The sequence below is a fragment of the Carassius gibelio genome, chromosome A9, assembly GCF_023724105.1.
Source record: "Carassius gibelio isolate Cgi1373 ecotype wild population from Czech Republic chromosome A9, carGib1.2-hapl.c, whole genome shotgun sequence".
Lineage (NCBI taxonomy): Eukaryota > Metazoa > Chordata > Actinopteri > Cypriniformes > Cyprinidae > Carassius > Carassius gibelio.
The window spans coordinates 30,287,160-30,409,055 of NC_068379.1; the positions used below are offsets into that span (position 1 = coordinate 30,287,160).

General features: G+C 36.0%; 4 protein-coding genes and 1 long non-coding RNA gene across 23 annotated transcripts in view; 1 reads left to right on the forward strand and 4 right to left on the reverse strand.

Annotated features, from left to right (window-relative positions):
• Nucleotides 1-25,050, reverse strand: part of LOC128020142 (PTB domain-containing engulfment adapter protein 1-like) — a 197,137-nt gene extending 172,087 nt beyond the window's left edge. For 2 of the 8 annotated variants that reach the window (XM_052606798.1, XM_052606801.1), the window contains exons 1-2: nt 24,943-25,032; nt 12,758-12,837 (exon numbers count right to left, since the gene is read on the reverse strand). The gene's annotated coding sequence lies outside the window, so the exon portion shown is untranslated. Of the gene's footprint in view, nt 1-864; nt 1,001-1,025; nt 1,122-12,757; nt 12,838-24,942 lie in introns of those variants that run through there. The other 6 variants (XM_052606800.1, XM_052606799.1, XM_052606806.1 and 3 more) reach the window with 3 other exon arrangements.
• Nucleotides 1,250-4,697, reverse strand: LOC128020147 (uncharacterized). The gene is made up of 4 exons (XM_052606828.1): nt 4,350-4,697; nt 3,022-3,075; nt 1,817-1,858; nt 1,250-1,729 (listed from the first exon to the last, which is right to left on the reverse strand). Exons 1-4 carry the CDS (start codon nt 4,630-4,632, stop codon nt 1,482-1,484), a joined length of 627 nt encoding a protein of 208 aa, XP_052462788.1. The 5' UTR covers nt 4,633-4,697; the 3' UTR covers nt 1,250-1,481.
• A 22,039-nt stretch (nt 25,051-47,089) lies between the features above and the next one.
• Nucleotides 47,090-52,246, reverse strand: LOC128020145 (leucine-rich repeat-containing protein 3-like). The gene is made up of 2 exons (XM_052606826.1): nt 52,078-52,246; nt 47,090-49,595 (listed from the first exon to the last, which is right to left on the reverse strand). Exon 2 carries the CDS (start codon nt 49,242-49,244, stop codon nt 48,444-48,446), a length of 801 nt encoding a protein of 266 aa, XP_052462786.1. The 5' UTR covers nt 49,245-49,595; nt 52,078-52,246; the 3' UTR covers nt 47,090-48,443.
• Nucleotides 52,247-61,203: 8,957 nt separating this feature from the next.
• Nucleotides 61,204-70,002, forward strand: LOC128020149 (uncharacterized). Its single transcript, XR_008185296.1, has 3 exons — nt 61,204-61,339; nt 67,932-68,094; nt 69,894-70,002. It is a non-coding gene; the product is annotated as an uncharacterized LOC128020149 (long non-coding RNA).
• On the reverse strand, nt 61,884-121,113 carry LOC128020144 (poly(rC)-binding protein 3). 12 transcript variants are annotated; one of them, XM_052606822.1, is made up of 16 exons: nt 120,849-121,113; nt 101,291-101,363; nt 101,109-101,218; nt 100,643-100,783; nt 77,143-77,309; nt 76,849-76,872; nt 76,578-76,610; nt 76,190-76,306; nt 75,283-75,414; nt 74,736-74,864; nt 72,507-72,581; nt 70,930-70,971; nt 69,101-69,176; nt 67,956-68,008; nt 67,525-67,694; nt 61,884-66,515 (listed from the first exon to the last, which is right to left on the reverse strand). In XM_052606822.1, the coding sequence occupies exons 5-16, from the start codon at nt 77,215-77,217 to the stop codon at nt 66,479-66,481; spliced, it is 963 nt and encodes a 320-aa protein (XP_052462782.1). In that variant the 5' UTR covers nt 77,218-77,309; nt 100,643-100,783; nt 101,109-101,218; nt 101,291-101,363; nt 120,849-121,113; the 3' UTR covers nt 61,884-66,478. The 12 variants fall into 12 exon arrangements, 11 of the variants coding, with proteins under 11 accessions (XP_052462782.1, XP_052462780.1, XP_052462781.1 ...); XM_052606820.1 differs by having other exon boundaries at nt 61,884-67,259; XM_052606821.1 differs by having other exon boundaries at nt 69,101-69,179.
• Nucleotides 121,114-121,896: the final 783 nt, after the last annotated feature.

The following is a 121,896-nucleotide window of genomic DNA, read 5'->3' on the forward strand; positions in this document are numbered from 1 at the left end:
AAAAAAAAAAAACATTTTATAAAAGAGATTTAACAGCATGGTACTACATTAAACAAAATGAATAACAAAAAAGGCACGAAAGACCTATGAAGCTTTTTGTTACTTTAAATTGTTGTACTTTTACCCCTGGCATGAATTTTTCAATGTACATATTCTAATGAATTATTTTTTTATTTTTTATTTTTTTGTACTTGTTGCAAGTTTTTGATGCTTGTACAGATCTTTGTGTAATTTTTGTATAATAATAATAAATAAATAAATGAATAAAACAATGGGTGAGTAATTTTATATGACAGAAAAATTTACAAAAAAATATCACTATCAGTTATTATTAACTTTATGAAAAGAAAAAGCAGACGCTTTTATCCAAAACAATCCAATAATAATAATTATAATAAAGATTACTTTAAAAAAGCATATATATATATATATATATATATATATATATATATATATATATATATATATATATATATACACACACAAACTAGCTATTATTCACGTCACGATGGAAGGCGCAAATAACATAACGGACATTTACTAGGCCGCTGTGTCAATAACATTATTTAAGCACTGCTCGTTTGTCATGATGTGTCTGCCGCTATTTATTTGTTTATTTATTTTCGGTAGTCGCTGACATGATGTGTTAGCTTACATTAAACACACATGACCTTTGTTGGTTTTGTGCATGATGACTATTGTTGACTATGTGATGATGCATTTGTAATGAGGATTTTCATTTGACTTAAATTTAGCAATGCATTATTTTGGTGATAGTCACTCTCACTGTACTGTTTTCCTATAATAACGCTCTATAGTTTGAACAATGGTTTACAGTTAATATTACCTGGTATTTATTTTTACCTGTCTCGAGCTGAACGCCAACAGGTGCTCTAGTCACGCTTCACTCGATGTATTATTTTAGTGATATCAGTCACTTACGCTCTCCTGTTTTCCTATTAATAATAACGTTCAATTGTTTGAACAATGGTTTACAATACATATTACATTTGTATTTATTTTACCTGTCTACTCTCGAGCTGAACGCCAACAGGTCCTCTAATCACGCTTCACTCGTACTGATCCACCATTGCCACCTAGTGGCTGAATCCTGTTACTGCGGCTCCACCTGCGTTTGACTTGATTATAAACAGCTGAACGTGAAAACAGGCAAATAATTTTTTTTTCTTTGACGTGAATGAAAACGGCTTGTAGCTATAAGGGTTAAATAAATACATTTAAACAGACAGACATTTATGTCGTTTATTGGTGATAAAAATACATTAATGGTTTTGATTAATTTGATCTCTATATTCATAAAATGTAATGAAAAACTACCAATGTTTCAACAATTTAAGATGTCCATTAAAACTCATTTAAAGCAGTACAAACTATGCAAAAGGTTCATTTGTACAATGGATAATTTTATCATGGAACGTCATAGTATCATGCTGCTTATCAGTGTGTAAACAATACAGCTTTCAGTAGTTGTTCTGCAGTTCATTCATTAGGTGTTTTTCATGCTTGAACAGAGCGATGACCAGGTCCTTAGCAATGCTTTCACAATTCACATGGCCAAGCAGTGTCCTCATCTTCTCTTGATTGGTTGACTTCACTCTCACCTTTGCATCTGATTCAGGGTGTAGGTCAAGATCATCAATAATTGGATCAATGTTACACACTTTTTGAACCAAAAAACTTAAGTTTTTTTTTAGAAACCGCTGACAATCTGGGAACACAAAAAGAAAGACAAAAAAAATCATAAGACACTGGAAAGAGAATTATATAGACTAGAAAGAAAACAACTTATTCTAACCTTGTATTGGCATCTGTTGACAGTCTCTATAAGGTTTCTGGTCTGAAACATTAGCAGGAATAAAAGATTATTATTAAGGATGTGTGGCTTAATGTATTAACACACACACACACACACACACACACACACACACACACACACACACACACACACACATATATATATATATATATATATATATATGAGACTTGCCATTCTAAATTGCACCTTGTGCAATGACAATAAAGTATCTTACATAATAAATCAGGTTAACAGATAAGAAAACCCCTCTTGATGGTCTTTGATCATTGCTATTATTAATTATAAGCACATTTTAATAACCAAAAAACATAAAAATGTAGCTGTGTCCCTGATTGTGCCTGTGATCATGTCCGAGCAAAATTTTCCCAATTCTTTTCGGCTATTTAATTGTGATGTTTATTGTTTGAAAACTGCTAATTACACAAACCAGGTTTTTATACCTTTTTTGTATGTGTCCAAAATTTGAGGGCTTACAACAATGTAAAACATAACAATAATAATAATTAACAATAATAAATAAGTAAAACAGCTTATATAAAATTTACTTTGGCTTTCAGAGGTACATGGTCAATATCTTCTGAGGGTTAAACAACATTTTATTACAATTTTTAGTAGTTTTAGGCAGTTTTTTTATGTTATGACAGGGGAATTTATACTGCTGCCACCAGATGCAGAGATGTTGCCTTTAAAATTAAACAATAAAAGCTGTCAATTCATACAATTGTTGATTGTACATCTGATATTTTCCTAATTATTAATAAAAATAAATCACACTAACATATTACTTGGATGCCTGAATGTCTTGCCATTGTTTGCGGTCTCTGATTAAAAAATAAAAATAAAAATAAATATTTTGGATGGCAAAAGTCATGCAAGCATCCTATGGACTGTAATGCAGTACATTTCAGTGATCTGCCCAGTTTACCACAATACACATTTACAAGTATTCATAGTAACTTTACAGTTATTTTCCATACAGGGCAATTCAATGTCATTAAAGCTTAACTATAATAAAGAAACTTGAGGGAGCCAGCTTACTCAAAAATGAAATCCATCGTTTTCCATTAAATCACATCATATTTATCCCGAATCCTTGTTAATGTATATACGGACTCATATAGACTCCTATATGCATGCATACAGTATATACAGAAAAAAGATTTAATCAAGATCTAAAATCTTACCTTGTATTGGCCTGTCAACACTTTCTTTTTTACAGTCATTTTCTGTTTTCTGATCTGTAAAATTATTTAAAAAAAATAAAAAATAAAAATTTGATGATTATTAGTAGAAGTCAGTGCTGAGGAGTAACAGTAGTTACATGCAAAATATTTACATAATTTAATTACAAAATAAATTTAATTGTAATCATTTACAGTTGTACTGAGAAACTGCAGTTACTTATTAGAATGTTAACAATTACAATGGGGGTTACATCTGAATTTATTTTCACACCCACATACAGATATAATTGATTTCTTTCATGATTTAGATAAAAGCAGTGACTCCTCTAAAATATGAGACCTCAAGATTTCCGGAATTTAGAACACAGAATAGGACACATGCTTATTTGATAACTGTTTTAGCTTATTTCCTATTTGGGTTTATGTATATACTTTTTTTTTTTTTTGTAAGATTTTTTTTTTTTTTGCAGCAGCAGCACTGTTAGATTCCATTGTTTCCTGTCATAGCTAAGCAAAGGTTTGAGAAACAGTATTATAGCTACTAAAATATTTCTTGATATGGTTTTAAATCAGCATTTAACCACAAAATTACTCTCAAAGTATGTTCTGATTTGTGCTTTAAGATGTCATTTTACTTGATTTTTAATTCAAGTGATGAAGGATTTCGAAAGTCTGACAGTAATCAGTTGAAAACCACTGTAAGGTTAACCTGGCCAGGTTTAAATGTTTGAAAATGAATAACAGTTGAAAACATTAGAAATTTAGAAAAAGGTAAAAATGTAATCAGTTACATCACTTTATTAAAATAACTGAAATAGTTACACCACGTATTATATTTTAAATAGGGTAACTTCTAATCTGTAACCTGTTACATTTCCAAAGTAACCTTCCCAACATTGGTAGTAGTACAGTAGCCTTAAAAGGACTTTCACTAAAGTTCTGAAGACAATTAAATTACATAATATTTTGTACGAAATTATTGTTATTGTGTGTGACTTAACACTAGGCTAAAAGGCATTTTTCAATAGGTCATATTGTATGTTGTGGTCTTAAATGAAGAGTTTCAAATTCGAAAATATAGTCATCACGTAGCCTAGCTCTTTATTTAAAAAAAATAAAAAAAATAAATAAATAATAATAATAAAAAATAAAAATCCATTATCGAAAAAAAGACTGTTTGACTGCGGTCCATTTTTCTACCCAATTCAGCTAAAATGCACCACCGATTTGACTTAATGAACTAAAATTATTTTTTATGTCGATATGATATGAATGAATGCATTAGGCCTCGCCATAAATGTGCACAAGGCTTTTGCAAAACAACTTACCTTCAGTGTCCACTGTTTTGATCCATTCTCTGAGTTCGGGAGAACTTTCATTCACATCATCTTCTTTCAGCAAATCCAGAAATTTTCGACACACATTTTCACCATTTCCAAGGATGATGTCCAGAAGTCTGATAACCCTTTCCTTAGCTCTCATTTCCATCAGTTCAGTATACTGCGACGTTGTTATTAGTTTTTTAGCTTGAACATATTGCAGAAAAATGTCTGAATCCGAACTAAGCCATTTGATGAGTTTAGGTTTGTTTTCCACAATGATTTCCTCCATTTTCTACGCCACGTTTGCTAAAAAATCAAATAGAGCAAGTTTACTTTCATTTTCGATGTGCGTTGCATTTATTCTACCGCTGGGTGGCGACTGCGTCTTAAGAAGGAAAACGGTTGCACTTTATTTTACAGTACGTGTACTTACATGTACTTATAGTGTACTTACAGTGTATTTATCTAAGAAAGTTCTGGTAACACAAGGTAACTACAATGGGGTAGGGTTAGGTTCAGGGGTAGGTTCAGGGTTAGTACCTACTTATTACATAGTTATTGTAATTACTATAATAAGTACACAGTATGTACATAACAGGACTGCAAAATAAAGTGCTACCAGGAAAGCTTTATCGTACATTACATGTACATTACAATATCTTATCTCACTGAGTGTCATGCAACTTCACTTGCAAACCCTGACTCTCAATGCCTCTGTTTACTATCATGAGATGAAACTGAATTTGTAAAACTATTACTAAAAGCATTGTGCATGTTGCTTCTGTCTGAGGCCAATGCAGCATTTATGTTATACAAAGAATAGGCCTATTATGTATTCTCGCTGACCAGATGATGGAAAGGAAAAAACTAACTCTGACAAGCACAGATATTTGAAAATATTTATTAGTCTAGAAAAACAAACTGCTGCCTGCAGTCTAGAAGCAAGCAATATACTGTTTATTAGGATGGTTTTAAGTGTTGTAGTTCAAATGCATTGGAAGAAACATTGTGCACATGGTCGCTGATTTTCATTTATCTATGATTAAGAAAACAGAAAGAGACAGCAGGAACTTACAGCTATCTCAGCTCTACTATAAGAGGTGAGCCAGTTAGGAAGGAGGAGGCAATGTCACCTTAAAAAATGTATTCCTTGTTAACATCTAGTTTTTTAGAAAATATAATCACACTTGCACACATTAAAGCAAAGACGGGACAACATCCAGTGTGCCATTTAAAACACAAGGACTCTAGTCAATACCATGATAAAGTCAGACAAAAAAAAAAGAATTAGTATTGGTACATCAACACATCATTAACCTAATGAACTCACAAGCCTAATATTATGACCTGCAGATGTTTATAAGATGTTGACCGACTGATGTTTGATTCATGCATAGCTCAAACATCACCATCTGCAAACCATCCGTGATGTTCTTAGTTAGTTATCATTTAGTGCACACTTTATATATAAAGCAACAAAGCATCTGATTTGCTGTAATTGACTCGATTTTAACTTTCTACCTATCTAACAATCTATTCAACAGTCGAACAATCTATCTATCTATCTATAATTAATATCTAAAACATTTGCATATGGAGAGACTGTAGCCACAGAAAAACAAGAGAATCCTTCAAAGACAAATTTCCTTGAAGCAAGAGCAGATGACATAGGTCAGTATGAATCATATTTGTTTTGTTACCAACCCTGCTTACACCAGGAAAAGAAAAGAAAATCTAGATCAAGTGTTGCTCCAAGCATCAAAATATGATCCAGAGAGTCTTAAAAATTAAATAGAGAAACCTGGTAAAATAAACAACACACTAAACTTCAAGGATATATTTTATTAGAAATTTATCACAAAATATTTTTTTAAAAAATAAAAAAAAGTTTCTGTATTATTTTTATATTCAACATAAAATACATAAACTGTACTTTACAAATACATATCTATTTTAACCTTAACAGCAGAAACACTGAATTATTATTATAGATTGCTGTAGGGAGTTTACAGAGATGTCAGTCTTGCAAAGTTTCACATTTATTTAAAACAAAGCATCTGCACCTGTTTAGTTTACCCCAAAATAAAAAATGACTGAAAATGGGCTCAACATCAGGCCATCCATGATAAAGAGGGGGTTGTTTCTTCATCAGAACAGATTTGGAGAAATTTAAAAAGGAGAAAGCAATATTATGGATAGATTGGGATTTTAGCTAGAAGGGTTTTAAATTATTCTATTCTATTCTATTCCTTTAAACAAACACAAGGGGAAAGAGATCCTCAGTACAGGAATTCATTTTATAGAACTGTTTGCCAATATTAAAAGCATCAGGTATCTAAACCTGGACTGTCTTTGAAGTCGACACCTCCTTGCAACTAAACAGTAGGTTTCTGTGGCAGAGCAGTCCTTTCTTTCAACTCTTTCCAGAATCCCACTACTTCAGTGCTTTGTTTGGTGAAAACAACAGATGGAAACATGGCCGCGGGAAGTGGGGGTGCTGGGGGTGCTGCAGCACCCCCTAGTGACGAGAGGGAGATAAAAAAAATGTAGGCCTATTAAAATATTTTGCACAATTTATAAATTCCTTATGAATATTTTAGAAAATGATTTTGACACACGTAGGCTATTACGTATATATTTTGGATTTTAATTTCATATTTTGAGGCCTAATCAACACAAGTTCGGAAGTTACGTTGTCAACGTCAGGCAGGCAGGTTTGGTCGCCGAGTAACGAGGTTTCCCGCTCGTTCCACGCAGAATACATTCATCCTTATTTAATACAGCGCACCTCGACATTTGTACACCTGTAACCAGGGCACCCCGCCTGCATGTAGCTCAGGTAAGAGCATTGTGCTGCCGCGTTTGTAAAAATTTTTTGGCAACAAGTGTGGGATCAGCTTTGACTAGCCAAGCAATTGTAAGTAGTACACTATAGTATTTTTGTAAGGTGGTGGGGATGGAGATGGAGAGTATTATTTCGTTCGTGTGTTCTTTGCGTAATGGTTGTGGAGAACTGTTAAATAACGTTTAAATAGTCAGAGATTATTTCCTTCTGGTGTGCGTAAAAAGATTTTGGAGTTAATAGAGTTGCGTGTGACATAAACGTGCAGTGACTCAAGCCAGCTGACCAAATCGATTGCATTGTTTTAGCGTTATTGTGAAGTTTGATTAATATTATATTTTGTTGTAATATTATTTGTTGTATCTAAATAAGTTGCATGTATGTATAGGCTATCTGAAATTGTAATGAAAGTAATTATTTCGTTTTCTTTCGATTATTAAACTATTATTTCTGATTCTGCTTCAGATTAATAGCGCATTGCGCATATCTGAGAACTGATGTCTGTGTGTTTCAGACCCTGGCTGGCTGTGCACTGTAGTGTATATGACAATAAAGTAGTAAATCTCAATGTATTTATTTGTAAAATGTATTTTAAATAGGCCTATAGGCTCATAGGTTTTTTGTCAAAAAAAAAAAAAAAAAAAAAAAATCACAGCACCCCCTGTTCAAAATTACTTCCCGCGGCCCTGGATGGAAAGAGCAGGAGGGCATCGTTTAGCTGGGAAGATCACAGCATGTTCAAACAGCGCAGAACAAAAATCACAGAGCTGTTTCCTACAACAGGACACAAATGATCCACTGGGACCTCCCGACAAGGTACACAATATCCACAGAACTAAAGAGCAAATTGCTCATTTCAAATATTGTGTGTTTTTTATTCACTTTACAATAGGACTGAGGCATATTATATGGAGAGGAAGATATAGATAGATAGGAAAATGGGTTACAATTACAAACTGCAATTGCACTCCAATCAAGTGCAAGTAGTATATTAGGTTTGAACTTCCTGAGGCCACCATGTAGGCCTAAGAAAGACCTTCTCAAAAAAGACAGGTACTGTATTTTTCGGACTATAAGTCGCATTTGAGTATAAGTCGCATCAGTCCAAAAATACGTCATGACGAGAAAAAAAACATATATAAGTCGCACTGGACCAGGGGCGATTCTAAGATTTTCATTTTAGGGGGGCTCAGCCCCCAATAAGGGTATGATTAAAAAATTATATTTGACTATTAGGGTAGGGTTGTATACTACTAACCTTATTTCAATCCACTATTCCATTGTATTCCCTGTATTTCATATATGGGAGTAGGAGTACTGACTGAGCCATATACAACACTGTAAAAAAAAACTAATACAGTTTTTTAGATGTGACCAGTCACTGGAAAATTTTGAATTGGGAATGTAGATTTTTACAATAAAGACTTCCTGATTCAGTATTAGGACATTCATGTTTATCCTTTGATGATACCACTGCTTTTTCTTATGGAATGTACGTGGAAATTGGCAGAAAATTAAAACAACATAAGGGTTCAATGACTGCAATGAATCTTGGGAACACAGTGGTATTGTGTGTGTGTGTGTGTGTGTGTGTGTGAGGCTGTCTGTTCTATTCTCACCTGACTTGCTCATTTGCAGACCTACTCCCGCACGACTAAAAAAAAAAGTTGTATATCCATCTACAATGAAAAATAAATTATTATATTTTATTATTATTATTAATTTTTAGCTTTTTAGCCTTTATAATCAACAATACGGTTGGTTATACATCAAGTCAGCCCCTGGAAATGTATTTCATTTCAAATAATTTAACTAACCAGCTAATATTCATTAAGAATATAGACAAAACATGTATTAATGTAATTGTCCATTGGCAATACGTTTAATCTGTTCTATATTTATTTCTATTTATTAAAAATAACACCATTATCAATTTGCCACTTCTATAAATCAATTACTTAAAAAAAAAAAAAAAAAAAAAAATCACAGATCCCTTTACTCTTACTCTAATATATGTATCATGATACACTAATGATTCATTATTACTTAATACAAAATCATATTTAATAATAGAAAACAAAATAACTCCACATGATGTTTCTCTCTCTGTGACATTTAGTACTTTCAGACAATGATGTGTGTCTTTAATCATTTCTGTGAATGGCTGCATAATGTAATGCCGAAATACACAATAATATGTTTTGAATTTTGAAAAGTAAATTAAAATAAATCATGATCATTTTCTAAAGTATGTTTTCATGGGTGTTAATCGCTTCATTTTTGTTGGAAGAAAAAACAACTGTCACACCGTGATAAAGGCTGAAGGTGAACGCAGCGAAGACATATTGGTATTGGATGCGAGAACACACACACACACACACACACACACACACACACACACCTTGTACTCTCTGATGTTCGCTCTGCTCGGCGCCCCTGTGGATTGAAAAACGCGCTGAATCCATGCAGACTCAGATCAGGGGAGGAGCCGGAACTTGATGCAGCTTGCCACCGTTTCAAATGAGTTTTTAAAGGGGACTGAAGCGATCACTAATTAATTAATCAAATAATTTTTTAGGGGGGCTGGGCATAAATTTAGGGGGGCTGAAGCCCCCCTAAAAAGGGCCTAGCGACGCCCCTGCACTGGACTATAAGTCGCATTTATTTAGAACCAAGAACCAAGAGAAAACATTACTGTCTACAGCCGCGAGAGGGCGCTCTATGATGCTCAGTGTAGACTACAGGAGCAATGAGCAGCATCTCTGGCAGCATAGAGCGGCCTCTGGCGGCTGGAGACGGTAATGTTTTCTATTGGTTCATTTCTCTCTATTCATGTCAAATTAATTTTGATAAAAAAGTCGCACCTGACTATTAGTCGCAGGACCAGCCAAACTATGAAAAAAAGTTTGACTTATAGTCCAGAAAATACGGTATATGGCACACAAATGCTCCAAAGATTTTTGTAAGTGATACTTTATTAAACCTTTGTTTAAAATGGATTTTATTGATGAAGAGAGGATTTGTGACAAGTTCTGCCTGATCTCCTGAAGGACTTTGATAGAGTGGGATTTGATTCAAATTCTATTCCTTCATAATGAAGTGGACTAACTGTTGCAGATGGCTCTAGACCAGCAATGTAAAAATGTGTGGTTCCTCATACTTCTCATGCGAAGGCAAAATCAAAAATGTTTTAGCAGAGCCACTGTCATTGGAATGTATGAGAATACTAACACAGATAGCTTTATCACGTAGCCTACTACAGACCTTCACTGGGAATATTGGCACTCTTATTGCTGGAATACAGTTTTTTCCAATCAAATTAGTGGTTAAGAATAAGAGATTAAAGATTAAACTGCTCTACCAGTTGTTCCAGGTAAAATGTTAAATAAATTAACAGAAAAAGCCATGTCGACATGAATGCGTCATTCAGGATGTGTATTTAAACAACTTTGCCGCTAGATGGCAGTAATTCCCCATTCATCCCTGAGGGAAGTGCATTACTGTGGCCCGATAGCAAACAGTGAACTCAATTACTAGGTGATCTATTATGATTTATTACAAAGGACTACACACAGGCTTTGTCAGCGGTACATAGTTCAAGTATACAGGTGTTTCATGTTTCGTAACAAAAAGATGAACCAGCAGAAAGAGAAAATGGCACACGGGCTCCGTGAGACCTTGCCCACTGACGTTTCTGAAGTATTAGTGTTCGCTGCAGCTGCAAAAACATAAGTGGTAATCTATCTTATGTTACCACTAAAATAGATTACCTAAGAAAGAAAAGTTGTAGGATGCAAGAGCAAATAAACACCGTGGAACATAGCAATGGAAATCTGGTCACTGTGAAATAAAAGCTTCAAACACCAGTAAGTATATCCCTCACACACAGCCTTGTTTTTATCCGTGTTAAACTCAATGGCATCAGGCCTTGCGTGAGCCACTATGGAGAAAAACTCCATTGAAAAAAAATTTCAGTTTTTGGATGTCATTCCCATGAATACATTTCCAGTAGCGCCAACAGCAAACTCAAAATGAAGGAATCATCTGTAGATCTATGCTGTTTACACCTATTTTTGACCCTGACATTGAAATTGAGATTAATCAGACAAGGCTGTGTTTTTCCTATCCTCAATCATCTGTTTTTGCTAATTTGGCTGCTATAGCTTTATCTTCCAGTCCTAAGTTGGCAGAAGTGGGGCTTGGCGTTGTATTTCACTACTGTAGCCCATCCAACCCTTGATGTGTTCATGTTCCAAGATGCCCATCTGCAGTCATAGACAGTGGCCGTTTGAGTAATTGTTGCATTTTGTCAGCTTAAACATGAATTGTTATTCAGCTTCTCATTAATAGGCTTTTTTCTTAGCAATGGTGCGTATTTGGTGTTTGGTCGGAGATCTGTATCAGAGTCTGCATGTTCATAAGCTGAAATGGAGCCACATGGTTTTCTCTTTGGCTGTTTAACTGGATTTTTGCGCTCTTTAAAAGCCTAATGAATACTGAGATACAATATATGCAGTATTGATGCAAACTCTCATGTTTCGATGTCACATAAGGCAGAATAGATCTGGAAATTGAGTGAAAAGATAAGCAGCAGGAAATCAGATGATGGGAAGACCAAGCAAACAACTCAATAGAAGTCTTGACAAATGATTTGACAGCCTAGTTTTTTTTTTTTTTTCAAAGATAATGGCATAATTAATTCTAAACGATGTCGATACATTTTATACACGGCAATAAACTTTTCTTTTCTTTTTTTTAAATACACAATATTCTTGGTGATTTAAAACTTTCCACATTCTAAAGTTTTTTTTGTTGTTTTTTTTTTGTTAAACTAAATGTAACTTTTCATTACGTGTTTTTCCGACCACACTATGGCAAACTGAGTGCAAAATTAGCTCTTTTATGCTCGTATTATTCAGTAACCTTTTTAAAGTCTAACAAAACTTTCTAAACATTGAGGACTGGTTTCAACAAATGTTCAGCCTTATTTCCCGGTTCATCTGTGTGTCAAGTACATATTATAAAGGAAATGATGAGGAAATCAAGGTTTAAGTCTTCCTATAGAGAGGTCTCATTTCCAAGGCCTTTTCCCTCTCTATGTTTCTTTAGTGATACGAGCCTCTCCTCCCTGTCTCTCAGCAGCTCTATCCCCTGCCTGACAGACACTATGAATGATCGGTTTGAGTCTAAGCATCACAGTAGCTGTGGGTGGATGATGGAGGATGATACCAGAATCGATTCTCCACAAATTAGATACAGTAATGGGTCATTTCTCCCCATAAATACCCATCGCCACTGGGACCACTGTGTTTTTAGTCTCGTGTACACACACTGTTAGACATGTATCAATCTTGTTCTAACCCAGATAGGTATTTCTATATCAAATTGTCTGAGTTAATAGAATAAAAACAACAGGGATTGATTCTTGGCTCAATCTGCAAAATACATGCATAATATTGGAGTTTAATATAATGATTGTTCTTTAATCTTTACAAATTAAATGTAAAACTTTAGTTAATAGAACACTATAATCTAAATTAAATTAATAATTTTCTGAGTTTTTTTTAAATACCTGTCATTCAGTCAGTATCCAGGCCCCGCTCCAGCTGTCTCTTGATGCATCTCAGGCAAAGTGAAGGACCATCCCCTCAACTGTCAATCAATATTATCAGTATACAACAAGGGATATAAAAAGAAAGCATTATATTTTCTTATTATAAGAAATTATAAACATAACAATTATTAAAAGCAAAGCATATATATAATGAAATGTATTACGGTTTTTAACATTTACAATAATAAACAAAATGTATTTTGAGCACCAAACCAGCATATTAGAAGTAACATGTGCCACTAGAAAATATGAATTATTAAATATTTACTATAATTTATTAATTTACTGTATATACTTTGATCAAATCAATGTACTATATATATATATATATATATATATATATATATATTTATAATGCATGTAACATGACACAAAAAATATGCAAAATTTTATTTTATTTTATTTATTTGTTTATTAATACTTCAAGATAACCAGATTTTCAAGGCAAGAATGCATTTGGTAAACAATGCATATATTTTCAAATTTTTTTGTTGTTTAAACAGCAATGCTCTTCCCTATATCTGGGCGAAACATTTTATTTTGAAAGAAAGGTATATTCAAAAACAATGTTTTAATACTGTCCTAAACAACTGACCTGATACGACAATTGCTGTGGTGTGACAAAGTTTGGAGACATTTAATTTTTCATGCACAGTTATCTGAAACAGGACTTTGGACCAATCAGATTTCACATTGAGGATTGTCACCCATTGCAACAGTGCAAAAATAGAAATCAGACGATCAACAAAATGTCCCATTGCTTCTCATGACCACAGTCACTGCTGGTGGCGACAAAATGTTTACATGTCTAAAATTACCATAGAAAAGATTTGCATCTAGTTAGGGGTTAGGACTTTGTAAGAATGTGGGTGATGACTTAACCATGATCCTATTTCAATAGGAATTAAAAAGGAGACAATATAGTTGTTTTAAATATAGTGAGTCACCCTTTGTTTCATCAGGTGAACTGAAATTAGTTTGCCCCCTCAAGCTCATAATTGGTTGGGCCCCCCTGTTGAGCCAGACCGGTTTCCAGAGTTGAAATGAGGGGGAACTTGTCTGCCAGCAAAACTGTTATCTTTGGAAACAGACAAAATGATCTCTTCACTTTAGTGGAGAGGTTTATTTGACACTCAGAGGGAGACGGAGTGAATGTGGGCAGCATTTATGGAGCATCGGTCCCATTCAGCCTCCTGACATCTTGGTCAGCGCAGCAGTTCAATTGGACCTTAATAAAAGTGCCAGACTAGCAGTTTTCTGCATGGGAAATGGAGTTCTGCAGTCAAAACTGTCATATTATCATTCTTCACCTAGCCTTGACAGCACCACAATGATTTTACGACCCATCAAGCATAAGGCCAGCTGCATTTCACGCGCAAATATATATTCTCAAGGGAATTTTTCTTACCATTTGGACTGATCTTGGGTATATTGCTTCCAAGTATCTTATTATTCTTATCACCAACTAAGCTTAATGCTATTGGGGTTTGGGTCAAGTCTTCCAATATAAAGTTATCAGAAATGTATACCATCTGCAATTAATTCTAGAGCTTCTTGCCTTCACAACTGTGAGTGTATTGCCATTATATAGAGTGCTAGAGTGTGTTGTTTTGCCAGTGTCGATTTGTTCTGCTGCCAATACCGCATACAAAATGTGTAAATCATCATTTCAAGTACGATCAACAAGTATTTTCAAGATACTCTGATTGCTACACTTTAAGTATTTACACTACAACCCTACAGGCCTTTCTGAAGCCTGAAGCATTTGGTCAGGATGTTTCAGGAAAACATCTTTAAAAAGCCTCATACTGTGCATTCTTGTTCATCACTGTCAAAAAAGATAAACATACCATGCTGTCTTTGTGCTCTGGCTGTCACTAGTCCAAAAAACCCATTTCAGTAAAATTACAAAAATAAAATTTAAATATAAAAATGACATTATGCTTAAAACAGTATAGATGTAGCTTGTAATTTCAATGTACATAACTACAGTAACAGATAATTCAATTGTATTTTTACCTTTTTACACTGAATTAGGTGAAAATTAAATTTGTTTGTGAATGGAAAAAAACTCAATCCTGATTTCTTTCATCTGCAATGCAAAAGTACAATTCAGTCATGTAGTACTTTTATGGTGCTTTTAAAAGCTCCTGTCCTCCTTAAAAATAAGTGAATTAAAAAAGGCGAGTGCATTCAAAAGTTTTTCCCTTGCATTAAGCAGTGGAGAAAAGATCAGTTTGGAATGACATGATAATGACAGAATGGTATTTTATTATTATTATTATTATTATTATTATTATTACCCGTGTGCCTAAATGCAGACATTTTGCATTGTTGAGAATCTTATTGTCTCTCACATACATCCTCATTTTAATGACATTTAAAGCTTAAATGCCACACACTTTAGAGATTGGCATTTTAAATATCTCTGCCTAGGTAACATTAAATAAAAACCTGAATACAAAAGCAGACATGCATAGCTATATGATTCCTCTGCGTTGCTGACCTGACAGTGAACCAGATAAAAAATAAAAAAAAACTGATGAAGGAGAGTTTGGTGAGAAAAGACTGTCACCTTGAGAAAAACATCATTTAGATGCCACCATATATCAGTCAGGTTGATACCGCTAAAATATAGTTGCTTTCAAATGGCCTGGCATAATTCTGGGTAATGGCTCTGCACAACTGATGGGAAAGTGTTTTTCTTTTAAAAAAAACTTGATTTAATGCATTTCTAAAGACGCAAGGTGAACTAAACAGTTGCAACACTCCTGCAAGTAATATTTCAGTAAAGCATGTCAAATTTCACTCAAAACAGGCCTGCAAGATGGAAAATTGCACCTTGCAAATTACATTCAGCACAGACTTTTTGACATTTCTGATTTTATTTTCATCGGGTTGCGAAACAAATTTTTGGTAAGCATATTTTCAAAATCCATCCTTTGAGCTTGTTTGAAGACACATTTCTATCTTTGTATAATCCGTTATCCCTGATGACGACAAGGACAGTGACATCTGTGAAAAAGTGACTAGTGCTGCTGGATGAGTCACATTTGCAACGCATGTCTTTGAACAGTATTGCTGTCTAAAGAAATTTAGAGAGTGTGATCCACACTGACACATTTATATTGCTCAGTTTGAGTATCCTGAGAGCATTATCTATTAACTCAAACTGCATTATCAAAGGACTGACAGGTTATTCACATTAATGTCTTTCGTTAATTAAAAGCATAACTAATAAACATGAATTGAGATCACTAATTAGTGTTTTCTGCGTTGTTATAATTGGCACACCAAGGATGTTATGCGAGGTTCAGTTTGGAGGGCCACAATCAGATTAAAAAGAAAAACTGGCACATGGACACATCTTGTTTAGTTTTAAAGGGTCAGTTCACCCTAAAAATTAAAATTCTAAAAACCTGTATAACGTTCTTCTGTGGAAGATATTTTAAAAATAAGATATTTTAAAGAATGTTGGTAACCAAAAAAAGTTGATGTCTAAGAGGTGGTATTCATTTCATGAACCAGTCACAGCCAACCATGATATCCAATCATATCGCAATGGGGGCATTGTCTTCTCTCACGTGACTTTGCCCTGTTCATTCTTAATTACTCCCCATCACCACACACTTTAGAGGGTCTGTTAAAATTCACTGAGCACAGGTCAGGCTAGAGAAATGCTCTCGCTGCAAGTTAACCTGCTGGTGTTTCTGTTGGACAAAATTTCTTTAGAAAAACAAGTAATCTAGACACTTTTAATGCTATATTTTGTAATATTTGCATTGTTTTATTTTTGTACTACAAATTTTTTCTCATCCATTATTTTGAGTAGACACTGTCTCCCTTGGGAAGAGATGTATGATTGACATGTACGATAATGAAAAGAAACTGAAGAGTTTTAGTAAAAATCTACTTATATTTCTATCTGTTTCTGACTCATGGTGTCAGGTGAAGTCCTATGGACACCATTTATGGTGTTTTAAATATCTTACAATGCTGAAAAGAAAAGAGCTGCTTAAGGGTAAAAAACAGCATTCAACAGGAAACAGGACTAGAATGACATGACAGAATAATGACAGATTCGTCACGTTTGAGGTTCACTGATGGGCATTCCAACGGTGTTTCTGTAGAACAACTAGAGACTGATGAAAAGTCAATGAGATGTCAACAGTTCCTTCTATTTATACTTCCTGTCTCCTCATAAGCGGTGGAAGGGCCCTGCTAGGAACATTTGCATGTGTGGAAGAAGCTAATGGGAGAATCTGCCACCAGCCATTCTCTCTTTCTTTTAGTAACAGTAGACATCTCTCCTTTCCTACCTGTGGGCTCTGGGAACTCAGATCGCTTTGATTAATGCCTCTCAGCATGAGGCATGACCCACTCTGCCCATATGAGCCAGTCCTAGTGTGTCTGGGGCAGTTCACATCCTTCTTCCAGCTCGGCCTTTATAGTGTCTATGTACGTTGTGACACGGCCCCTTTGGGATTCCATTGAAACATTTGTGCAGTGAAGGAATAGAGGGAATTGGAGCAACAAATACTTCAGCACCAGCTCAACCTCTTTTAGTTGGTACTCAAAAATTAATTAAAAAAAAAACAGGCTTTGCCAACATTTATGGTAAAATATTTTACTGGCTGACTTAACCAACAATAAATATACTCTGCAAGCTTGTAATTTCTGCTAATTCACTGATCTGGTTCACAGAGATAAACAATACAGTCTAAAATACAATACTAATAATACTGGTAAAGACCAATCTGATAAAAAAAAATAAAATAAAAAATACTTCATGCAATCATCCTTCCACCACCTGCTTTTTTTGTTTTGTTTCTGCTGCAGTAAATTCAGACAATTGTACAATCACCTGGAAATTGAGGCCAATGGATGGGCAAACAGGGACGGTAGAGAGACATTCAATTCATGATTAGTGTATAATTACGTTATCTAGAGGGGTCACAGTCAGGAAGCCTGAAAATGTTTATGAGCCTAAGGTGCCTTTGGCATTGATTTTTCCTAAATTGTTATTTGGAATGGGTTCAAAGTAATGGCTTGTGAAGCCAGAAACGTATTTCAAGAGTAGACAAACAAATTTTCTTTTGAACAAATTAAAATCTAGTCTAACTAAAGTGCGACAAGCTGAAAACCTTTTTTAGCTAACATGGCTAACAGTACCCTATTGCCTTGTCAAATAAGCCCAATTATATTTTAAAATCAGCAAAAATATAAAATGTTTTTCACTGCAAATAAATACCTTTATGAAAATATGCAACTATTTTTCAAAACTCCACTGTTTTTCCTCGTATTTCCTTGTTATTGTAATTTTTTGGTAATTCAAATTTTTGGGGTCAATAAGAGTGTTTTTTTTATTTATTTTTTTATTAATACTTTTATTCAGCAAGGACACATTAATCAAAAGTAACAGCAAAGACATTTAAAATATTACAAAATATTTATGTTTCAAATAAAATATATTCTTTGAACTTCCTATTAAAGTAAAAAATCCTGTATTGCGGATTCCTCAAAAATATTAAGCCGCTTAACTGTTTTCATTATTTATAATAACAATAAATGTTTATCGAACACCAAATCAGCACATTTGAATGGTTTATGAAGGATCATGTGACACTGAAGATCAGAATAATGACAATGTAACTTTCCCTTGAATTAAACCCTTTAACTTTCTGCATTTCTTTGTCAACTAAATGCATCCTTCTTGAGCATAAAGAACATTTTTCAAAAACATTTTAAAATATTTCTATCGCCAAACTTCTGAATTGGAGTGTATTACTTTTTAGCATATCTCAAAATGTTACTGTTTAAACATTTTGGTTTAAACATTTTCAAATTTTTATTTTTGGATGAACTAACTAATTGTTCAAAATATGCAATTTAGTATGATATGGCATGGTGAAAGAAGTGAAGCGCAATGTATTGCCAGTGACAGAGAGGAAAGCTCTAATGGAGATGACTGACAGTGGACCGGAACGTAGCAGGATGCTTTGACAAACATCTAAAATGAGCAGAGATGAGATGTGCACAGTGATAAAGCTCTGCTGAAACCTTATCCCCTTGATCTCTCTATAGGATGAAATGAGTGCTCAAGAAAGCAATCATCCAATGGTCTACAGAGGGAACCTGGAATGAGTTTATGGACTCTTGAACCTCTTAGAAAATTATGGCATCATCATCCTTTCTTGAGTTTCGACTTAAAAGCTGAAATGGAAATCAAAATGGTGCATGTAGTCTCTTAGATCCCTTTAAGCCATCTAAAATTTCCTTTGAGTCTAGACTGGAAAGTACAGGGAAAGAAGTGATGCTGTGTTTGAGAAGTTACGAGTGGATAGATGATGATGATGACATGCATATGTTGCGTCGGGCTTTCCATAAGAGCACTTGTGCAGTTTGGCTCATTTATTGTCAGAGCTGAAAGCAAAGTGTGCTAAAATAGCATCAGTGCTGTAGAGATGCTACTCAAGAGATCAACAGTAATATCCCTTAAAACACACTAAGGTGTTGCATAAAGCCCCTTAACTGTCCTTTTCTTAAGGATGACAGGGTTGGGGTTGGAAAATGTCACCTTAAATGTTACACAAAAGTCATGATCGGTCGCTTAATATGTTATTTTTTTTTAGGTTTTAATTTATGCATTTATTTACATATACACATTGATCAAATTACATACAGCAAATAATTAGCCCCAACCTGAGTGTCACACTCGAGAGCAAATTTATATTCCATAATATTTTATTAAAATAACATACATGAACCATATATTGTTGCAATCGTGAGTTTATTGTGTTTATGTTTCTGCTTTTTATTCAGCTTATAAGATAAGCTACTCCTATGAATCTGGTTTGGACTTTCAGTGCGAGAGTGCCCTCCGGCTTCGAGTTTGAAAGAAACATACACTGCATGATAGTTTAGCGCTTCAGGGTGTGTTCACACTTGTAATTCGGTTAATTTGGTCTGGACGAAAAATAAAAGTTATACAATTTGTCCTTGTCCACTTAGTGTTCACATTGCCATTTTTGAGAGCGAACCTAAAGACACCGAACCTAAAGGCATAGTGATGCCACATAGTCACGGTCCACTTGTTTGATGCACACCAGGGTTTGGATGGCAGCATTCACACATGCTCAAATGAACTGCACTAACAGAGCAATCACATAGAGTTCGTTTTTTAAGTGCTGTACTCTTAATGTTCACATCATTTTGGATACGGATAAAACATCATGCATCTTGTCTGACGCAGTCTCGGAAGTAGGCTACCACCCCGGCCTGTGAGGGGCAATGGGGGTATGTGACAAGTGGGGCAGGGCCGAGAGCCATGGGAATGGAGTGAGACCGGTGGAGTGGAAGTGACAATGAGTGACACCTGGGCCACTCACCGGTCTCAAGTCCCACGTTGCAGCTCCGGAAGGATAAAAGGAGGAGTGAAGACAGCGCAAGATGAGAGAGGACAAGGCCAGGGTTTAATTTTGTGTTTTGGTTCTGTTTATGCGTGACAGTCATCCGCGAGCGCCTGTCACGCTGTTCCTTCCTCCCGACCTATGAACATTACAGTGTTACAGAAGTGTTTAAGGGATTATATCCAACACCCTTAAGTCATTATCTTAGGTAAGGGGAAATCATGCCTTAAGTCTCATACGTGAGGGAAAAACCTGAGGTGCTTTATGCAACTGGTGCTGTGGATGTTCTGCTTTTCACCCCCCTCTTAACCAGTTCATTACAGTTGTGTGTGTGATACGCAGAGCACCAAGGGGTTTAATCTTTTGTGATCAATATTTTAGATCAATAACAGGAGGATCTTTGTCTGCCAATTTGTCAAAGTACATAATTATAGTTCGGTTAAGCAATGAACAATGTTTATAGGGTTTATAGTCATTCAGTCTTTCCACTTTAAATAACACAAGCGTAAATCATGGCTTGTTGAGAAGAAGTGTGGATTAAAAGAAATACAAATGACTTACATCAAGAAAAAATAAGATCACAGAGACTTGGTTCAGATGTATAGCAATTCATGTTTTGTTAACCTTATCAATCTTACATCTATCAATTTGGAAGACTAATTTTATACATAGCGACTTGAAGTGCATTTAATTTATACATGTTATTAGAACATGCATTTCTTAGGAATTGCATTAGTGACCTTGGCTATGCTCTACCAGACCAGTTACAGCTTAACTTATCATTTATCAGCAAATTTACGTACAGCAAATGAAGTGGGAATGGATATATGCCTCATGGCCCTTGAAATTACAAGTCACCTTTCCAACCTCTATTATACGTGTTCTAATCTCTGCCTGATTACAAATAAACCTCCTCAGACAGTGTGTGTGACTATCTCAGCCAGTACACTAAAGCATAATGTGTGACTTATAATGATGTTTAGCTCAGAGGATAATGGAGAAGGATGAAAAGACAGCGTTTTAATTAGGCAAGTTCTTCAACCCCCAAACCAGTCTTAAAAAACAAATAAACATCTGTGCTAAATAAAAGTGATATTACCATAAAGGACGCATTTTGAATTCTGTAGTATGAATTAATTTAATGGTACAACTCTTATGAACTCGTTAGATAGCTAATCATCAAGAATATTTAATAAACATGGAATGGACTGGGATGTGGGAAACTTACAAGGATAGAAATTGTAAATTATAAGTACAGAGACTGACTAACTGAATCATTCATTCCTTCATTCATTCATTGCTGTATGGGTTCCTGCAAAAGCCATCTGGATAATGACATTCAGTTCATTGCTTGACTTGAGAAACACCCAGAAAGCAAAAAAACTTTGGCTATGACAGTTGAACAAGTGGTAAATGTACCCATTGACTCTACACTTTACAGACATTTTTCTATCACAAAAAAATGAAGTTGTTTGGCTCTTTCACATATTCCAAATAACTAAAATGTCTGAAAATGTACCACAAACATTTTAAAGGGGGGGTGAAATGCTTGTTTTCACTCAATATCCTGTTAATCGAGTACCTATAGAGTAGTACTGCATCCTTCATAACTCCAAAAAGTCTTTGGTTTTATTATATTCATAAGAGAAAGATAGTCTGTACCGATTTTTCCTGGAAAAACACGACCGGCTGGAGGCGCGATGTGTGGGCGGAGCTAAAGTATCACGAGCGCGAGTAAGCTTTTGCGTTGAGAGCGTTTGGAAGCTGTGACATTACCATGAGGAAAAAAACATCCAAAACAAACCATGGCTAACAATCAGATTCAGCCGTTTATTTATGATCCAGAATCAGATCCAGAGGCTGAAATTTAACAAGAGCAGCATCAGCAACAACATTTCTATGTGGTATGTACTGAAACTGTATGTATTTTCTTAGCGGTTTTGGAAAATGACTAAGTTCAACTTTATGTTGTCTTTTTTTTTTTTTAAGGTGTACATGTGGAAAGTGCAGTTTGATGACAACATTGCATGTTGTTTACTTGATGTGCTTACGCGCCGATAGCGAAGTTAACAACACAGAGATATTTGAAGCAGTTTTACTCACCGCCTGCGGTTCCAACACACGATCGTGACCCTTTTTCGTTGGGACTGCATCATCCTTAAGAAATAAACGATGTGCAAATCCGGCGTCAAACTGGGCCTTGTTTGTAAAACAAGCATCTTCGAAATGGAGGGAACAAACAAAAACACTTGCACAACTCCGTTGATGCTCTGTAAAAATAAACTCCATCCACTGGTCCCTTAATGCTGTTTTTTTTTTTGGTAATCTGTGCAGGGTTGTCTTGCCCTGGCAACCAAAAACTCACTTCTTTTGTGACATTTCGCGACGCTCTCGCTCTGATCAGTGAATGTCTGTGCTCTCAGTGATCTGCTATACAGGAGCGCGCGCTCTTCCGGCAGAAGTGCGTCAGGACCCATATAAGGAAATTCCGCTCCATCTAACGTCACAGAGCCATACTCGAAAAAAACTTTCCGAAACTTGTGACAAACCGGAAGGAGTATTTTTGGAACAGAAATACTCCTTCAAACGTACAACTTAATTTTTGAAACTTTGTCCATGTTTAGCATGGGAATCCAACTCTTTAACAGTGTAAAAAACTCAGTATGCATGAAATAGCATTTTACCCCCCCTTTAAGGAAACTGTAGCTGTTTTTTTATTATTTTTTTTTAAACAATATTATTAAATTGCATAAGAATGACTTCTATCACAATTATGGCACACATTTGGGCACAGTTGAGACATACAGAACATATTTATCAATCTCAAATAGCTCAAGGAGCACAGAATCAGTGCTTCCAGCCTGCTGACCATGTGCTTCACTGTTCCAATAGCATCTGCTCTCTGAGAGTTGGCTCACTTAAACCTATTATGCAGCCCCATCTCAATCGGGGTCGTCATGAAGGGTAAAACAATCAAGAGGATTCAAACGAATGCTGTTCACTCATACTGCATGACAGGGAAGGATGAAGGTTGTAAACTCTGATCAGAAGAAAAATAATAACGCTATGTCTGAAGAGTTTTGATATTATGGTCCAATGGCCGATTACAGAAATAGTTAAAAAATATTAAAATGATTTACTCACGGTCATGGCTCTGCATGCTGTTTATTAAGAGTTTCCCAAACGCACCAAACAACTAGTACATTTGATACAATATGATGGAATATGATTGTGATGCCATTTTATTTTTTCCATTATAGTTTGTCAATAATTCAGAATTATCATGTTTATAGAGAAAGATATGCTAGTAATGCTAGTTTCCAATCAAAATGTATACATTATAACCACTTCTCCACCTTTCAGATATAGAACTGCTGAAAATGGGACATTTTAGATTTCAAAAACTTTTGTATTAGTTACTTTTATTACTAAAATATATCTAGATTTTTAATTGCTGATTAATTCTTTGTCTAAGGCCCATATAAGCAGTTGAAACTCTTCCAGATTTTTATAGATGGCATGTACTTTAGCTTGTAAAAGACACTACATAATGAAAGACCAATTCGATAAAGACACAATAAAACTCACTCTATTCTTTATAATTGGACAGTTTTCTAAGCAACTGCCAGCAACGTGGAATCCTGCACCACAATGAAACGTGACCAGGGCTTTAAAGAGTTCATACTAAAGGTCAAATACCATCATCCTATTTTTCCCGGTAAATAACTAGACACAAAGTCAACAAAGACTATAATGAGCATAATTTAGCACCTGCGTTATGACATTTGTACATCTGTCATAGTTAAAAGAAGATAATTAAAGGCTAAGCTCACTTTGATTCATGTTGGAGAGCACATACATACATCTATATATATATATTTGTTCTCATTACTAAAAATGTATTTTACTAATTAACTCATTTGAATGTAGTTGATAAAAAGTTCAGTTAAAAACATTTCAGTTAACATGAGAATTCCCTTATATGTTCCTCAAACACCTTATTAATACTAAGTTTGTTTGCTACATTAAAGTGTGTTGCTCCCAACACGCAATACATGAGTACAGCAATCACTAGCCAATTCAAAGCAAAGAGCACTGAACTAATAGACCCTGAACAGACCACGTGAAACCACACGGAGTGAATGGCTCTACAGGGCACTTCACTTGCAAGTCAATCCCAGGAGCAGATGTAATTAGATTTATAATCACTTGTCAAAACGAACAACACCTCTGAGACTCCATCAAGACAATGAAAAACCGAACACCACAGATTAATACATATTTCCAAAGGCTTTTGAAAGCAACACTAGAAACCTCAAGAAAACATCAGATCAAGAGCAAATTAATTCACTATGCACTTTGGGGTTAAACAATCAAACATACAAGAATGATAACAGCATGTTGTTTCTGAACTCTGCCACCTTACGGAAGAAAATTTAAATGTAAAAAAAAAAAAAAAAAAAAAAAAAAAAAATTTAAATTTTGATGCTTGGGATTGTGGATTTAGAGAAAATAACACGTGGTTAAAAGGACTTCAGAATTGATTATTTAACTCAAACAAAGCATTTACAACCACCTCATTCACTGGTAACTTACAATTTGCAATTTATTTTCTAAAACTAAATTTGTGCCATATCCACATCAGTTATACAGAGCATTAAATTTGTTACCATTTGTTGTTGCATCTTGCTTAATAAGTGCATTCCTGTAGCTAGTAATTTACATAAAGCTCACCAAATCATGTAAGGGCTTTGCGTACACCATCAGTTCTCTTCTGACTGTTCGACTTCCTCATCGAACATATTGCTGTTTTTGTTTCTGGAGTTCAAAACAGCCTCAAACCAGAGATGGGACCAAGTCACACATGTGCAAGTCTCAAGTAAGTCTCAAGTCTTAACCTTCAAGTCTCAAGTAAGTCCCAAGTATTTTTTTCTTTGGCAAGTCAAGTCAAGTCAAGTCACAAGCTATGTCAAGTCAAGTCCAAGTCAAGTCACCTTAATATTGTTATTTTACCTGCAGAATCTGATCTTAATAAAGTTAAAAGACAAGATATAAGTAACTGTCAGTAAATTAAAATAATTTGGATTTGCATTGTAAATACTCATGTTCAGTAAAATACATCATGGAATCAAACAAAATTGTAACTTCCTAAAATTATTTATTTTTCACTTGTGCCAACAGTGTTTGAAATGTTTTACATTTTCAACATTGAGTCCATAAAACAAATAACAGCTAAACATCCAACAGACTCCTCTCTGAACACCTCTCTCTCTCTCTCTCTCTCTCTCTCTCTCTCTCTCTCTCTCTCTCAGAGTATAGAATATAAATATGACGTATTTTCAGTTGTTTCATACTTTTTTGTTATGTACAGTACAGACCAAAAGTTTGGACACACCTTCTCATTCAAAGAGTTTTCTTGATTTTCATGACTATTGTAACAATTATGTCACCCTCAGGTTGAGGTATGCTGGACCAGTATCTAGATTCAGAGGAGCAGTAAATAAACTCACACAGACCACTAAATGTGTTTGAATAACTGCCGGCTTATATTGACAAACAGTGCACTCGTAAACCTCACTTCACACACAATACAAAGAAAATAAATAAATGACCATCCACAATATAAAAGGAAAACAATATAAAAATAAAACAATATATCAAATGAATGTTTACCTTTTTTTCCTATAGGTTCCCTTCTATTAGCGCTAATTTAACTAGTTTTGTTCACCTAGTTGTTTTATCCTATTTAGTTCAGATCTAATAAAGTTTTTATGTTCGCTTTTAGGCCTAATCAATTTAAGTTTGGTTCTTTTCTTATTCAGTGGTTTCTGTTATGCAGTATTATTTAGACTGCTTCAAAGTAACCTTTTTCTTTGTTCTAACACAAATGATAGATAACCAAACTCAACATTCAAGAAGGGAAAAAAAATAAAAATAAATAAGAAAATGCACAAAAGTTACAAAATTCTCAAAGTTGGTTTCACAATTCTGTACGCACAATTCTGGTTACAGTCAGTCACTCAGTCCAACTGCTGTCTGCAGAAAGGAAAATATAGCAGTCTTTACAGTCCTACCAGGATGGAGAATACCCAGGTGAATTTGCTTTCCTTTACAGGTCGCTGATATATAGCAACAGTCTCTGTTCTCCTCAGTGGTTTGTTGGGTGGCTCGCCATCTTGTTGAAATCAAATTTCAGATGTCTTCAAAGGGAAAAAAACCTGTCCTGTTTTATAAACAGTACCATACACACACAAACAGAACAAAACACCATTAACAATACAACACAATCTCTAAAGATTAAAGATTTGCTTGAAACAATAATCTTCCCAGTCTCATACAACCATGAGATGTTCTCAAAATGGTGGCTCACGTTTGTAACGAAGCACATGTGGATATACATTTCCATATAATCCACTTCTCATTCCCACATATATTAACCAAAACATTTACTCCTCATTAATAAGTTACAAATAAAAATACATTTTTGGAACCATACACATTTTAAACAATTTAGAGAACTCACCAAATCCGTTTGGTCTCAAACTCACAAACGCAAATATAATCCAAGTCAATCTCAGAGATGTAAATGGAAAAGATTTCGCCAATGTAGCACCTCAGAACAATTTACATTTACTTTTACAATCTTAAAGTCAAAGTTATTTTTCTTTACTCGACCGATCACTGTCAGCGTCACCTCTCGTCTCTTCATCTCAATCTCAATTAGCACGTTCTCTCTCTTCCCTATTCAGCACATGCGTTTTTCTTAAAGGGGCCGTGTTCTTTTTTTTCCTCCTCACATTAAACAGCGTTTTAAACATTTAAATTGGTTAGTTAAGTAACAGAATGTAATTTTAAGATTTTCTCTTTTTCTTTTGAGGTTGTGTTTTTATATTTCTAACCTGGGTTACACCCTCCCCCGTTAAACCCATGCAAGTCCCTTTGCATGACGCTGACTGGCTGTACTGTTATAGACTGAGGGAACTCAGGGTCATTAATCTGCTCTGTGAGTGAGTTTGTGAAGGCCAAATTCAAACCTTGGAAAAGGGAATGAATGATTGTAACTAAAGGATTTCCCAACTCAGGGTAAGTGAACCTTTTTGCTTTCTCTTTAACTCTTTGAGATCTTCTTGGAACATTTATCTGATTTTCATCTTGTCCACACTCACGCAGAGTTATTTCTTCCTCAGGTTCATTTGACTCATTGGGTTGAACTGCACTGGTGTCCACCAGAGAATCAGTTACGTTTGCAATGACACTAGTTGTATCGGTTTCAAATTGTGTCTCCATACAGATTTCAGATGAAAGCTGTTGTTGTTCTGGACTCAGTTCAGGTAAATGACTGACTTTTCTGACATTTTCCTTTTCAGGTTGTCCAGAAGGTAAGTATTCTCTTTGTTGCACGTTTGCTACCTCAGGTAAGTTTTCAGATTGTGTGTTACAAGATGTGTCATTAAGATTATCTCCTAGGTGGATAGGAATTGATTCTGCAGAGTCAGTAGGTGCAAGAGGTGGGTCCTTTGGATATCTCACCACATCATACTCCTGTAGGAATTTTATAGTGTCTGTCGTTTGAGGTTGTCCAGCAATATGTGTCAACCATTCCTCATCATCATCATTGCTCAGATAACTCTCTTGATCTCCTTGGTTGTTTACCTCTGGGTTTTGTCGCGTTGCTGGCCGTTTACGCAGTTTAGACTCAGGGTGACTCTCTTCGACAGGTGACAAAAAACCACATGGCAACAGGAGGTCTCTGTGTAAAGTTCGTAAGGGACCGTCTTTGTTTTCAGGTTTGACAGAGTAGACAGGGAGTTCCCCGGCACGACTTACAACGATATACACCACAGACTCCCACTTATCGGCCAGTTTGTGTTTACCTCTCAACTTCACATTTCTGACCAGGACACGATCACCAATCTCCAAAACAGATTCTGATACTCTTTTGTCATATCTCTGCTTGTTTCTGTAAGCTGTTTTGGCAGCATTTCTTCTAGCTAGCTGGTAACTCTCCTGAAGATGTGTTTTGAGAGTTTGGACATACTCAGAATGAGATTTTTGATGACTCTGTCTCATAGGTACATTGAAGGCAAGGTCTACTGGCAATCTAGGCTGACGCCCAAACATCAATTCATATGGTGTAAATCCAGTTGTTTCATGCTTCGTACAATTGTAGGCGTGTACAACTGGCTTGACAAAATCACGCCAATGTCTCTTTTCATGGTCCTTAAGGGTACCAAGCATGCTTAAGAGTGTACGGTTAAACCGTTCAACAGGATTTCCTCTTGGGTGATATGGTGTAGTTCGAACCTTATGAATCCCAGAAATTTCACACAGCTCTTTAATAGTTTTAGATTCAAAATCTGGGCCCTGATCACTGTGTAATCTTTCAGGAATACCATAGTGAACAATGAAATTCTCCCAGAGACACTTTGCTACAGTCCTGGCTTTCTGGTTTTGAGTAGGAATGGCTACCGCATATTTTGTGAAGAAATCAGTAATTACCAGGATGTCCTTTGTGTTGCTGGAATCAGGCTCCAACGAAAGGAAGTCCATACAGACTAATTCGAGTGGTCTGGAGACTTGGATGTTAACTAATGGAGCAGCTCTTTCTGGTAAAGCTTTGCGACACACACATCGACTGCAAGTCTTTATCTTGTGTTCAATATCGTTTGCCATTTTGGGCCAATAGAACCGAGTTCTGGCAAGATCCAGGGTTCGATCTAATCCTAGATGTCCCATATCATCATGTAGACTCTTCAGAACCACATTTCTGAACTCATCTGGAAGGACCAACTGATACTGAATTTCTTCACCAATGGTTCTCTTTCTATAAAGAATCCCATTTTTCAGCTCTAACTTCTTCCACTCACGCAACAGAAATGGAAACTCTGGTAACTCTTTTCTCACTGTTGGTGGCGAAGTGTCTCCAGATTCTAACTGATGTATAACTTCTCGTATTGCAGGGTCTGCTCTCTGTTTTTCCTTTAGCTCATCTTCAGACACACTGGGAACAACAGGAAACCCAACACAATATTCAAAACTCTCTGGTACAGCTTCTGGAAACATTGACAATGACTCAACCAGAGGAACACTGTCACCATCCAAAGTTTGGCGTACCAGATGTTTGTCACAAATGGCTAGAATTACTTCTTGGGAAACAAAATCAGAGTTCTCAACCTCAGGCAGGTGGTGCAAAGCAAACTGGCGAATACGTTCCTGCTCCTTCAAAGATACATAGTCATTTGTCAGGCCATCATGGGGACGCCTTGAAAGACCATCAGCATCCAGGTTACACTTTCCTGGTCGATACTGGAGCTTAAAAGAAAAAGTTGCAAGGGCAGATAACCATCGATAGCCTGTTGCATCAAGTTTGGCGGATGTTAACAGGTATGTTAAAGGATTGCTATCCGTGACCACAGTGAAAGTATTGCCATAGAGATAGTCACAAAATTTTTCTGTGACAGCCCACTTGAGGGCTAAAAATTCAAGCTTGTGGGCAGGATAACGAGTTTCACTCTTTGTTAAGCCACGACTTGCAAAGGCAATTACACGCATGTTACCATCCTGCTTTTGGTAGAGTGCTGCTCCCAATCCAGTGGTGCTTGCATCTGTATGCATTACATACGGTAGGCCTGGGTCAGCAAAACCCAACACTGGGGCAGTTGTCAGCTTGTTGATCAGTGTCTCAAAGGCTTTTTGACAGTCTGCAGTCCATCTACCACAAAAAGGAGCTTTGGGATTAAAGTAGTGATTGCCATGATTCTTGCTTTTGAAACTCTTCCTTAATGGTGGGTACCCAGCTGTAAGTGCATTTAGGGGCTTTACAATCCTGGCATAATCCTGGATAAACCTACGGTAATAACCGGAAAATCCAAGAAATGAGCGCAATTCTTTCAGAGTCTTTGGATTTGGCCAGGTTTTTATGGCTTCAATTTTCTGAGGATCTGTTTCAACACCTTGCTGGGAAACAACATGACCCAAGTACTTCACTGATGTCTGAAAGAACTTGCACTTCTGAGGAGAGAGTTTCAACCCATAATCCTTTAAGCGATTTAGCACATGGAGAAGACGTTCCTCATGCTCTTCCAGGGATTTTGAGAATACAATCAGATCATCCAGGAAAACGAGGACCTCCTTGAGGTTTATCCCGCCCATACATTTTTCCATCACCCTCTGGAATGTACTCGGAGCGTTAGTGATCCCTTGTGGCATCCGATTGAACTCCCAAAATCCTAGTGGGCACACAAAGGCTGTCTTATGTTTGTCTGATTCATCCATCTCTATTTGATAATAGCCAGACTTGAGATCTAAAACAGAAAACCATTTGGATCCTCTGAGCGCTGAGAAGCTTTCTTCTAGGTTTGGTAAGGCATAAGCATCTTTTATTGTCTGGAGATTCAGCTTTCTGTAGTCAATACAGAGCCTGACGTCCCCATTCTTTTTCCTAACTACCACAATGGGTGAGGAAAACGAAGATTCAGATTCACGGATTACCCCAGTTTCAAGTAACTCCTCCAAATGTCTTCGGACAGCCTCCAAGTCATTTGGGTGTATAGGCCTTGCTTTTTGCTTGAAAGGAGTCTCATTGTGGAGTTTTATGCAATGCTTTACTTTGTTTGTGTGGCCAAAATCAAGGTCATGTAATGCGAATACTTCAGGCATTGCAGACAGCTTCTCAACAATTTTCTTCTTCCATTCTTCAGGGACCGGAGAATTCCCAAAATCAAAATGCAAATCTTTTTTGTTTGAAATCTGATCTGGTGGTACCGTTTTTGCTGGTGTATGATCATTTGACACAACTTGCTTGAGAGCATGGATTTCCGCAATGATGCTCTTCCTTGGTATTATGATGTCATGCTCCGTCTCATTTCTCATGACCACTGGCACTTTTCGCGATGGTATTTGAGGTAAGGCAAGCACACAACTGGTGACCAACAACCCTCCAGGGATAGAAGATGCAGGAGGTTCCATCACAACCCACTTCTCAGTAACATGGCTTTTGACATTTACAGCTCCATCAAGGACAATACTCTGTCCAGCAGGAACGACAGCTGGTATGTCCCCGAGCAGTCTCACACATCCAATGTTGCTATTCCCTTTCTGCTTATGTCGGTGTTCAATTGTCTTTAAAACTGCTCTATACCCATACAGCAGTGGTCCAGAATTTGAAAGGTTGGAGTCAAAGTATTTCTCATAGGCCAAATCCAGAGTATTTGTGCCTATTAATACATTAGGCTGAGTAGTGGTGCCTGTGTCTGGAATGACTAATGCAAGAGTTGTCACCTCAACTTCTGATCCCAGAAAGTCTTTAGGAAAAGATATGTTCACCTCCACATATCCCAAGTACGGAACGGTTTGGCCATTTGCAGCCTCCACTTCCAGAAGATTGTCAAGGGAATTTATGCTCAAGTCAGGAAAATTCTGTTTATGGAAAGACTGAGAAATTGTGGTCACTTGAGACCCAGTATCAAGAAGACAGTGGCAATCTTTGCCTTCAACACACACTTGTGCTGTGCACTTGGCACCAATCAGCCCTTTCGGTATGTGAACAGAGCAGGAATTTGTATGACAAATCTTTGGGTGGTTCTGTATCTCGCCAGGATCAATGGGACTAAGCTTAAATGCACCTGCCCTTGTGCGTCCCTCCACAAGAGCTACTTCTCGTTTAAAGAATCAGAACTGTACTGGCTGTCCCATAATTGTTGTCTTTCCCTTAACTGCCTCCTCTTGCTTGCTACGAGTGAAGGGTTCGCCTCGTCATTACATGTCAAAGCAACGTGACCGTCCTCACCACAATGGAAACAATAGCCAGGCCTCGGTCTGTCCAGTGCCTTCTTAGTTGCCGTGTGAGGTGGACCCTTTGGAAAGGGTTTGTGGGAAGATTCTTTCCTCATCCCATCAGCACTTCCTTGACGATTCTGTTTCACATTTAATTTTGTGAATTGGCTCTGCAGTTCTGTGATCTGTTTTTTCAGCTCTAGAACAGCACTGTTTTGGGGTGGTACACTCTTTTCAACAGGCTTAGTCTTTTGTTTGGTAAGCTGGCTTTGAAGTTTGGCAACTTGCTTTTTCAACTCAGATACTTCATCATCTGTGCTCAGGTCGGGATCATTGTCAGTAGGGCAGAGAGATGCAGCTTGAGAGGCAATTTTTGGCTTATGTGCTCCAAGATGTTTTCGCATTCTACTTTCTTTGGCCATGCTCTTGCTTTCCTCACTACGTAACTGTAGAAGCAATTCAGGAAACAGAGGTGGATTGTCTCGCTTGTGTTCAAGTTGGAGGCCTGCTATCAACGCATTGTCCCAGCACCCTCGACAAAACTGTTTAAGCAGCTGCTTTTCAGCTTCTTTAGAAGAAACACCACCTCGCTTTATTGCCTTGGTAAGGACTGTCTGCAACCGCTGTAAGTATAATGATGGCTTCTCACCAGAATCTTGTAGCGTGTTTAAGAATTTGGCAAAAAGTTCATCCCCATCTTCTACAGTGTCAAATGCAGAGTCCAGTGAGTCAAGGTAAGCTGAGGGAAGGGCTTGTGAACCTAGGTGTTTAACTACATCTGCTGCTGGTGACAGAAGGCTATCTAGAATCTTTCTCGATCGATGTAGGTCAGAAAAGGAAGGATCTTGCAAAATGAGCTCCACATTGTTTCTCCAAGTTTCATAATCAACTTCAGTACTTGGCCGGGGTATTTTTCCAGAGAATACTCTGAGCCTGAATGATGTGTGTACCTGTGAGGATGCTGCGTCACTCTTTACAATATGCTCCACCACCATACGTTGAACTTCTGGTGGGTTCATATCAGTTACCCTGATGGCAGGTGATTCCTTCTCTGTTGTCACTGTTCTGGCTGTAACTGGGCTCTGAAACTGTTGGGTCGGGTCAGGGCTCCTAACAGGGGAGAGGGGGTAAGGTACATGAGGCTCACTAGTAAAAGGTTGACTTGTATCTTTCAGGTGACCAGTGGCTGACTCTGAGCATTTAGTTAGCTGCTCCTTCAAGATGTCATCAAATGATTTACCACTAAGCTTGGCAATCTTCTGCAGTTCACTGAAATAACTCAATGTGGCATGTTCAGTGACTATAGGCAGGTAAACACTTGACAAGGGCCTTATTTGGTAGGTGATATTGTGTGAGCTCTTGAAGTCATGAGGCATCAAAGGTTGTAGGGTTGTGAGGGCATAGCAACTTTCATACTCCACAATTGCATCTTTATGGTGTGGAGATTGTGGGTCATCTATTCGAAGAATTCTGGCTACACGACCATGACTATTTATAAAGTCTGACAGATCTTCATCTAACTCTGTGTTAGTAAGTCCACTAACAATTATGGAGCTTGTGATTTTTACATTTTCTCTCTCAACTATCTCCATATCTTTTTCTTATTTTTATTTTTTTAGGATCAAGATTAACCCAATCAAGACTATTTTACTTTAGGTCTGTGTGCTTTATTTTATTTCTTTATTATTATTTTTTTTAAACTGCTCCTGAGCTGGCTCGCCACTTGTTGTAACAATTATGTCACCCTCAGGTTGAGGTATGCTGGACCAGTATCTAGATTCAGAGGAGCAGTAAATAAACTCACACAGACCACTAAATGTGTTTGAATAACTGCCGGCTTATATTGACAAACAGTGCACTCGTAAACCTCACTTCACACACAATACAAAGAAAATAAATAAATGACCATCCACAATATAAAAGGAAAACAATATAAAAATAAAACAATATATCAAATGAATGTTTACCTTTTTTTCCTATAGGTTCCCTTCTATTAGCGCTAATTTAACTAGTTTTGTTCACCTAGTTGTTTTATCCTATTTAGTTCAGATCTAATAAAGTTTTTATGTTCGCTTTTAGGCCTAATCAATTTAAGTTTGGTTCTTTTCTTATTCAGTGGTTTCTGTTATGCAGTATTATTTAGACTGCTTCAAAGTAACCTTTTTCTTTGTTCTAACACAAATGATAGATAACCAAACTCAACATTCAAGAAGGGAAAAAAAATAAAAATAAATAAGAAAATGCACAAAAGTTACAAAATTCTCAAAGTTGGTTTCACAATTCTGTACGCACAATTCTGGTTACAGTCAGTCACTCAGTCCAACTGCTGTCTGCAGAAAGGAAAATATAGCAGTCTTTACAGTCCTACCAGGATGGAGAATACCCAGGTGAATTTGCTTTCCTTTACAGGTCGCTGATATATAGCAACAGTCTCTGTTCTCCTCAGTGGTTTGTTGGGTGGCTCGCCATCTTGTTGAAATCAAATTTCAGATGTCTTCAAAGGGAAAAAAACCTGTCCTGTTTTATAAACAGTACCATACACACACAAACAGAACAAAACACCATTAACAATACAACACAATCTCTAAAGATTAAAGATTTGCTTGAAACAATAATCTTCCCAGTCTCATACAACCATGAGATGTTCTCAAAATGGTGGCTCACGTTTGTAACGAAGCACATGTGGATATACATTTCCATATAATCCACTTCTCATTCCCACATATATTAACCAAAACATTTACTCCTCATTAATAAGTTACAAATAAAAATACATTTTTGGAACCATACACATTTTAAACAATTTAGAGAACTCACCAAATCCGTTTGGTCTCAAACTCACAAACGCAAATATAATCCAAGTCAATCTCAGAGATGTAAATGGAAAAGATTTCGCCAATGTAGCACCTCAGAACAATTTACATTTACTTTTACAATCTTAAAGTCAAAGTTATTTTTCTTTACTCGACCGATCACTGTCAGCGTCACCTCTCGTCTCTTCATCTCAATCTCAATTAGCACGTTCTCTCTCTTCCCTATTCAGCACATGCGTTTTTCTTAAAGGGGCCGTGTTCTTTTTTTTCCTCCTCACATTAAACAGCGTTTTAAACATTTAAATTGGTTAGTTAAGTAACAGAATGTAATTTTAAGATTTTCTCTTTTTCTTTTGAGGTTGTGTTTTTATATTTCTAACCTGGGTTACACTATGAAAATTGTAGATTCACACTGAAGGCATCAAAACTATGAATTAACACATGTGGAATTATATATGGAATTATATACATAACAAAAAAGTGTGAAACAACCAAAAATATGTAATATTCTTGGTTCTTCAAAGTAGGCACCGTTTACTTTGATGACTGCTTTGCACACTCTTGGCTTTCTCTTGATGAGCTTCAAGAGGTAGTCACCTGAAATGGTCTTCCAATAGTCTTGAAGGAGTTCCCAGAGAGACGCTTAGCACTTGTTGGCCTTTTTGCCTTCAGTCTGCGGTCCAGCTCACCCCTAAACCATCTCGATTGGGTTCAGGTCCGGTGACTGTGGAGGCCAGGTCATCTGGCGCAGCACCCCATCACTCTCCTTCTTGCTCAAATAGCCCTTGATGCCTTCAGTGTGACTCTACAATTTTCATATTCATGAAAATAAAGAAAACTCTTTGAATGAGAAGGTGTGTCCAAACTTTTGGTCTGTACTGTACATAACAAAAAAGTATGAAACAACTGAAAATACGTCATATTTATATTCTGTACTGTGTATATATATATATAATATATATATATATATATATATATATATATATATATATATATATATATATATATATATAATGCACTTCTCATGATTGGGTAATCGCGGCAGCTACATTAGTTTTTCTGATTAATTGTTTTGCTCTATGAGAAAGACAAGGTAACAAAATATTCGGGGCTTATGCCCCCTTAGCCCAGCCCTAGCGCCGCCCCTGGAATGCGTTTTTTTGACGGCCTGCTAGCGGATCATTAGGGGCTGTTCACATCACGTCTTTTGCGCGCGCAAGTTCGTTATTTCCAATGTAGGCGCGCGGTATGCGCGCTCATAATGGAAGCAGCGCGCGCGCATCGCACCGCATCGAGTTAAAAACATCTAAACTTTTCAGAATGCTGCAAGCGCACCGCAGGTCATGTGACAATAACTAACCAATCAGCTTCATCCTTTCCCGTATCAACGTTGAAAGCTCAGCTAAGATGAAGGAACAGCTGTTCATAGTTGTATATGGATTGCCATTTTGAAACGAATTTAGTAGCAGAGCTACTGCGAGCGATTTTTAGTGCTGCAAATCCATTTATCCTTTGATGAAAATTCTACGTCTTCATTGAGAGAGAGCGTGTCATGGATGCTTAGCAACGACAGACGCCCCAGCCGGAGCACTTCTGTCCGAGCGCTTTGGAAAGAAGGAGAAAGCGGCGCACCCAGCGTTTTCCAGGCGCGAATTATTGAAGACAAAAGCGATGACCCTCGGTACCTCTCAGGCTGACATGTTGATGCGATGTGATATCTGATTTAATTGGGCGTGGTGTGTGTAAGGTAGAGAGGGCATGACTGATGATAGTGTCCTGATCCAGTCACAACGCTATTCTCAGCCTGCGCTCCAGCTGAGTAATCAACTTTATTAAAAAAAAATAATTTATATATTTTATATTCAAACTGAAAACATGATGTGATTAACACTCAAGTCATTCAAGTCATCGTGTCTCAAGTCAAGTCAAGTCCCGAGTCTTTAACTTCCAAGTCCGAGTCGAGTCTCAAGTCCTAAAAATAGCGACTCGAGTCGACTCGAGTCCAAGTCACCAAGTCACAAGTCCCCATGTCTGCCTCAAACTGTTAAACACGTCAAACTACCATTGGTCCAAGGCGATTATGTAATTAACCCTTCCCCAGGACTTTGATTGACAGGCAATCTGACCAATCACAACACAGAATCTGCCATTTTGTCCAACACACAAACCAGACAGGAGAGTAGATTAACACTGGTGGACTTGAACTTGAAAAATGAAATCTTCTCTGTGCCATTTCTTCTAATAAGTTCATTGTGGTCAAATATCCAAAAGCAATCTATTGTTTAATATGTTAAATATATACTGCTCAAAAAATAAATAAAGGGAACACTTAACAACACAATGTAACCCACAAGTGTTCCCTTTATTTTTTTGAGCAGTATATAAACATGACTTGGCTGGAGTGCCAAAATGACCCTTCGCAAATACCCACTGTAACAATACAAATCTCCATATTCATCGGGAAGAAGGAGGCGGGAACCGGCGCACAATCAAAATGAAACTTTAATTATTCAAAATAAACACAAAACAGCGCGTCAGCCCCTCACGGCGACTGACGCGCACAAATAAACGCCAAAACATAAAATAATGTCCCAGGCCTGGTCCTCTCTCGTCCTTCACGGTCGTCACTCCAGTTTTATATCCTTCCATCTCCTACGTGGGACTCAAGACCGGCGGTGGGGCGCAGGTGTAGCTCATCTCCAATCACTACACCTGGCCTCACTCCTCGTTCCCACGCCTCTCGGCCCCGCCCCACTCGCCACATACCCCCATCGCCCCTCGCAGGCCGGGGGGTACCCTCGAGACTGCGCTCTACTCCCCCCCCCCCCCTTCCCTCCGGGGGGGACCGCTCACGGGGACCTGCAGGAACCTGGGGGTAGGACAGACGAGGCGAGAGAAAAGGAGATGGAAGGAGGAGCGACAAGGACGAGAGAGGGGAGAGAGAAAAAAAAAAAAAAAATCCGGTTCCCAGACGCACTGCTGCTTGGCCCTCCACCAGCTGGGTGATCTCCTCCGCGGTGCCTGGCGGTGGCACTGGACGGCCCTCGGCGGACGGCGCGACACTCCTCCGCCGCCCGATGGACGGCGACGGCTCCTCCGGTTTTGGGCAGCCGGCAGGAGTCCCCCGTTCCCTGCCCCTCCGGATTCCTTCGCGGAGGCAGCAGGCTCCGGCCCCCTGGCGAACGGCGCCGACTCCTCTGCTCCCTCACGGAGCTCATCTCCAATCACTACACCTGGCCTCACTCCTCGTTCCCACGCCTCTCGGCCCCGCCCCACTCGCCACACCCACAAACCCTTACTGTTGCTACATCCATCATGCCATGGTGCTCTCACGCCACACATCATGTTCCCACACAGTGAAAATTACATCGCAGAGCAAAAAGGAGACTGACAAAGCCACGGATAGACATCAATTTAAGTCCACTGACGTTAATCTACTGTCCTGTCTGGTTTGATTGTTGGACAAAATGGCAGATTCGGCGTTATGACTGGTCAGATCTCCTGTCAATCAAACACTCGGCAAAGGGTGAATTACAGAGCTGGTGTAAACACATCCTCATCACTATGATCAGACACTTAACTGCTTTTTTCTCACCACTGTCATTTACTGTGTTTATTATTAAACATTATCATTATCTGTCTACATATATTTTACATATCTAAACACTGTTTCTATAAATCGAGTAAATTTTTATCTAAGTGAACAACATACGAGAACTTCACCATGAGTATTTTGGGTGAATGAAAACCGTTCCAGTGGTAAATCGTTCCAGTTGTGATTTCAGAAATGGGATTTCAGATTATAAACACGAAATCGACTAGAATGTGCATCTTGCACCACTATGTTCTGTCTAAATGTACAAATCGTATCTGGAGTGCGCTACCGTTGGCTTGCACAATTATCTCATTGGCTAGGGCTCAGCTGGCTCATGTAACCTGAATACTGCCATTTTTGTTTAATGGGCACTCCACAAGCATTTTTCGAGCCAATCACCTGACCATTAAATGCCATGTGACTAATCTCTCTAAATTAGAGCTTCAACTACTTTTGAAGATGGGAAAGAAAAGTCTGTTTCATGTTGCTAAGAGCCCTACAAAACAAAATGTAATTTGTGAAACATCTTCTATAATATAATTCCTTCCATGAAAAACAAAAATTTCTCTTTTAATGGTGTACTTATGCCATCTACCAGCAGGGGATAACTGCAGAAAAACAAATACCCAGTCAGACCCTGAGCCTTCACTTAATTAAGTTATTCATCTTCTATATTCTGTAACCAAAGTACTGGCATTGAGCTGAAGGGAAATAAGGAATAGGAGCCTGTAATAATCAGATGGGACGCAACAACATGAGATTCAATGTTCATTTACAAAAAATGCAAATAGGATCATAGATCTAAGTTTTATACTATAATCACATTCGGCTAAGAGCAGTGCCCTGCAACACAGTTCTGAGTGACAAGGCATTGTAAAGCTGATTTTAAAGCTAATACATTGGCACTAAACCAATGCAAGTCCTTCTTCTCCTCAAAATGCATTAGTTTCGTTATTGGATGGAAGGCTCCTTTACCCATTAGGCAGAGCATTAGATGAAGCCCTGTCTGACAGAGGGCATTTTCAAACTGAGTGTTTTGGGTGGACAGTATTGATTTATTTCTTTGCTTCTGAAATCTACAGCCAAGGAGGTGTAACACATTCACTATGCTTACAGCATGCCATTAATCTCCCTAGACGAAGCTCTCCCTGCCAAGTTAGGCACAAAATGGATTTACTGCTGAATCTCAGGCTTGTTAATTAATAACATATTTTAATGATGTACTTTTTTCCCGTCAAATCTACATAAATGGAGCTTCCCATCAAATCCCAAAATAAACATGGTTTTAATTCTCTTTACATGCATGAGAGTTTGGTGTTTAAATGCATATCAAATCACGTACGCAACCCTTAAAGAATAACCAATATGTTCTTTTATTACTAAAAACAAATCGATAAAACCTTTACAGACTGAATTTAAAATGTTTCTGTGTACATTCCTGAGGTAGTAAGATGAATGTTTAAGGTATACCTATGTGGCATATAGTGGACTTCTGAAATTAGGTTGTAAACTGCCCTCTCTGAATTTGGGTTTTTCAGTGCAATGTGAAATTATTATATATACAGTACATTAAAGAATAAAATACTGTGTGGACACCTTGAAGATCAGTCTTTCTCCCTCTCACACACACTGTGAATGTGAAGACAGACTGACCGCCTGTTTGAGGAGGAGTTGGTGGGACATGGTGACCGAGTTGGCATGACATGCTGAATAACACAGATAGTCTTCATGCAGTCTAAATTTACTCATGTCATCAATGGATGAGTCTTTCATCAGAGCAAGGAAATAGATGCACTTCCTCATTTAACAGAACAGATCATTTACTCACCCTGATGTCCTTCCAAAACATATGACTTTCTTCTCCACAACACATATAGAGAAATGGACTGGTTGTTTTTTCCATGCAACTACTATGAATCTGAAGAGTTTTCTGTATTCAAAGTGTTCTGAAGTCAAACATAGATTTATGAGAGGAACAGACCAAAATGTAAGAAATTGCACAAAAAAAAAAAAAAAAAAAAAATGTAGAAACAAATTTTGTTGAGGAATGAATTCACCTCTACTCCAATAATCTTTGTTTTATTTAACACTTGAAAAATCATTTATTTTCTTTTTTTTCTTTTATATTACAGCATACTTGATGATAATCTTCCCCTTTTGTGCTTTTAACTGCTGATCATTGTATCAGAACTTGAAAACCCGATCAGTCAGATTCGTAAATGAGTCATTTAGAATGATTTTGTAAACTGAATAAAATTATTAATTGATAATATTCATTCCTCACACAAAGCTACTGTATGACTTCAGAAGATCTGGAATATATAAAATGTGGACCACTTTTATGGTACATTTATGGTGCTTTTGCATCATTTTTGAAGTTTGAAAAGCTTCAGTTTTCATTCACTGAAAACGACCAGTAGGTCTACATTTCCTTGAAATTTCTCATTGTGTTCTACGGCAGATAGAAAGTCATACAGATTTGGAATGACAAATGATTTTTTTCCCTTTCACTTGCACTGATCCTTAAAATAAATCTAATGGGCACTCACACTGTGGCTCAAATTCTAGAATACTAAAGCTCCTCAGCCTCTACAGGAAATCAACACACAGGAAGCTCTCAACACTGAGAGAAAAAAAAAAGAAAAAATGAGTGAATGAGAAAGCACATGAAAGAAGCTCCATAAATGAAACAAGAGCTTGAGAAAACAAAAGAGTGCACATGCATCCTCCATTAGGGTCTTTTTGATCTTAAGTATCTTCTTCAGGGCACCGGGGGTTCATTTTATGCAGAATTTCGTTTTAGCATCTGCACAAAAACACAATGAGGCCTGCCAGATGCCTAGTCAACACGTGATAATGAATTAAGGCAGGAATCAAGGTAAATGTGGACACACTGACAGACTTATGACACACTTATGCAAAAATAATTCAAATTTAAATGCCTCCCACACAAAAAAAGGGTACTTGAGAAAAAAAAAAAACACACCAAAAAGCTTATTTAAATCAGCAATGCTAGAAATAATGCCATAAAAAAGGTCACTGCATCACAAATGACTTTGGTTTGTTTCAAAAAACTAAATATATATATATATATATATATATATATATATATATATATATATATATATATATATATATATATATATATATGTATGTATTTGTGTGAAAGGGAAGGGAAGGGAAGTCTAGTGTGTCTGGACTGTAACAGCCACAAAAGTCAGAAGGGACACAGCATGGGTGCTGCCTAACTGTGTCTTCATCCAACATACACATTACACCTGAATGCCATCGGGGGGTGGGGGGATGATGGCAGTAAAGGTAGTGCAAGCCAACAAGGACAAATGGCTGTGTGGTGCAGGAAGAAAAAGCAGGGGGTTTAATCTTGAAGTGTTTATGTTGTTATGAACAGATGGCACATGTGGCTAATGGCCAGAAACAGCAAGCAAACACACACTAAGGTAGAGGGTCACATTCCTTCACATAAATTAGTATATGTAATGACAGGATGCCTTGGTGGTATGATGGTTATAATAGATTTTAGAATTTAGAATTGAGGCAAATGCAGTTTTTTTTTTTTTTTTTTTTTTGCAAACAAATATTTACTTTGTACAATTAGTTGTGCACCTGGCAAAGCAACAGCAGACCAAAGTAAAAGCATGCAGACAGTGGAGTCAAGATGTGTGAGACCACACTGAAAATCTCTGATTCAAGAATAAAGTTTATGAATTACATTTTTTTTAAAGCATCACTTTTAAATCGTTCCAAAGGGAGGTTTTCACAAGCAATGTCATAGAAGAACCATTTTGGGTTCCTCAACAAACCTTTCAGTGAACAGAACCAATTTTCTCTTAGTGGAAAAAATTATTTGATTAACCTTTTTCCACTATAAAATACATTTGAGAAATGGAAATATTCCATGAATGTTACAAATTCTTCATAGAACAACATTATGTCACTAAAGCATTAATCAGATTTGTAACACTGATCACGTGAACTTCTTTAAACAAAAGGTCAAATGTTCTTGCTCCCACTAAAGCACAAAATGCTCTTTGGATGATTGTCGAATCATGATGCAAAACACGATCATCAAATGTTGCATACATTTGTAAAGTTCATGCAACTCAAAAGCTGCTGTTATTAATAATTGATCATTAACAGCTGTTCTTAATATAAAAAAAAATCTATATTTGTTTCAGAAACAGATACAAAAAGCACCATTTGGATTTAAATAAGCAAATTTAAATCATTATGTGAGGATCCTGTTTGTGGACTTTAGTTCGGCTTTCAACACCATTATCCCAACAGCCCTCCAGACCAAACTGACCCAGCTCTCTGTTCCTAGCTATATCTGTCAGTGGATCACTAGCTTTCTGACAGATAGGCAACAGTTAGTGAGACTGGGGAAATTCATGTCAAACAGCTGCTTCACCAACACTGGTGTCCCTCAGGGATGTGTTCTCTCCCCACTGCTCTTCTCCGTGTACACCAACGACTGCACCTCTAAAGACCCCTCTGTCAAGCTCCTGAAGTTTGTAGACGACAGTCATCGGCCTCATGCAGGATGGTAACGAGTCTGCTTATAGACAAGAAGTTGAGCAGCTGGCTGTCTGGTGTAGTCTTAACAACCTGGAGTTGAACATGCTCAAAACAGTGGAGATGATCGTGGACTTCAGAAGAAATCCCCCAGCAACTCCCCCCACTCATCATCATAGACAGCACTGTGGCTGTAGTGGAGTCATTCAGATTCCTGGGAACCAGTATCTCTCAGGACCTGAAGAGGGACAATCACATTGACTCCATTGTGAAAAAGGCCCAACAAAGGTTGTATTTCCTTCGCTGAGGAAGTTTAACCTGCCACAGGAGCTGCTGAAACAGTTCTACTCAGCCGTCATTGAGTCTATCCTGTGTACTTCAATAACTGACTGGTTTGGTTCAGCTACAAAATCAGACATCAGAAGACTACAGAGAACGGTTCGGACTGCTGAAAGGATTATTGGTACTTCCCTGCCCACTCTTCTAAAACTCTATACATCCTGAGTGAGGAAAAGGGCTCAGAAAATCACTCTGGATCCCTCACATCCAAAGAACAGTTTCTTCCCCCAGGCAATCTTCCTCATGAACAGTTAAACGTCCCCCACTTATGCAATAAAAACGTGCAGTTTCCTTATATTTATTTGCTACCCCTCGAACCTAGTACATCCCTGCATCTTACTCAATCCTATTCCATTATCGTTTATAGCACAATTGTTTTTACACTTATTTATTTGCAAAAAAAAATATTTGTTGTTGTTGTCTCTGTGTAGTGGAAGCTTATGTCACTAAAACTAATTCTTTGTATGCGAATGCACACTTGTCAAAAAAGCTCTTTCTGATTCTGAAATACTGAAGAGTTTACGATTGGTTCATTATTGCAGTAAATAATATGTTTCTGGCATGTTGTATGTTTTCAAACAATTATTTCAACCCTAATTTCTCAGGTCATAGCTTTTTACTTCTCAAACAATCATGTTGGAAGACATACCATGTACCTATTCCAGAATGATGGTACATATACAGCCTACCAAGATCCACAAGGCTCAGTTTGTGAAACAGTGGTTCATTGAGCCTGAAGAATCACTTTCATGTATGAATTGGTAACCACAGAGTTCCTGTTGAAAGTCTTTGGGATGTGCGGGAGTTAGGGGCCAGGACGTGTCCCGCATGAACGGCGAATATTGCATATTGCGCATATTTCCATTGTAAAGTCAATTCCAGCACATCACAAAAAAATTCAGTGGGGTTTAGGTCAAGACTCTTTGGTGGCCAATCTCTCACAAATTGGGCATTTAAACTTGGCACTGTAATCTTGAAAAATGGACATGGGTGCATCTCCTGACATTGTTGTTTGAGAAATAAAAAGCAGTGTATTTTTACATATGAGTGTGTGTGTGTGTGAGAGAGAGAGAGAGAGAGAGAGAGAGAGAGAGAGAGAGAGAAAGAGAAATAAAATAAAGAGACACAGAGAGAGATATGTCAGTATGTAAAGAAATTTAAGAAAATCCTAATGTAAACTGAAAACAAGCAAAGTGTATTGCATTTCTGGGCATCTTGAAATTTATTTATTGTTTAGATTATTTTAACTTCTTAACAAAAAAAAAAAAGAAAAGTAAATTCATTATATAAGCCGCATATACTAAAATGTTGAAAATATGTATATAAAGAACAAGCATATGTGTCCAGACTTTTGACTTCTACTGTAACAGAAACCGTAAATAGAAACAAATAGCTACAGCAGCTTATAAATTATTACAAAGAAGTGTCAGAGAAATGCTAGAGGCTCAATACACCAATCTAGGAGGAAAGTAGTGTTTGGATGGCACAGATTACCCCTGTGGTGAAAGAGCAGCAACAAAAAAACATCTCAGTGGGAGGACACATGGCTAAGCAGAGATAACACTTCTGTAAATGACAATCTAGAGCACATGAAAAAAATAAAAAAGGTAATAAATCTTTAATGTGTCCTAAGTGCTATGAGCTCCACTTAGAAAAACACTTCTGTCAGCCTGTATGAATAGCTTATGAAAAGTGGTTTAAAAAAAACACAGGTTGAGTAATTGTGATTAACAAAACATTTCAATTAGCCTATTCTTAAAAGGCAAGTTTACATGTCCTTCATCAAAGTGCCCAAACCAAGATCAAAAAATTAAAATAAAAAACCTTTTCAAATACAGGTGGTATCTGACTGGCATGTTGTTAAGAGGAAGAAATAAATATTATGTGGTAATGCATGGCATCTCTGGTCAATATTTATTTTATTCTCATTTATTAATTTCAAATATGATTTTGTGTCTCAAGTTTCATGAATTCTTAGCTTATTGTAATAGGCTGCCATAAAATAAAGTATAACAAATCGATTATGTATTTTTTTATATTTAAAAAATTCAACCAACAGACTGACAGCTCATTAAATGTGAAACTTACTGCTTAATCTTTTGTCAACTAAGCGACATGAAAGGTGTTTTCATCAATAAAAACATTTTCTAGTGCATGACCTGTAAGAGGATGTCAAGGTAAAAATATCAGAAAGGGCAGTAAACACATGGCTGGTTTACAAAGCAGCTTCAACATGCAGAATAGAAAAAAAAGATGAGTGAAACAAGTGTGTCTTTGGAACAGTTCACTGCATGTCATTTAAGGGCACAGAGAGCATCCGTCATTTATGCTGCCAGATACTGATGGATAAGCCATGCTGAGATGCTCAAATAACATCCATCTCACAGAGGTGAAGTAGGTCAGTGATGACATTCGGAAAGTTGCTAATGTGTCGTTAAGAAAATGTAACCCTTCTCCTTTGTGGTTATGGTAGTGCTGTAGCTTTAAAGTCAAATGTTGTTGTTGGACCGCAAACTGTTGTGGTTGGAGTCTATTAAATGGCCAACAAAGTGTGCATTTGTTTCTACATTTGACCTGATTTGGATAAAATTACCCTCTGCAGGTAATGGGTGCCGTCAGAATGATGGTTTTTTTTATGTTTTCACAAGACAGTAATTGATGGTGGATGGATTACTTATGGATTACTGCAATGTTATTATCAGCTTTTGGACTCCCATTCTGGCGGCACCCATTCACTGCAGAGGATCAGTTGGTCAGCAAGTGATATATTGCTAAATTTCTCGAAAAGTAAAGTCTTCTACACCTTGGATGGCATGTGGCTTAAGTACATTTTTGACAAATTTTAATTTAGGGTGAACGATACCTGCTAAAAGATATTGCTAAAATAATATTACTACTTTGAATTATTTATACAATAAGAGATTATTAAAAGATTTAACATTTCATCATTACATCTGGAAAAACAACCCAGCAGAAATTAGTTTTAATCATAGTAAATCACTGACATCCCAAGTGATAACGCAGAAGAATCTCCTAGATTTTTTAAATATATAATATATAAAGTTAATATCCTGCTAATGTGACCAGATAAGCACCTTCCAGAGTTAATATTTACTAATGAGATTTTTAAATAACATGTCATCACACAATGGGTTTGTACAATAAACATATATATATATATATATATATATATATACACACACACACACACACACACACACACGTATATATACTGCAAGATTACTATAAATAAATTCATACATTCTTATAGGGTCATTTGTTTGAAATAGAAACAGAAATAGTAAATCATTGCGGAGCACTTAAATGCTAACCACGATCACATTAATGCTAAGATGGACTACCCATTCAATGTTTTCTTTGAAGACAGATGCACAAACAGTCACTTTCTCTTACACTTTGGTTTGATAGATCTTCACTGTATTGAGGGTGCCAACTAGTCCCTGAACAGCATGGCTAAAAGTCCACTGCAGCATTCTGATCCTTCCCCTGTAATGAATCTGCTATTGATCTAAAGCTACAGACTCACATACGCCTAGACCTCGGCCCCCCGGACAGGAAAGCAATCATAATATCCACTCTCAGTGGTATGACTCCTCAAAAAATCCCTGAAGGCACAACAAACATTTCTGCAAGGCATTGTTTTATGCCTAGTACTCACACAAAACAAAAGTAAATAAAATCAGGGACCCCAAGCTATCGATTTTTTTTGCTTGCTGAATATATCCGCAAAAGCTCATTTATATAGTAGACTGAATGCTACTTAAACAATGAAAAAAGTCTGGTAGAAGTAGGCAGGAAGGCAGAGTCCTTCTAACAGCATTTTTATTGTCTTATGTTGCTAAGATATACACACTACTGCTGAAAAGGCTCGTCACAATGAAAAACTGATACATGTGGACAGAAATATACATTAGTCTACATGACCTGCAAGCCCTTTTAAACTAACACACAGGTAACAAAATCCATTTCAAATTACATCTGATGAAATATTCTAATCAGGTGTGTACATAATTGACCTAAGATCAATCTGAGAAATCTTTAAAATACACCAAATTCATTACTTGACTTAAAATGACACTGTTCTACTTTACACTCACTGTTAAAGGATTAGTTTTGATTGTAGAAGAACGTATAGATAGCAAACCAAATAATGCCCAATGCACAGTGTATTGGTGCTGAGGTACCAGGATCAGGCACTTGAGTAAATACAACAAAAAATGGGGCAGGTTTCCAGTTATCAAGGCAGAACTTAACTGATGGGCTTTGTTTTCTTTTTTCGGTTTTGTTTTTTTGGCAGTGATTATTTACTTGTTCTACTTGGTGAGCAATACAAAATAAGGAAAAAGAAAATATCCCATAAATCCAGCATTTAATATTCTGTTCTGAAACACAGTTAAATTAGCATACAAATTAATAAAACCGATTCAAGAAATAATGGGATAAGCACCTGCAGAAAGAAATGGAGCTTCTGCAGCTTCCTGTCGTGAGGCACAAAGTGGCCACCACAGAGACTGCAGGACTTATGAATAGGCTGACTGTGGGTATATGAATGGGAACACTGAATTGCATCACAGAACAATTGTCAACACATTCATTGAAAATTCAACATTCACAATTAAATCTAACAATACTATATCTTGGGAAGAGTAGGGCAAGATGTGTCAGTGGCTAATCTGTCATTCTTACAGTTGATTGAACTGGGCCAAGTATTTAAAAAGGACCTGTCTCTCTAAGGCAGCTGAATATTGTATTAGAGTTGCTTTTTAATGCTTAAAAGTGGGGTTATGCAATCTGCAAATCAAAATAAATTTCCTGCAGCAGACAAAATGAATTGAATATCAAAGCAAATAAATAAATATATAAAAGATACATCTCATGCATGTTTTGTATTTGGCAAGCTTTGGTTCAAGTTATGCAAAATTCTGACATTAAAATTTTCAGGAAATTGAATATTTTCAAATAAAAATACCAATAATGTGCAGCAAAATAAGACTTTGGATTTGGTTTGTGCCTAGCAAATGTGGGTTTCCTCATTTCTCCTTTCCTTGAGGACAAACTGAGTAAATGACACATCTTACCCCACTCTCGCTTGTAAGGCTTGCTGTTGTGCCATCGTCATTGTCCCAAACACATTAACTCCTAAACTGCATTGACTGATGCTAGAGAACAGTGCTGATTGTGTCAAAGTCCTTACTAATTTGGGAGCTACTTGGCAGGGACTTGAGGTACTCCAGATGCCTCCTGGCATCTTCCTGGTTATGCCTTACGTAATAGATGACATAAGCGATAACCATTGTGAACCAACCAAACATGGTGACAAACATGGCCACATCGGTAGTTTTATGGTGGAAGTTACAAAAGTTTATGCCCGAGTCCAAGACTTGAATGACAGGCTTGCCCGCATACTCTTCCTGAACGGCGGTGTGGCAGCTAACCTCGTTCACAGTCTCGGGATCCAGCTTGAGTTCACGCAATACCTCCTGGAGGGTGCACTCACAGTGCCACGGATTGTTGGACAGACTGATCTTGGCATGCAGCCGAGCGAAGGCCTCCTTAGGGACGCTTTGCATGTGATTATGAGACAGGTCGAGCGCCCGCAAGCTCTCTGTGACACCTTGAAAAGCACCAGCATCCACAGTTTCAATGGCGTTCCGTGACAAGTCCAGCTCTTGGAGCCATGGAAGGTTTTTAAAAGCCTGGTTTGGGATTTTGGTGATTTGATTGGAGGATAGAAGAAGCGACACAGTATCGTGAGGAAGGTTGGAGGGAATCTCTTCTAGGTTGCGAGAGGAACACTGCACTACTGTCAAGCCATTCCTCTCGGAGCAGTGGCAACTCTTGGGACACGCAAAACCCATTGCACTCAAACAAATCACAGTTAAAAGGAATCTCAAGATAAGGGGACAGCCATGATGGATGAAGACTTTCCTTGACGCATGAGCCCCTCCAGGGAAAGTCATGTCCAGCTTCTTACTTTCTGAATGCTCTACAGTTCAAGGGCAGCCATTGTTAATCCAAGTCATATTAAAAAAAATTATGAATAAACATTACAGGTCACGGTGTCATTCCAACAGCGGGAGTTTTTCCTTATTAACGCCCTGTAAGCACATGTAGTGATGTATAAGTTTCAGGTGTGTGAAATCATTGTAAGTGTCAGGAGAGAATCCAAACGAGTCCATCAACATCTGAAAAGCAATTAAACATTTGAGAGGGAAATGTTCTACAGCCAAGTTTTAATTAGAAGCTAAAAGCAGAAGAAGGATGTGAAGAGGGCTTCATTCACTTAGCATTCCTCCTGCCAAGTCTGGAAACTGCAAGAATGAAAGAAGAGCAGAAAAATCACCCATCCAAACAGACATTAACATGAAGTTACATGAATTAATATTTGATCAATTTAAATATGAAATAAAGGTGGCTTTAAACACGTTTCACACAAAAATGTACTTTCATTTTCTCAACCTTTTGTCATTCTGAATCTAAATGAGTTTCTCTACGGAACATATACGTTTTTTTTTTCTCCATACTATTGAAGTCAGTGGTAACCGTAACTATCTGGTTTCCATCATTCATCAAAATGGCAAAAACAACATGGGGGTGAGTAAATGGTGACAGAAATTGATTTTTGATGAAATACTTTAAGATATCCTTTGTAACAAGCAAAGCAACATCATATCACATACTGTAGTGCTCTGACCTGAAATGGCTCCAGCCATGACAAAACAGTATTATTTAAGTCTCATAATCTTGCAGATGAATACATTTGTTATGCTGCATATAATCTCATTATATGAGAAAGGACTGATTTATTAAAACAAAACAAATCAATTTCTCATTTGCTCCATAGCAACACAATGCTCATTAATGGCTATTAGAAACTCTAATGATAGAACAAAGAAATGAAGCTGAATTTTTCCCATCTATGAAGTACAAAAGAGGCAATAGGCAGAATATCCCAGTTGTTGCTTTCACACAAGGAAACACTGACAAACTCTGTATTGTAAAAAAGTTGTCGGTATGACAAATGTATTTCAGTACTTCAGAAAAAATATGATTAAATTACAGTTGATTTTTCAAACAAAGCTCAGAACAGAATGAAAATAAAACTCAGTCAGAAAAACATGAGGGTGTGGAAAACATCAAGATTTTCATTTAGGTTTCTAAATTTACAACAATGGAGAGGAACAGTTAATTCTAGAACAGATGACGACAGTGAACTCCTTACATTGTGCCAATCAGTCAGATGACGACTGCCCTTTGAGGAACCAATCTACACGGATAGCTTGTACTTTGTCAAAAGCCCCGCTGCTGAGACATCAACTCATTTTACAAGTGGCCGTAAGGCAGGTAGATAACATTAATATGCCGAACACATGCTGCAGTGACGCGACTTCCATTCTTTACAGTGAAACTTTGTCACAGGCAGCACTCAAGACATATGAAAGGCATTATCTTGAAAATGTCTAAATAAAAGATGAATTCACTGGCAATATACTGTGAGCAATAATCAACAGCTCAGGATTGATTGCTGGTTCTGCAGCAGCTCAGTAACAGAAGCTGATTATTGTGATGGATGCTAAAACCACATGCCACGTTTAGAATCCAATAGGATGCAAGTACATGGTTCATCTATTAAGGTGTTTAGCAAGAGATCGTGAGATCATGGCAGTTCTGCTCCAGCAGGCACAGCACGTTGCATTTTGGTTGGAGTTAGATAATGTCACAGAAGACCTTTTTAAAAACATCCAAAAGAAACCACCCATACAGTACAACTGAAAATAAGGTAACCAGAAAGTAAAAATGTTAGAATGTTGGTAATTAATACCTGGCAAGTTTTCTTTAGCATTAAAAAGATCAATGTTTTTTATAATTTAAACAAAACCTGCTTTATTTTAGCATGATCGAATGAGATGTAGCTACTTAATATACCGGAATACAAACATGACATTTGTCTCCTTTTTTAAGCTTATGTGAATTTAAAAGCCAAATATGAGTCAACAACAGACAATTTAGCTTGAAAACCCTTAACTTTAATCAGTTGTGACTATTCATACTGCTTCAAGTAGGCTATATTGTTAATAGAGGGAATAGTGCTAGACATTCGTGTTTATGACAAGGTTTTTATTTATTTATTTATTTATTTTAGAGGTAAAGAACGTCAGCCTCAAACAACATTTTTATCAATATCTTCTAAAAGAAAATTAAAATGAGCAACGTTATAATTTGTAGCTGTAAAAAGGAATATAAAAACAGCTAGAATTATGCCAACTGTTTACAGTTTAGACTAAGGGCTACATAAATCTCACTGTATCAGCGAACTATTCAAAAGAAACATAAAAGACCAGGCTGGATATCATATTTCATCTCAAGCTCTCTCTCTCTTCTCTCACTGGTAAAGACAACAGCTGTGCTACTGGTAAACACTCATAGGCTTCTGAAAATGTACGTGTCAAAACCACTGTTGTATACTGTAGGCTACACTGTACGAGGCTAGTACAGTAAATGCCCTGCTTAACAACAGACTGAATACGAGGAAAGAAACGCTGAAGTGAAAAAAAAGAGCCACCGTCTGGAAACTACAAAAGACCTAAAAATAATCAAATTAAAACAATGCAGCATTATGACAAAAGCATTAGCCTACATGACCACATGAAGTCAAGACAAATCCCCAGCACTTCTCAGAACGAATTACATTAACGAACGTATTGCATTTACTCTATTCAGTGGTTTTAAATAAATAAATAAAAATAGAAAGTTAGCCTTTTAATGTAAACGGAACGATTAATAATGACTTACCTTACTTGTTGATAGTTCAGTGGATCAGTCGCCTTTGCAGTGTGTAAAAGTGAAGTGCACACAACAGATATAAAATATCCGCCTCGCGCTGATTGGATGGAGAGCCCTGTTCCCCAGTGTTCCGGAGAATCATCTCATGGTGCACTCGCTCCACCCGCACGATGCACCCGCATCTGACTGCTCTCTCGGTGTGGATTTTGATTCATTCCAGTGACTCGAATATTTTGAATCAGTTCTCCACAAAGATTCATTCACTAGAGTTTTCAAGTGGAATCTTTAGAATTCAGTGAGAGTCGTTTTGTGTTTGCAGAATTGTATAATAAGACACACTTTTCTTGCAATATTTCTTGTTTGTACATATTACGAGCTAAGGTAAAATTACTCATACTTATTGAAAAATGAAAAATACCTTTAATTTCCTTAAGTGTTCGCTGATTTCTGTCGACTGGCTTCATTACCTTGAGCACCTCGCATAAAGAAATTTTAAATGAGATGTGTAGAATAAAGTTCTAGTCTGTGTGTAATATAACTAATAAGGAACATGGACCGCAAAATACTGAAAAAAACAAAAAACAAAAAACAAAAAAAAACAGAGCGCGGTCTGTTGTCAGAAGCGCGGAAAAACCAACATACAACACCGCCGATTCATGAACAAATTATCTGAGAAGAGCGTTCAAAACATTGCTGTGGCAAAGTTTCGAATCCATTATGAATAAGCTTCAAAACAATTTTCAAAAGACTGAAGTCAGGGTATTTCATCATACTGATTCGATTATATCCTACAGTAAAGTGTTCCAAATTAATAATAATAATAATAAAAACTGTATTATCTATAGTATTCACAAGGATATCTAATTCTTTGTAGGCCTACGGGCTAAGTAGTTTAAGATTTAATTGTAAATACTTTCAAAACGTATTTAGCATTTACACGGCTTTAGCAGTCGTCCTCCGTGATTCCCGAATGAATGAGAAGGTTCTTATAATATAAAGTCTAGTTAAAATAAGTTACCGGTTTGAATCAGTATGACAAATGCATCATTGAACTGAATCGATTAGAGAGACTACTGAATCAACATCTGACTCAACTGAATCTATTTGAAAAGGTTTTTTTTTTTTTTTTTTTTTTGTCTAATGTTGACATTGTGCAAACCAGTGACCAAATCAAAACTTATTATTATTATTATTATTATTATTATTATTATTATTATTAAATTATGTTTGACATAAATTGCATTTTAAATTTCCAGCTATTGGCATTGTGTATACACATGTATCTGTATCATTTATCTGTATCATGGAAATATTTTGGATGGTCATTTCAAGACTTCAAGATTTCTTAGGCAAATGTTCTCTCAGTTTAGATTTGTTCATGGTATTTATCTGACCTAGTGTAAATACAGCCTATAGCCAATGACCTGAATGTTCAATTATTTATGAACTATTTCAAATCCCTCATCATGAACTTAAAATATATTTTAGCCAACATCTCCTTATTTTGGCAGGACTGCAGAATATAAATGACTCAACATAATGAGCAGTCTGTCAGTGACAGCTGACGGGTCAGACCTTCACTGCACAGGATAGGAAGCCACTAATCAAAACCTCATGTGACATACGCACAAGTCTTATGAAACTGGTTGAACTGCTGTGTGTAAAATGAAGATAACATTTGTGTCCCTTGACTTTGTGTTCATGAATCCAACAGTTTCTTAAATTTTTAATTTAGATCTCTTCCATCAAAAAACAACCATTTTTACTGAGGGCAATAACAAATGAAATAAAAAAAAATATATGTATAAATGTCCACAACCTATTTGTCTGGCTGCAAAGAACAGAGCATAACACTTTTTTTGTGCGTGTGTGTGTTTTCTCACAGGCACATCATTTGCAGAATCCTATTAAATGTGGTGGTTCAGGGTTTCTTCCCCAAGGTAAAGATAAGAAAAGTGCTCCTTTTTTTCATTTTGGCTTTTCTCAAACCATAATGAATTTGGTTTCAAACAGGACTGTATTTCTGGAGATAAAAGTGTGAAATCAAAAGCTTTTAATTATTTACCACCAGTGTATATTTCTTAGTGCAAGTTATTACCGTAAAGGGGTGATTATAGCGTTTTAATTCAGGTGCGAAAATTATTAAAATCTACATGAGCACAGAGAGATTTGAGAGTGCAAAGGACACAGTTTGAGCAAGAGGAGAAACACGTTTTAAGAGCGCACACTCTCTCCAGATGAGTAACTTACTGTATATCTGAGTGCACGTGACCGGTTTTGTGCAAGAGCAAAGGAAACCTGCTCGCACATTGTATTACTGCTTTTGCGCTACAATGATACGCTCTCGACATTTTTCAGTAAAATAACGCCATAGTGGTTGATTATGATTTTTTACTTTTTTAACTTTAGTTAGTGTGTAATGTTGCTTTTAGAGCATAAACAAAGTTCAGTCTAAAGGGAGATATTTTCTTTTTAAGAAATCGCTGTTTAAGAACAACAACAACAAAAAAAAAACATCTGGTAGGGACTACAACAAGCTTCTTCCTGGGTTTGTGACATCATTAACCCTGATGTTTACATAAATGGTGAGGGGACGTGACGTTTCTGGAAAAAGTGCACTAGGCAGTTAGCAAATTACAAAAACAATAAGCCCACTAACCAATCAGAGTCTATTGCATAATTCTGAGGGAGGGGCTTCATAGAACCAGAAACTCAACAGACCGGTTACAAGAATGGAAATAGCAGTGTAGAATAAAGGTAAAATATGTCAAAATAATATATATATATTTTTTTTAAACAAAGCATGAACACATATTACACTGCACCCCATAAACACAATCAAGCTTTTGAAAAAAGCTGGTCAACCACCCCTTTAATTGCTTCAGTTGGATTATGGGTAATAAAGTTTAAAACCAACAGAGGTTTAAACATAATTTACTATATTGTGAACACAATGAACTCCTCAGAGAGCCCCTTACACTGAAAATGTGGAGAAAATTGGGATATTTTGGTTCATAAAAAAAAAGAATAATGTTCAAATCCTTACTGAGACCTTGCTTTGAGAGCATAAATCCAAAATATTCCCCTCTGGAGAAGTTTGTTCAGCCTCTCCCCATCTAGTATATTATTCTTCACAGCTTTAATGGCCTTCATTGTATCTGGATTGAGTCTGTGGGCAGTTTCAGGAAGCTTGGGTTTGTTACTCAAACATTTTCAATTCATTATATCACCTTTTAACCAAACAACAGCATTATATTTCCTTTGGCCACAGGTATAAGAGAGTGTTTGGATTTATACTGCTTTTAATTCAATATTTTGCTGTTGGCAGACAGACTGACATCTTTTGATTGTTTTGTGTTTTGTAAGCAGTTCTCCAAACTCTTATTTCCTCAGCTGCTCATTGTACCTGGAGGCACTATTTTTATCTCCCACCCTTTTACCAGAATTGCATAAGCAGCCATTTCTTCTAATAGAAACAAGTGCACTGCAGATTCACCATCTTCCTTTTGGAAAAACAGTTCATAACTTACTGAATGATGATAATAATAATAATAATAATAATAACCAAATAAACAAAAATGTTCAGATATACAGCTTGACATGGAAATGACACAGACTATAAAAGTCTTAGAATATGAATACAGACTTAGGATTTAAATGAAGCAATAACTTTCAGTCAATCCTTCAATTTTGTAGGACCAGAAATCACTCTCTTTTTGCAGTCTGCTGCAAAAATTTGATCAGATGAGTGTCTTTTTATAATCACCAGAGCTAATAAACTTGTTCTCAACTTGCAAGAGTATGTGATAGTTGTAAAACCAAAAATAATGTGCTAATAAAAGCAAAATAATAATAATAATAATCATAAAAATACCTTTTAGCAATATTACTGCTTCCTGTTGATTTTGTTGAGTCCAATAATAGCAGGAGAAGATTTCAGAAATTACAGATGACCTTTCATTGCTCAGTTTTAAATGAACAGGATTTAAGTTACAGGGAAAGACAGAAGTCTGTCTGCACTTCTAGTCAGACATTTGTCATTACGCTTTGGATCTCTTACAGCTCTTTGACACATCATGGCACTCAACTGAGATAAACGTAGACTTTAAATTACTAAGATAATACTCCCAATTTGGTCATTCCCTCAAGGCAGATAGAGGTTGAATTTAGATTAATGAATATTTCAACACATCACCTGCCTTGATGTGCTCAGGATTGATGATTGAAAGTTAAACGTAAAAGACTGAAAACAAGTGAGCTGTGATTTATAGCCCATAGGATCACAAACAAAAAAGCACAGTCGGTTTCTGAGTTTCGCTGAACAGGGTTTTGAGAAATGCAAAACACACCACTGTCTAAAGTTTTGGTTCATTTGAATATACTGTTAGAAAACATGAATGTTATACTCCGTGTTGAGCTGGTATGGACTCTTAATAAGGTAGGTGTTTGTGGAGGCCTTTAAATAGAAGGTCTCTTTGACCTTTCTGTTTAGCTACTGTAGATGGTTAGGTGCATTATTAATGTACTGTAACTCTGCTGAAGTGGACAGTTATGAAAAGATATAGAAAACAAAGATAATAGCATTCACTTGTGAGTAAGTGATGCTTCTAGTGAATATCCAGCTACAGTCCTATAAAAATTCAGATAACACAGTTACTGGATTCATTCATCATAAGAGGCTAAATCAGTCTACCGTTAGTTTCATTGCTCTGCTGCCCATCGGAAAATGTTATTGGATTCTTTGTAGCTCTTAAGACTTAATAAAGTTCTATTAAAGTTAAGGGTATATTTTAGATGTCTCTCCTAAAAATGCTTGGAAATAAATAGACACAAATGATACAACAGTTGCCAAACAGTACAATGAGACTATTTGTAGATAACTGAGTTCAGATAATTTGATTTTAGAATGATTTCCAAATCTTTGATTGCAGTATTAATTTTTTTACAAAGTTTCAGACAATGTTCAGATCTAAAACTCCATAGAGAAGGTGATCATATCGGTTTTGATTTAAAGGGCCCTGACTGTCCAAAACAATAATCAAAAACTGTATTTTCTCAAAAAGATTTAATAGGAGTTAAAATGATACATTACAGTGTTATCATCATTAAGTAATACTAAAACTGTCAAAATATTTTTGTAAACATTTTTGTTATTAAGCTGCAATAATTGAAGTTTAACTGAAGTTTAAGTTGAAGCTCTAGAATTATTAATTGGTAATAAATAACGAAAAATAATTAACAAAATTTAAAGCTGAAATGAAAATAAATCATACCTAAATAGCAATATTAAAGAAAAAAAGAATAAAAATGACAAAAGCACATAATGAAATTACAAATTTTTAAATGAAATGAAAATAAAAATAAAACAATCGAAATATCAAATTAAATGCCAATTTAAAATTAATTACAAATATTATAGTATATCCATAATATTAAATTAACACTGATTTATTGATAATAATCTATCCATTTAAGTCTTCCTGTGGATGAGAACCACTACTCTAGCAGAAAGATTTGAATTAATGGGGAATATTTTTTTATTTATTTATTTTTTTGTAGTAGGAACAACAATAGAGATACTGTGAAGTAGAATTCTTCACTGGTTACCTTTTATTTACTTTATTCATAGTTTACTTCATATTTGCACATTTTACAGTATGTGAGACCTTTACTGGAAAGCTTAAAAATCAACTTACCTGATCAAGATGCCCTTTATTTCTGCTTGGTTGTTCAAGGAGATGTATAGTAAGTGCCACTGCATGATCATTAGCCATGGACAAACTTTACCTAATTGTTTATCAAGGCAGCCCATTTTCTCTTTTAATACACCTTCACCTGAATTAATTCCCACTTCTCGAGTGTCCTTAATGGATAAATTACATGTGTGAAGTGCCAAAAGAGAATTCTGCCTGTGTAACCATTGGACTAATTCAAGTGAATCAGTGCTGTGACACAGCACATCCATCTACTCTGATGAGCTGGATCCTGATTAAAACACGTTTTTAACCCACTTATTTATCACAATTAGCCCATGAGGTCCAGTCAGGGTGTGCTGGTCACTGTCACCTGCAAACCAAGTCCCACAGTGCACCTACAGTTGTCAGAGCTACCGTGTTTTGGACGTTAATTAAAAAAACCTGCTCTGTATAAAAGCTCTTATGACACACCAACACTGTGACAATCCAATGTGAAACAATCCTATGAGAAGTTCTCGAACTGCCTGGTGGATAAGGAGAGGTAGTGAGGTGTGGAAATGGGAAATTATTTGGTCTTGCATTGTGTGTTAAATGGTGTGTGGAGCTGATAACAATGCAATGCCCGGAAATTTGTGAGTGTGATTTGAGGGCTTCTGAACAAACTGGAGCCTGGCAAATTCAATCAGGATTTCAAAGACCTTAGGTTTAGGCACAAATTTAATACAGATTTGTTATATACCTCCAACCACGACACATTATAATTTGTAATGTCTGATATGTGGATATGGCTCAGCTGCATTATTCAATGTATGCTTGAATTTTTGTTGTTGGTGGTGTTGTTGTTTTTACCCATTTGAATGGAGGTTCATATCCCTAACCTTTGCGGAAAATCTACTGTGTCTGCACCAAACGTGAGCAACAAAAGACAACAGACCCATTGTAATGATTGATAGTATTTATACTGGAGCATCACATCACTTGCTCACCTAAGGATCCTCTGTAGTAATTGGGTGCCTTCAGAAGAAAGAGTTCAGTCAGTTGATAAAAACATCGCAATAACTCACTAGTAATCCACATGACTTCAGTGAAAAGTGAAAAGCTGAGTGTTTGTAAGAAACAAATGCATCATTAATGCATTCTAACTTTAAAGTTTTGCTTCTGGCCACAAGACGGATCCATATTAATGCCTCCTTTAGTTAAAAATTCCATGTTGGCAAAACTAGTTATTTGTTTAGAACGGTTTTGGATTTTCACTTGTAAATGGTGCTTGATCTGTGCATATGTTTCTCCTGATTCAGTTGATTGGACTTTTTCACTGGAGAAAGCAATGGATAGAGGACTTGTATTTTAGCCAGAAACAATGGTTTGAAAATTAAAAACGCTTTAATCAAGGATTTTATAAACAGTTTTTGCTTCAAAAGACAATAATTGATAGACTGGAGTCAAGTGGATTACTTGAGGATCATTGTGATCATGTGTTTGGACTTTCATTCTGATGGCACCCATTCACTGGATTAATCGGTGAAGTGGTTTGCAAGTGATGTAATGCTAAACTTCTATAAATGTGTTCCCATAAAGAAACAAACACATCTAGATTTTGGAGGGTAAATTTTCAGCAACAATCTTTTTAATGAAATGGAAACTGAGATTGTCTTCCATATTGTGACACATCAGAGAGAAACGAGTTCTCGAATAAAAAAATAAATAAATAAAAAAATTAGGGCAAGACTTGATCTTGTTAAGTGGCAATTGGGATATTAATGCTTTTAAATTTAAGCACATGATAAAAATAATAATAATGATGTGTAAGATTAAAATATTTATAATTAACACTAACATTCCACAAAAAATATCAAAATAACACATTCTAATTTCAAAGTGACTTTGAATATGAGTGATAAAGCAGTTATGATTGCTTTAGCAAACCCCACTAATTCGTTGTTCTATACTGGAAGTTCATCATCTTATTGTGATCTAAAAGTCATAATGAATTAGGACTTTACAAATTCAAAACACACTATATAATAAGTGGACAGCCTCTTATCATTTCCAAGATTGCATGCCTGCACTAGATTTGTGTCTTATCTTTTAAATGCACATTAAATGTCCTGTCCTGATGAATAATTGATTAAAAAAATACACCTAATTAGTTTCCATGTCCTGTTTTACTCAACATAAAAGCCAACCTTTCAGCAATTCAGCGGGTGCCACCGAAGGGAATAAGGTGCTTTGCTCTGTGATTGACAGTGAAACATTTCCGGCTCCACACATTTATGAACAAAGTGATTGAGGTTTTAAATTAAGTTGACTTAATTTAGTCTTTATATTGGCAATGTAACGAACCCAAAGTTATTCTAAAGCCTTGTTGAGGATTCTTTTTTGTTTTAAATTTAAAGGTAGATCAAAACAGCATTCAAATGAGATCATTTGTCATTTGTTTCCTTAATGAACTCTTTATTCATGTCAGTTTCTTTTATTGACTACATTTTATGCAACTTCAAATAGGGCTGTCAGGACCCCTTGGGAATCACACATTATTGGGTTAAAGTATATTTCGGATGAATTACAGTTCCCCGGTGGGGCGGGCAGTTTTAATTTAGACTATTGTCAGTGGAAATTCAATGTCATATCAACAGATGTATATATAATGTATCAGTGCACATTTAAGAGATATATTCTTAAAAAATCCCCTTCAGCTTGTTCAGCAATATGGCATGGCTGCAAAGATATGGATGAACAGGTAATCAAACACTGCATAGAAAAAGTATAAACACACACACACACACACACACACACACACCCACACATTTTATGTGTGTGTGTGTGTGTGCCTATGGCAGAATCCCAGCCTGCCAATATACAGCCATATTGCACTGCTACTGGTGTGATATATATATTAAAATTGCTGGAAAGAAATGCTTAAAATTATTAAATTTTATAACCTCTCTTTGGATATGGAGCTGTGCAGTAGATTGTACAACAACAGCAGTCAGTTCTCCAAAAAAATTCACCAAAATCCCCCTATAATGGTCAATTTTATTCCAAAACTGGAAAATCGTATTGATTTCAGATTACTACATGCACTATCAGTGTTAAGGCAACGCTCTGAAGTTCTGGAGTGTTTATCCTCTGGACTGCACCTCGTCTCCTCTTTTCCAATGGGAACATGTACAGCCAAATGGATTGAGGGACTTGGGGAGGGTAATCAAGAGGCATTTTAATTTGAGTTTATTTCTGGCCAGGAACAACTGAGGCCAATGACGGAGGGTGGGTAGAGGTGACCTCTCCTCCCCCTGGAGTGACATACTAATTTTGAAGCATAGCAGTGATCTAGGGCCGTTCCTACTGCCTTCCCTTGAAATTCAAGAGAGGCCGGTGGAGTCAACCAGCGATTAGCTACTCTGCCTGTTTTAATTTAAAGAAAATGACTTTGAGTTGTAGAGAACCTTGTGCTACAGAATTACAGAGGACACCTGATAAACTTTTGTTCAAAACCGAATGGATTTTAAATAACGCTCCAGGTTGTTTGTGGTTCCCAGGCGAAGCTAGTCTATGCTGCCCATGTCCTGGTTCAGGTACAACCTTGAATCTTGTTATATTGGCTTGTTATATTGGAGTTAAAGGTTTCTGAAGCAGAGAAAGTGTCCCAGAGACGACCTGTAGCCACTCACTGCTATTGATTATGTCACTCAGGAATTGTTGCACTGCTTTTTAAGCAAGATCACATCCAGATCAATTTACATGAAGCTAATTACAACATTTAGCGACCTCTAGTGGTAAAAGGATTTGGGCAAAGTGCATTGTGATGTGCAAACCGAAGCATTTTCTTTTCTTTTTTTTTTTATAACTTTTATAAGCTAATTTTCTTTCTAATAATATAAAACATATTATTAATTAAATTTATGCCATATATTTATGTAAAATTCTTCAAATTAATTAAATTAAGAAACTATCAGTCCTAACAACAATTATAAAAATCTATAACAGAAAAATCAAATACAGCAGACATATGACAATAGGTGCTCAATTAAAATCATTAGATTATTATCGTGTTTTTATTATTATATATTGTGTTTGATGAAAGTGCTCTATAAATAAATAAATAAGTCATCACAAAAATTCAAGGGAAAACAAACTTTATTCTCTCCTTTTTACAAAACATTTCAAAGTTTAACCTAACCTCAGCAGTAATTTAATTCTAATATAGACCTGCAAGCAGCAAATTGTCCAACATAAAATAATAGCTCTGTTACATTTACAGAAGCACAGAAAGGTAGACGGCTTTTTTTTTTCTTTTTTTTTTTTTTTTTGCTGCTCTAGTACAATGAAAAAAAACTGCATGACCAACAAAATGAATGCAATGATTTCAGATGCACACAGTGTAAATTAATGCATATTCAAATTATGAGTGCAAATTAACCACATGATTTGCATGAGAACAACATCATATGAATAACATGAGGTCGGTCTGAGATGACACATGAAAAAATACAAAAGCCATTTTGTAATGGCATACTACGTTTTCCACCAGACAGTTAATCATTTTCGACACTTCACTGCAGTCCGAACATTTATTTTTATTGCATTTGTAAAATAATAGTCAAAACAATAATAATAAAAATTACAAAAGCCTCCCTTGGTGAAGCATTCTGCTACTGAGAAATGTCAAAGTTACGCATGCTGCTGTCTGAATATTAATATGCATCTGTACAGTGATCTAGAGCACAGCACGTTATGGACTAAACATAACATCAAATAAAACATTCCATACATGTATCGCGTCCCAGACAGCAAGCGGTTTCGGCCCAGAACCGGCCCACATCTGGCCCAAGTCACATCTGGATTTCACGCGGGCCAAATGTGGGCAAGATCTGGGCCGAAACAGCTTGCTGTCAGGGTACAAGACATAGCCTTGTGTAAACATACAATCTAACTGAATTTTTAACTGAGTCTAAGACACTGACACAAATATTACATTTCAAAGCAGTGCAGAACTTATGGTAAATGCGACGACAAGAAACTGAACGCTAATTCTAAAACACAAACAGAATGTGCTGAATAATCCAGATGATGGAGCTATTTCAAAGGAACAGTATGACATCATTTACGGCCATGTGCACAGATGGCTCTGCATGACCATGTGCATACAGTACCTTTACGAGTCCAATATTATAAAAGTTCTGTGCTCATAACAGACATTAAATCATACAATGTCAGAATTTGGTGTAAATGAACTCTTGGTGCATATCTTTGATTTGGCTACAGTGATACTAGATACCAAATAGAAAATATAGAAATATATATCTTTATAACTTCAATGCTTTGCAAATGCATCGTTTTGTACCTGATTAAATAAAAAATTATGATTTTTTTTTTTTTTTTATTGAAGCTTGTTTTCACCATGGAATAAAACATAAAAAGGTTATTGTGACTTTAATCTCACAATTCAGACGTTTTTTCTTGCAATATAAACAAGACTTTCTCCTAATTTAGATTTTACATTTAAATTTCACAATTCTGACTTTTTAATAACAGAATTCTGAGTTCATCTCTAACAACTGTTATCTTGTATGGAATAAGAATGAAAGAAATAATAAGGGATAATTGTGACTTTTTATCTCACAGTTCAGACTTTTCTTCTCAGAAGAGTTCACAGCTCAAATTCAGATTTTATACCACACAAGATTGATACACAAGAAATAAAGTTCAAATTATGAAAAATAAACTCAAAACTGTGATAGACAAATAGTCCAAATTATGAGATTAAAAAGCAGCAATTACCTATTTATTTATTTATTTGCATACCTTAGCAGAAACACGCTTCCATAATTTCCTGTAATACGACTGTAAAAGAAAATAGTTTATTCTAGTGCATGATTACATATTCTCATGTAAAAACCATGCAACTGGAAAATGGCAAGAAAGGTCAACTAGATTGAATTATGAATCACGTTGAAGCAGTTACATTCAACTTTCAGCCTCAATACCACATTTTACACATTTAAATGTGGAGGATGAAATACACATTGATTGCTGACTGAAAAAGTTCAGATTTGGATAAAAGGGGAACTCAGCATGACTTCAGCCTGGGGGCAATCTTCAGGAAACATTGAGAAACGCTCAGAGCATAATAAGAGGGCTTCGGTATGGGAAATAAATTGCATAACTATAGCAACACAACACTGAAAGTTTTGTTGGGGAGAGAACTGAAGTGTGTAATTTCTGCGACACTAGCGGCAACAAACAAAATTGTACAAATAATGACTTCAATCATTCCCCTGTCTGTTTAAATGGAAGTCGAAGGATGAAATGCCTGAGTACACTGACTAAACAGGCTTTGTTTGGAAACAAATTGAGTGCCTTGCTGCAAATCTTCAACATGCATGGCATGACATATTAATTTTAGTAGGAAGGGAACTCATTTTTTGTAGCATCTCAGATATACAAGCTACGAGAATTTCTCCACAGGTATTTACAATACAACTGATAGGATTTATGGCACTACACATTCTTTTTTAAGGTCTCCAGACTTGCAAAGCACTTTAATGCCATCAGGTCTTAATTATAATTGTGTTATAAGATGCATGTACCGCACAGACCCAGAGTATCTTCACATCTTTTTCAAAATCTCATGCCAGTCAAGTCACTTAAAGAAACAGCTTGTTGGTCACACTTTACTTTAAGGTCCAATTCTTGCTATTAACAAACCATTAGCTATGACTTTTTCCTCAATAAACTCCTAATTTGCTGCTTATTCACATTAAGGTAGTTGTTAAAAGTAGATTTAGGGATGTAGATGTAGAGGCTATTTATTAACACTTTATAAGTGTTAATAAATAGCCAATATGTTAATAGTAGGCATGCTAATAAGCAACTAGTTAATAGTGAGAATTGGTCCCTATACTAAAGTGCTACCAGATTGCTTTGTGCCGCAAAAATTACACAAACCTTCAAATAAAAAATAAATAAAATAAAAACAAAAGCATAGCTGTATGATCAGGGATGAAATTATTACTGAAGGTGCCAACAGCTGGATAAAATAATGGGAAAGAAGCTGTATGCATCATGAATAGTTTACACAGCCTGTCTTAATAATAATTAATCGCAGCAAAACATGCAACATAAATAGCCATGGCCTTTACTGAAGCTAAACAACTGCTATAAAGAAACAGTCATGTTTAAGTGCAGACCAGGGAGCTAAATCTGCCAAAACTTTTGAAAGACTGGCCCGAAACCCATGAAAATTCCAGCGCCTGAAAAACAAATGATCCTGACTTATCAGTGAAGAGTGGCTTAGGAGAAAATAACAAAGCGCTCTGTTCTACTGGCATGTAGTAAAAATACATGGCAGCCACGGCAGCTGTCGACTGTGCGTGTGCATGTTTCGAAAGCAGTCAGTGGAGAATGACCTCTCAGTCTCGTCTGACACAGGCAGAGCTTGTGCGTGTCTTTTCAGTTCGACTGACAAATACGGTTTAGGAGAGCAATATGAAAAACTCTGTCAGAATGAAGTTCGTAGATGGATGCATAAGGGCAGGGTCCAAAATTAACACTTATCAACTGCCAAGTGTGAGAAAAATTGTATTGAAATTGAATACGTCTGTAATATGAAATCGGGGCCTCACATTTAAAGACGTGTATAATGATTGCAAATGTGAATGTAGGAAAATTTCCAAAACGTTCCTATGACCAATTAATAAAACGTCCATACACACAAAATGTTCCTATATATATCCATGGCAGGTAAACATGTTCCTAATGTTAATTTTGGACCCCTTGTGAGAATCTACCATACTTACAGGGAAAGCATATGGTAGAGGAGCATGGGACAGATTTCATTATCAGCAAGTTTGTATTCACTTCCAAAAGAATATAGCCCCTGTATTTTTCATAATACTGCAAAAACATGTTGTATATATATATATATATATATATATATATATATATATATATATATATATATAAATAATCTTGCTGTAATAGATTCAATTAATTAAACTTAGATTGTAGGCTGAATTGAAATATCTCAACATGCAGTAAAGCTGTGAGCACGGCTTATTCTTATTCTCTTGTTTGTTTTCACACTGATTTTGTTGTTCCTATTGGTTCTGAAAGTGAATAGGAGAAGCTAATAATGGATTCTCTGTGTTACTCCGCATGCCACAATGACAAATGCAAACAAATCGTACAGGCGTGGTGCAAACATTCCAGCTCCATCAGTGGGTTTCATTATTCATGTATGAGATGCACTATTATAAGGTACCCGGTGAGCAAAGCCCTGGAGCAAAGCACAGGACTGCAACTTTTAAAATTACAAACTCAATCTGACCTAATGAAAGACTGGAAAGCGGAGGATTTCACTGGCTTTGCTGTACCACACCACAGAATATGGACCAGAAAATGTGAATTCACAGTGAAAGTTATGACAAAACAGGACACCGGTGAGATGAGGTACTAGAGAGTCAAAAAAGAAAAGAGAAAAAAAAAGCAAAGTGTCTTTAAAAAATATATATATATATCAGGTAATAATTAAAGGACCATCAGGAGAACAACAAAGGCTGAGCAGCAGGAACATCAAACTAAGATTTAAAATATGTACAATTAGTCAGAATTACTGAAAATACAGGAGAGCAAAAGTACAGAGAGAAAACAAATTAGGTGCAATGCCATTGGCTCAAGGGTCATGTGATGCAGTGAAGGATCATGGGTAGAAATTAGAGAGTGCCCATTCCAGTGACCTCAGACGTCAGCCTAGAATAGTTGAAGGGAAGAGGAAAAAGGGGAGGGGTAAGGAAAAGATAGAAAAAAATAGATAACATAAAATAATTCTGACAGCATTTGACACGTCTGTACAAGAATGATAGCTTTTTCCGCCTTGTTGCTCTCCGCGTCGAGTAATAAGCATGCATTACTATCGATTCGCTTATGCTGAAAACAATCAAGCTCCTGTCCAATGTAAAAATAAAATCTTCTCCGCTTCTAAAGAAACCGTTTCCGACATCACCTTGATTCTGGCATGCGTTTGTACTTCATTACAACATCTGCATCACACCACTAGCTCCTTGCCAACAGCATAGCTAGAAAATGCTATTAGATGCAATCCACTTTTTAAAAAATCTTTGCCATTAAACTACAAGACTTATAGAGCATCAGTTACACTGAACTAATCTAACAAATGTAAAATGATAAATAAATATATAACAAAAGATCCAAGCATTCAGCATGCTAAAATACTACACTAAAACACTGCATGAACAAATCATACTACAGTTGTCCCGCCTTTTTTATTTCAGTAGTCTGCCTACATGAATGTAGCTACTGATGAAGTTGACCATGGGGTTCAAGGGAAAGGTTGGTAAGTTCTAAGGGAAGACTGTATATTTAATGTTTATTGGGAATCAGCTGCTGATAGCTTCAGATAATGAAAGTAGTTTGGGGCTTCAGGATGTAGTCATTGATGAGGGGTCATTCCACATGGCGGCCACGTCTCTGAACCTGCCATCAGAACCGTGGGAAAGCAATATGCATTAGTATCTCCCCGGCCGCTACCCTGCAAAACCTTAAACATCACACACAGGAACAGATTTAGTGCGCCTAAACATCTCTGATTCCCCAAACACGCTGCTCTGTACATAGTGTGAAGATCCTATCTGAGCTGCTGTTTTAAAACTGAGTTGAGTTGGAACACCATTAAAAAGCTACATTACTACTACATTTGGAAGAAAATGGCAACACTTTTGTGAAACAGTGACGGGCTCACCTTGCGTTGATGAGGTACTGGGCAAGGCTGATGTTGGCGGGGGTTCCTGTAATGGTGATCTGGCGCTCTGATGACCCTTCCATGGCATTAGCTATTTTGATTTGCGCTCCAGACATCTGGCGGATCTCGTTGATTTTGGTTCCCTGGCGCCCGATTATGCAGCCTATTAGCTGGGAAGAAAGCAGAAAGGTTCTTAAAGGACTGTCAAAAAGAAAACACAGAGGGGCAGGTGTGGCCTAATGGTTAGGTAGTTGGACTCGTAACCCAAATGTTGCAGGTTCAAGTCTCGGTATGAGCATGTATTGTAGGTGTGTGAGGTGAATGTACAGTGCCCTCTTCCACCCTCAATACCATGACTGAGGTCATCAGACATGTATTCTCAAATAACTTTCATTTATTTCTGACAGGGGAACATCAGTCTTTATACTCACATCATTGGGAATGGTGAGTTCATGAGTACTGGCCGGGGGACTGGCATCCAGACCTGAATGAGAGAGCAGAGGGAAGCTCGAGAGACAGCCGAGGTTAAACAGCACTGCATACATACGCTGGAAAGTGTCAAAATATGAGGTGAGCTTTAGAAGACAAGGTTGGCTTAATGGACCAAGCGCAGAGTGCGAGGAACTCTTAGTCTTCACAAGGCTTTTTATGGAGGCCTTTTTTCACCTTAGACTAACATAAATATCTCTAGCGCTTCTCATATCTCGTCTTGTGTCGAGGCAAACTTTCCTACAGTATGTCCTTGGTCTAACACAAATGTACTGTATTTTAGATATATGTTAGATAAATGTGTTAGTGCATGCTCTATGCAGCACACGGCATTTGGTTTGCCCTTAGTAATAGCTTTAAACCGAGCTTGTACAAGACAGTGTTTATCAAAATGAATACATAATGAATGGCTTGATGGAAGATCTGTTGTGGTCTGTTCACTCAAAACACTGATATGCTTCTCTTGCACCAGTTTCTGAAGGGCAGGAAAGAACACATTTTTGTGCCATTGGCAATTCCTTTCTAGCATAAAATTCTACACCATTAGTCCCCTGTACGTGATAATGTTGCATAAGCAGGAAAACTTCACTATCTTTTAACCCAGGTCTTAGCAGTACAGGATTAGGCGCTTCATTAAAAAAAAAAAAGAGAGAGCAAGACAATGGAAGGCTTTTTTTTTCAGAACTTAACACTGAAGTTCAAGTAAGTAGAACATAAATAAGGAAATAAATAATGGGTAGAAAGAATGAAACAATCAATGGATATATTATTTCATAAAATAAATAAAACACTTAACAAGTAAAATAAAAAAACACACAAATAAAAAAATAAATAAATAAAGTTTATATATATATATATATATATATATATATATATATATATATATATATATATATATATATATATATATATATATATAAAAATCTATTAATAAAAATAAAAAAAATCCACAAAGTGAATAGCAACCACCACGGGCATGTCATGATGCTTAACATGAAACGAGAAGGAAAGAGAGAAAGAAAGACGAATAGAGCTTTTCTACAGGTACAAAGAGAAGGATACTTTAAAAGGGCTCATGGGTACGTACCAGGGAAAGCAGGGGTGGTCTGTCCGAGGGGGGTAAAGGGGGTTTGCTGCATAGCCAACTGGTGGAGCTTGGTCAACTGCTGAGGGTTTGGAGGGACAGTAGAGCTAAGAGGTTATTGTTATAAGACAGGTCACACCAAGAAATCAAGAAACTAAACTAGAACAAAGAGACAAAGAGGATAAGAAGCCATGACACACTGTGGTGGAAGAAGAGCAAAAGAGAAAGCTAAAGAGACAAAAACTTTAAAAAGGACTTGGCCTGACTTGGTGGGTTAAGGTTAATCTCATCTGATCACTAACTAACCTTTGATAAGCCCCATCTTAAGAAAACATGTCTGATAAATATAGAATCTGCCAATTAATCATGTGAGATTTAGATGATATATTCCCTAACTTTCTTGTTTTATGATCAGAGGGGAGTTTAGTTTCTGCTTTTCTGTAACCCGGTGACTCAATAGTCTAAATGCATTAGAAAAGTGTCTGTATTATCAAAGGATAATTTGTCACTTGAACCACAAGTGAACCGTTATCCATCAGAGATATGAACATGTAAGTGCTCGGGTAACATTCAGAGGCCACACAAGCCTATTTTACAAACCGTCTTTGAACCAGAGCAGACTTGTGCCAGTGGTAGCTGTGTACACCGTCTAAATCAGAGTCTAAAGCAGGTTGAAGGGAATGTCCAACCTTGACTTGAGTTATTGCAGTGTCAGCAGAAGCGTCTCTAAGCATCAATCACTGCCAATCCTAAATGAAAAGAACTAACACTCGGCATCTCTCCTTCTCTCTGATAGATACTCATTCAGATTATCTGCGAGGAAAACACAGCTATCAGGATTAAACCATCCTCTGGATTGTAAACGTGCTTCCCCTTTTGATAAGGTCAGTGGTTCTCAAACTATGGGATGTGTAATTTTGATGATTTTTTTTTTTTTTTTTTTTTTTGATGAACTTTTTCTTTTTTGGTGCTTATATTTTTCCACATTTGCTTTCTCATTCCTCCTTTTATATACACTTCCGTTAAAAGGTTTGGAGTCTGAAAGATCTTTTTATAATAAAAGTCTCTTAATATCACCATGGCTGCATTTATTTGATCAGGTATACAGTAAAACCAGTAATATTGTAAAATATTATTCCAATTTAAAAATAACTGGAATCTATATTAATATATTTAGAAATGTAATTTATTCCAGTGCTGGCAAAGGTGAATTTTCGGCATCATTACTCACATGATCCTTCAGAAATCATTTTATTATGCTGATTGTTTGCTCAAGAAACATTAATTTTTATGATCAATGTTGAAAACAACTTGAGCTGCTTAATATTTTCCTGAAAGCCATGATATATTTTTATTCAGGATACTTTAATGAATAGCAAGTTCAAAATATAAGCATTTATTTGAAATTTTAATCCGTTGTAACATTAAAAATGTCACTTTTGAACAACTGAATTATTAAGTCCATACTGAATAAAAGTTTCTTACTTTCCAAAAATCTTACCGACTCCAAACTTTGGAAATTAAGTGTACAATTTTAATGCAAATAAAACCATAATGCAACAGTTAAGATGCAAATAGAAAAGTGATAAAGTGATTATTACAAACACTGTCATTTCCTCCAACAGGCCAAGTCCTTACAAGTTTGGTTTACATTTTGGAGGGCCGAGGTTGAGAATACTTCCAGATTATAATGCGACAAAAACACACACATCAGAAACGTCATATTAATATTACTGCTTAATATTAATAGAGAGGTCCACACTGAAACTACAAAGCCGTGCGGACTGTTGACGGTGCTAGTGGGGGAAGGGGGTGGATGGCTGAGGACTCACATCTGGGTGTGGAATGGCATATTGTCCCTGAATTGTGTAGGCCTGTGAAAATGGAGAGAGAGAAAAAAAGAATAATAATTCAGAAAAGAAAGTAAATCAACATTTTTGCAAGGCTGCAGGGCCCATTAACTGATTCATTACCATTAAAGGATCTATTAATATTTTACAGGAACATTTGGTTTCAAAAGCTTTTTTTTTTTTTCATATTTTATGTGAATTTTTTTTTATGACTAGTTATACAGTATTAATGTTCAGCGCTTTAAATAATTTACTTCACTCTTTCACTACAACTCCAAGTGCAAATGCACACTAGGCTTAAAATATATTTCATACCGTCTTCAAATAACAAACACATTCCTTGTGAAGGTAAATGTACTCGACAATAAAAGCAAATCTATTTCTGAGCCATCTGAATAGATGAGTACATAACATCCTTCACCAAGTATTTTACAGTACATCAAATTCTGAACTTTAATATTTAAAAAAATAACATGAATTTAAAGTGTCACACTGATAATCATATTGTATTTCATGTAAAAAGCCATGATGTGCCATCTACTGTATGGTTATGTTGGGTGAAGTGCCTGTGAAAGAGTTATGTTAAAAAGATGCTTTTTTTTAAGGATATTATTATTCATCATCAAAGGAATGTTAGATTAGCATGGGAAACAATTACAAACGCATTGTATTTTGTGTTGGTTAGTGAATGAGTGGGGATGACTTTGAAAAACATATTTGATAGCATTTCCCTTCAATATTCATAACTTGACATTTCAAATTGTATTGGGGTCTCAAATTAATGCAAATCCAGGTTGGCAAACTCTATCAGTTTCTTACACACACGTTATACTTCAAGCTTTGAAAATATTGAAAGGATATGATATTTGCTCTGAGAGGGAGGAGTTTATTTTGCAATAAGAGTGAAGAACATTGATGTAGAATTAAGATACACTCAAAGCAGCCAAAATGCTAGGTATGCAATTTTCTATTTTTCAATGTTGAAATATAATCTTTCTATATCAGTTTAATATGCAAAGATTTCTAAGGTTTTTGAAGGTTGATTTCCTAAAGAGAATAAATACATTTGAAACATTACACCCCAACATTTCAATTTCTGATTCAAAAATAGACTTAAGAAAATAAGAATATTAATAACAGATTTGATTGACTTTGACACACAATTTTAATTTTCAAGCCATTGTTTTGCATGACTTTTAAACATGCTCTTCATTCCAAATGCTTTCATACTTTATCTTGTTATGTTAAATTGTAATGGGACAAACATTTTGGAATATAAAAATGAAATGAAACCAAATCACATGAGTTCAAAGTGCACATAACTGCACAAAAATGCATGCTGATGCACTGAGCTATGTCAAGGCAGAATGGCATGGATCTGGACTCTCGTTGACAATCTAAAGCTCCTCTCTCTCTCTGCAAGCATTTCCCTGGTTAGGATGGTGTGACAACATGCGAGTGAGAAGGTGAGAAAACCTGAGTGAACTAACAGGCAGTGGCTGGTGCTGCAGTAAAAGGCTGAGGTTGGCTGCGGACGCCGCCAGCGGGTCGGCTCTTACCTGGCCACCTGAAAAAATGACGGGGGTGGAGGCGGGCTTTGGGCGGTAGGGAATGGTGGCACCTTTCGGTGGGGACTAGGAGAGGGGAAGAGGTAAGAGGCAGAAACAGCGTTAGACCAGAAGACAGGTGCGCGTGGAGTGTTTGTTTGGTAAAGCAGGAGCACAGATGTTGTGAGACCCCAGCGCTTGAACATTTGTATTCTCTAGGCTGTGTGTTGTTGAGCTCAAACTGTCTAATCCAGAAACCAGAAACAAGGTGGGCAAAAGTCAATCTGAAATACCAAGGCACTGTAGCAAATGTCAACAGAATAAGTGCTAAGAACAGAGTACCAGCTGACTTTATACTTTAAGGCAAAGTATGCCCCTGTTCCAAAATTTGGGGTTGATCAAATGTTTTTGAAAGAAGTCTCTTATATTCAACAAGGCTGCATTTATTTGATCCAAATACAGTAAAAAACTGTAAAATTGTCAAATTGTATTTCAATGTAAAATAACTGTTTCCTATTTGAATATATTTTAAAATGTAATTAATTCAAGTTGTTATTCAGTTTTCAGTGTCACACACTCTCAGAAAAAAAGGTACACTTTAGGTACCAATATGGACTCTTTAGGTACAAAGTTGTGCCTTTTGAAAAGGTGCCGCCTCAGTGACAACATTTGTACCTTTTTTTCTGAGAGTGCATGATTCTTAAGAAGTCATCCTAATATTCTGAATTGCTGCTCATCAAAACAGTTGAGCTGCTTAATAGTTGTATGTAAAGCAGAACACATTTTTAAGGATGTTTCGATGAATATAAAGTTCAGCAGAACAGCATTTGTTTGAGATTAAAATATTTTGTAACATTATAAATGCCTTTACTGACACTTAAATTAAATTAATGTAATGCATCCTTGCTGAATAAAAGTTACATTTAAAAAAAGTTATACTGACCACAAACTTTAAAACAGCAGATTATATAATTTATAAATACCATGTTTTCAATTTAGTACTGTACGCAAAACGGAATGCATTTTCCAACAATAAAAATGTCAAACTGTAATGTACCATGATAATATGCCATCATCTACAAGTGGTGTCTGAAATAAATCCTGTTAGCATTTCTAGTCCAATTTTAAGCAAAAGTATCTTCACTTTTGGGAGTCTAATCAAATAAACAATCAAGACAAAGACTTTCAGATTTAATTGCCACACTGGAAACAGTAGGGCTTTGTTTGATAGGGAACATTACCGACTACATTCTATACTAAGCAGTATACACTGCATACTACCTATTGTATTTATATCTTTTTAAATACAGTAGTTAATCTGTAGCATTATTCCACTATACTGTACATGTTTCAAACAGTAGAATGCTATATTGTTGTCACATGACCTCATCACAGTGCATGCTTACTTCAGTGAGTTTAGATATGTAGAAAATTTGTATTATTTTATTTTCTATGTTTTTATTTTTATTTTTTACATTTGTCACACTGGAAATAAAAATGTGTGTATACTGAACTTTTGCAAAGGTAAACAATTGCCCTAAAATTTCGTCTACACCCAAAGGATGAGACAGTACCTGTTGTGCTGTAAGTTCCCAAGTGATCTTATTACGTTAGAAATATTTCTGTGTCTGTACAAGCCAAGAATGAAAAGCATTTAATAATGCCAAATCAGAGCACAATTCACCTCTGCAGGAGATCTGCCCTACACATCATTGGTGGATAAGAATAAGATTTAAATCAATAAACTGAGAGAAGGTGTAAGCAAGCCAACGGAAGCTTTGTGTTTCTCATTAATCACGAGGAAAACAATGTAGTCTCTGTTTGGCCGGGTGGCTGTAATGGAGTGTGGCTGTGTGTATGGTTGTGCATCCACCCCATTGTTATTGCCACAATGATTGGATTTCACCCAAAAAAAGAAAATTCATTCATCATTACTCAGCCTCATGGTATTCCAAAACAGACTTACTTGCTTGTGTGAGACACAAAAGGAAAATGCTGTACAGTATGTACCAGTTGTTCTGTTCTGAGCAATTACAATGGATGAGGAATAATACTTTAAAGCTTTAACTATTAAAACCGTGTTTTTTGTACTTAGTAGTTAATATGACTTATGCTCCATATCCAAGACTTCTGAAGTAATGGAAGTCATTTAAAATTTAAAACAACATGAGGGGTCTAAATTATGACATAAACTTCATTCTAAGTGAATTATCCTTTAAACAGCACTGTACAAAACTGTACCTCCAGCATGACCACACATATCTGTTTGACACACTGGATGATGGCTTCCGGGGTGCCGGAGATTGTCACTGCGCGCTCTGTGGAGTTAGGCAGCATGTCCCCTGCTACCTGCACTTGAGCTCCTGTGGACTAGAGAGAGAGAGAGAGAGAGAGAGAGAGAGAGAGAGAGAAAACAACGATTCAGAGCATTCGCTGCTGATGAAGGTGTGAGACCGCACTGTTCTCTGGGGAACGCTGGGTCAAATGTTGCCATCTTCATGCAAGCATATGTTTCCATTGAAGGCATTCAGCAATGTTCTGATTTCCATACAACAGGGGCTTTCAACCTTTTTTTAGATAAAGGAACTCTTAGTGGATAGATAAATTGAGCAAGGACCTGTTTACACTGAGAACAGCATGTGTCTAGTGGGTTGTTAGTATATTTACAAAAATTGTATATACTTGTGAGTTTTGAGGCTTCTGCCATACAACATGGGCTTGGAAAGTTGCATAAGCCAGGAAAAGTGAACTGACAATCCATGATCAGAAAATGAACAAAGTTTAATACCTCTCTCATCTCTTTGATTTTCGAACCTCCTTTGCCAATGAGGGAGCCGCACTGACTGGCGGGCACCACTAGGCGCAGAGTGACAGGGGGCTTACTGGTGGCTGGGCTGTTGCTCATGGAGTTGATTATATCCTGACGAAATATCAGAAAGCAACAACATAATAGATAATACAAATTTAAAATAGTTGAAACAACAGAATGTGGCTCATACAATCCAAATTAGTTCAAATTTAAAAAGTTTAAATATTTTTTTTGTGCAGCTGCATGTGCACTGAAGCCAGACTAATCTTTTAATGTCTCTTGGTTTGTGCCCATAAAGTTCTGAATAAAAGGAGAAAATAAAATAAAACTGGATGAAGCAATGTTAATTTCATAATGAATTTAAGTCACTGGATTATATATATATATATATATATATATATATAAAAGGTATTTCCAATTTTTTATGTATATTGTATATTGAGATATACACTGCTGTTTAAACTGTTCAGTTTGGGGTCAGCATTTTTATTTATTTTTTAAGTGAATACTTTTATTCACCTCGGATGCATTAAATTGACTGAAATAGATGTGTATAGGATAGTAAGGACTTTTAAATTATGACAAAAAAATATAATATTACATTTTAAAATGCTGTTCTGCGAAATAAATTAGGCATAACTGCTTTCAACGTTGGGTTAGTAAAGCACTTGTATTTAAACTGTCTGTAAAGCACTTTGGTCAACTTTAAATGTACTATAGAAATAAATGATTGATTGACTGATTTTTTTATCAAATTAATGTAGCCTTGGTGAGCATATGAGACTTTCAAAATAATTGTAAAATCTTACCAACCACAAACTTTTGAACGGTAGTGTATACCATTACTGTTAACATGAGATTTTCATATATTGTATCTGACCAGCACCTCTTCAAACTTGTATGCGATCATAGCGAAGGCCTTAAAGATGGCATCTGTGGGTCCAGTGATGGTGACGATCCTCTCAGGACAGTTTCCCTCTGAGATGTTGATGCGAGCGCCGCTCTATAGGATGTTAAAAGTCAAGTAAACCCTCATATTCTTGTTCCGCTTCATGTCTGAGAGACTTCAAGAGCCCTTTAACAGCTATAAACTAAAAACACTTAAAGGTACAATTTTAAACAACTTTTCTCTATCCCATCTTAAAAAAGTGAAATAAATGTTAAATCAGTTTTTATTTTTACACAAACACTGAGGTCTATGTGATAAAAAAAAAAAGTCGATCTCAACAGAACAAGAGGATTTTGGTAAAACTAATTAGCAAAAAGAAACATACCTCTTCACGCATCTTCTTCACAGTTTCTCCTTTCTGTAACAAAAAGAAGAGTGGAATATTTAGATGCAGTGCTTAAAATAAAAACATATATAATATACTGAATATATTTAATATATCTATCAATCTATCTACCTATTTCTCTCTCTCTCTCTCTCTCTCTCTCTCTCTCTCTCTCTATATATATATATATATATATATATATATATATATATATATATATATATACACACACACACACACATATACACACACACGTCAGTATCTAACATACCTTTCCAATGATGCTTCCCACTTCCTGCAGAAAAAAACAACAACAACAAAAAAAAACAATAAAGTCATTGCAAGCGTATCCATTCACAACTGTATATGAACACACTTCCTCATGGAAATTGCTTGTTTATGGTGATTTAATGAGTCTAAAAGATCACTGGTGCTGACAACCCCTGATTCACCTTGGCCTGAAACAGTGGGTCAGGAGAGGACAGATCCCTGAGGCACACAGCAGTGACATCACAAGCCCACCCCCATCCACCTCCCTCTGTACTGCTCTGCGGGCTCAACTTACCTTGCCGTGCATGAGCAGCCGGATGGTCAGGGTCACATTCAGCCCGCCCTCTGACTGGACTTTGTTGAGTTCCATACTAGGAGTGGAGGTGAAGCAGGAATATGGTCACGTGACAGGAAATCCCCAGGAGTAGGACGAGAATGATGGTACAGCAGCCAACCAGTCACCTGCAGGGGGGGATGAGAAAATCAGACAAGAGTCTTGAAGAGCCCAAAGACTTCCACACGAGACACTAAGATGGTCGCAAAAGGTTGGGATCTGCCCAGGAACCAAAGCTCAGAATTAAAGGAATGTTCCTGGTTTCATCATTTTGTTTGTCAAAGAAAATAATTCTGACTTGAATACACTATTATTGAATGGTCTGTGGTTGGTATATGTTATTGAAAAGTCTCATATGTGTACCAAGGCTTAATTTGTTGGAAAAAAATACTGTAAAAACAATACTATTGTTTTGTATTTTAATATATTTTAAAATGTGATTTATTTCTGAGATGGCAAAGATGAATTTTTGCATCATCACTCCAGTCTTCAGTGTTACATGATCCTTGAAAAATCATTCTAATTTTGTACTCAAGAAACATTTCTTATCACAATTAATGGTGAAAACAGTTTTGCTGCTTAGCATTTTTGAAGAAACTTTTAATATTTTTTTTTTTTCAGGATTCTTTGATGAATTCAAAATGAACAGCATTTATTTGAAAGAGAAATCTTTCTGTAATTTAAATGTATTCTGTACTGTCAGTTTTGACCAATTTAATGGATTCTTGCTAGATAAAAGTATTAAAAATTTTTTTTATGTAAAATAAATCAAATATGTAAATAGATAAAATTGCGTGCTAGTAAATAAAATAAATAAAACACTTCATTCAAAACATTCAGACAGAAAACATTCAGTCTGTTCCAGAAAGTTCATTTGAAGCTTGTAGTTTTATTAAAGCACTTCACTTTATTCAGTAAAACCCTGCTTTATTTGAACTTTTCAAATCATCATTTTAAGTTGAACGACTTTAAGATGGATTTCTAATTCCTGTTAATTCCTGTAAAGACTGAATATAACCCACTAGTCTCATGCCAACATGTATTTAAATTTTTGTGGCAATACATTTTAAATACAGTGCACGTTTTATTGCCTGTTGAATATTCATTAGAATTAACTTACTGTGAGTGTGACTGTTTTTTTTTTCGAAATAATCAACATTATGCTGTTAGTATAGATTATTGAATATGAAACATTCCTTTAATTCTAACACACTGAGATATTTAATAAGCTTTTATATGCATAGTTTGAACACAAGAGGGAGCACTTTACAAGTAATCAAATTCATTTTAATATCAAATTCATTGCCAGGCAGTAATCAAAAGAATTTCATAATCTAACAGCTGCTGAGATCATTCATCCAAATATTCCATGGGCTATCATGCCAAGTGTAAGATGACAAAAATGACATCCTGACCAATCGGATCTCAGTTAACTCTTAAAAGAAAATAAATCATTGAAAAAAAAATGTCCTAATGTTCAAAAATGTTCTCAACACAAACAATGACAATATTCCAGGTATAGGCAAAAATAGAATCTAAACAGAATTTATACAAATTGAATACCTATCATTAATAAAATTCTGCACATTCAGACCCAAATCAAGTCAAAGTGCTTTAGTTATAATAAAGAGAAATAAAATTATTTATTCTAAAATTTGATTAAATATAATGCAATAAAAAACTAAATATTGTGGATAATTTAGTTGTGCTTCAGCGAGAAGCATCAAACTCATTTGCAGATCTCTGTGCGTTTACCATAAACAAGTTCATATACTGTAAAACAACCCATTTTTGTGTAAAAATTCATAACTTAATAAATTCAGCTTATTCAAAACTTTTTTTTTTTTTTCTGTCTCTCTGATCCCTCTGATGATTTCTCATGCTCAGCTGTTATAATGAGTATCTGTCTCTACTCTGGTGAGGGAGGGGGAATCCTCACAGCTTCAGACCTGTCCCTTTTTCGTTGATTTATGCCATCATATGGGTCTGGGGATCAACAACGATTGAGAGATTGAAACATTAAGCCGTTCCAGCACAGCTGCCAGACCTTCAAATGAAGCACGGGATAAAGAGAGAGCAAAAAGTGAAATATGGTGACTGGAAAAAAGCACTGGGAAAGGGAAATAGCGTGACCGATCAAGGATGAGATGTTTTAAGCATAATTTTGCATGTTACGTGTGAGAAGAGACGCAAAGAGAAAGCAATGGAAAGGTAAGAAGAGAATCACATGGGTATACGAGATGAGCTGCCAGCTGTCCGCAAATCTCCTGCTTAGCACAGATTGCATAAATATTCTAATCTGAGCTAAGAGCATGCAGACGCAACAAACCAAATTGACAGAAGTGAACCGGCCTGTGCTCCAACAAAACCATCTTAAGAAGCCCCTAAACTAGGAAAAGTGCACTCAACTGTATCAAGTGTACTTTAAATCTTAAGTATAATAAAAAAAACTGTACTTGCAAATAATAAAATATTAATATAATAAAAAGCCACTAAAGGTTATTAAAAAAGTACATGTTCACAAGTTTTTTAACACATTTAACTATGCATGAAAAGTGAATTTTTTTAATAAAGTGTCAAGATTAAAAGATTTTCTTAAAAGTACATTTTAAATCATCGTTTTAATCTTTACCATGATTTAAAAGTACACTTATTTTGATGTACTGACCAACATTAAGAACTTGATTATAATTTTAACTGCTGTGTGTTATTTAATATGACAGGTAAAGTTTAGATTTTCATATATTTCATTTTATTTTAGTTTACTTCAAGTAACAGTGTTGTTTTAAAGGGTTCATATGATGCGATTAAAATGTTCCCCTTCTCTTTGGAGTGTTACAAGCTCTTGGTGGATAAAGAAGATCTGTAAAATTGTAAAGACTAAAGTCTCAAATCCAAAGAGATATTCTTTATAAAAATTAAGGCTCGTCCACACCCCCCTAAAATGGCTCGTCCTAACACTCCCTCAAATGTCGATGTCATGATGTGTGCAGATTTTCATAACACTGCCCAAAAGTCGCTGTGTGTTTCCTTGCGAAAGAGAAACTACTTTGATTGGCCTTCCAAAGGGGACACAACTAGAAATCAGTTGAGATGAATTTCCGTGGCACAAAGGCCGTTTCTATAAAGTTGGGCAGTTCAAACTTTGCAATGACAGTCTGGCGCTTCTGAATCACAGCCTGTAAGTAGGTCTGGGCCAAAAAAAAAAAAATAGATTTTTTCATTTATCAGTTTTTTTTAAATATCAATAGCATTTGTATAAAAACTATATTCACTGAATGTAATAAAAAAAGAATTGAGAGCTTGATAATCAAAATCAAATCAAATCGGGACATCTGAATCGATACCCAGTCCTACCTGTACATATTTTATATTTAAATAATTTGCCAATGATGATTCAAACACAAGTTTTGAGCAGTAGAGTAGGCTTGTTGTTTGTTGTTTCTCAAATCACAAATGCAGACATGGTTTTATGTTTAAGCAGAGAGATATGCAACACAACGCTTAAAAAGTCAGTATAAGTCATTTTAATCAGTAATTATGTTCCCACTGGATGCAACAAATGACTTGTTTGTAATGGGATTTATTGTTTTTGTCTTGTCTGATGTCCAGATCATGAACAAATCTTTCTATTTAACTGGATCTTCTTAGTCAACCAAATCGAACTGAATCATTTGAAACGGTTCGCATCTCCAGTATGCACTAATCCACAAAATACTTAAGTTATTCAGTTTATAAACATACCTTACACTCCTTCTGATGTGAAATAAACCAATATCCCGAGTTATTCAGTTACTCCTAACTAGTGGTAGACTCATATATCACCAAGGCAAAGCCGATATATCGGCCGATATTTGGCATTTTGAACATATCGACATCGGCCTGTACGTTTTTCTGCTTGGCTGATGTGTTCAAGGTGGGACTTTTTTTGACGGCGCTGAGAGCTGCAGCACCTGAGCGCACACATTGCAAACACTCTCTCTCTTGTTCGTTCTTAACAGTTCTGTCTAATACAGATAGAAGTCCGTCTAATAATCAGAACAGTTAAACAAAGGAATTAAAGTATACAGAAACTATTATAATGATTGCTTTCATATTAGGTCTATTAGTAATAGAAAATAAAACATTACAATACTTTCTCATTTGCTGTCAGCATTAAGCAAATACGCATTTAAATAATTTAAACAAATCTTTGTAATACTGAGTGCCCTGTTGGTTATAGTGTTTACTTTTTTTAAATCATATTTTTATAAAATATGTATTTGTGAAAAATACTGTCATCTAAACTATAAACGTTTCTTTTACAATTGTATTTTTTAATCCACTGTCAAATAATTGCAAATTTCTTAAATATTAATAATAATTGTAATCAAATCATATCAGCTTTATATTGTCTATCAGCCCCTGCTTTCCAAAATATCGGCAGTCTCAAAAAAAAGCAAATCACATATCGGTCGACCACTACTCCTCTAACAGTACATTGATTGAACTGCTAAAAGACAACCGATGATGGGATGTGCATGAGCAGAGCAGCTGGACTGAGTGTCCTGCTGCTGGCCTGGGAGACGGCATAGTATGTTAAGGGATTTAACATTTCCGTAACATGCTTGAGGCATTCGGCCAATCACAACACACTGGATAGCTGGCCAATCAGATCACACTTTGCTTTTTCAGAATGATGAGCCTTGTAAGATCGACACGTTTCAGAAGGCGGGGCACAGAGGAGAAACAATAATATACATTATATGAAAAATAATGTGTTTTTTTTTTTAACCTTAAACTGGATAAACAGATTTCATTGCCCCAAATACACAAAATAATGTTCTTTTTAACAGGATCATATGACCCCTTTAATGGTTTTAGTTTTAGTTAACCATAATTAACCCTGAATTAAAGTATTTACCATATATATTTAAAAAAAAGAAGAATTATGACATTATATAAAACATACTACTTAAGTGGTTTTAAAAAACACTCTTATGTTCAACTAATTGCATATGATATAAAATGTAAATGATATTCCATTTTTAGTTAATTGCAAATAACATGCAATTAAGTTTCCAAAAACATTACATACAATTTGCATTTAAATACACTCTTTTAAAGTATACTTTTCCATAAAAAGAACTCTTTTATTAAAAGTATTATTTTTTTTAACAGGGGAAAATCAAACAAACTCTGAAAATGTGAAATGGCTAGGCCTTATGGGTTCAAAGAAATGCTAGAAATTCACTCGAAGAATGAATTTTTCTGCCATAGAAATATTTTTCTATCATTATTTAGAAACTCTTAAACACACTGCAATATTTTGGAGCGACAACCACATTTAAATGTGATTCTGATTCTGATTCTAAATGCTGGAGTGAATCAGAAACATTGTGCAATTGCAAATTGTAATCAGAAACATTGTGCAGTATAAATATGGTTGGAAGCACCTACAAGGAACAGGATTAAGAGAAGTGACAACTGTATTTATCTGCAGTGAGCACGGTCACGGAGAGCATGCAATGTTCCACACTTCTCCTCGTGACTCACTTAATGTAGTAGTTCTTCATCTTCCTCAAATGACTTAAATCTCAAATGCCCGCATGAAATCTTATCTAATTAAATCAGCCTGTAAGACAACAAACAACACGGATGCTGTGGGCGAGGCAATATCACCTTGTGGCAACTTTACAAATAAACCAATTTCAGAATGAGGAAAGGCAATCTTATCGTTTATGTGAAGCTAATGCTCCATATCTGGTGCTTCAATGAAAAACTGCATGAATAATATGAATATTATTACTTAGATGATCATGTTTAGTGAACCATTAAGAATGCCTGAAGGATTACATTTTAAAGTGCTGCTTTTTTGAATATTTTGAGGTGACATAAAAGAGTGCTTCCTTAGGCACCTATACATCCCAGGGGTTGATTTAAATACACAAATATTATTTTTGTCATATGAAGGTCACATTTAAAATGGTCTAGGAAACTTTTTGCCATGCCTTCATCATACTGTACATTTATTTATTTTTATTTATTTTTTTAAATGTCTTTAATATATATTTTGTTATTTTCTTTACCAAGACATATTAAAATATTAAATATGAAAATATATATATCTTTAGCACAAACACCCCAAAAATACAAAAAAGAAAGAAAAAGAAACATTATTTAACCAGGACAAACTTTGTATTGTACATCATCTGTATATATCTGTACAAAATATTATTTCATTGTGTGCATGTAGGATACATACAGTAGAATATTATAAAATTTGTCATAGCAAGGCAATCATCCCCATTTTAATCCCCAAACAAATTTATATATAAAATAATATTTTATCCACAAATGTCTTGTAAAACTCACTGAAATAATCTTTATTTACAACTTTTCAAAAATGAAGTAATATATATATATATATATATATATATATATATATATATATATATATATATATTGAAAAGTGTGTTTAGTTCCTAAAAGCCCATAGGGCCAAAACTGCTTGCACAAAATAACCCAAAAACAGAAACAGAGATGGCCGGGTGGTCAGCAGCCCACAGAATACAGTGGACATCTGAACGCTACATCTTTGTGCTGATTACAGCAGTCATCAGAGCAAAAGCAATGGCTGCATAAACACACTCATTTGTCCTTTCACTCACTTCTTCTATTGATTTTGGAGTGTGTGTTTTTGGCAAGGAGCGAGCACATTTCCAATGCCTTTCAAGAAAGTATGAGAAGATAAAAAATTAGCCATTGAAATACTTCACATTTTAATTCTATTTTATGTTAATCACAAGTCTGGTATCTTCCCGGTGGTAGATAAGCTCAGTCTTTGCTGAAGCACAGGATATAGAAAGTGGGTCATCCCTTCCTCTAAAGAGCTTCTGGCCCCTTCCTCTGTGGTACCTATTGAATTAATCACGCTTTACGCTTGGTCAAGCAGAGCTCCCAAAATGCTCCTTTTTCTATCTCTCTCTACTTTGCTTCAAATGCAGCACAACACTGTCTCATATTAATTCATATAAATGACCAACAGCCATACATGTTATACAGTATCTGTGAAATTATGTTGTTTAGTAAACAAGAGATCAGACTATATTAAGACTAAATAAACACAATTCTGACCACACATTAACTATTAATTTGACATTCTTAAATGGATGAAATAAAGCTAAAATCAAATCAAATATTGGTATTAGATGAGAAACTTAAAAATAGTAAAGGAAAATGAAAATTGACTGAAAATGAAAACTAGCTGAAATAGTAAATTTACTAAACTTAGACCGAATTCAAAATAATGCAAAAAAAAAAACAAAATAAAAAAGCACATAACCAAATTATTTAAACTAAAATGAAATACAATATACAAATAAAAGCTAACTGAGAATATTAATAAATATAGTAGCACTTTATTTTATTTTACAGTCCTGTTCTGCATGTACATACTGTGTACTTGTTATAGAAATTGCAATAACTGGGCAATAACTATGTACTAAACCTAGCCTATCCCATGTAATATTTTCTAGTAATTTCTTAGGTAAGTACACTGTAAGTACTGGTACGTAATCTAAGTGCACATAATATAAAATAAAGCAACCATAAATATTATATTGTATTAATTATTATATTATATTATATTATATTATATTATATTATATTATATTATATTATATTATATTATATTATATTATATTATATTATATTATAGACCTACCAACCTAGAGCTGACAGTGTCTGTTTTTTATTTTTTTATTTTATTATTATTATTTTATTCCCAGTATCTCTGTGTTCAACTTCACCTAACTTAAAATCTCACCAATTATTGCCTCAATTAAAAAAGAAAAAAAAAAATTCTGTTGACTTACAAGATCTATGGATGATGAAGACATAAATTACATGGATGATATGAGAAGTGGATACATGGAGTGTACACAAAAAGACGTTTCAAGGAACATTTAAAACTGGTGTTTTTGTAACTGCTAAAATAGGAGAAAATAATAACCTTATTGCTTAAAATTGTGTGACCTTGTAATAAGGAAAATAACAAGAGACAGAACCCGAGGCTGCAATTCACTATGAGACAACCAGAATCAAATACCCCACTTCCTATGACATGACCACCGCAGTTTAAGCAGTTCTGCAAGGAGAAAATAAATCTAAATGCTTTTTTCAGACCATAGGTAGTTTTTCTAATTAATGTGAAATGGAAAAAAGTTATTGAACGTCAGAAGCAGAAAGACTGCATAAACAAGCCATTTGTCAATTGCTCAAAGGTATTGACTCATACTGGCTAAAAAAAAAAAAAAAAAAACAGATATATGGCTAAAGTTTTAGCACAATAACTGTATTTCTTGATAATGAGAATGGGCAAGTGCTGTACTGTAATGAATCCTTTTTACCAAAATAATCAACCACTGACATTAAAGTTAAGTGAAATGATGTGCACAATTTGACATGGTTTTGATTGAAACATGGACTTAGATTGGAAGACGGGCTGAAAAGAAACAAGGGTGTGTGATGTCAGCTTTAAAGGAAAGCCGTTTCAAACGAGACCATCAAACTTTTTTTAAAATTCAGAATAAGATGCACTAGGTGTGCACAATATGACCAGGAACATGCATTAAAACAGAATTAGTGAAAAAATATTTACAATTTAAAATTGTTCTGTTGTCCGTTTTGTTAACCTTTTGATTTGATCTTTCATGAACAACACCTTTTTTTGCAAAGTAACATTTTTGGAATCGAAAACTGAGAGTCAAAAAGTCAATGCAAGCAAGTCCATGCAAACTGCTGACACACTGTCCACTGTTAAATCACGTTGAAGAGCAGTTGAAGGGTGCTGATATTGTACATTTACAGCACCCTACTTACTTTAACTCAGTGATTCCTAAATGAACACTTTGAGCAGAGACATCGAAGTCTGTATGTCTATCTATGAACAACGCTGATATCCAACAAGGGCCAAATCCCAGTATAAGACGGCATGAAATGACATTAAAAACTCATTTTATTTTTTATCAAACAACATAACACATACTTCCAAGTAAAAATGATGTTCAGTGAGTGAAAGAAAGTAAGTTGGGACCAGATTTGATTAACAACGTAGACAATTCTGTGATTTCTTTCTTGGAATATTGTTCAACAAGACCAGGAACCAAATAAGGCTTTTCATGTTGACTTTAAGGTAAACCTAAATCCCAAAGACACAGACCAGCGAGTGTGGTCCTCTTTGGGAGGAAGAGGGGGGTAGGTCCCTGTACAAGTGTGGGCTGTCAGAGGGGCCTGGACAGTTCAAGCGCCATGATTTATCGTGTTAAACACATCACTAGTCCTGTCAGTGTATCAAGGACGAGAGCTTAACAAGAGGCGACAGTGTTTATTGGAGACGCGGCTCATGCGAGATTTCAGGGCAAATTATAGCTGGAGGCAGTTTGTCTTTTCTCTTGCTCTTGAAATCACAATCACGGGTGGGCACGAGGATGAGAGACCAAAAGCAAACAGGAAGAAGGGAGGTAACAGGAAAAATCGTCACTATAGTGCAGAGGAAGCAGAGAGGCCAAAACAAGAGCCAAATTTAATTTTTCACGCTGTCTAAACTATTTTAACATTTTGGTAATTGCGACTTTTTATCTCACAATTCTAAAGTTATTTTTTTTCTCCGAAAAGTCTGATTATAATCTCGCAATTCAGACTTTTTTCTCGGAATTGCGGGTTTATATCTCACAGTTCTGACTTTATAACTCGCAATTCTGAGAAAAAAAAAAGTCAGAATTTCAAGATATGAACTCGCTTTTGTGAGAAAAAAAGAGAGTCAAAATTGCAAGATATAAACTCGCACCTGCAAGTTATAAAGTCAAGGTTATGAGTTATAAAGTCAGAATTGTAAGATATAAACTTGCACTTGTGAGTTATAAAGTCAAAGTTGTGAGTTATAAAGTCAGAATTGTAAGATATAAACTTGCACTTGTAAGTTATAAAGTCAAAGTTGCGAGTTATAAAGTCAGAATTGTGATATATAAACTCGCAATTGCAAGAAAAAAACTGATTCAAATTCAAATTTTCAAAAAAGAAATATAAGAAACAGATCTGTAAATTTCTATAAAATATCAGAACAAATCTAGTAATTATCTTTTTACTAAAAACGTATATGTAAAATATATTTTACAAATGTAAAAGCAATCTGATAATGCAATTTTGCTGAATTTTAACACCTGTCAATCAAAGTTCTACACATCCTGCACCTCATCCCTACATATTGTATTACATTTAAACAATTCCTCATATTTCCCCCCAAAACAGGGCTGATATTATATTAAAAAAAAGGAAGGTCATAACTTCCATTGGTGCCCGATCGGAAGGGTCATGCAGAGATTTTAGATGAATCAACAGCATTAGAGCTGAACATGAAAATGACAATAATCAAAAAGAGAATTTTCAATTGTGGGTAAAGAAAAACAAGAGGATTAAATGTTACTTGTGTAGTGCAACAGAATAATATGATTCCAAACAGGATTATGAACCCACAGCAGAACACATCCACCAAGATTTATAGCAAGATCAAAAAGAAAAAAAGTCAGTCTTTAAAGATGTCTAGCGTTGCTAAACAACATTCTATATTTTCTACTATAATAAGCATATGGCAAATGAACTGATCAATCTGAATAATAAAAAAGAAACAGTATGTAAATAAGTAACAGACCACCCACTTCTGATGTGTTGATTCTTGAGTTCACAAAAGTTCACAAATGTAAATGCAAATGGTCCTCTTAATACCAATCTGAAGATCTGTAAAATGATTGCTTCTACTCAGAGAGGATATTCTCTCTGTGATGAGGGCCTTATGATGGGTCATCACTCTAAACGTGGGGAGGAATTAAACCTCTGAATAAAGCGCAGGCTGGGAGCATTTGATCTGCAGCCATTAGACACACAGAAAGGGAATAATGTTGGAAGATAATGTACAGTATGATTCCTACTACTGTTGCAATTTTACAAACACCGAAAACACAAAGCAAAAAACCAAGGGTAAAATGCTAAATATAATCTAAATATAGTCTATCTACCGTCATCTGGCCTGCCTTAATCCTCCATTCAAACATAAACCAGCCATAAATCTGCTTCATAATTCCGTGCCATGAGGAGAATTTCACTGCAGGAACAGTTGCTTTCAAAATACTCAGAATGAACTTATGAACCCTACCAACTCAGTTTATGAGCGTCAAATACTAAATTGTGTATTTTGTACTTTTTCCAACTGCACAATAGATTTTTTTAAAGATAAATTAAGCTGCATTTTCAGCTTGGAATTCTATGATAATAGGATGGTGAAACATCACAAATAGGATGACTTTTTTTTTTTTCTTTTTTTTTTTTTTTTTTTTTGCTGTTTAGCATTTTTTTTTTTTTTAGTTCAACAAAAGGGAAAAAATGTGCAAGCAATATTTGCCATAAAACAAATTACCCATAATTCAGACTTGAAATTCTATATTCAAAGCAACTATGTTTTATGTCAAGTGAAAAAATAAAGTGAAAATAAAAATGATGTTAAGTAACAGGAAAAACGGCATTTTAAATCACTTTTAATTTAATTTAATTATATATATAATGGTTGCTTGTTGTGTCCCTAATCTGTAGCTAAAATAAAACAAGGTTTTATAGTGACCATTTTAATTATCTTTCAAAAAATATTCATAGTCATATCCTCCATCGTTATTATGATAAACAACAAAAAACACAGCTAATTAAGACCAAGCCAACTGTGCACAATGTTTAGTCTTTGTTTTCCTTTATTGGATTCCCTGCTCATGCACAAAATTAGCAATCTCACACCTTTTGATACAAGTAATCAAGTAACTTGTCCAATCAAAATCTTTCATGAGAAACGTGTTGATTAAAATGGCCAGTCATCCAAATATTGATTCCCTAAACACAGAGTGCAAGCACACTGTGTTGATGCCAAGTGATAATACAGGCTTTCACTGTAAAAAAATAAAATTAAAAAAACATTGGGTTTTCTGGCACAAGTGTTCCCCGTGGGCATGCAGCATCACCAGGGCTGGGGTCTCTTTGGCTGGGCGTTGTGTTATGGGGGAGGCGCATGAACACTCTTATGTGAACAACTCTAGAGGAGCCTTTTGTTGCAGTATGCGTGTCTGCAGGGGCACCCTCCCCTACTCAGCCTGACAGGGGCTTCAAAAACTGTCAGCCCTGATCAGTCGCCCTTGCCTGGATCTCAACCCAAATTATAATCAAGAGCTCAGTTGCCCAGCAATGCCAATGCAAGATCAAGCAAAACCGATCCAGGGATCTGAGAGCCCGGATAACGGTACCAACGACACATGCTACGCTAACGGCCTACTAATCGAAAGTGGGGAAATGCTAAATGGAGACACCTCTGGTCGTCTCAAGGCATCACAGTACAAACCATTTCTGAAATCACCAACATGCTTGTAGAAAGCTCAGTATGGATTTAACCCTGCGTATTTAGACACTTTCAAAACCATTTAAGTGAACATGAACTTGTTACCGATTCAACCAACATTCAACCCTTGTATGAGAAAATTCCATCAATTCATTAGACATGTAGGGAAGATGGTAGCACAGCAATATAACCCTTCAAATCTAAACTCTTAAGTTGAAACAATCTCAGGTTCAGAACCAAAAAAACCTCTTTGTTCTGTTCATAGATAAGTCTACTGAAACGCTAGTAATGGATGGACTCTGTAGCAACAGTTCTTAAGACAAAATCGTCCATGTCATTGTGACAGATAAAGAACGCATGACGATAATTGAAGTAATGATGACGAAAAAAACTGTGTACCTCTCTAGAAGCATTAATCAAAGGGCCGAGATGCGTTTAATGTTACGAACTGCCATCAAGGTCGGAATCACAACTGAGACTGACACACAAGTCAAAATCCTTCACGCCATACTACAGACAAACAATATACGAATATATCAAAATGCCACAACCTACAGCAAATAAAGCAAATCAGTTCAAAATATCACAAGCTAGACCACAACAACATAAACGTCAAGATATGTCTTGAGATGTAAATACTATTTAATTGAATGTTAACGGGTCTATATATAGTATAGACTATATATGGTCCAAAACTCCTGGCGTTCGGAGACTTGGGCAAGAAGAATGATTCCAATGGATGAATCCGGGAGACCATCATCAATAAAGACATCACAAGGTAAAATGTTCAGTTAACTGACAAAGAAAATGCCCTTTCTTATGACCAATCATAACACACCAGGCCACAATGTTATATCAAAGCATATGTTAAAAATAATGTTTGAAAACATAAAAAGATTTACCTTCACAGAGCTCGTAACTGATGGCCACCAATACTGATGTTCGGAAAGGACTGAAATTAAAAACCACACAGGGAAAATGATTTCTCCAGCGATGTCTCGCTCAACCCCAATGGAACGGCACCATTTGATTGGTCCTGGTATGAGGTCATGTGGGTAAGGCGTTGGACACGTGATCCCTCAATGGATACAATGCGCAAATCACAAAAAAATTGCCTAAATCCAAATTTTACTGCATCAAGTCCCTTGTTTGTCGACAGCATTATCAATGCTTGGGCTGAGATAAAGGTTTTTGAGGCTAGAGGAGTCCCACTATGCTCAGCGAGCAGCCCCAGGGGTTTTGGGGGCGGAATCAGCACCCAAGACTCCAGTCGTCCAGCGGGCGACACGTCAACAAAGCTGTACCCACCACTGCACATGCCCATTCCTGCAGTCTGGTCCAGCCCAGGGTGCCTGGTCACCATCTGTAGACTCTTACATCAGTTATTTCTGTCATTACACTGAATTTGTCTGTTGTGACATTAAAGATTCAACCTTCACATGCTTCTATGCCCCTTCTACCCCACTCTGTCCCAGTGTTTCTGAGCTGTAAGACATACAGCATGAACAATAAAATCAGGAGAACAGACATGGCCTAAAAACCAGGAGGTTTAAGCCGGGTGAGGGGTGGCTTTCGATCAACATCACAATATCTGACAGTCCTTTTGTCTACCAGCCATTTTAATCTGGCAGACTGAGGAATTATGGAGAGCTCTGCCGGCTCAATCTGGATTACGAACCCCTGGCTAATTTGCTTCATCTGACCAGCAGAATACAAATTAATCATGCATCATTGAGGTTAAAACCCTAGAATCATGATTAAATAACTGTTACTAATGCAAATATTTGAATGCCTTTGAAAGAGGTTTAAAAATCCAGCATAAGCAATTTCAGAGGTATTAAACGTAAAGCACAGTATGCCAACAATTGAGAATGTAGGTACTGCTGTGCTTAAGATCAGCCTAAGACTTCAACTCAAAAGTGTCCAAATTTGAGACCAATCGAATGGCTGCTTCTTTCGATCCCCACTGATATAAATTCAATCCAGTCAATGAAGGCAATAGAAACACTAATTCAAAGTGACAAATGTTCAAACAAACATTCACAAAGGGAGAAAACTTCCAGTGATTCCAGAGAAAAAGTGCAAAACAAAATCATAAACCCAAGATATACGTTCTTAGTGGAGCTTATCTAACATCCTTACCAGTGAGAGGATAGTTCTAGCGGTTGAGTGAGGACCAGAGATGGAAGACAGTAGGCACAAGAGGAGCGTGAATGTGCACTAGCCCTATAAGTAAACTCGAACCATGCCCCCAGCAAGGTCAAAAGGCAGGGTGGGGTGGGGAGGCACAGTTGAGTTGTTTGGGAACATCTATGGGTCCATCGTACATTGATTAATTGAGCAAGCGAATAGGCCCTGACGAACATGAAGGAGACAGCAATCAGAGTTTGAAAGGCTAAAGGTCACCTGGTCTCATAGAAAACACAATGAAAATTCTGTACAAAACATCAAATCAGTCTCTTGTTCTTCAAAGTACCATGTGTCTAACAGTGCTCTACAGAAGCACTTGTCGGATTGATCAGTTTAACTTTGTCCGTAAGCCCTAATTGAGCCACAAGCCTGCAGGGTTTAATTAAGCAGCTCATTACTGACTGCATGACACAAGGGCCGCTTTATTGGCTCAGTGCTTTGCTTCGAGAGACCTAAAAAATCCATAAATCGCTGAGCACAGAGGGAACGTGCAAATGCCTATGCCAGTAACCCATGATAGCGGCGGCCTCTTATTTTATGCACACAGGCAAAATCTCTTTCCACTCAGATCCTCAAAAAGAATTCTTCAGGATGTTCTTAGTGATAATGTGAGGAAAGAAAGGTTCTTACCCCGATATCTTAAAAATCTTGAGGTCAGCGTGAGAATGGTTCTTCCTTTCAAAGAGGAAGTGGATGCTTAAGACTCATTGCCCTGGAGGTTTGGAGGAATTCTGTAGTTTAAGTGTATCCCTTGGCCATACCTTCACACACAGGCTAAGGATAAGTAGAAAATTCTGTAGCCTCAGGTCTCGATCACTCCGCTGCGGACTGGCTTTAAAAGCCTTTATGCCACCCCTCTCACCCAAGCCTAGCTAGAGTCGGTAATGGAAAATTTCGCCTGACCCTCCATTCGGTTGCAGTGAGAGCTTTGAATAATGGGACACCCCTGCAGCTAAAACCAATAGCCAATAAATTTCAAACAGAACATTCAGAGTGGAACTGTGTTGCACAGCCTTGTTAAGCCATGTAAAGTACAAAACATAATACTTTGCATAAAGGATAAATGTACAGACTGTATGTGCTACGTCACTGTTATTAAAAGAATAGTTCAACAAATAAAAATTTAAATTCTTTTATCATTTACTCATGTTCGAGCCGTTATAAACCAACTGTATGTGACTGACTTTCTTCTGTGGAATATAAAATGTAACATTTTAAAGAATATTTGGAGATATTAAAAGTCTCCATTCACAAATGTTGTGTGTATGTGTGTCTAAAGAGATGTAATAGACCAATGATGTTAAACAGGCACCATATTTCTGGCCCTCCACCCATGGAGGTTAATTTTCAAAAATTAACTTTGGTGTGTTTGTCACATTTAGACGAATTTTTTGATACTTTAATGTTTGTTTTTTCCTATTAAGCAGCAGGTTATTTTTCAGAAGTTAAACTTGTGTGTACCACTGAAGAAAGTAAGACAAAAAAGCATGTCAAAGCAAGTACTTTAGAGTGACATCTGTGAATTAATGACAACATAATTTTTGGGGAAAATATTTCTTTGAAGGACTCTTTCATTATTTCCTTAAACTCAAGCACAAAAACTTCAAAGCCAGGTTTGGAGAGAGACATTTGTCAAACCCTTTTGTTTATGAATACTTCAAGGTATTTTTCCTATTATGTGGATATGAACGCAATATAAAATGCATTTATGTATTTATGCAACTTCCCTTCCAACTTGTCCATGTGTCCCTTTCTTGCCCTGTCTCATGAGATCAAGAATCACAAACCAAGCAATACAAAACCAAACAGAAAATAACATGTTTTTGAATAGAACATATTTTAAACCACACTGACTTTCATAGTACTTGTGACTATGAACAGTTGAAACATTCTTCAGAATGTCTTCCTTTGTGTTTCACAGAAGTCAGTCAGTCAGTCAATCATCTTTGGAACAAGAGGGTGAGGAAATTATAAAAATTTTCACTTCTGGGTGAATCTTTTTAACACTGTTGAAATCTAACAACAAAGAGGAGGTGACAACAGCTTCCCTATGCTATAAACATTTTTCCTTTGTGTATAAAGTTTTGAATTTAGCATAAAGACATGCAAAATTGAAACCCTGAATCTATTTTGGATGCATAGAAACAAATGCACAGAATGCAAGCTGCTCTCCAAAGGCAATTTATTCAGAGACAAACAGCAATGAGAATGAATGCAAACACAGGCATACTTGCGTTACATGGCTTTACTTCTTTATTGTATTTTTATTTTATATATGATTTTCCAAAATATTTCTGTTTTAAATAAATTCTGTTGTTTTTAATTTTACGTTCATTGAAGAATATTAAAATAAATATTAAAGCAACACAACTGTTTTCAACATCAATGATAGAATATTTCTAAAGCACCAAATTGGCATATAACAATGATTTCTGAAGGATCATGTGACACTGAAGACTGGAAGAATGATGCTGAAAATTCAGCTTTGCCATCACAGGAATAAATGACAATTTAAAATCTATATTAAAAAGAACATGCAAGAAACAGGATTAAGAATGAACAGGGGGGAAAAAAAGAATGTGACAGATTTTGCTTTGTGTTACAGCGCTCTTAAAAGAATACAGAAGTACAAATAAATAATTTCTGGGGAAACCGTTTTAGAAAGCTTTCATTTAAGAAGCAGGAGTAAATATTTTGACAAATGAATAATATGAATGCAAAAGCAGAATCGCATAATATGTGTAATGCAAAATTATAATTTGGTGCTGAGATATTCAGCTATTGTGTATCAGAAGGAAACAGGCGGTGCATGTTAATGTAGTCCATCCTCCACTAAGATGCCTGTTCAGGTCAGCTTGGCAGCACCCTACATGGCTCAGCCTTCCTTAAAGCAACGCTTCATGATCCTTCAAAAGGCTCCAGTGATTCAGAGAGACCTCTTAGAGTCTTCTGGGGCTTTCCTTCCTTCCTGTCCTATGCTATATTTTCCTGCATGCACCCTCTGATCCAGAATACAGAGGCTAAACACTACAGCTCATGTGGCCAGGTGCCGAGACCCAGTGACACAGGACTGAAGTGGGAGAGGAAGATGTCACAGCGACTCACTAATAAAATTCTCCCAGTGTTCACTTGCCAAACCCCCTCTCCTCATAACCACTTCAGGCTATTCTTTAGAGCATGTATGACTCCTACTGTCTATGCTGGCAATGTTAACACACAATACAGAAAAACAACTGTCAAGCCAAAGTCAGATATCTTTTATAATGGACGGTCGGACATACAGTCTATATTGCCTAATGCCTATATCTGACAAAAAAAAGGACAATTAAATTGAGGCTGCAATGCCAGCAAGTATTTGCAAAGGCCTGTAGAACAAGACTAAATAAATCAGCATGCATTTATCAGTGTCTGGACGTTTTTCTCAGGGGAGCAAGATATCATCCACACTTTCTGTTGAGAAGGCAAGAATGATAAAAAAAAAAAACTCTGCACTCTGAGTTGTTGACTCAAATTGTATTATTACCAATTTGTTATTATCATTTTATCTAGAAATGAGGTTGTCTGTTGCATGTTACTGATATTATGTGAAGATTAATGTTGCAGATATTTGTATTCAAAGATAGCGTAATTATAAGCTAATTTAAGATAAGAAATAACCACACTGGGAAATATAGGCTAAAATTGCAATCACAAGAAATACATAACTGCTAAAAGAATTGCAATTCCGAAAACTAAACTCACAACTGTGAGACATTAAGTCACAATTACAAGAAAAAACACTTTAATGAGGAATAAGTAATAATTCTGAGATATAAACTCATAATTGTGGAATATTAAGTCACAATTATGAGAAATAGTCGCAAAAATTAGAAAAGGCTGCAATTTCAAGGTTTAAACTCATAATTGTGAGATAAGTTGCAACTACAAGAAAAAGTCACAATTAATATAAACTTATGATTGTGAGATATGAAGTTGAAGTTACAATAGAATCACAAAAAACTGTGCGGTGATATCTGAAAACAAAAGAGAGGGAGAAAAAAAAAACAACAACAACAGAATATAGTCAACTCACAGTGCTGCTGGAAATAAATAGAGCTGTGTTTGCACATTTATGTATGCAATAACTGAATGTGTCAGGGAACACTGTAAAATATGCTTATATAAATAAGCTTGTGTAGGATGTCTATAAAATCAAAGCCAAATGCCTGGCTTTGGTTTCTGGAGCGATGAGATGAGTGTGTTTGTGTGTGTGTGTGTGTGTGTGTGTGTGTGTGCACCCATTTAATGCCCTGCCTTTAGAATCAGTCAGGCTGCATCAGCATCAAAGTGAATCATTAGTGGCAGAGGAAAGTATTGCAAAAGCAAGCTTGAACAGAAACAAACAGTCCATGTGCTGTTGAAAAGCATGACCAGTAACAAAATACTTTCTGCTCAAGACCAGATCAAAGTGGCAATCATTCTAGAATTCAAGGCATTGGTGGTTCTGTGGGAGAAGTTTTGTAAGGCTGTTGAAATGATCAAATAAAGGGGTTTTCCTTTCACAGAATACTTAAAACCTCCCACTTCCAGAGCTTTCAGGGACATGACTAGTCCCAAACTATTTTATTTAGATACATGAATACATGACAGCAAGAATATTTGAAAGGTAATTCCTATTAGCCATTATTGCACATACTTTATTTATCCTGCCATTTCATGTCACTGTACACATTGTGTGCAGTTGCAGACTTGCTAAACTTATAAATGATCCACATCACATACTGTGTTTATTATCGTAGGTGCATTTATTTTCTTAACACAATGTCTTACCAAAACCATAATTAGTTATAGTACAACATTCAGATTTTCACTGTGGACAGAAAAAAAAAAAAAAAAGGTATTTATAATGTTGGTAACAAACAGTTTTGGAACCCTTTAACTTCTATAGTTTTTTTTGTCCATGCTACGGAAGTCAATGGGAGCTGAAACTCTAAGGAAAAAAAAAAACATACAAAAGTGTTGCTTTTAAAAAGTATCACCATAGTGACATTTTTTATAAAAAAAAATTCTGACTGTACCAATATTCTTCAAAATATCTTATTTTGTATTTCACAGAAGAAAAAGTCCCCAGTCTCCTCCATCTAGTGAAATTATCTAGAGCCTAAACAAACAACAGAAGGGCTTTACAAGACCTCAAAGCTCTGAATTAAATTGCATATGCATTAAAAAATGATGGCGAGTGTCTACGCTGTATGAGAAAGAACTACAACAATCCTCAGAATATTACACAAGGCTCATCTTGATTTTCAGTTCCAGTGGGCTGGCTCATTGTTCTGTACAATAGGCTACATCTAAAGATCTTGTGAGCAGACATCCAAACAAGTTTTAAATTCCAATGAGCTAAAAACTGGCAGCAATATGTTTTCATGGTGGTGCTTTTCACATAACAAATCCACAAAGCAGAATTCATATTGGAAAGCAATTTCAAGATTTGGGAAATATTGCGAGAGGAAATCTGACAGTAACACAGGGCTTGACAATAATGATGGCCGGATGGCCTGGGGTCAGTGTGAGAGAGATTGGAGGCAGCTGATGGGACTGACTGTCACTTGCCTGATCAGACCAGATCTGTTTTGACATTTGTTGATCCCATTTTTATTTGTAAATTATAAATAAATTTTGCATCATATCATAAGTTATCAGCACAATTGTATTTGATAAATGTACAGCTGTACATTTGGAACTGTATATTTTTCATTAATAATGGCATATAAAAAAACTACAATTCATGAATGAATGTATATTATGTATGTATGTATACTATACATATACATATATATATATATATATATATATATATATATATATATATATATATATATATATATATATATATATATATATATATATATATAGTGAAATCATAGAAAAAAAAAGATGATATTTTGTATATTACATTTGGTACAGATGGTATTTTATATATACACTTACTGTACATACATATTTCTCAATATTTATTTAATATTTAATACACACACTAAATATAAATAAATATGCACACTAATTAAAATACATGAATAGTAAAAAAAAAAAAAAGTTTTTACAAATGCTATAAAACTAACAAACAAAAAAGTGTTGAAGTGTCAAGTGTTTCCAATGTTACAAAATCGGAACCACCAGAAATCCTTACAGCTGAGCTCTGTAAGTAAAGAAATAATCATTGACCTCCAAGATGTAATATGATGTTTTTATGACCGCGCATGTTCATGCACAACCCCGCTGTGCTGGGTTCAAAACATGAATCACTAAAAGACATAAAAAGTGAGCTACTGAAATGGCAATAATTATAATTGCTTTTACAGTCAATTATAACATGCTTTAGATTTAAAAGGACTACAAAAAGACTCTTACAATGGAGTTACACAACACAAATTAAGTGCTAGAGGAGTCACTGCACTCCGCTCATTCAAATGCATTCTGTAACTGGTAAAACAGTCATTGCAATGATGTTTAGATAAATTGCATGGTCATTGGAGCCATGCTCTGCATACATTAATTCAATTAGTTACCAAATCTCTAGATTTGCATGCAAGCAAGAAAAAAATCATCCAAGCTCCCACAAACAAACACAAGTGAATGTGCTCAAGATGCATACTATGCATACATGAATTATAAAGAATGATAAATTAGAGTCAAGACCAAACAACACACCAGACGGAGTTATTCTGAAACAGGAGTGAAATAGTCCATCATAAATCAGGCTTTGACTGCACTGGAAACATTAACTATGACAAACAGGGGACTCCTGTTTGTCAAGGGACAGTCCCTGCTGAGCAGATAATGGTGGCACTGAGATGTTAATAAGAGTAATCTGCATGTGCCCTGCATTCACTCATCCCGCAGTCACAGATGGGCTTGCCTTTAATGTGTGCCCAGATGACAAGAGCATCATTTAAGCCAAATTACCCCAAAAGCCAAGGCATGCAGCCGAGACAGGAAGCGTTCCAGCATGTTAACTACACACAAGCCTCTTCATCCATCCTACCTACGTATACAGTTTTTATGTCTTTTGCGCCATGTTTCTTTTATTTTTTCCCCATGCAACCTTGATTTTAACAGAGAAACTTCATAAAAAAGGAGACGCTCTGAGAAAGAAGAACATTTTACTGTTGTCACTCACTGAGAAACAGATTTCATGGACATGTGGAGAGCTTATATTGTGAAACATGTTATACTGTTCTGAAGGTTTATTCACATGAAACCTGTCCAGAACACGTCAAGCTCATATTTCACACCAAAACAAAACAAATGAATAAATAAATTACTGCAGTGTTTAGTGTCACTTGATCCTTCAGAAGTCATTCTAATATCCTGATTTGGTGCTCAAGAAATACTCCTTATTATCAATGCTGAAAACAGATCTGCTGCTAAATATTTTTAAAAGAAAACCATGATTTTCTTTTTTCAGGACTGTTTGGCGAACAGGAAGTACAGCATTTATTTGAAAAACAAATCTTTTGTAACACTGTAAAAATACTTTACTTTAGATCAATGAAATATTTCCATGCTGAATACGAACCACAAAACTTATAAACAGTAGCATAGAAAAATATTTTGTCACCATTAAGAATAAAAAAATCACTGTCACAATACAGAAATGAGATGTTATGAGAAAATATGCTTAATTACAATATTATTTTTATTTTGATAGAGAAAAAAACTACTGTATTACAGTAATGAGTATTTAATGAGAATTACCAACTAGACGCGATGTGGAAGCTTAAATATAGAATTAAAGAATACATTTTCTTTCATATTAATATATTCCTAATTTTAATATTATAAAATATTAATCATTATTTGAATGATCTAACTAAATCAAATGCAAAAACAAAAAAACAAATTAAAACCTTCTCTCAATAACTATTGAAGTTTCTAGAATCACAAAATGAATAGTGTTAATTAATATGCCTACATTAACAATTTATATACCCATTTCCCAGTTTTTATGTGTATAATATAGTTAAATGTAATATATAATTGAATTCATTGTCAGTGCTGGTTAAAATGGCTCTCCCATCCAATCCAAATCATTTCTCAGCATCTAAGCGAAGCCTGTCAGGGTGAGCTCGGCGTCGGCATCCCCTATCGCAACCAACATGAGAAGGCGTGTGACACAAACTCTCAAAGGTTCATGCAAGTTATTTTAAATGCACTATTCCGCAGTCCTTACACTGATCGCCCTGGAGCAAAAGCTGCCACTGTGGCAAAACTACTGGCACTGACAAAGGACAAAAACTCCCTTGAGAGTTCCCTCTGAGGTGTCTGAGACAGGTCGGTGGGAAGGAAATAACTGTGACACAACACCACGCACAGGGATACGGCGGAAACCTCTGGACCTACCCATAGTGACAGATGCAAACACGCACGCATTCACCATTAATATTCATTATGATAGCATTCGCTCCGTCAGAATCAACCAGGCCCTGAACTGCAAGCACAGTCAGCGAGAAAAGTCTGACGTCACACCGGCTAAATATATCTCAGTCATAATTTCCCATACTACTACAAATGACTCTCTGCTTCAGAAACATGCTTATAACATTCAATGGGGAAAAAAATCTATCCATACGCTGTGCACTTTGAATTCAGCACAGAAATACACCCACTCGCTTCAAGGCCTACAACAGTCAGCGAAAGCTCCCAGCCGAATGCATGCTGATTCATCAATAGACTGCCAACGCAAAAGGTCATCCCATTTCCCATAATGGCATTCCCTGTCAAAAATGGACTGTGGGCCTGAGAAGAACCTGCAAGGATTAGTTCAGCAGGATTAGAAGGATTAGAAGGGGTTCTACAGAAAAAAGGCACGGTACTCACCAGAGTTGCAGAAAGTTGTGGAGCTCAGGACATAAATGGAGAGATTGGCCAGACGAAGAGGGGAAGAGAGCGCAGCTGTGTCGCTGTGCGGATCAGTTCATCAGCCTTTAGATTTCTTTCCAGGTTGATAACCGGCCCATTCTGAAGGCAAAAGGGCAAATCAAAACAACACACTGTTGTCATGTCAGTTTCAGTCACGTTTGACAGTCACGCGAGGCTGATATACATTACACCTTCACCACATCAGGGTCTCTGTGTAGAGAAAGGGGGCTTGCCTCAAGAGCACGGGTGAAATCACACAAGCCATATGTGTGCCGATTTACTTTTCTCATGGTTAACTGAATCAGGAACATCTCGCAAAAAAGTCTAAAAACATCGGCTTCTATTTAATGTCAAACATTTCTGTGAATGTTAAACCAAAAAAAAACAAAAAGTCTTTTGAGATTTATTAAATGGTGTCACTAACCAGAGAGGGATCCCAGAAGTCTCTTGGGTTTTCTCTTCCAGGTCATGTGACCACGTGCTGCCACACTTCCAAAAGACTTGAGGGACTTCTGTCTGTCCAGTGTACCTCACCTTTTAAAAAGATGAAGAGGTGTACATGTACAAATCCATGTAAATCGATGCTTTACCTGTGCAACTCCTTACCGTTTCTCTGTACAGGAGGTTTATTTTTTAATTTGTTTTTGAAGGTTTTCTTCTGCTCTTCCCAACCAAGATTCTGGAAGAAAGACAGGGAAAAACATAATGCATCTTATTTTAAGTAATAACTAAATGTTGTAGTTCACTTCCATTCAATGGTGTCTTTAACAATACATATTAGATTTAAAATTATTTCTGGTAAAATATTATTGAGAAATATGATATATATATATATATATATATATATATATATATATATATATATATATATATATATATATATATATATATATATATATATATATATATATATATATATATATATATATATATATAATACATTGTTTGTAAAGACAGAAATCGCATTATCATCTCACAGTGTCACGTTATGGGAATTTTACATTGGTTTGAGCATGCCCTTGGGTGACTCAAAAAAACAAGAGGGGCTTTATTTGGAAATATTTCAGATTTCGTTTTCTACAAGAAATGTTTTAAATCAAATATGAAGAAATGGATATATTAAGCTTAGTACACAAATATAAATATTGTTTATTATTATAATAATTTTAATATTATACATTATATTAGATATTTTGTTTCAGTGTTAAAGTCTGATCTTGAAGTTAATTCTGTAATTTATAGAAATAAGTCCATACATCACAACACATTCAAAGAAATTATATTGATTGTTCCAGATAATCTTTCTATGTCTCACGTAGAAAATTGCATAACATGAGCTTGCAGAAAAGTTTAGACTTTTTATACATATTATTGTAATTATGAACATCTTTAACATCAGTGACTGCACTTCCAAATCCAGTCTTCAACTCTAATGAGAAATTCCTTTAAAAAGACAAGGAGACGTTTATCAGCAGATGAAGGTCTGTCTGTGTGAAAAGTGCTCCCTCTAACGGTTATCCTTTGCACTGTTTGACAAGAACGTGATGAATGTGTTCTCTGGCTCGGCGTGACATAGTAGCCTAGTGTTTATCAAATATATGACATCTATTATAAAACTGAAAGCTCAGACTTAATTTTGATCGGATGAGCTGCCTTCAAACTGCAGTATAATACCAGTAACGGCACGTTCTATAATAATTTAGCATGTTACTACATTAATCATAGTCTTATTAACATAGGAGCAAACAACAGGATAACAAGTAAGGTATATTTCGCCTGACAAGCCAGGGTTGAGAAGGAAAGCAATTAACATTTCCCCTAAACACTATATCAAAAATGCTGAACTTTGACCCATCTCAGTACTAAAAAAAAAAAAAAAAAAAAAAAAAAAAAAAAAAACAATCTGCGGTACAGGAAAGACTGCCATCTAACGGCAAAATCAACTACTGAAACCTCCTGTCAATCATTTTCCAGTTTGATGACCTTTCTGGAAAAAAGAGGACATTTGGATGTCTCCACGTGTAATGTGTTGGCAGAAGAAAATTGCCAAGTCTGGACTCCAAAACCAATTTAGCCAATTTATTTAAGGGGTTCAAGCGGATGCAGATAAAACACATTTCGGCCTTCAGCCTGCGAGCGATTGTGCAAACCAGAAGTTAATCAGTTCCTCTACAGGCGCTTACAATCTGATCTCCTGTTTGACATGGAGCCACTCCAGAGGGTCCCCGAGATCAAATTCTACCAAAATACAGCATAAAGGGCTCAAAACAAAAAATAAATCACACTGTACTAATGTTTAATGATCTCTAAAAGCGTATATTCCTTTTATTCTCAAGAGTCCTGCATCACAGGATTTACAGATTATCACCTGACCCCTACTCGAGGACTGTCCAAAATCAAATGGCAAGCACCTCAGTGAGATTAAAGTCCTCACCATCACCCAGGTACATACTTAACAAGGCCGCTGGACGCCTTTGTTAAATATAATGCTCGGTGACTGAAGCAGAATTGATATCAAAAGAAACATATGGCATACAGTATGTGTGTTTACATTTGCTTTTCCTGGCGGCGATGTTTTCTATGAACTGTCTTTATAATATATTTACCAGTTTTCCAATATTGTAGTCACTCAAATCTTTTTTTTTTTCTACCATAAATGAAATATTAATAAGATCTAAACTATTTATATTGTGAGCATTAATAATGAATTACAGCCCTTTTAACATTGTGCTTCAAAACGTAATATCAAGCCTGAGAGGAAAGCTGATATTTTTTTCAATTTTCATTTAGCCGGGGGCTTATAAATTAAGAGGGCCCATGCTTTGCTAAATATTGTAAAAGCACCTAATGCATTAATCAAATAAGTAAATATTTGTGAGCGCTCAGAAGGAAATAGAGCCAGAGCAGCACAAAACAGCGCTATTGAAATGTGTTTAAGCGTTTCATTACTTTCATTTACTAATAAATAAATGAATCAAGTTGGCTGTAAAATTGTAGAATCAAATGACATTTTCATGGAGACGTTAAAAGGGGGAAGATCTCCACAGGGCTTTTAGAGAAAGTGCAGACCCTTAACTCTGTCATGGAAAGAGTCAGCTCACTTCTGCCAGTGTGCAATTTCATTAACGCTTGCATGCAGGCAGTCATTGATTTGCAAAGGAATGTCTCTGAAATGCAGGTCTAATCAATCAAACGTCTCCATTAATTTCAACTGGGGCTGTTGCTTGAATTCACAGGGCCTCCAATGAAATTTTTATGGGTGGGCCAATGGAGGTTTATAATACCTGGAGAAAGCTTTCCGGAAGCTTTCCCATTCATCTCAATGACAGATATTTGGCTGGATAAGACCCCCCGGAAGTATGCAATGGATGGCCATCGATTGGAAAATAGATACTGCATCTACCAATATAATAACCATTTTAATTATGTGTGATTATATAATTATGATTATGTAATATATGTTAGTTGGGTATTGTTATTTGCGTTGTTTTTCCCCAACCGGTTGCAAAGCACTAAACTATTCCATTTGTGGTTCTCAACTTCTGTAAAATTCACCATTGAATATTGAATTAAACATATTATTATTAAACATTATTATTATTATTATTATTGAAGAAGAAGAATCTAAATTATATATAATAAATGTAATCAATATAAATTATATAAATATGAATATAGACATTGTTTTTAAAGGGGGGGTGAAATGCTCGTTTTCAGTCAATATCCTGTTAATCTTGAGTACCTATAGAGTAGTACTGCATCCTTCATAACTCCAAAAAGTCTTTAGTTTTATTATATTCATAAGAGAAAGATAGTCTGTACTGATTTTTCCCGGAAAAACACGAGCGACTGGAGGCGTGACGTGTGGGCGGAGCTAAATAATCACGAGCGCGAGTAGGCTTTTGCGTTGAGAGCGTTTGGAAGCTGTGACCGTGAGGGAAACAACATCATCCAAAACAAACCATGGCTAACAGTCAGATTCAGCGTATATTTATGATCCAGAATCAGATCCAAAGGCTGAAACTGAACGAGAGCAGCAGCAGCAACGACTCGCTCCGAGCGGGGCTCGAACCCGGGTCTCCGATGGGAGGCGGACGCACAAACAAGGAGGCAGAGATATTTGAAGCAGTTTTACTCACCGCCTGTGGTTCCAACACACGATTGTGACCCCTTTTGGTTGGGATTGCATCATCCTTAAGAAATAAACGATGTGCAAATCCCTTAATGCTGTTTTTTCTTTGGTAATCTGTGGAGGGTTGTCTTGCCCTGGCAACCAAAAACACACTCCTTGGGCCCTATCTTGCACCCAGCGCAATTGACTTTGTACACCAACGCATGTGTCATTCCTATTTTGCACCCGCGCAAAGCGCGCTTTTCCCTCCACAGAAGCACGTCGCTAAACTAGTGAATGAACTTGCGCTCCCTGGGCGGTTCAGCGCAAAAAAGGAGGCGTGTTCCGGCGCAAACGATCCCTGGTGCTATTTTGTTGTTCCATTAAACAATTGCGCCACTGACCAGAAAAAACCTAGTCTAAAGTCAGTGGCGCGTTGCGCGTTGTTCATTATGCTATTTTAAGGGCGCATGCTTGACCATAATGTATAGCGTGCACAACGCGCATACACTTTGCTCATGTAATCTACACAGATGCAACAGTTATTTTTGCAAATCATAAATTGTTACACAAAAAAAATATTAACACATGAGATGACGGAAATCATTGTGGTGTGCCACGAAGATGTGAAAAAAATAGGCATAAAACTAGCTCACAAATTATTCAGGCTAATTATTCTCCCATCCCCATACAACACAACTTCTCTGTCTTTCACTGCTCTTACAAGAACATCAGGTTCCTCGGCTGTGAACCGCTCCTGGCGTGCGCCTGGTAAATACGCCATAATAATAGCAATCCATAATGGAACTTGCGCACCTGCTTTTAAAGGGAATGTTGGATGACGCTCTGATTGGTTTATTTCACGTTACGCCCAAACCACACCTATGAATAATGAAGCTACTTCAGACCAACCCATTTTAGATTTGCGCCGGGCGCAAGAGCCATTTATCCCGCCGGGAAAATAGCAACAGCGCCGAGACCCGCCCACAAACTTACTTGCGCTTCGCGCTTTGACACTTGCGTTTCAGATCGTTAAAATAGGGCCCCTTTTGTGATATTTCGCGACGCTCTCGCTCTGATCAGTGATTGTCTGTGCTGCTCAGCCTCTCAGTGCTCTGCTATACGGGAGCGCGCGCACTTCCGGCAGACGCGCCCTTAGAACCTATATAAGGAAATTCCGCTCCATCTAACGTCACACAGAGCCAGACTCGAAAAAAACTTTCCGAAACTTGTGACAAACCAGAAGGAGTATTTTTGGAACAGAAATACTCCTTCAAACGTACAACTTAATTTTTGAAACTTTGTCCATGTTTAGCATGGGAATCCAACTCTTTAACAGTGTAAAAAACTCAGTATGCATGAAATAACATTTCACCCCCCCTTTAAGATATGAACATAATACAAATATTTTAATATTTTGTACAATTCAACATTAAATATATGATGATGACGACGATGATGAAATATCTATGTAATAATATATAATTATCAATATACTGTAAATATAAATATATCTGTATAGTTTGATTTGTAAGATAAAAATTTATTATGTTATAATATCTATATTATTCTTATATTTCCCTGCTCTCTGTGACACAGTCAAAACAGACCTTTGACTGATTTTTGGATCTCGACCCACCAATGTGGAAATACTTAGCGGACCCCCATTATCATACCTTCCCCCCTGATGACACACCTGACTTAAACTAAAATAAAAAAGATGAGAACATAAAATCCACACAGAGTCAAACAGGAAGAAAAATAGACAGTGAATTAGATTTTATTTTGATATATTACTGGATAAACTTCAATAACAGTATTTAGCTGACACAAAGCAACTCAGTTGATCAATCAGTTTTTTGTGATACTGGGACTATACATCAAGTGTAAATTCTCCCAGAAATATTACAATTATTGCAAACTGTATGCCACCCTCCAATAAAGAAAACACTGATGAAGGCATTTTTTTTTTTTTTTGACCAGCAGTGAAAATAATGCGGGTGTGATGTGTGAGAGAGTTTGGCGTTTTGCTTTCTCATGACAAGAAGCTTTGAAAGTCAGTTTGAAATGTTGAGCAAGGTTTAAAAGCGAGCTGCAGTTTCAGCAGCCCGAGCACGGCGAATGGAGCCGACCAAGTGCGGAGGGATTACACAGGAACAAAACAAGTCAAGAAGCAGTAAGCATAATGTTAGGAGAACTGCTTGTGTGTAGAAACAGTCTGAAAGGGCTGTGAGAGCCTGTCACTCAAACACAAACACCCAGCAAAAGAGCTTATATGCTGTAGGGACCTTTAAATGCATTTCATCAACACAAGCTTGTACAACTTTGCCACCTCTTTTCATTCTATGCAATACAAACCTGTTCAAAAAAGCAGATATTATTGCATAATCTTGCCTTGAGTCACACATCTAGAACACAGTATCGCTACTGTTCACACAAATGACTTTCTAGGTATTTTAACTGTAAAATTCAGTAAACAAAGGACTTACTGTATGGGTAAATGATAAACAATGGAGCCCCAAATGAATTCATGCTGGATTAATTTCTGAAACACTGATAAAAAATATAACTTTATTATTATTATTATTATTATTATTAAAAAATGATCTAAACATGCCAAGTTGTGTAACATTCAAGAAAAAAGTGCAGTGTTCAAATATTTTTCTTACTGTACATAATGAATACAAAGTCAAGTTTTTTTTTTTGTATAGTGCTTTTCACAATATGGATTGTTTAAAAGCGACTTTGAAGAAAATTATCATGTTAATATATAAAAAATCTTAACATCTTCATGCCTAAACTGGGTTATAAGAGCTGGGCGATAATAAAGTTTACATTTTGCAATGATGTAAACAATCAAGCAGGTGAGATTTGCTTGATAGTGTATATTGCCCTACACAAGTATACAGTATGTATGCAAATAAACTTGGATGTACTTACATATTCTACTACATATGAAACTAGCCGATAATAAAGTTATCAATATACCGGTAGTTTCTGTTGTAATGTTTGAATCTATGTACAGTACACACCAGCTATATATATTTTTTAATTCTCTTAAGCAGCCGTTTACTAGCGAATTACAAGCCTGATTCAGAGTTTTATGGTATCAGACAATGTACAGTATGTCAGCAATCTAGTGCAAGCTCATTATTTTGCTAAAAAGAGATTATATCAATTATTATTAATATCTGACACAAACGTGGTGGTACATGCCAGTATATTTTCACAGGTCTTGATCTTTTAGCCGCATTTTGTTCAGCATAATAAATAGAAACATGAAATTAATTAGAAAACTGTCTTGACGAATTACCAAATCTCTGAAGACATCAAGACTAAGGTGTAAATGTATTCATGAGAGACTGCCTCTAAAAAAACACTAACAAGTGTGACAGCCTAATCTAGAACTAAGAAAAGTTTGCGAATATTAAAGTAATGATTTAAATGCTTCAATGATACTATAATACTAAAATTCAGTAAGCAGATAAATACAGAATATTCATTAATTTTTGAAACCACAGTATACAGTATAACTTTTTTTGTTGTTATTTATTTTTTTCAGCAAGGAAGCATTAAAAGTGTCAGATTTTTTTTTTTAAAGTGTCAGTAAATACACAGTTATATTGAAAATTGTATTCATCAAAGAATCCTGAAAAAAAATATATATATAAAATATAAATAAAAATCACTGTTTCGACAACAATATTAAGCAAAACAACTTTTTTTCTGCATTGACGTTAAGCAGCAAATCATCATATTAGAAAGATTACATTTGAAGGATCATATGACACTGAAAACTGGAGTGATCGCTGCTGAAAATTAAGCTTTAACATGGTAAGAATGAATAAAACTATAAAATATATTAAAGAAGAAAATTATTATTTTAAATTGTAATACTATTTCACAATATTACTAGTTTTATTGTATTCATATATTTGGCGAGCATAAGAGACTCTACATTAGTAGTGTAAATACTAAAATACATTAACAAATTCATGGACATTTCATTGGGTGATGTAAGAAAATAATCCAACAAAGTTAAAAATAATCTTTTATAACGAAAATGGCCAATTCCATCCTCACAGTCACACAAACAGAGCATTTCCCCGTCCCTCTCAATGTGCTCTACATGCAAGTGAGATAAAAGGCTTGTGCGCCAATTTTCAATAGCTGTATCGGCTATCTGGACACATGCATATTACCCAGACGAGCCATTATAATTTATATGCCCTTGGCATTAATTGAGAGATAATGGCATTTCATAGATATCCTTTATTTGACCCCTTTTGTGCCGAATTGCTTTTGTATACTGGGGTTTGTGCTGAGCCTCAGACAAGATTCAGTCCCCCAGAAGCTTCTTTTCCACCTGCCTATCTTTGCCTGAGGGAGACAGTTGTCCCATAATACCCTTCACAGTGTGTGTGTTCTTAACATATGGGTAGGGTTCTTCTGAAGTTGCTCGCACAATCTGTGAAAGGGCAAAGTTAAGGACTCAAGCCAAGAGTCATGCAGAAGACTGTTATGAAATACTGCTGTAAAACCCAGAGCATGAAGGAAGTGGCCACCCACACTGCAAAGCATTACTTATTGTTGTGTTCATTGTTATGGTTATTGATCATTGAGAGCTTAACTGAAAAGTCTGAATGCTTAAATGTGCATCTCGTTCCGTCAATATTACTGCATTTGACTACAGATGATTATTATATCATTGCAGCAACACACACTGACATGCTTGTTTTGTTGAAAACCATATGGCATCATTTCATACACACTGAAATCACTTGGGCCTTCAGTTGTTGAATGAATAATTCAAAAACTAGCAAATAATTTACCTACCCTTGTGCTGTTTCAAACCTGTATTGTTTTCTTTTTTCTGTCAAAAAATAAATAAATAAATAAAAGCAGATGTTTGGCGTGATGTTGTTTTAACTCTGTGGTTTTCCATACAATGAAAGTGAATGGGGGCTGTCAAGCTCTAAAACTGACACAAAAAAGAACCATAACGCTCAATAAAACTAGTATACACTGATAGAATCATATGCTATATATCACAAGCTTCATGAAGCCATATGATGGATTTATGTGTGGAAGACACTAAATTATGTCCCTAATATAGAAAAGAATCCCCCCCCCCCTTTAAAATAATCACATTTTGTTGAAATGCAGGACTGAGTAAATACAGCTGGATAAAACTGTGTCCGTTGTTATTTCAGACTGCAGTATCTATATTAGGGCTGTCAATAGATTATATTTATTATCTAATCAATCACACTCTTTTTCTGTGATTAAACACGATTAATCGCACACTTCATGAAATTAAGCTTAGATCATTTATCTTATTTCAAATGTTTATTTTGTCATCATTTGCAATATCCAGCAAAAAGTTAACCAAAAACCTGAAGGGTGATTCTGAGAAATCAGTATTTTCTGCTAGCTTTTTACAAGATAAATTGAGATGTATTTCCAAAAAAGGACACTTAGAAACTTCAAAAGGACACCAAAGAACCAAATTATATAAGGAGCACACATGAGCACATAGGAAAGAATATATATATATATATATATATATATATATATATATATATATATATATATATATATATATATATATATATATATATATATATATATATATATATATATTTCATTTGAGAGAAGTCAAGTTGCAATACTGAACAGGACCACATGGAGATGCTAAAACGTCCTAAACCAAACACCTACTAACTGCATATATCTACAGTACATGGATCTATTCAGAATAACTAAACACAACAATATACATACAATATCAAATCAAATCAAAACATTATCGTGAATGTGTGTGAAAACAGTGTGAATGCATGCAAATGTCTTTGCCTGTGCATAAATACAATGTGCTATCAGTATTTATTTATTTTTTTATAAATTATTAATTTCATTCAGCAAGGAGACATTCAATTTATCAATAGTGATCGTAAAGACTTTTACATTGTCCCCCAAAAATTATAATAATATTGATACTTTCTGACAAATGTGAATCTTTTGCACTTTATGTTCATCAAAGAATCTATCATTTTTTGTATTATAAATACATTAAAATAGAAAAAAGTTATCTTAAATTGCAGTAATATTTCAAAATATTTATTTTACTGTATTTATTTTAAATTACAATATTTCACAATATTAAAGGATTTACTGTATTTTGATCACATAAATACAATGTCAGTGAGCATAAGAGACTTATTTTAAAAAAAAACATTTAAAAGACCCCAAACTTTGTATATGCGAGATATGTAAAGTCTGCATGTACAGTATGATCTTATAACTGAACACATTTGAATAGCTAACACAGAGAAATGTGAAAGACTGCAAATTAGCTTTTAAAATAGACATGAAGGGAGACGAGCAGAACTGTTTGGCAAAACGCTTGACACTTTCACACCTTTATGATTGGAGAGGTTCTCCTTTAAAGTCTTAATCCAACAAAAAGGCTCCAGCAGAAATCCAAAGGCACGCTGCACATTTGAATATCTCCACAGCGCTGTACCTCCCCCATCCAGAGAAGAACAGATAGCGATATCATGTGCTTTACCTTCACTGCTGAGGTTTTCTTGAAGTGAGGGATAGCGTTGTGAAGTCCCAGACAGTTCTCATAGAGTTAAGATTGAGGGGAATTAGCCGATAGATCAAATCCCTCGACCTCGTGGGAGAAATCACAGATCTAACTAATCTGCGGCTCAGGTTTTTTCCTGCAGGAACCAGATTGAGTCTCAATTTATAATGTGCTGTTAAAAAAATGTCAAAAATTAAATAGATCCTGTTAATTACATTACACTTAAATACTTATGTATTGGCTACACTTTTAACTTAAGATCTTGTTCTTTGCATGAATCCTGCTCATCTGGTTCGAGTAAATGTTTCCAGCAGTCATCACACAGAAAACGCATGCACTGCAGATAATATATGGGTTTAATGTGTCAACAGTATCATATGGCCCTATTTTCATTTCAGTCTTCTCCTTTCCTTAATATTTCAACTTGTCTTCTACAGTTTTGTGGAGCACAGCATAAAGAATAAATATTAGCTCTACACTGATCTTAACAATGACAATGCAGTATGTAAGGGTATACGGATATATAAGCCTTTATTCAAAAAATAAGAATAATGCCTACCTTAATACTTGCTAACCCACAATAATTTGTTTAACCATTTCAGACAAGACAAAGAAACCATATGCTCAAAATCAAGTACACAGCATTCATCTTCACTGATGGGTAAGACTGGCAGATAAAAAAACTTCATATTTTTAAATAAGAGGAGAAATATACTTAACAATAAAAGTAATAATAGGGTGTGTTTTTGTGTATGTTTGCATGTATAATAAATACATTTTGTATGGTATGGGAAATATAACATCTAAAAAAAGATATTTATTCATTTATTTACTAACACTTACACTACCATTCAAAAGTTTGGGGTAAGATTTTTTGGTAAATATATTTTAGATTGTAATAATTGTATACAATCTTAGCATTTTTTTGTGTATTTTTGTCTATTTTTAAAGGCGATTCATTGGTGATCCACAAACATATTTTTTTTCCACCCAATTAAAACTACATCTCTTCTCGTAATAACGAGATATGTCATTTAAACGATATCCTTTTCTCTTTAAAATTACATATTTTCTTGTTAAAAAAAAACAACACATATTATTTCATAAAAACTACACATTTTACCCGTCATAGAAGATATTATATATGGTCACATGCTGTCACCACAGTCTTGAGATAAATGTTCAGCACACTGATGAAGTTACTGCAGGAGGGATAATAGAAAAACATGGTTTTAAATGTATTTGTATGTAGAATCTTTGTATCTATACAGTGAAACACAGTTTCAACAGACTCGCATCATGTCCAAATGAAACATTCTATTTAAACATCACAGTCACTGAAACATTGTCAAACTAGTCAAATGATGCAGTCTTTAGGTAACTAGATGGGCATTAAAAAAAATCACATTACTGTTTAGTTAAATTTTACATAACATTGCCAGCAAAATAATCTTAATTATACTGTGAATATTTTATATATATATCAGGCAAATCCTCCTGAGGGCAAGTATAAGGACTCAGAATTCAGATTTTCAGATTTTCATACAGTAGACTGCACAGAGTTGAAAGGAAAGTTGTGCATCTTTCCTCAATCTGTGCATCCCTAGAACACAGCACCGTTACTGCTGACTTAGCTGCGCAGATGCTTCTCAAGAGTGAACGGCATTGGCTCAGGAAAGTGTGTCAGGCATGCATATTTGTTATAGAGAGAGGCGAGCCAAGAGCTTTCCTGAGCAGATGAAAACAAGAAAAGACCCAAGTTGAACCCACAGTCAAAACAAGGCCAGTGTTTACAGGTTTAAGGTGGTAAATGTCACTCAGGAGTCCATTTCGGTGGCTAAAAAAGACTTTTCAAGCAGCAGGTCAGACCTTTTTCCTCACACCCAGCCCCGCTGGGTTCAATCTGCCCATCTCCGTGGTCACAACACTCTAGATCATAGGCCTTGCCAGGGCACAGGTGGGAGGACACCGAACATGAGGCAGAGCTTTTACTAAAAGCTCCAGCCGCTCTAGATTTTATTAGAACGCATATGAACGAAGCGGCCTTCCTCTCTCTCCTCCTCACAACGCTACCGATCACTCTCCATCTGATAACAGGGCCGAGGCCGCTGAGAAAATGCTGCATCATTCATGGTTGGGTGTCTCCTTGCGTCACACCATGTGACCCGCTGACACACTCCCATCTTGTCGGGGGTTGGGTACGAAGAAAGGCAGGAGCATGGTAGGAGAACCTGACCCAAGCCTCGTGCCATAGTGACACTCAGCGGATTATGTCTAAATAAAGCCTCAGCACTGCATGAATCACTCTGTTACTGATCCCACTGCTCAGTGAGAAAGGAAGAGAGGAAGAGAGAGAGAGAGAGAGAGAGAGGGAGTAGGAAAGCAATGTAAAAAAAAAAAAACAGCAAGGGAGCAAGAATGTGAAGTGGAGAAGGCGTTCATCACTGGAGTGCCATGGCTTAGCCTAAGAGGCTTGAATAATCAGTGGTTAAGCTGTCAGCCCTTCTCTTGCACCTACCGTGTGCTACAAACTCCTGGGCACTTTTAATCAAACAAAAACGCTGAGATCAAGCCTCGCTGCCAAGACAGGGCTATAAGACAGGCTTCAAAGTCTCTTTAAGATTTATCCTGACATATAATATTCCTTGCAATGCACAGACACCATATTGCAGACATCTTCTAAAGTCTCTGACGTAAAGTCCAAGTCTAATTTCAAGTCTTTGAGGGGAATTGCAAGTCGAGTCTCAAATATCTTTTTAGAACAGGTTTCTACTACAGGTTTGTTTTGTAAGCCTTTCTGAAGGGCAAACAATTTTGCATATTCACGTCTCTATTCACATATGCAATACAAGTTTGTTTAATAAACCTAAGTTGAAAAACATTTAATTTTTATTATGTTGTTCAATTTAAAGTCTAAACCAAGCCTCAAGACAACCGTTTTCAAGTACAGTATGTGTTTTTCAGGTCTCTGAAGAAGAGCCAAGCAGAGGATTCTCTAAACTACAGGTTCGTATTATAAACCTTGTTAAAGAACAATCAATTGAATACATTTTAGGGATCAAAAAGGATGGACTGCTGTAACATTAAAGGGGTCATACGATACGATTTCAGTTTTTTTCTTTCTCTTTTAAGTGTTACAAGCTCTTGGTGCATGAAGAAGATATATGAAGTTGCAAAGACTAAAGTCTCAAATCCAAAGAGATATTCTTTATCAAAGTTAAGACTCTGCCATGCCCCGCTAAAACCCCTCGTTCTAACAAGCCCTCCACATGTCTACATCACTATGTGGAAATATTTGCGGAATGCCGCTCAGATGTTGCCATTTTGGAATCTTTAAGATTAGTTATAACAGAACAGCAACACATTTTATGGACAACTGTCATGTGAACCTAGGAGAAGATTTTATTCAGATTTTGCTATGACAATTTGGCGCTTCTGATACTGTAAGTATGTTTTGTTATTAGTTTAAGTATTTGCAATTGAATGTTTAAATGCAAAGTTTGCACATTTCGTGTGTGTGTGCATGTGTGCACCTGTGTGTGTGTGTGTGTGTGTGTGTGAAAGAGAGAGAGAGAGATGGTCACACAGTGGAATCAGCTGTCTTAACCGTCTGTGGCTTGTGAACTGCAAACACATACGAGCTTCATCACTGTGTCTGTCACACAACTCTGTTCCCCTTTCGGGCTTGAACTGATGGTAAAACTAAGGACATTATTAACTGTCTTTACATTTATTTAGAAAGATGAAGCTTGCGTTTTATGGAAAGGGGCATTACATTTCCGATGAGTGCTTGCGGTGTTTGGTCACAATGCACTGGGTCAGTTGGCCAATCAGAGCAGACTGCACTTGTCGAAAGGAGGGATTTCATTTGTTCTTATAATTACTTAAAAACAAGTTCTAATAATAAAATAAAAAATAATCCAATGTTATACGGTTTTATTAAATTAAATGTAATTAAGCATAATAAAATGTGTAATATTTAATAAAATAATGTTCCTTTGTTCATAATTATTTTAACAACAAAAATAATAAAATGATAACATTACTATTTAATAACAATAATACATTATAGCAAATATAAAAATATATTGCTTACATTTCTAGAGATTTGTATTTTGTAATTTCAATTTAAACCTCAAGTCAGATGTCTATGTTTAATATTAAGACTCAGAGACCCATGGATTTGTGAATTTAGGAAAGCAATATTTCCTTAGATAATTCCAGAACATATACACTACATCACTTGAAACAAATATATTGTTTATATATAATATATTTTAAATATAAAGATTCTTGAAAATATTCACAAAAAAAAAGGTGGTGTTGTAGGTCAGCAAAAAAAAAAAAAAAAAAAAAAAAACCTTGTTGTTGAGTCCAGGATTTTGTATTTGAAATCAAATTCAAGTTGATTGTCTGCATCTAAATGCAATCTCAAGCCAATTAAACATATGCATGGGGTGTTCTTTAGAACTTCCAAATAAAGATAAGCCAGCTTGTACACTTCCGGTGAAGTGTGATTGTGATTGTGATTTTAAATTGTGTTGTTATTTATCAACATATCATTTTATATGCAGAGCCTGGTAATCCCAGGATAGCAAATAGACATGAATTTTGTTCATTTAAATGCTGAAAACTAAACACTATCGTAACTTTTTAAGCTAATGTTAGCTAGCAAGGGATGCTTTCTCATAAACGTCATCATAATGGTATTCTTACCTTCATAGTCATTAATACATTTTTAAAACACTTATATTATTTTACAGCTCTGTAGTAAAAATCAATTTAAAGTTTAACTTTTCATTCATTAAATGACATGGAAAATTTTTCCAAAAAATGTCTCCTGTTGGAAAACAAAGACTTTTAAAATGAAATTGAGATTAAATTCCAATTATAAGGAGGAGATGATAACAGATCATTTGCTCAGCAGCCTTGCTTTTGGATTTATTATGAACTGCCTATTATAACAATTTTAGTACTTTTACTGTACTAAAGTATAAAGTATAACAAGTGCAGGAAGTCACATAGTTTTATGCCATTTAAAAATAATAATAAGCCCAGACACCAACATAAGAAGGTAAATTATTTAACTACTTAAATAGTTAACTATAAATTAAATAAGTTAATTATTTACGATTGATTTAAAATTTTAATAATAATGCATTAAATATTTATCTTTTTTTATATAATTTAAAAACTACATTAAGTTTTATCTTTAAGTGTAGAAGCTGCTAAATATATTCAGCCAACATATGTGTTGCTGCTGTTGTTTTGCTACTCTGATTTTAGGTTGAATCACTTTATGCACAGCTCTGTTGACATCGGCTCGTCAGATGTTTTGTTGCATCCGTTGCTTTATCACTCTCAATCATTGCAATGACTCGCGACACAGTTTATCGAATTCACTCACTTAATTTTTTACACTCACATTTGACATTCCTGAAACTGAATGCTTGGATGTACAGTCCTCTTAGACAAACAAAACATTTCTTCAAATTGTGATTGGATTATGTAGAGAAACCGATAAAAGTGTGCTCCCCTTATAGCACAGTTGGTTTTGACAGTTGACCGGAAATGCCCGAGCTGGCTCATCTAAAACCAGGAAGTAACCGTGCATACAGTATAGTCAATTAATTTGCAACTCAAGCACAGTTTCAGACTAGAATTTCTATCTCTGCTATACAGAAGCACAGAGAGCAGCACACGGTCAGCTAACTATGTGCATTCGGTGTATAGCTTGGACTCCATGACTGATTAAGTTGGATCACTGACAGATTAACAACAGGATGACCTGACTTAATCAAACAGCCTGCCGTATCAGAAGCTTACATGACCCACGGATCTACGAATCCAACAAGCCTGCAATGTTTCCCTAACCTTTTCCAGAACATCTCCACTACATCACTGGAATCATTCAAAAATAGCCGCACCAGCCAGTCGAGCATTAAGAACGGCAGCAGCGTAGGGTCCAGGGCCGGTTCAACACACTCCTTCCCCATCCCCCCTCAGCTTCCTGTGTCCTGATTGATCTCACGGCCCACCGGCGGGTTAAATTACACTGCAGAGTGGCTTTGCAAAGAGAGACAAAGAGCCCAGGATTTCACAGGCCATAATTCTTTCCAATCCTCAACTTTGAAAAGGTGTAGCATTCAATTTCAGCCCTTAGCAACACTTTACTTTCGCTTATGAGTTATGATGTTTTGTACTTACTATACGCCCATGTGGAAGAGACCTGCAGACTAAAGAGAGGATGAGGAGAGGGTAAAAAAAAAAAACTCTGTCAGCACCAAGCATCAGTTATAGTGAAATTTAATGCAGTAAATAACAGCGGCTCATGTTCTGAATGAAGCTAAAGACGAGCTTGCTTCTATCCCTATTCTAGTTGCAGAAAGCATTGAAATGATTTACATTTACATTAATGTTTGGATCTCAGTCCAAAGTGACATCCAGGCTCCCATGGCTCCCTGGCACATAGGGGATGGAGAGGAAGCCCAGGGAATGGCAGAGGCCTTTTGATACTGCAACTCTGCCGAACCAGCAACTCGGAAGCCAGGACAGCATGAGATCCGGAGGAAAAAAACAGTCAAAGCACAAAAAGACCAGCTGCTTCGAGATCATGGGCGTCAGCGGAAAAAAAAAAAATGTCTAGTTAGTGAGAATATAATTGAACTTGTCTGGCAAGTAATAGCTTTTCCTAAAACTTCATGCATCTGGTGCACCATGATGAAAATATACAGTGAGGTAAATATGCAACTGAAACTAATCTCAAGTGGTTTCAGAGATATAAATCCCCATCGATGACACTTCCAATTTACTCTAGCTTAAGAATCTGCCTATATTTGTAATCATTCTATTTGATAAGCACAGCTTTCCAATATAAGTCCACAAGCAAATAGGTTTAAAAAAAAAAAAAAAAAAACACCATGCTAAAATGCAAATCCGGAATGCAAGACAGGAACATTTCAAAACACTCAAACTGTTGTGAAACAACTTCGACATCCAAGAACCTACTAGATCTAAAAGTCAAAAGTTCTTTAGAAGTCAAGCATTAAGGCACGTATTACTTCTCAAGGGGTGCCGCTATTTGTGCAATGGTTTAGAAACAATATAAAATCAGCAATATGAAACCACTGAGTTGTTTTAGAGTAAACACGAGGGGCAGCTAAAAGTCACTGTGCAGCGTCATTGAACGTCCTTTTAAAATGCAGAAAGTTATGATAGTTTAATAATAAAAAAGGGGGAGGTTGAATGAATGTCGCGATTAGCATGAGATCTGCTGTTTGCATCTGAAGACTTTTGATGAAATCCACTTTCAAATGATTGGCGGGACACAAGATGCTATATAACTAAACAGATCAATGCCACGTTCAATGAAGTAAGGAAACATTTTTCATTCCTGCAATTCTGTCTGTGTTAGTTGAAGATCCGTTTATTGTTTGAACAATCAATCCTTCTTTATTCCACAGTTGGAAATAGGCCAGCAAGGCAGCAAAGGAATCATGGTGTTAATTAAGACACCTGTTCTTCTCTGAATTCACTTACCTATCCATCACTTTAAATAACACCAGAAAATTCTGCTCTACATTTCAAAATTGCTTATTAAAGAGAATATACAGTATACAGGTATAATGTGCTTGCAAAAAGAGCAAGCATTGAGAATGTAATGCTGATAATTAGATCGATTGGAAATGTCTTTACTATTGGCCATCTGCTGGAAACAAGTTCAAGATCTTTCAAACCATGGGCCGATATTGATGTTTGCACCACTTCAGTCTCACACAGCACCCATTCACATCAAAGCACTGAACTGAACAGCAGTTTTTTGTCTGCTGCACTCTGTAGATTCAAATCTAAAATATACTCTATGCAAGTATATTAACACCAATGATTCTAGCTACTCGATTTCACACATCAATGAATCCTGGAATGCAAGTCCAAACTTTTATGGTAAGTTTTCTCTTTCAGGTCAACAACTGAGCAATAATTTCTTATAAGAGAATCTTATAGACATTGAAAACTAAAAATTCTGTCATTTATTTGAGTTTCTTCTGTGAAGCACAAAAGAAGACACTTTGAAAAATATTGCTAAGCAAACAGTTTTGTTTACCATCGACTTCCATTGTATGGGGGAAAAAAAACACTTAGATATGGTTTGAATATATAGAATACAGGTTTGAAATAATGTGAAGTTGAGTAAATGATGATGGAATATTAATGTTGGCGGGAATTATGCTTTTAATTGTTATTTTTAGCTAAGGTTAATTACTACTATTGAATTTTTAAGTTTGGTGTGTGAAAAAAATTGGTGGACAATCGATTCAGTATCTGTAGTTGATGGTAAATGTGTTAAAATGTATCAAATTATTTTAGATTTACAATAAAACTAGCTACGCTGCATGTACAAAATACCATTGTTTTGCACAATTATTAATATTTAACAATTCCATTTACAGCACCTTAATATATTCACTGAAGTAAAAACATATGATATGCATTCTTCATTTTGTAGAAGTAGAGCAACTTGCTATATATTTTTTTAAATATTTTGTTATACAATATAATTTGTTCTGACTAATGTGATTTGAGCGAACACTGAATGCTCATAATTGGTTCCTCAAACTTTTGATTGGCTCAACAAATTAGCTGCCAAAAACTGTAGATGAGCCACGTTAAAAGTGCAAAGTTTACACTTTTCAAGAAAAATGTGAAAAAAAGGGGCTACTGGTGAAAAAAAAAAAAAAAAACTTTGAGCATTTTTAACAGTGTTATGTATTTTTATAAGCTTCAAAGCATTTAGAACAGCACCACAAACTTACAACAATTAGGCTTAAGTATGTGGCCCTGGCCTGTTGTAAATACTTTCAAAAATAGAAACAATTATGCAAAAATACAAGAACTTGCATTGTGCGTGAATTATGTTTCTGGTCATATTAAATGTTTGAATTAACCATGAATACCTTGTTTAGTTCAGTAGTAACATCATGACATTGGTAATCCTAGAAGCACAAAATCATCTGTAAATTTCCTCAAAACACCGCAGCATTAAACAATTTTAAAACACAGAAAATAAACTGCTGCAGGGGTCAAGGACAACACAGAGGAATCGTGTCAAGCTAAAGTACACACTCGGTTCGTGGCGCGGAGCATCGGTTTTCCAGCGTATCCATAGCCGGTGGGCATTACATCACTTCAGATAAATTCTTAGATAGAGGAAGTGGTAAGCACTCTGTGTGAACTGAGTTTGGGCTCGAAAACAGTGACCTCACAGATTCTAATCCCTCATCTCTCTCTGCACGCTTTCCTCTGAGAGGAACTGCCAGAGGGGAAAACTTGAAAGCTAAAGAGAGTGAGGGAGGGTGTGTGAAAAAGAGTGTGTGTGAGAAACAAAATGACATTCAAAGAGGAAAAGAGTGTAGAGAAGCGGGGGAAAAGCACAACAAAGTCACATTTAGGTGCTGGCTTACCTGCACACAATTCACAAGACAGGACGGTGAAGTGAGGATAGTCAAAGGGGTTGTGGGAGGAGGGTCCGGGCGGGTTGATCCAGCCGCTGACGGGTGGTCCGGGAGGGAGGAAGGAAGGATGGAGTGGCAGGGAGCAGGGAGACGGGGAGGCCAAAGGGGGGATGTGAAGCACTAGTCCTCTTTCTTTCCCTCTTTATCCCTCTGGCACAGAGGCATAGAGGCAGACACCAGTACCTGCAGCCACTCAGATAATAGGAGAGAAAAGAGTGCTTACATCCACACACTCTCCAGCACAGGGAGGAAAGAGAGAATGCCCCTCCCACTCCTTTCCAGGACCCAATCGCACACAGACTTCACTGGCAACGAATGGGAGCGCAGGCAGCCGGTGCCATGCCCTAGCCAATAAGTGCAATTGCTCATATCCAGTTGGAATAATTAGTCAGAGAGCAGAGCGGAGCGGCTTCCCTTCTGAAGGACAGACAAACGGGCACACTTACCCAATAAGTGTGATTTAAGACTGCAACCGACATTAGAGTAATAAGATTGTGCCGCACTTAACCTAGCAGAATAAAGCTGCATGCTCCATGCAGGACGGACAGAGGTGCAGGCTACATGGGAAGGGATTCGGAAAGGTGCAATGATGCTAAGCAGGCAGAAATGATGCGTATAGAGGAGGAGAAGGAATAACTTTTAACACTGTGATCAGTGTGCATGATTATCACACTGTGACACATATTGTTATACTTGGAGTAAGACTGGAGTAATGATGCTGAAAATTTAGCCTTGATCACAGCAATAAATTACATTTTAAATATATTCAAATAGAAAGCAGTAATTTTAAATAGTAAAAATAATTTACAATATTACTGCTTTAGCTGTATTTTGGATCAAATAAATGCAGACTTGTTGAGCAGAAGATAAATTCTTTACAAAAACCTAAAAAATCTTACTGTTCAAACACTTTTGACTGGTAGTGTATGTAATGTTGAAATATATAATGAACATCACATACCTGGCATTTCCAGTGTATGATGTGTATGTGCTCTGA

Bases quoted from the DNA above. Each gene is read 5' to 3' on its own strand.
- LOC128020147 (XM_052606828.1), bottom strand. From the start codon at position 4,632: ATGGAGGAAATCATTGTGGAAAACAAACCTAAACTCATCAAATGGCTT. The intron at 3,076-4,349 runs GTAAGTTGTTTT...ATAATTTTACAG, and splicing joins CAAAACAGTGGACACTGAAG to ATCAGAAAACAGAAAATGAC. The intron at 1,730-1,816 runs GTTAGAATAAGT...TTGTGTTCCCAG, and splicing joins TCAACAGATGCCAATACAAG to ATTGTCAGCGGTTTCTAAAA.
- LOC128020145 (XM_052606826.1), bottom strand. From the start codon at position 49,244: ATGACTTTCCCTGGAGGGGCTCATGCGTCAAGGAAAGTCTTCATCCAT.
- LOC128020144 (XM_052606814.1), bottom strand. From the start codon at position 77,217: ATGGAACTCAACAAAGTCCAGTCAGAGGGCGGGCTGAATGTGACCCTG. The intron at 70,972-72,437 runs GTTAGTTCACTC...CCATTTTCACAG, and splicing joins TGCAGCACCAGCCACTGCCT to GCCTACACAATTCAGGGACA. The intron at 68,009-69,100 runs GTACGTACCCAT...TCTCTCATTCAG, and splicing joins GACCACCCCTGCTTTCCCTG to GTCTGGATGCCAGTCCCCCG.